This window comes from Budorcas taxicolor, chromosome 2 (genome assembly GCF_023091745.1).
Source record: "Budorcas taxicolor isolate Tak-1 chromosome 2, Takin1.1, whole genome shotgun sequence".
In the NCBI taxonomy this organism is placed as follows: domain Eukaryota; kingdom Metazoa; phylum Chordata; class Mammalia; order Artiodactyla; family Bovidae; genus Budorcas; species Budorcas taxicolor.
The window spans coordinates 15,630,430-15,766,890 of NC_068911.1; the positions used below are offsets into that span (position 1 = coordinate 15,630,430).

The following is a 136,461-nucleotide window of genomic DNA, read 5'->3' on the forward strand; positions in this document are numbered from 1 at the left end:
GCCTGCCAGGCTCCTCTGTCCATGGGATTTCCCAAGCAAGAATATTGGAGAGGGTTGCCATTTCCTTCTGCAGGGGATCTTCCTGACCCCGGGATCAAACTCGCAACTCCTGCATAGGCAGGCAGATTCTTTACCCCGAGCCACTGGAGAAGCCCCCATGAAAGGAAGTGAAAGTGTAGTCACTCAGTTGTGTCCAACTCTTTGTGACCCCGTGGACTGCAGCCCACCAGGCTCCTCTGTCCATGGGATTCTCCAGACAAGAATACTGGAATGGGTTACCATTCCCTTCTCCAGGGGATCTTCCCAACCCAGGTATCAAACCCTGTTCTCTAGAACTGCAGACAAAAATTCTTTATCATCTGGGTCACCCATACTGCCTAGCAATACGTCAGTCGTCTCCTGACACAGATTTAATTAGGAAGGAGTCAGACTGTAATCACGTTTATTCACACTGCTGGATTTGACCATCAACGAATCATCCCTTCACTTAACAGTTTTATTTTCTAACAAGAAAGAGCTTCTCAGATGAATTCTCTCTTGTGTCCCAGAGCCAGGGCGCAACAGGCCTTCCTCTTGGAGACGCAGCCAGGGGCGCACCCCCAGCCAGATCCTTTCTTACCCTACACCTTCCTCTCCCCTCCACCCCCAGAAAATTCCCACACTGGCGTCAGTTGCCAGAGGGTCCCAGACCTCACACAGCAGCAGCAGTAGCGACCCCACTGGTGATAGGAAATGGCCCAGGCCTTCATCCTTCCTTAGGATGGGAGGGGCAGCAGTCCCACCTGCCTGAACCCCCAAAGCGTCTCCCTCCAGGGAAGAGGGGCTCCCACTCTTGGCTTCAGTGGTTCTTTTAGACCCAAAGGCCTAAAAAAATGTTCACACTTAAGGAAGCAACTCAGGGAGGGAGGGTGATAAGATGGGGGCTTCCTCTCCTTCACAAGCAGCAGGGCCCAGGGCAGGGCTAGCATCAGGCTCTTTCTCTTGGTTGGCAACTGAGGGGATGGTGTCCTCCACACCTGAGACACTCAGTCAACATAATCCGGAGGCAAAGGGCAATAAGTGGGGGGTCAGTTTATTCACCCAGCAAAGGCTCTGGCTTCCCAGGTGGCACTAGTGGTGAAGAGCCCGCCTGCCAATGCAGGAGACGCAGGTCCGATCCCTGGGTCAGGAAGATCCCCTGCATGAGGGTGTGGCAACCCACTCCAGTATTCTTGCCTGGAGAATCCTATGGACAGAGGAGCCTGGCGGGCTGCAGTCCACAGGGTCGCAAAGAGTCGGACACAACTGAAGCACTTTGGCACACGGGCTCTGACAGTTTTTAAATGGCTGTGGCCTGGAGGAACGTATTTTGGGTTTTCTACGCATCATGGCTGACAGCTTTGTGATAACTCTGTGTAAGAGCAAGCTGACTGAACAGAAGGCCGGCTGAGTTGGCAACGCTTCAGGTGTGATCCAGCTTGTGAGAGGCAGCATCAGCGGCCCCTGAGGACTTGCTAGAAAGGCCCACTTTTGACCCACCCCTGACGTACTGAACCAGAAATTCTGCCCTCTGGGCTTTAGCCAAGGCATTCCGAGGTGCTCTGAAAAGGTGACCTTGGTGCATATGCTCCAGTTGGAGAATCACCCCAGTGGACGGCCTCTTGCCTGGTGAGACCAGACCTGACTTCGGAGGCCCTCCAAGGCGGAAAGGAGCGGGAGGCTTCCGGGCCTCCTGACTCCCACAGAGTTCTCGAGCTCCTCCCCTCCCTCCTCCCCAGGCCCCCTGACCTTCCTCAATCTCAGCTTCTTGCCTGATCGCTGGTGTTCCCAGGTTCGCCAGCTAGAGTTTCTCCACTGACCTGACTTCAGGTCTCCCCTTCCCATCACCACCCCAACCCCTGGCTGGCTGTCCCCTGCACATGCCAACCCCCAACTTCTCAGAACGTTTGGAGTCCCGTCCCCAACCCCCTCCGCCCTGACTTCAACCCCGGGACCCCGACCAGGCCGGCAGGGCCCCCCACCCCTCCCCGAACCCGACCGGCAGCTCAAGCCTCCGAGCCCGAGCCGGAGCCGCCGCCGACGTCGGGCCCCACGAGCAGCAGCGGCTGCGCATTTTTGCCCTTGTCGTGCCAGCACACGTCGAAGAAGGGGTACACTGGCCCCGGCAGGCGCTCATGGAAGGCGAAGAGCAGCTCCAGCGCGTCGGGGTCGCTGGCGTCGTAGAAGGAGAGGACGCCGTCGCCGAAGCTCAGGTAGATGCCAATGCGCGTGGGCCGCCTCTCTGGGGTGCGCAGCGCGCGCGGTTCCTTGGCTTCGACGTGAGCCTCCAGGATCTTGCCGTCGCGCAGCCCGAGCAGCCAGAGCCCCTGCGAGGGCACCGCTTGCAGCCGGCCGCGGCGACCGGCCTGGGCGCCGATCACGCCCAGCGCCCAGCGCGGCTTGTCGCCCACCTCCACCTCCCAGTAGTGCTCGCCCTCGGAGAGCAGCTGGTGCGTCACCACCGCCACCGCCTTGTCGAACTGGCGGGGGTCCTCTCCGGCTGGCGGCGCCTTTTGCTCCGAGCACTCCACGCGGCGGCCCGAATTGGACAGCACCAGGCTCGGGTGGGCCGTGCTCGGGTCAAAGGTCAGCTCCTGCAGCGCTGCCACCGAAAGGAAGCGAGTCAGACCCGGCGGATGGGCTTCCCTGAGCGCCTTCTCCCAACCCGCCTGTTGGGGGCGCAGCTCCTCTCATCCTCCCAGCATCTCTGGGCAGTGAGCCCCGCCTCCGCTTCCTGACTCGGGCCAAAGGCCACACCTCTCAGGGCTTCAGTTTGTTCAGCTGTAAAATGAGGCCATAATTCCCTCCTTCCAGGGTTGTGGGGAGGACTAAGTGGATACAAGGCCGTGGCACTCACCATCTAAGGCCTTAGAGCAGGAGATAGTCAGGAAGCCTGGTCCTAAGCTAGTCTCAACCTCACCCGGCTGTGTGACCAAGTCAGGTTTGACCAGTCTCTGGGCCTTAGTCTTCTCTTGGCTAAAGCAGAGGTCCCTCCATTCCCCCCAGTGAGGCCGGGTATATATCTGCTGGAGCTCTAGCTCCCCAATGGGCTCTAGCTCTTGCAGAGAAAAAGCCCTTGGGTCTCCCGGGCCAGAGGCCAGAGTCAGTGTCTGACCCCAGGGTTCCAGCTCCGCAGGTCCTCAGCTCCCAGTGAGCAGGGCGTATCATCCCCACTTGTGGGGCACAGCAGGGGCAGGGCAGGTCCATGGGTCTTGCAAGGCTCAGACCCAGGCCCCAGCTTCCCCTGCTGCCGGCAGCAGCATTCTTTCAGTAAGCAGGACTTACTGTCAGGACTTCCCTGGTGGTCCAGTGGCTAAGATTCTGCACTCCCAATGCAGGGTGCCTGAGGTTTGATCCCTGGTTGGAGAACTAAATCCTACAGCCAGGAACTAAAGACTCCACATGCCACAGTGAAGATGGAAGAGCCTTTATGCCCAGCTAAGATCCAGTGGCACGGCCAAAAAAAAAAAACCAGTGCCCTCTCCATGTCAGTCAGCCCCCCGAAAACCCCATGTGCTTTAAAGGCCTTCTCTGAGCACAGGTTACAAGAGTGCTAACCCCGAGGGAAAGGGGCAGTGGGCACCTTCTAGGGTGATCTCCCCAGTTGGGATTGAGAGGCCTCTCTGTATGTGGCTGGGGCCTCCCATCAACCACAGCATCACAAGCACAAGCCCACCCTGGGCCCCTCCCAGTACCTGGCATCAGAGCCCGGAACATCTTCCTCCACACCTGGAATTTGAAGTCATCTGAGATGATGGGCAGCTGGATGTCCAGACGGGCAGGTGGTGGTGACTCTGCCAGGATCTTCTGCAGCCTGGGGGTGGGGAGAGGGGAGGAAGGGTCGGTGAAGGGACTCCCTGGGAGAGGCACAGAGTAGGAGGAGGGCAAGGGGCAGTAGCTAGAAGACAGGAGGAAGGAGCTGTGGTCAAGTTCCAGGATGTGCCCCTCCCCCATCATACCCTGGTTTAAAGCTCTTCTGTTTTCATTTGTTTGGAAAGATAAAAAAGGTGTGGAGATGGATGGTGGTGATAGTTACACAGTAATGTGAATGTACTTAATGCCACTGAACTTAAAATGTACCCTAAAAAAAAAAAAAGGTTAAAATGGGGAATTTCCTGGCAGCCCAGTGGTTAGGACTGTGCCCTTTCACTGCTGATCCCTGGTCAGGAAACTAAGACCCTGGAAGCCACACAGTGAGTCCAAAAAAAAAAAAAAAAAAGGTTAAAATGGTAAATTTTACATTATATTTTGTTGTTTTTATTGTTTAGTCTCTAAGTCATGTCCAACAAGATCAAACCAGCCAGTCCTAAAGGAAATCAGTCCTAAATATTCATTGGAAGGACTGATGCTGAAGCTGAAACTCCAATACTTTGGCTACCTGATGCAAAGAACTGATTCATTGGGAAAAAAAAACACTGATGCTGGGAAAGATTGAAGGCAGGAGGAGAAGGGGATGACAGAGGATGAGATGGTTGGATGGCATCACGGACTCAATGGACATGAGTTTGAACAAGCTCCAGGAGTTGGTGATAGATAGGGAAACCTGGCTTGCTGCAGTCCCTGGGGTTACAAAGATGGACACAACTGAGCAACTGAATTGAACTGGGGTAGGGTTAGGGTTAGTCCATGGGATTTTCCAGGCAAGAATACTGGAGTGAGTTGCCATTTCCTCCTCCAGGGGATCTTCCTGACCCAGGGATTGAACCCATGTCTCCTGCATTGGCAAGCAGATTCTTTACCACTAAGCCACCAGGGAAGCCCATGTATATTTTACCAGTATTTTTTCAAAGCCTTCTCTTGGGATAAGGTCCAGCTCCTCCCCTCTTCACAGTTTGGCCCCCTCCAGCCACACCAGCTTCATCTTCACTTCCTCTTAGCAGTCTGCACTTGCTGTTCCCTCTGCCTCCAATGCTCTTCCACCAACTCTTTACTTGCATGCTATGTCGCTTCAGCCATGTCTGACTTTTTGCAACCCTATGGACAGTAGCCCACCAGCCTCCTCTGTCCATGGGATTCTCTAGGCAAGAATATTGGAGTGGGTTGCCATGCCCTCCTCCAGGGGATCTTTCCAACCCAGGGATCAAATCCACGTCTGGTGGGTTCTTTACCGCCAGCACCACCTGGGAAGCCTGTTCACTCCTTCAGCATCCAGCTCTAACGTGCACACCTTTGGAAAGCCTGGCCCCGCCACCACCCCCACTCCCACCCCCAGCCCCCAACAGCAGCACTGAGTGATGCCTGTATCCCTGCCCACATCTGTCTCCAGCAGTGGTCTGGGAGGTCCCTGAGGAGAAAGACAGGTCAAGTTCATATCCACACAAAGTGCAGGGGAATCCCAGTGGACTGAATGGGAGGAGAGGGTGAACCAGCCAGTGTCCCTGGCAGACAAGGGCAAGATGGGAAAGGGGGCAGGGCCAGGTTGATCTCACCTGCTGGTCACCAGGCAGTATTTCTGGAATGAGAGAAAGAGAGAATGGAGGTGAGCAGGCAGGGGGGACACTGGGGGCTTCTGAAGCTGGGGCAGAACACAGAAATGCTGGGTGTGGGGTCAGGAAGAATCAGAAAAGACAAAAGAAACCCAGAATTAAAGGCCACCCCTAGCCCTTTACTGTGGCGTGAATTAGAAAAAATACACCCTTCCTCAAGAAACTAATTCCACCTGATAAAAAAGTGTCCTAATAAAAATGCAGACCTACAAAGTCCCTGATACGAATGATGCCCCCTTAGATACAGCGTCCTTGGGCAGTGCCCCACCTAAACAACCAGAAGGGCCATCCTGGGGCTCACCCCTCCTTGGTATGTGACGCTGGCTCATCCTTGCCTGTCTCTGTACCTCGGGCTCCCTATGTGACAACGGAATGAGGTCTCCAAAGCCTAAACCCTGGCTGAGGGGCAGAGGGAAGCCATCCAATGCTCACCATGAGGAACTCTGTCTGCGGCTTGTCTGCCACCTCCTCCAGCACCTTCTCCATCTGCCGCAGCTGTTCCAGGTAAGAGTTCAGGCTCCCCAGCTCCCGCCGCAAGGCGACCCCCGCCTCACCCCGCACTCGCTCAGCTTCACGGTCCAAGGAGCCCTCCAGGGCAGCCAGGAACAAACGCATCTTGCCCAGTTGTTCCCCCACTGCCCCCCTGAACTGACGCACCGTCTCCTGGGGGGGCAGACAGGAAAGAGCATTTGGCTGGGGACCCCCAGCCTGGACCCCCAGTCCCTGGGCTCTGCTGGGACGAGTCCCTCACCTCCACTTCCAGCAGCTGATGCTCCAGCAGGGCCACACTCTTCTCCTTCCGCATACAAGCCTCCTGCAGCTGTATCTTCTGCTGTGGGAGCTGCGTCTGGTGGAGGGAGGGCAGATATAAAGAAGTGATGCGACCGCCCACCTCCCCCACCAAACCCACACCTCCCCGCCTTAACCCGCCCCCTCTGGCTCAGCCTCAATGCCAGCTCCTCTTCCAGCCAGGCTGGCAACTTATGCCCCAAACACATTTGCTGGTCTCAAGCACTTGCCAGTACCAGTTCTGAGGTCTGGAATGTCCCCCCTTCCCATTGTCTATCTCCATTAAGTCCTCCCCAGCCTTGTCTTTCCTGATTGCATCCCCCCAGCAGGCAGCCCCTCAGCATAGATCTTTGGGAAGACGATTATCACAGATGTAGTTGGGTCCCCTCCCCCGGAGAGGTAAGGGCTTGGCACATAGCGGGTTTCAGGGGGTAGTGGAGGATGTGTACAAGAGACAGGCAGCCTCCCCCTATTCCTGCCCTTCACCCTATACCTAAAAGCAGAATCTTAGCAAAACCCTCTAACCAGCCTCCCTGCACACTTGTAGGCTCTGAGGGCAGTAGTGTAGTGTGAGTTGCTCAGTCATGTCTGTCTCTTTGCGACCCCATGGACCCACCAGGCTCCTTTGTCCATGAAATTCTCCAGGCAAGAATACTGGAGCCATTCTCTTCTCCAGGAGTTCTTTCCAACCCAAGGATCAAACCCAGGTCTCCTGTATTGCAGGCGGTTTCTTTACTGTTTGAGCCACCCAACAGGGTTTCCCTGGTTCTGAGGGTAGGCAATTGAATAAAAATGTCTTCTGGGACTTCCCTGGAAGTCCAGTGGTTAAGACTCGGAGCTGCCAATGCAGGGGGCATAGGTTCTATCCCTGGTTGAGGAACTAAGATCCCACAGGCAGTGCAGCATGGCCAAAAGCTTAAAAACAATGTCTTCTGCATGGACAAACCAAACAAACCTGTGGGCCAGCTCCTACTCTAGGTCTGTCTGTTTGGGATCCTGAAATGCAGGCATAGGGGAGTTCCTAATACCTCCAGCCAAAGACAGTTTGCTGGGAGGTGCACGGCCCTGAAATCAGACGGTTCCAGTCCTGTCACCCTGACTTCCAACCTCAATTTTCCACTTTTGCAGAATGGGGACGGTTATCCCCCACCTACCTTACCTATGGTTTGGGGGACAAATTGGCAGCCTCCTCCCCACCTCCCCTAAAGGAAACTAGGAGACCCTCTAAGTACTGTTGGCTATGAGTCCCCACCAAAATTGGACCATGGGCTACTGCGGCCGGCTGCCAGGTCAGTCTCCTTCCCCAGACATCTCCCAGGGCCACAGCCCTGTCTGCTGCTGGGCAGGGTAGCCCTGGAGGCTCTCAGCCATCTGATGTGAGATGAGCCATCATCATGGGTGACAGAGCTGAGCCGTGGGGACCAAGCACGATGGCACCGTAGAGGCTAGGGGCTGAACAGAGAAGGCTCTTGGAACATCCCATGGTGAGGAGGTGTGGGGAGCAGTGCTCGACACAGTGCATGATGGGTCTCACCAACAGGCTGGTGTCCTTCTACTCTGAGGCAAGCAGGAGGAGGACACATGACTTTGGGGGTTGTGAGTCCCCTGATGCCCACCAGATCCCATCCAGTCACTCTTGAGTCTTGGCACATATTCTCTGGACCAACCCATCTTCCTCCCCAAGGACCCAGGTGTTCTGCTCTACCCCAGGTTTCTTGTCCATCATGTGGCTCGGATGATAAAGAATCCGCCTGCAACATGGAAGTCGTGGGTTCGATCCCTAGGTTGGGAAGATTCCCTGGAGAAGGAAATGGCAACCCACTCCAGTATTCTTGCCTGGAGAATTCCATGGACAGAGGAGCCTGGCAGGCTACTGTCTATGGGGTCACAAAGAGTCAGACACACTTTCACTTTTCCCCCTCCTTCCAGGAATCTCTACTTCAGACCTCCAGCTACCCCCTCCCTGGGGCTTAGGATGGACTGATACAGACTCTGAAAGACTGTATCCTAACCCGCCTGCCCCTTTGAGGCTTCTGGGCTCCCTGGTGCCCCGTTCCACTTCATGGACTCTCTTCTCTTTTTGCAGATAAAGATGGATGAGGATAGGCATTCTGGGGTCACCAGCAGAGGGGAGCCTGGGTTGGGTGGGCTCCTGGGAGGAGGAGCCTCCTGCAGTGGGCTAGGGGACTACAAGCCAGCACCCCAAGGGACTGGCAAGGCTGGAGCGGGAGGGATGGTGAGGCTGGGCCCCTGGAGGATTTGGGGGGCCTAAGGGCGGGGTCTACCCCATCTAGAAGTCTGGAGACCAAGGAGAAGTGTCTTGCAACGCTGAATTTATGGGCAAAGATTACCCGCCCCCGACTCTCAACAGCTGCCTGAAGAGAGTGGCAGCTTCTCCACGCAGAGACGGTGGACTGCTCCAAGCCTCCGGACCCCGCCTCCGCCAAGCCCTGCACCTGTCGTTTATTCTTCCAACAACCCTATAAATGGCTTCATGACATATCTCCCTGGGCCCGTGTATACACATACACTCCTGTAGCTCTACATGCGTGTGATCTGCCACACGTACGCCAGGCGAGCCAGCGTGTGCCTGCGTCTCCATTTGCCAGTGTCTGGGCATCCGCAGAGATGGCAAACCTAGGGGGCGCGCACAACTGTGTGTGGAGGCTGGAGGTGTTCGGAACTTCCAGCTCCAACACAAAAACAGCCTGCACTTGGGTCTCGGTACCAACTCGGGGCTGTGCACAGAGTTGCCCGCGCAGGCGTGCCTTGGCCTCCCAGGTCCCTTTGGGTGAGGCTCCATCTGGTAACTGTCAGGTCATTACAAGCTTGGCAGCTCCAGGGGAGCAGGAGCGGGGCGGTCCCGGACAGCGAGGCCCTTCTTATCCAGGGCTACGCCCAGCAGCCGAGCCTGTTCGCGTGGGCCGCGAGCACCGACCCTGTCCTCCGCTAGGGCCCCTGCGAGGCAGACTCGGCTCTGCCGCTGCGCTCCTCTCGCATCCCCGCGTGCGCTCCAGTGGCCGCGCTCGTCTCGCCGAGGCCGGTCTCCGAGCGCTTCTTCCAGGCTCTGGTCTCCGTCAGGCTCCGCCTTCAGCTCATCTTCCCTAGACGCCCCGCCCCGCCCGCGTCCCTGGCATCTCCAGGCGCCCCGGGCCCTGAAGTTGAGGTCGGATCGTCCCGACCCTGGCCGGTCCAACCATCCCATCCGACCCCGACCCCCGCCGGAGGGGCCCGCACCTTGAGGCGCGCGTGGGCTTCGGCGGCCGGCAGCAGGCGGTGGCCGCGGTGAGAGCCGAGCGAGGCGCACACGCCGCACACGAGCACGCGGTCCTGCTCGCAGTAGATGCTCAGGGGGTCCAGGTGCTCCTCGCAGTGGCCCTGCGGCACCTGCGCCAGCCCCTCCACCAGACGCGCCAGCTGCAGGTTGGTGCTGAGCGCCTGCGGCCGCGTAGGGGCCTGGCAGCTCGGGCAGAGCACCGTGCCGTCCTCCGCCGGCTCCCCGGCCACGCGGCTCAGGCAGGCGCGACAGAAGCTGTGGCCACACTCGGCCGTTACGGGCGCGTCGAACAGCTGCAGGCACAGCGGGCAGGACAGCTCCTGGTGCAGGAGGCCGGGCGCGGCCGACATGGCGGGCCTGCATGGAGGAGGGGTCTGTCAGGGAGGCGAGACCGGGCCCAACCTCCAGAGGCCTCTCAACCCACACAGAAAGGGACTCTGGCTCAGGCCAAGGGAGAAAGGGAGACTCCCTTTCAGGCCCAAAGGCAACCTCAACTCATTTATCTGCCCCAGCCCACCCCTCCACCCCACCCAAATAGCCCCTGTCAGGGACCTGGCTCAATCCCCCTTCCTCAACATGAGGCTGGCTTTCAAACCCTGTCCTACCCCCAAGTGTCCTTCCCCTGACTTGGCCCCTGGCCTCAGCCCCAACCCCAAATCCTCCAGAGTCCCTGCCCTCTCCTCTTCTCTCACCTCTCCAGGACTCACAGCAAGCCCCTGTCCCCCTGTCCCTCCCCTTCCCCTTATCCCCAGCCACCATCCCCCACCAGGACCCCTGGACTCACAGGTCTGGCTGGAGATCTTGGCTAAAAAGAGACTCCCAAGAGGCCCAGTCAAGGTCAAGCCTAACTGTAGGTGGCTCAGAGAGCTTTGTCTCAAGAGAAGCAAGCACCAGTCTCAGAGCAAGGTCGTGGGACACCACGGGTGATGGGCGCACAGTGAAGAGCAGACAGACCCTCCCAGGCTGAGCCCTGGCCCCAGCACTATATATAGGTTGCCCGGCCTATCCCCTCACATCACTTCTGGAAACTGCTCTAAAAGTGAGGACTGAGCAGTCAGCGGACAAGCGTCACATGGAAAAGCCACCTGTCGTGGCCCATCACACTCTGCTGTCCCCTGCCCAGCCTGGAGCCAGAACTCAGAGCTAGCAGAGAGACAGGGCCTCTGAAACCACGGAAAAGATAGAAACCTGATTGGCAGGAGTCTCTGCTTTCTGCTTTCTCCCCAGCCTCACCGTTTCCAGCCTCCCCTGTTCCCTGCCTGTGGCCCCTCCCCAGCTTATCACCCACTGATTCCCCAAACTTAAGGCACAAAGTCACACAGGACAGAATCTCCTCCAACCCCGAAAGCCTTCCTTCCTGCAGGACTGAGGGGACGCTCTTCCCCCAGCTGGAGTTTCCAGTGCTCAGCACAAGCCCTAGGGCCACGTGGGCCTCCCTCAGTGCTCAGGAAAGGAATGACAGAGGGACAGTTGAATTAATGAATGAGCTATATCCAGGGCCAGAGGTCAAAACTCGTTCCTGCTCTGGGAGCCTCGAGGCTTATCCTTCAGATCTCAGTGTAAATTGCATTCAGCATAAAAACCAAAGTCCTCTTACCCTGTTCATCACTCACCTCTCCCCCTGCTCACTCCAGCCTTGCCCTTTGCACTTCTAACCCCCCTGCCTGGAACATTCTTGAAAACCCTGTTATTGGAAGCTGCTGCATAGCACAGGGAGCTCAGTCTGATGTTTTGTGATGACCTGGAGGGGTAGGATGAGGGGATGGGAAGGCAGCTCAAGAGAGAGGGGATGTATGTATACTTAGAGCTGATAAACTTTGTTGTACAGCAGAAACTAACACAATATTGTAAAGCAATTTTATTCCATTAAAATATAAATAAAACACAGTTTGGGCGTGACCATTTCCCTCCCTCCCTCAGATCTTTCCCCAATGTCACCATTTTCAGTGGGGCTTTTCCTAACTCCCTGATTTTAAATCTCACACCTTCCTTCCTCGATTTATTTTTCTCCGTAACATTTATCACAGTCTGACACAAACATATTTCACTTGTTAGTTTCTTGTCTGTCTTCTCCTACCAGAACATAAGTTTTGTTCATTGCTCCTCTCCAACTTCCAACAAAGTCTGGGGCACATAGCAGTTACTCAGTAAACACTCAATGAATGAAAAATCACAAGGACTCACTCTGTCCTTCTCTTCTGACCTCTCAGCATTTTCCTGGATTTATTTCCCCCTCGACCACTCTCTGTTTCTGTTAGCCTGAGTTTCCCTAAGAGTCAGATCAATTGTCCCATGAGAGTAACCAGGTACCCCCACCACAGGTGAGAAAAAAGATGATATTATTTCCCCTGATTATAAAGGAGGAGGCAGCTGTCCCCCGCTCCCCTTCTTCAAGGTCATCACACTCCAACTTTTTGGCAAGTAAATGAATCTCCCCAGAAGCCAGAGAGCTCCTAGCACACCTTCTCTTTTGTGACTCACCTGTAAGTTCTTCAGCTCATTCCTTCTTTATTTTTAGTTAATTAATTAATTAATTTGGCTGCATGGGGTCTTTGCTGCTGCATGCCAGAATCTTCATTGCGTCATTTGGAATCTTTCATTATGGCGCATTCTAGATGCTTGGACTTGGTTGCTCTGTAGCATGTGGGATCTTTCTCCTGGAGGAGGAAATGGCAACCCACTTCATTATTGTGCCAGGAAAATCCCATGGACAGAGGAGCCTGGGGGGGAGGGGGGCGGGGCAGGGGACGGGTACAGTCCATGGAGTCGCTAAGAGTTGAACATGACTGAGTGACTGAATACACACACATATGGGATCTTAACTCCCCGACGAGGAATCGAACTCGTGCCCCCTGCGTTGTGAGGCAGATTCTTAACCACTGGACCACCAGGGAAGTCCCGCATTTCTTACACACTTGCATGTTAAGTTCTTGCGTGTTGCATGCTGGCCAGTTTAGGAAGCTGCTCCAGGCTTCCTGGTACCTTGGGGGCTTAATCTGGGAACTTTGTTCAGGCTATAATCATTTGGGAGTCTCAGGAAGAGATAAGTGAGGTTTTATGATTCTTTTGGATCAGAGCAATTAACTATATTAAAAGCTGTATTATATAGCACCACCCTTATGGCAGAAAGTGAAGAGAAACTAAAGAGCCTCTTGACGAAAGTAAAAGAGGAGAGTGAAAAAGTTGGCTTAAAACTCAACGTTCAAAAAACTAAGATCATGGCATCTGGTCCCATCACTTCATGGGAAATAGATGGGGAAACAATGGAAACAGTGACAGACTTTATTTTCTTGGGCTCTTAAAATCACTGCAGATGGTGATTGCAGCCATGAAATTAAAAGACACTTGCTTCTTGGAAGAAAAGCTATGACCAACCTAGACAGCATATTAAAAAGCAGAGACATTACTTTGCCAACAAAGATCCATCTAGTCGAGTAGTTATGTATGGATGTGAGAGCTGGACCATAAAGAAAGCTGAGTGCCAAAGAATTGATGGTTTTGAACTGTGGTGTTGGAAAAGACTCTTGAGAGTCCCTTGGACAGCAAGGAGATCCAACCAGTCCATCCTAAAGGAAATCAGTCCTGAATATTCATTGGAAAGACTGATGCTGAAGCCGAAACTCCAACACTTTGGCCACCTGATGTGAAGAACTGGCTCATTGGAAAAGCCCCTGATGCTGGGAAAGATTGAAGGCAGGAGGAGACAGGCATGACAGAGGATAAGATGGTTGGATGGCCTCACTGACTTGATGGACATGAGTTTGAGCAAGTCCTGGGAATTGGTAATGGAAGGCCTGGCATGCTGCAGTCCCTGGGTTTGCAAACAGTCGGACACGACTGAGCAAATGAACTGAAGTGAACTAAATTAACTACATAAATGACTACAGATTTAATTCTCCTGGTTATGTGGATAACGATAACCATAGGGAGGTAGGGAGGTAGGGTTTTTCCCCAGAACCCTGAGAAATCCAGGGAAGTTCCACTTCTCCAAACAGAAAGCGGGCTGAGATAAGAGCACACCTGCAGCATCTTTCAGCTACAATATAAGGATAAGTAGGATAATAACCTCATTCCTGGAAGCTTGTTATGAGGATGAAATTATTATCTAGATAAATAATAAACTAAATAGGTAATAAGCTGAGTGAACACCAAGCAGAGTGTTCTGGCACCAAGGATTTAGGAAGCTATGACTGCCAGTGTGTGTGTGTGTGTGTGTGTGTGTGTGTGTGTGTGTGTATGTGTGTGTGTTCAGTCTTGTCCAACTCTTTGGGACCCCATGGGTTGTAGCCCGTCAGGCTCCTCTGTCCATGGGATTTCCCAGGCAAGAATACTGGAATAGGTCACCATTTCCTCCTCCAGGGGATCTGCTCGACCCAGGGATTGAACTCGCATCTTTTGCATCTCCTGCATTGGCAGGCAGATTCTTTACCACTGAGCCACCTGGGCAGCCCCTTGACAACTGCCACTATGACATTCAAATCTTGACTCTGCTCTTTCCTCATTGTGTGACCTTGGGCAAGTCATTCAACCTGATTTTCTCATCTGTAAAATAGGGATCACATTGGGATTACTATCAAGACTATTGGATTGTTATGAAGATTCAACAGGCCAATTCATAGAAAACTTTTTGAACAATGTCAAGCCCATACAAAATGTTCAATAAATATTGACATTGATATTACAATTATTACTATTAATTTTTCCAATGCATCTTTCTTACACTCCAGTAGGGTCAATAACACCATCCCCACTTCACCTATTGGGAAACTGAGGCTAAGAAACTGTAACAATGACAAAAGCACAGAGTCTGTACTAGCCCTGTTCCAAGCGCTACACAATTCTTAATCCATTTATAACCTCATAACAATCCCATCATTTCTCCTATCTTAACTGAAGCCGTGAGGCACAAAAAGATTAAATGCCTTGCCCCATGTCTTGGCAATCTAGGTCCTTCTGGCCCCAGGGGTGCAATCTGGCTCCAGCAATCAAAGAATTACTTCTGCTGGGGGCAAGGGGGTCAGGTCACACCCAAGAAACATCTTACCAACCCCAGCTGATCTGATTTAGTGCAGGGGGCAAGAAGCTTGGCCTGAGGTGAGACCTGGTGGTTCTTTCCTGCCAGGAGTCAAAACTCAGAACTCTGAGTACTTACCCCAGAAAAGGAAGGTCAAGGGAACAGGGATTCCCATGGCTTCCCAGAGAGTTGTCCAGGGCTCCTATCCCCCACCTCCACAAGGGAAAGCCACCCTGCAATCTCCAAGAATGAGCTGGCTCTGGGTCTACCTCCTGGGGTTTCCCTGGAGAAGCCACTGTTCTCAGAGCACCAATACCTGTGGCCTGGTTGAGTGCAGACTCCAGAGAAGGGCTGTGACCACACTGAGTCACACAGTGAAGAGGCAGAGGGTTTGGGAACCAAATGTGAGTGGGTCTGATATCCCTCATCACTTGCTTTTCCCACTATTCCACGGTCTTCTGAATGTGCTAAGTTTCTGGAGCATTCTGCCAAGAGGAGAATATTAACATTATCCTTTCTAGTATTGCAACATCTGCCCTCCTAAGGGCGTGTCCAGACATTCTGGAGAAGGCTTATGTTCCCAGATGCATTATCTCTCTAAGCAATCTATCATTTTTTTGTCATAAACATACAATTTTTTTCCTTTTTTATTGGAGTATAGTTGCTTTACAATATTGTGTTAGTTTGTGCTGTACAGCAAAGTAAATCAGCTATGCTGCTGCTGCTAAGTCACTTCAGTCATGTCCGACTCTGTGCGACCCCATAGACAGCAGCCCACCAGGCTCCCCCATCCCTGGGATTCTCCAGGCAAGAACACTGGAGTGGGCGGCCATTTCCTTCTCCAATGCATGAAAGTGAAAAGTGAAAGTGAAGTCGCTCAGTCGTGTCCGACTCTTCGTGACTCCATGGACCGCAGCCTACCAGGCTCCTCTGTCCATGGGATTTTCCAGGCAAGAGTACTGGAATACAAATATCCTCTTGGATTTTTGGATTTTCTTGCCTTTAGGTCACCGTAGAACACTGAGTAGAGCTCTCTCTGCTAAACAGCAGGTTCTCATTAGTTCCCTATTTTATACGTAGTAGTGTACATATGCCAGTCCCAATTTCCCAATCCACCCCACCATCCCTTCCCACTTAGTATCCATACTTTTGTTCTCTATGCTTGGGTCTCTATTTCTGCTTTGCAAATAAGTTTATCTATATCATTTTTCTAGATTCCATATATATGGTTAAATACGATATTTATTTTTTCTTTCTGAGTTAGTCCATTCTGTGTGACAACCTCTTGGTCCATCCACATCTCTGCAAATGGCACGATTTGGTTCCTTTTTATTGCTGAGTAATATTCCATTGTATATGTGTACCACATCTTCTTTATCCAGTCCTCTGCTGGTGTACATTTAGGTTGCATTGCAATTTGTCAATTTTTGAAAACAGAAGTGGTACTTTTAGGATGTAGTTTGGAATTTGAGCCTAGGAGTCAAGTGGCTCCATCTGTATTTCCTCATGTTTCACCAGGGCAGGCTTTCAGAGGGCTTTCTGAAAACTTCAGTTTCCTCCTCTGTGAAGGGGGACATATACCTCATGGGGCTGTTGTGAGAATTAAATGCGATTAGGCATGTTAAGTGCTTAGCACATGCCTGGAAAATAGTAAATTTGAAAAATGGAAGCTACTGTTCTGTTCTTAGTCTCCTACAGCACCTACCGTGACACTGAGTATACAGTAGATGTTTAATATTTTCTCTTAATTTTTTATTTTTTATTGAAGTATAGTTGATTTACCGTGTTTCAGGTGTCCAACAAAGTGATTCGATTACACGTGTGTGTGTATGCACGTGCATGCGTGTGTGCTCAGTCGTGTCTGGCTCTTTCGACCCCCTGGGTGAAGAATAGGTTTCTATGATTCTAGACCCTCGGATTCGTTTGTCATTTCAGGAAGTCTCACTAAGGCAGAATCTGTTCGAAGTCTTGTGCTGGGTGCTGTGGACCTGAAAGAGTCTTCAAGGAGCCCTCAGTCTAGTGAGGAAAGCAGAGTGGCCCGACACACTGTATGACAAACAGCGAGAAAGGGGTCAAAGGGGTATCCAGCCAGTGTGGCCAAGGAATAATTCATTTTGCACAGAAAGGACAGAAAATCCAACTGGGAAGAGCAGACAGAGGCCAGGCCCAGAAGCCAGCCAGCCAACCTGCATGATCCCTCAGTTATATGACCTTGAGCAAGTCCTTTAACCTCTCTGAGCCTCTTCTCACTTGTACAATAGGGCCACTGTTCCCTATCCCAAAGGGACCGTTGGAAGGCTTAGAAATACTGCAGGTGAAGGATCACAGACTCTATACAGGGCCCATTTTTAAATTATTTCTTAGAAAAAGTGACTCCTGATGCATCTTGGAGGAGAGCAGGAACATATCAAGCAGACCAGGAAGGGAAAGAGGCCAAGCAGAGAGCAGCTGTTGCACGCGCAGAGGTCCAGAGGCCAACGGTGCTGCTGAGGCAGTTAGCAAGCGCTGTAAAGGCCAAGCCAGAGAGCTTGGACTTGATTCTGGGGCACTGAGATCATAGGAGGCTTTCAAGCAGAGGAGGGACAGGATCAATATGTGGACTAGGAAGATGTAGCCTTCTGGCCACAGTGCACAAAAATCAATGAAGAAGCTCAGGGAACACTGGCTGCTGGACCAGAAGTGCCACCCATGGTGAGAATATTGGTACACAGTACTCCCCAGCCCAGCACATGGAGGGCAGCATGCACATGGATGGGGAGCAGGCCCTGCTACTCTGCCGGAAGCTCTTGAATACAACGTGTTGCACATAAACACAGCCTCAGTCATTTCTTCATTCAGCAAATCTTCACTGAGCATCTGCTGTCTCAGGCACTCTTTTTTAAAGTCAAACTCTATTTTATTTTTAATTTGTATTTGGTTGTGCTGGGTGTTTGTTGCTGCTTGTGGGCTTTCTCTAGTTGCGGCAAGCAGGGGCTATTCTCTGGTGGCTGTGCATGGGCTTCTGCTTGAGGTGGCTTCTCTTGTTGCAGAGCACGGGCTCGAGAGCACATGGGCTAGCTGCCCTGCAGCATGTGGAATCTTCCCAGACCAGGGATGGAACTGTGTCCCCTGAATTGGCAAGTAGATTCACCACGGGACCACCAGGAAGTCCTCCTAGGCACTCTGTTGATGCTGGAGATTCATCAGTGAACCAGGCAAGGTCCCTGCCCTCCTAGAACTCATGTTTTGGTGGGGAGATGGGTACCCACTAAGTGAATAAATGTCTAATAATGTCAGGATCACAGCACTAGAAGGAATGGCAATCGTTACAACCCAGCTGAGAGGGGGGAAATGTAGGATTGCTATACCCGCCTAGGAAAGAGAGCCAGGATTAAAACTGAAGACTGTATGGCTTCAAGCCCACAGCAGTGAAAGCGTCAAGTCCTAACCCCTGGACTGCCAGGGTATTCCCGAAACTGCCTCTTTCTAAAGAGCTTATGTGGAAGGTAGGGCTTCCCTTGTGGCTCTGCTAGTAAAGAATCCACCTGCAATGCAGAAGACCTGGGTTCGATCCCTGGTTTGGGAAGATCCCCTGGAGAGGGGAATGGCTCCTCACTCCAGTATTCTGGCCTGGAGAATTCCATGGACTGTATAGTCCATGGGGGTCACAAAGAGTCGGACACGACTGAGCGACTTCACTTTCACTATGTGGAAGGTACACTTTTAGTTACTGGTATCTCCCTTGAGTCATGAGGCCTATTCACTCATTGTTGATCCCATAAAAAATTTATTGAGCTCCTTTAGGCCCAGCACTGCTCTGGATGCTGCAGATTATAACAATGAGCTGGGCAAGCATATTTACAGCCTGTCAGGGAAGACTGATGCTAAACAAATGCACAGAGCTAGTTGCAATTCACAGTCACAGTTGTTACGAGAGCTACAAATAAGTAGCAGGTGTTTTGAATTGGAAAGAGTCTGAACTTGGTCTCCAGAGAAAGTAACATTTCCCTTAAAACCTAAAATCGTGAGAGCTTGTTAGACAAAGAGTGAGGGAAGAGAGTTCCAGGTGAAGGGAATAGTATGTGCCAAGGCTTGGAGAAGCAAAGGACCCTGGCACATTTGCGGAACTGAAAGGACAATGCAGCTGGAACTCAGAGACGGAATGGGGGCAGGATGTGGTGCAAGACAAGGCTGGTGTGGTCCACAGGGGCAGAGCAGCAGGGCCCTCCCAGCCACATGAAAGGCAAGTGAAGGGTTCCAGCCTCGGCCTGGCCTCCAACATCAACCCATGCCACCTTGCATGTACTCTTCTGGGTCAAGCCCCTTGACCCCAGAATGACTCTCTACCCATGACTTTCCCCTCAGCAAAGAATTTTCTCAACCATTACAAGTGTGTCTTGTGATCAATTTCCAAGAAATTCAGTTCCTGGGGGACCAAATCCTGGCTCTTCCAGGAGGTATTTGGCAAGGTTTCAGGCACCATCAGGTTTCCCTGGTGGCTCAGGTGGTAAAGAATATCCTTGCAATGCGGGAGACCTGAATTCTCTCCCTGGGTCAGGAAGATCCCCTGGAGAAGGGAATGGCTGACGGGTGGACTACAGTCCATGGGGTCGCAAAGCGTCGGACACAAATGAGCAACTAACACGCTTTTTTCAGGTTCCATCAGGTAACCCATGTTATGTTGGAATATTTACAGAGTGGGCAAAGGCGTGTTGTCATCCCCATTTTGTACATCAGGAAACTGAGGCTCAAAGAGAGAAAACACACATAGTTACCTCTACCCTCTTTTTGACACCTCATTTCTCCCCAGTTTGTGGAATTTGGGAAGCTACCTGGTTCTGGCTATTAGGGTTCTGATTCTATGACATGTGAGAGGGGATGCTAAGATTTAGGGAAACATGGAGATTTCAGGGCTCTAAAATTCCATGAGTCAAAGCCCTGATGCTCCAGTAAACCAGGTTCCTGATTTAGCTAGCTAGTCCAAGCTTAGAGAAGCAGGCACCACCCATGAGCCCTTTTCCACTGGTCTCCTGGGTCACTCCTCAGAGATCAGCCAAAGGATGAGATCTGGGCCCCCCCTCAGAGATCAGCCAAAGGATGAGATCTGGGCCCCCCCTCAGAGATCAGCCAGAGGATGAGATCTGGGCGCCCCCCGATGGCCAGGAGAGGACGGGAAGGCGCGGGATAGTAGTTCAGGGCAACGTTCTGGGGCAGAGACAGGAATTGAGAGAAGGCGGGGAGTTTCTGGTCCCGCCCCAGAGGAGGCTTTCCAAACGGCAGACACCCGGAGTGAGCGGAAGTGGCGGCTGCGGCGGAGGACCCCGGAGACATGGGGTGCACACGCGATGCCATCCTGGATGCTCTAGAGAACCTGACCGCGGACGAGTTCAAAAAGTTCAAGATGAAGCTGCTTTCAGTGCCGCTGCGGGAAGGCTATGGACGCATCCCCCGGGGGACCCTGATGCCCCTGGACGCCGTGGACCTTACCGACAAGCTCGTCAGTTACTATCTGGAGGCGTACGGTGCCGAGCTCACGGCGCTCGTGCTTCGCGACATGGGCATGCAGGAGGTAGCGGAGCAGCTGCAGGAGACCATGATGAGCAAGGGTGAGCGCGCCCCCGCCACACTCCTCCTAGGTCCACGCCAGTCTCCCTCCCTTCATCTGCACCCTCCCAGCCCCAACGTTTGCCTCTCCAGGCACTTTCTCTTCCTGTTCCTCCTACCCCTTCATAAAAGCTTCTCCTGCTGGGGAGGCTTCCTGCACTGGGTACTGACCTTGGCTTCCAGACCGAGACTTCAGAAAGACTTGGAGACACCATTGAACATTTTCTTACAGGCGCTAGAAACGTGCCAGCCGAGGTCAAGGCCCCTCTCCAGAAGATAGCCAAGCCAGGTAAGGCCTTCAATCTCTGACCTCACCTACCTGGGCACCTCACCAGCCCCACCCCACCGCACCCCTGCACAGCCTAAATCTGTTGTCAAGGCCAAGAGCATTCAGGGCGTGCAAAGTTGGGCCAACTCTTCCCACTCACCTACCCACACTCCTGGGGCCACGTCTGGCTGAAAAGGAGGTAAAGTTAAGTGCATCCCACTCTATGTAGGTCCTGCTGAGCCCTGCCCCTTAGGTTTGCATTCAGGGCAACTTGAGGGAAAAGTGTTCAAGAGGGATAGACAGGCTCCAGTGCCCACCCTGGGTGCCAGCTCCGCCCCTCTCCTCCCTCTCGCCCCAGGACTGCACTTTGTGGAACAACATCGGGCGGCTCTCATCGCACGGGTCACAGTCGTGGATGAGGTGCTGGATGCCCTGTACGGGAAGGTCCTGACAGAGGACCAGTACCAGGCAGTGCGGGCAGAGCGCACTAGTTCGGATAAGATGAGGAAGCTCTTCAGCTTCGTTCCAGCCTGGAACATGACCTGCAAGGATCTGCTCCTCCAGGCGCTGAGGGAGACCCAGCCCTACCTGGTGGACGACCTGGAGCAGAGCTGAGGCGCCTTCTCCAGCAATGGCTCCCACATACCACCCCTGGCTGTTCCAGCCAACTTATCTGGAATCTCTGATTTTCTCATACACAATACATGAAAATCCCACTTGTACTTGGTGTGTTTTCCTACTTGCAGCCTGGAAGCACATGTGGACCTGAGCTACATATCCACGCACAGGGAAGCAGGCTCCCCAAACACTTCACCCTTCCTGCCTCAGGCACATGGAATAGTCCCTCATTCACCATTTGGTGGCTCCTTCGATGCCACCCTAAAGGGTCTGCCCTTTAGACCTGTGAACCATGAGTTAACCTTGTGGCCAAGGTCTAAAAATTAAAATAGAGATATGATCAAAGGGCCTGGAATTGGGGGGGGCTGAATTTGACAAGGAAGCCTGGCATGCTGCAGTCCATGGGGTCACCAAGAGTCAGACACAACTGAACAAGATCCGACAGATGCACTTAGAAGCAGACTAGTCTACAAAGCTTCTCTTTCATTTTTCATAGGGAAACAACTACAAAATTAGAGCCATTTTCAGGAGAAACGATGAAAGTGAAAAGTGAAAGTGAAGTCGCTCAGTCGTGTCTGTCTCTTTGCGACCCCGTGGACTGTAGCCTACCAGGCTCCTCTGTCCATGGGATTCTCCAGCCAAGAACACTGGAGTGGGTTCCCATTTCCTTCTCCAGGGGATCCTCCCGACCCAGGGATCGAACCCGGGTCTCCCTCATTGGAGGTAGACGCTTTAACCTGAGCCACCAGAGAAGCCTAAAAAAAATAAGAATACTGGAGTGGGTTGCCATTCGCTACTCCAGGAGACCTTCCCAACCCAGGGATTGAACCCAGGTCTTCCCACACTGTAGGCAGACGCTTTACCGTCTGAGCCACCAACAGGAAAACACAAAGCAAGTATTCCTAGGGTTCCTTCAGGCACTGACACCAGTGGACTTGGCTGCTCCCTCCCACCCCCTGCAAAAAGGGATTATAGGTTACACTTTGCCCAGAAAACATGCCACACACAAAAGCAAAACTTCAGGAAATGACTTCCAGCAGCTGTTTCTTCTCTTGATGGAATTGTGTCAACAAAAGAAAATAGTATTTATTTCTAGAAAACAGCACCTTAAGGAGTCTTTCCAGAGGCTGTTACAGAACCAGCATCCTAGGACCACATCCTGGGTACACTTTGCACCCCAATTCTTTCTGGCTTGGAGGGATGGATGCAAAGCAACAGGCAGACACCAACGAGGTCAGATACTCCATACACAGGAGTCAGATCGTCAGACTTGGGGATCCAGGTATGACAGTCCAGGGTGTGCCATTCACAATGATACACCAGCACAGAATGAACAAAGCCATATGAAAGCTTCACTTGGAATACCTTCCCTAGACACAAGAACTAGCAAATGCAGCATTTATTCTCCACGCCCACCCCACCCCCACCACACACACACACAGTCTGTGAAACGTTTCCCTACTCTGATTACTGAATCAGCCCGTGGATGGAGGAGCCTGGTAGGCTGCAGTCCGTGGGGTCGCTAAGAGTTGGACACGACTGAGCGACTTCACTTTCACTTTTCACTGTCATGCACTGGAGAAGGAAATGGCAACCCAGTCCAGTGTTCTTGCCTGGAGAATCCCAGGGACGGGGGACCTGGTAGGCTGCCGTCTCTGGGGTCGCACAGAGTCGGACACGACTGAAGCGACTTAGCAGCCGCAGCAGAGCAGCAGGAGAAAACAAGTGGTTTGCTGTAGGAGGAAGCTACCAAGAAGCTAAGCTAATGGCCACTGTCAAGGCTACGCAGTCACCTGAGATTGCTTCTAATGGTATTTAGGACTCCAAAAGGAAAGCTGAGCTTCTCCCATTGCCCCCCTCAGTCCCAACGCTCAGGACCCCATGGACTCATCTTCTGTCGCTAGCCACCCGATAAAATGAATGCAGGTGCTCCCCATTCCATCTCAGCCCTTTTCTGCCAAGTCTTCTTAAATCTATAAACCAAGCCTTAATTCAGCCTAAGACGTGTGTTCACTTATGTTCTACAAGGACCCTGAAAGTGAAAGTGGAGTCGCTCAGTCGTGTCCGACTCTTTGCAACCCCATGGACTGTAGCCTACCAGGCTCCTCTGCCCATGGGATTTTCCAGGCAAGAGTACTGGAGTGGGTTGCCATTTCCTTCTCCAGGGGATCTTCCCGACCCAGAGATCGAACCCGGGTCTCCGGCATTGTAGACAGAAGCTTTACCGTCTGAGCCACCAGGGAACAAGGACCTTACCACTTCCCAAACCGGAAGTTGTCTTCTTTTTACTATGCTTGATATGACAACAGCTGCAGCCTAACCAGAAAACAAGAAACCCTACCATGTTCCATAAAGCCCAGATGGAGTCATTCTTCCAACTCACATCCAAACACCTTCCTTTTCAACTTCACTGCCCCCATCTGGTTTATTCCTTCATGTCTTACACACAGCAGGCCTCTGACCTCCCTACTTCTAGTTAAACACCATCAAGGGCCTGAGTGATCAAAACTGATGATGGAAATGGACTCCCTCCTAACGCTAGGACACTTGAGTCCGCCTTCCAGCCTGACCCCGAGTGGCCCCATCCAACCTCTCCTGCCTTTCTCTTCACATAGCCCTGGATCCCAACACTGCTTCCTCACACCCCATGCCCTACCTAGCACACCCTGGGCCCTTAGACCTGAACACCTTGAAACCCCGCCCCAGTCCTCGCTTGCCCACAGGTGGCCTTCCTCTGGGCTCCAGCGGCACTCCCACCTACTGTCCCTATGGTAGCGCGAACCACCCTATCATATTTTTATACCAGACTCCCCCATTAGAGTAAGCTCCCCGCAAAAGACATCTTTTCAACCTGTGTCATGCTTTGAATTTGAAAAATAATAAATAGCAGTTACTGTGTATGTCTAATAGGTAATTTTTAAAAAAGACTTCATAGAAAGTTAATGTTTTGGAGATGGAGCCATAACTAACACTTCCCTGCACAGCAGATGCTCAAACAGAGCAGCTACAAAATCCAGTGCAGGCCTGAGGCAAGATAAGTTTCTAAAAAACAGCTCCCCTAAGTTGAAAGACTTCTTGGGGGCTTTCTTTTTCCTTTTTATTGGGGTGGGGAGGGAGGGAGAGTAGGGTGAAGCTCAGTTCTACCAGCCACAGCATACTAGTTAAGCATACAACTTCTACAGCCAAACAATATTCAAATCTCTGGTCCACCTCACTCATCAGTTATGAAACTTAAAGTCAGTTTGTACCTCAGCATCTCCAGCTATAATATAAGGATAATAGGACCTAACTCATCACCTAGCAGCAACTGGCCCATTAGTGTCAACAATGATCTCCAGGATACTTTTGTTCTTAGTTCAATGGCTTCAAAAAGCACCTGAAACAATGGACATGTTCTGCCCAAACCTCTAAGCATCACAAGACTGAAATAAGAGCAAACAGAACAAATAGTCTGTGTTAGCTGGGCATATGCTAACTAGAAAAATCCATATGCAGAGCCCAGCCTTCCCTGAGTGACCTTTTTCTTAGCTCCTGGCTCAAACTGTCTACAGAGAAGGTTTTATACAAAATCAAGTTCCCCTTCACGAAGGGGCCAGGTGGTGAGCAGACGAGTCCCTGCAGGACTTCAAAGTCTGGCTCTAAGAGTGTGCTGCTCAAACAGCACCATCAACATTGCTAGAGAACTTGTACCCCACAGGGACCTACAAGCTAAATTAGAACCCACTGCCAAGTGATTCTGGAGAAGGCAACGGCACCCCACTCCAGTACTCTTGCCTGGAAAAATTCCATGGACTGAGGAGCCTGGTAGGCTGTAGTCCATGGGATCGCGAAGAGTCGGACACAACTGAGCGACTTCCCTTTCACTTTTCATTTTCATGCACTGGAGAAGGAAATGGCAACCCATTCCAGTGTTCTTGCCTGGAGAATCCCAGGGACGGGGGAGCCTGGTGGGCTTCCGTCTATGGGGTCGCACAGAGTCAGACACGACTGAAGTGACTTAGCAGCAGCAGCTGAGTGATTCAGGTGCATATCCAACTTAAGACACACATTGTCAGAGAGGATTTGGCTTTGCCACCTTGGTCAGACTGCCAAGGTTTGCAGAAGCAAGCCCTCCTCGTGGCTCTAACGGTAAAGAATCTGTCTGCAACACTGGAGACCTGGGTTTGATCCCTCGGTCATAAAGATTCCCTGGAGAAGGGAACAGCAACCCACTCCACAATTCTTGCCTGGAGAATCCCAATGGACAGAGGAGCCCAGCAGGCTACAGTCCATGGGGCTGCAGAATCAGAAACTACTGAGCAACTACACTGTCACTTTTTCCAGGGATTTGGCTTGCTGGTGACTCAGAAAGTAAAGAATCTGCCTGCAATGCGGGAAACCTGGGTTTGATACCTAGGTCGGGAAGATCCCCTAGAGAAGAGAATGGCTACCCACTCCAGTGGGCTTTCCTGGTAGTTCAGCTGGTAAAGAATCCACCTGCATTGCAGGAGACTCCGGTTCAATTCCTGGGTTGGGAAGATCCCCTGGAGACGGAACAGCTACCCACCCCAGTATTCTTGCCTGGAGAATTCCACGGACAGAGGAGCCTGGTGGGTTACACCCCATGGGTCCAAAGAATCTGACAGGACTAACTAACACTTCTCACTTTCATTCAGGCAAAGAGCACACAGGATGGGGCCACTCCTCTTCTAATTCTGGGAAAAACAAAATACCCATGGCTGATGTATGGCAAAAACCATTACAGTATTGTAATAATCCTCCAATTAAAAAAAAAAAAATAGCCATCAGGCTAAATCTAAGACAAGTTAACCCTGAGGGGGCTGCACTACAGAGCCCTAAGGATCCTGCAGGAACAGCTACTGGGAAGCAGCGCGGGTGCAACGCTGCCACCCCGTGGCACACCTGCAGGACGCTACCCGAAAAGCCTGGCTCCTTGTTCCCTTGTTTTTTTCTCCTCCCTCCTTGGCATTCTCTATCCAGAATCGCCTGAGCTTGGTCCCCCACTACATACAAGGAATCTCCAATCAGACCCCATAGTCCTATCTTCTTTTCTGTCTCCAATCTCCATGTTAGTGGCTCTCAATCGTCCTTCATGTTAAAAGAGCCCTCCTCACTAGCACCATTACCCTGATTTAAGGTTGAAACCACAATCCAACAAGCTGAGAGCACAATCCATCCACAGAGCACTATTCCCAGACCCAATCTCATGACACTTCTGTTCCTGCCTCAAGAGTGTTAAGAATTTTTTAACCAACAAGGAGTGACCTATGTATAGTACAGGGAACTCTGCTCAAAGTTATGTCCCAGCCTGGATGAGAGGGGAGTTTACGAGAGAATGGATACATGCATGTGTATGGCTGGGTTGCTCTGTTGTGCACCCAAAATTATCACACATAATTAGCTATACTTCAATATTTTTAAAAATAGCAATTTTAGATTCAGTGGTCTCCTAAAGCTCTAACAGCCAACACCATAAGGACTGTGAACCAGACTTCTACAAGCCCAGAAGTCAAACCTGATGGCAAGTTCCACCTGACACTACTTCCTCAGTTCTTATACACCCAGCAGCACGAAGACCACTGCATGGGGAGGTGAACAGATGTTTTGTAGAAACCTGTTGTCTAAAATTATTAACACAAAAAGTTCAGGAGGGAAGAGTCAATTTTGAGGGCCCAAAGGTAGAAAAGGTAGTCTGAGTTCTGGAAACGCTGGAGAGCAATGGCTGCAATGGACCCGAGCTGTGTCTATGAGACTAGTACTGGGATGAGATCTGGTAAAAACCCCTGGTAGGGAATTCCCTGGCAGTCCAGTGGTTAAGACTCCATCCTTCCACTGCAGGAGGCTCATGTTCAATACAGGTCAGGGAACTAAGATCCTGCACGACTCATGGTGCAGCCAGATAAATTCAATTAAAAAATTTTTTTAATTAAACCCTGGTGGATGATTGACTCAATGACCTAACCTCTGCACTGTATTATCTGAGCTACTGAAATCCAGTACGTGATGGGGGCAAAGGTGAAAAAGATTAAGAAATCAGTCAGTGGCAATCAGACCTGCAGCACACTTCTCCCCACCCACCCGTAACATTCTCCCCCTGGCTTCCTCCTGTTAGCCTGTCCCAATTCAAAAACGCCAGATGCCTAGTGCTTCAAGACCGCAGGACATTTTCAGTAACTCAGTTAATAATAACATATTCTTTAGAACTCAAAAGACCAGCCAGCCTACAATCCTCATCAAAAAAACATGCCTGGCTATCACCAGCCAGGTGCTGCTTACAGGGGAATACAGTGAAGAGCAGAGGATCCAAAGTTCAAACCCTTCAGGGTTTATTTTTTCACCAAAGGATGAACTGGCACTGGAATCAACCACCAAAACATTCCCTCAGTTGCTATTTCTGTCTTCACCCATCTCTACCCATCCTCCTCAAAGTCCCCCAAACTCATCTACCCACTAGACACTCGGGACTCTTTTGTTTGACCACCTCAGCTCTTAGTTGTAGCACAGTAGGACCTTTGCTGTCACGTGTGGATCTTAGTTCCTGACCAGGGATCAAACTCAAGCCCCCTGCACCGGGAATACACAGTCCTTAACCACTGGACCACCAGAGAAGGCCCAGGACCCTATTTCCTTTTACTGAAGGGTGAGGCCAATCACTGAAGCCTTTTAAAGGACAAGAACTAATTGCTAATAATCCCACTTATTCCCAGAGCTTGGGTGAGAACAGACTCACCTCTAACAGCAGGGATAAAGGAACCACCATCAAACCCTAACACCAGAGCCCTACCAGGTGAAGCACCCATAAACCTCTCAGCTGTGTTCGTGCCATTCAAACCAAACATCATTTTAAGATGGATCAAAAGCAGAAGAGGGCGGGAGAACCACTGCCATTTCCTTGGCTCTAAATCTCAGGGATTCTCATAAGTACCAAGTTCCACAAGCCAAATAGAAGCACTGCCTGGAGAACTTCAGCCATGCTCCACCTCCTCTTGACGGAACACCTCCACCCAGCAGTGAAGTGAAGCCGCTCAGTCATATCCGACTCTTTGTACCCCATGGACTGTAGCCTATCAAGCTGCTCCTTCTGTCCATGGGATTTTCCAGGCAATAGTACTGGAGTGGATTGCCATTTCCTTCTCCAGGGGATCTTCCCGACCCAGGGATCAAACCCGGGTCTCCCGAATTGTAGACAGACGCTTTACCGACTGAGCCACCAGGGAAGTCTCACCCAGCAGGGCTGTCCAAAGCTATTCCTTTGGACAAAGCCACAGCCTCATCTCAAATCACCAGAGGTTTGAGGATGAATCAACTCTTAAAGGGAACAATTTCAGAAATAGAAAAGCACTTCCCACAAGGGGTCCCAGGCACTCTTATGAGCTGTGTTTCTAATAACAAAGAACACTGTTTGCTGTTGGTTATAAGTTCTGTGTAGCCAAAATTCAACTGCTTGGCAAAAGTGGGCAAGTTTCCTAAATTCAAGTTTTGAGTTGGAAGGAGGGGGTAGTTTTCTGGGGTCAGGAAAGATATATCAGGTTAAGGGGCACTATTGAGGTGGCAACTCATTGGCCCAACCCCTTCCCTTTCTCAAAATACCAAAGACTTTTGAGTACTGGCAGATGTGAACGTGACCTAATTACACCAGTCTCAACAGACAATACCCGGAGTCCCACCTTCAGGAAAACTACTGTTGTGGGGAGGGAGCCCACTCACTGAAATATCAAAGAATTGCCTTATCTTACTTTCTCAGCTAACCTTCCCCTTTCACCATCTTATCTCATTCCCAAGTCTTTTTTCCTAAAATTCAGCATCCACTTAAGCCAGGCCTACATTCAGGTATGACCTAAACCAAATCCCTATGATTATACAGTGAAAGTGAGAAATAGATTGAAGGGCCTAGATCTGATAAAGAGTGCCTGATGAACTATGGAATGAGGTTTGTGACATTGTACAGGAGACAGGGATCAAGACCATTCCCATGGAAAAGAAATGCAAAAAAGCAAAATGGCTGTCTGGGGAGGCCTTACAAATAGCTGTGAAAAGAAGAGAGGCGAAAAGCAAAGGAGAAAAGGAAAGATATAAGCATCTGAAGGCAGAGTTCCAAAGAATAGCAAAAAGAGATAAGAAAGCCTTCTTCAGCGATCAATGCAAAGAAATAGAGGAAAAAAACAGAATGGGAAGGACTAGAGATCTCTTCAAGAAAATTAGAGATACCAAGGGAACATTTCATGCAAAGATGGGCTCGATAAAGGACAGAAATGGTATGGACCTAACAGAAGCAGAAGGTATTAAGAGGTGGCAAGGATACACAGAATTGTACAAAAAAGATCTTCACACCCCGGATAATCATGATGGTGTGATCACTCCTCTAGAGCCAGACATCCTGGAATGTGAAGTCAAGCGGGCCTTAGAAAACATCACTACGAACAAAGCTAGTGGAAGTGATGGAATTCCAGTTGAGCTATTTCAAATCCTGAAAGATATGCCAGTAAATTTGGAAAACTCAGCAGTGGCCACAGGCCTGGAAAAGGTCAGTTTTCATTCCAATCCCAAAGAAAGGCAATGCCAAAGAATGCTCAAACTACCGCACAATTGCACTCATCTCACATGCTAGTAAAGTAATGCTCAAAATTCTCCAAGCCAGGCTTCAGCAATATGTGAACTGTGAACTTCCAGATGTTCAAACTGGTTTTAGAAAAGGCAGAGGAACCAGAAATCAAATTGCCAACATCTGCTGGATCATGGAAAAAACAACAGAGTTCCAGAAAAACATCTATTTCTGCCTTTACTATGCCAAAGCCTTTGACTGTGTGGATCACAATAAACTGAGGAAAATTCTGAAAGAGATGGGAATACCAGACCACCTGACCTGCCTCTTGAGAAATCTGTATGCAGGTCAGGAAGCAACAGTTAGAACTGGACATGAAACAACAGACTGGTTCCAAATAGGAAAAGGAGTACATCAAGGCTGTATATCGTCACCCTGCTTATTTAACTTCTATGCAGAGTACATCATGAGAAACGCTGGACTGGAAGAAACACAAGCTGGAATCAAGATTGCTGGGAGAAATATCAATAACCTGATATGCAGATGACAGCACCCTTATGGCAGAAAGTGAAGAGGAATTAAAAAGCCTCTTGAAACCTCAGATATGCAGATGACACCACCCTTATGGCAGAAAGTGAAGAGGAAATAAAAAACCTCTTGATGAGAGTGAAAAAGTTGGCCTAAAGCTCAACATTCAGAAAACGATCACATATGGATGTGAGAGCCATGTATGGAGTACTGTATGGATGTGAGAGTTGGACTGTGAAGAAGGCTGAACGCCGAAGAATTGATGCGTTTGAACTGTGGTGTTGAAGACTCTCAAGAGTCTCTTGGACTGCAAGGAGATCCAACCAGCCCATCCTGAAAGAGATCAGCCCTCGGATTTCTTTGGAAGGAATGATGCTTAAGCTGAAACTCCAGTACTTTGGCCATGCGAAGAGTTGACTCATTGGAAAACTCTGATGCTGGGAGGGATTGGAGACAGGAGAAGGGGACGACAGAGGATGAGATGGCTGGATGGCATCACTGACTCAATGGACGTTGAGTCTGAGTGAACTCCGGGAGTTGGTGATGGACAGGGAGGCCTGGTGTGCTGCGATTCATGGGGTCGTAAATAGTCGGACAGGACTCAGTGACTGGACTGAACTGAAGCAAATAAATGTTTGGGGTAGGAATTTGTTTCAGAAAGAAACGCCAAGAAATGAAAATCAAGTTGGAAGATGACAAGGACTGCATCCTGGCGTCAAACCATTTCCTGACTGTGAGAGCTACAGAACCCAGGCACTTCGTTTTCCATCTGCGAAAACTTGTGAACAGCCTATCTGCCACTAGGCAGGTGCTGTTAGTTTCTCCCCTTCCTGGAAAAAAAACCCAACTGGTTAACTACATGATCTAATCAGGGTCAATCAAACTTGAGTATCACCCTCAAAGTTTAATTTTTAAATTAAAAGTGCCAGAACTCCTTAAAAGGAACAAAACTGCTAAAAATAAGCCCACAAAAATCAGCACATCAATCAACACGGTAGAAGAAAAACTTCCACATGGCTGGGCAAAAATGGGGGGCAACACGATGTTTTTCATTTACCCCTTTCATTCATCTGATTTTTACTGTGAACAGAGTTTAACCTCTACTTTCAAGGATACACTTGACCTTTGCTCCCCTGAACCAAGTTATCAAACACTTTATTCTAGTTCCTGCTGAGCGGGAACAAACAAATTTATTCCAGTTCCCACAAGGCAGGTTGGTTGATCTGAATAGAGGAAAAACTCCCCACGTTCTTAACCTGGACATCCACGCTCCAGGAGAGTGAAGAGGGGGAAAAGGAAGAAAATTTAACTAAAATGATGGTTTTTAATGGGAACCAGAGGTATGGTTACAGTTACATAGTCCGACACAAAAAACCCGTGGGTGATCAGGACGTGGAAGGTTACAAAATAATGAGGGCAGTAACACTGGGTACAGGAAGAAAGCTGCTCCAAGGCCTCGGGAGCCAGGCTAGTACGGCCTCTCCCTGCGATCCTGTCTGTGCTCACCCCTGCAAGAAAGAGCATCCATGAGGTCTGGGTTCCAACCTCTCTACCCATCCACCCCCAAAACCCAACCTGCCCTGCCACCCACCCCAAGAGACAGCTCGTCTCCCTGGGCACGGAGTGCACACGGGCATCCAGACTAGCTCCCCCAGGTAAGTCTCCTTCCCTTGTCTCCTACCCAAGCGTTAGTCTCAGCTTCCCAACCCTGCCCTCAAAATGAAACCACGCTCCCCAAACCCTGCAATCCCATGACCTCTGGTCAACTGCTCTAGTTCCCTTTCAATTTAGTCTTACTTACCTGGAGTCCATCTTGCCAGGGCCGAAACCACCTCTGTCCCCACCACCCCGGCCCCCTCGGAAGCCCCCACGGTCCCCTCCTCGGCCTCGGTAGCCACCCCGATCATAGCCTCCTCTGCCACCACGACGATCATCTCCGTAGTTACCCCCTAGGAAATAAAGAAACATGATTCAACCCTCTATCACATCCCCCAGACCCCTCCTCCCTCCCCTTGTCTAGCCTCCTTGCAGATCCCAACACCAGCTCTGCCTCTTCCTTACCCATATGAGAGCCTCCTGGTCCCCCTCCTGGGCCATCTGGTTTAGGGGCCTTACACTGGTTACATTCATTCCTCCAAGAGAAGTTCATGTTTTCACAGGTACTAAGGAAAAATAAGACAATTAATGTGTGTAGGAGGGGGGTGGAAATGGCCAAGACCTAGAATTATGAAGATTCCAGTGACCCCAGGGATACGTGAGGAAAATGAGGCCTTGGAAAAGCAGAGAGGCCCGTTTCTCAGGAGCAGAGACGAAGACTGCAGGTTACTGAGCCCAGTCTAGATGACTCCCAGCCACGCCCATCCCTGACATTAGCAGAAACTACAAGCTCTGTCCTAAGGCCAAGGTGGTGCTAGTGGTAAAGAGCCTGCCTGCCAACGCAGGAGACGTAAGAGGCTTGGGTTTGATCCCCAGGTTGGGAAAATCCCCTGGGGAAGGGAATGGCAATCCACAGTCCTTGGGGTTGCAGAGTCAGACAGGACTGAAGCAACAACTTGGCATATAACTTAGCATCAAAGGGCACACGTACAAGAGGGCTGAGAAAAAAATTACGCAGTTTCACTCACGGATTAGGACACTTCCAGTCCCCTGCTCGCTGCTGTCCTCCGCCACCGCCACCGCCACCGGGGAATCCTCCTCGGCCACCGCCGCCGCTGCCACCACCTCCATAGCCTCCACGGCCCATAGGTCCTAGAACAGAGCGAAGAACAGGTCTGCTCACCTTCCAAGTGTGGCTAACCTGTCTTTCCCACACAAGCCCTTACCATCCTCCTTCCCTCTTCTCTCCCCATCACTTCTTTACAGCAACACAGAGCTCCGTACCTCCTCGCCCTCGGCCTCCACGACCATTGCCACCACCCCGATTGAAGTCTGCTCGCCGAGTAGCAAATGAGACCTTGATAGGATTCCCAGAGAATTCTTTACCTATAAGAAATAAAGGAGGTATAAAAGAGACTTCTAATTAAGACCTATGACCTGTGGGTCCAAAAGTATACCTGGTACAATCAAGAGAAGACTCTGCCTTCTTACAAATGTTTACAATCTCATGAAACATAACCAAATATAAGACTACACCAACAGGGTAGTGCTGTTAAGTCTTGGAAGACTCAAAGAAACCCTCAAAATGCAGCCTGTTTCCCCAAGCTAGCTGCCCTCTCCCCCAGCCTCCTCAGACATACCATCAAACCAGTCAATAGCTGCTTTGGCGGAAGGTGGATCATCAAATGATACCGTGGCCTCTCCCTTCAGCTTGCCTGTTTCCCTGTCTGTGTACAGATTAATCATGGGCTGTCCTGTTTTCTTATTTGTCTGAAGAAAGCAACATGAGATCACATCAGTCTATCAGAGAATACAGCACTATCAAAACCATACCTTCCTATTTCATACATAACTTGAAAGAAAGCCATCGACTGTTAACTGCTTCTCCCTTCAATATTAAATGACAAAGATTATAGACTACAAATTCATAAGTTTTAATCTTTTTAATCAACTGTACCTTTTTGTGTTAAAATGATTCCCTTTGGAATGGCAACAGTTAATGCTTTTTCCTCAACAAATGAAGCAGGCAACCATTAAGACTTCTATTTTCACTAAGGTATGAAATCCCAAAGCCTGCAGCACTAATAGAATGCACCCACTCTGCTCCAGAAGTACCTTCTTTGGTCTTTCTTTCGGGGCCGGGGGCGACATAGCCACTCTCTATTGGGGCCGGGGGGATCTTAGTTCCCCAATGAGGGATCAAACCCGTGCCCTTGCAGTAGACGCGAGGAGTCCTAGCCACTGGACTGCCAGAGAAGTTCCCATAAGTACCTTAATGATACCAATCTGCTTGAAGTAATCAGCTACAGACTCAATTGTAACATTCTCGCCCAGCCCTTGCACGAAGATGGTGTTGTTGTCTGAATTATCCTGTTCTGCTTGCCCAACACAGCAGGAAACATGAAGACAGGAAACAACCAGAGATAAAATAAGTCAGTGACACTTAGTAACCTGAACTTTGATACTTGATAGTTAGCTTTCAAAGAAAGAAAATTTCTAAACCAATTAATATAAAGTACTGGTGCTGTAGGTCCGACAAATCTCCAACTCTACTTCATTATCTGAGTGCCTGTATGCTAGCCGCTTCACAAATTAAAATTTAGTTTTACAACTACCCCTTAAAATATGTTGAAATTCATAAAAGAATCCAGGGCTCAGGATTTAACTGCCCAAGACCACACCAGTGTTTGTCAACTTTCAGTTGAAGACCCCCAAGAAACTAATTTTACACTAAAATGCAGCATTCCCACCAGGGAAGCCCTATACAAACATCATCAAAACAAAAAGTACACTAAGTGCGTCCCTGTCTTTTTTGTTAAATACACTGTTCAACACAGCTACTCCTACCTAAACGCTCTTCCCTGCTCTTCTCTAGCCCCGCTCTTCTTCAGATTCCCTTAAGTTTGAAAAATATCCAAGGAAAGTCCTGCTACCACTTTTGCCTTTCTTTCCTGCCACCTGCGGACTTACCAGAGTCATGACGTGATCCTTGGTCCCGAGGGCCTTAAATGACATAGAAGAAAAAACAAAAACAAAAAAACAAAAAAACAAGGAAAGAGGAGCCGTTAGTTAAGAGGCTGAGAAAGACGAGCAAAAAAATTAACACCAAATCCAAACTTTTGCAAAATATCAGGTAAGTGCTCACAGCCAGCCTCACTCCAAACCCTGTTCTGGGTTGCCTGCCCAGAGAAAACCCTAGGCAGGTCTGGGAAAGACACAGGCCCCTTTTCTTAAGGTCTGCATGTAACTTGAGTCCCCACAGGGACAACTCCACACTTCAGAAAATGCTGCCTCCCCCAGCTCAGGCTGGGAAATGTCCTCAGCACAGACTGGGAGGGCTAGGAGGGAGACCCATTGAAGTTAACAAACCAACTCATAGCTTGGCCCTCTTCTCTCGCCCCAGAGAGAAATGGGCTCACCACCAGCAATGTGATATGCATTCATACAGTTTCTCCAAACTTTAGCACCAAAGACACTTATCCCTTGTGGAACAATTTTTAATGTCATCTTTCGAAACCAGTCTTAAAACCATGTTGTTTCCCCAAAAACCACATGAAAATAAAAATCATACAAAATAGCTATTGTATGTTTTAAGCATGTCCCAAGGAACAGACCAGAAATCTGATTTCCATAATGCAGCCTCTATTTTTTTTTTCCAGAGACCATCTTTGCCCAAAGTTTATCTGAATTCACCATATATAAATGTTGTACCCACACTCAATGACACACCTAAATCATGAACCCAAGCCTTTGGCTTTACATGTTGAGACAAATCAAGAAACCCTTTGTTAGTTAACCAGACCAGAAAAGTTCCAGCTTACTGGGAGACTTCTCCAATTTGCCATTTTTCCATGAATTCAGTTTGTGCTGTTATTAAGACCTGATTATTTCCCATGAGCCACACATGCTCCCAACCTTTCTTGGAAGCAGTTCACACCTTCCTGCCCAGAGCTAGTTGCTATTTAGCCCATCTGAGTTGAGTTTAAATACGTGTATGTAGGATTGCATTGACACCATTCAGTATTTAATACATAAATATATACCAACGTCACCATCCTCAGGGCAGGGCAATACTTCATCCCTCGTCCAGAATTAAAACGTTTGGAGGTTGTTACACACACACACACACACACACACACACACAAAGCCTCGGACACACTGATCAAAGGATCGATCCTAAAGCCAAGTTGGCACCACATGCTCCAGCACACTCTCCAGTTTCTCGTAACGGTGGTCACTAACTGCCGGGTGTGGCGACACTCGTCAAGAGGCCTCCTAAACACCTCTTATTAACCTGGGTCAAACCAATTTGGTACCAGACGACTGCTGAGTCTTACTCCCTGCCTGCCTCCAGGTTAGCACACATCTGGCAGCAGGTGGCATTCCACCCCACCCCTTTCTGGAGGTGGATATGGACACTCCAAAACTTTTGACACTTAAAAAACACGCTAAGACAACTGCAAATGAACAATCAGACAAAGCATTGCTGGGAGTTGGGAATTTTGGAAACTCTGTTCACTTACCACCAAATTTATTGAAGCCACCACGGTCACTTCCGCTGGAGAAGACAAGTTAGAAGAAAGGACATGAAGCTTCCAACGGCTACAAAAGGGCGGTTTTTGGTTTTGTTCAACATTCCCCAAACATAGGTAGGTGTTTTGGGAAAATGATAATGCGAGTGGCTACTAAAATACATTCCCCTTCCTGACCACCCCTTGTCTGACCTGTGAGCGTGTCACACACACGTGTGCAATTTCTCAGACACAATTGTTAAGGATTTTGCTTAAAAGGTTATATATCTATTTCCTCTAGGAAAAAAAAAAAATGACCCATTTTCCTTGGCCGTTCTTCCGACGTAGCAGATGTTTTTCCTCTTGTCGCAAGCAGTTGCCAACCCAGTAGTTGGTTTAAAAAACCCTACCCCCAGTTTACCCAGAAGACACTTCACACCAGGCTGGGGTAGCCCTGAACACATTTTTGTGATTTTTTTTTTGCTTTGAAAGCAGCAAGCAGACCCAACCCCATTCCATAAAAAGTCAAAACCAAAGGCAATTTCCCCTTAAAGCGAGACAAAACTTAGCTAAGCCCTTCCCTAACTACTGAGCTGGTTTTGATCTCTCCCCACCCCCGGGGTCACCCCTTCTACACTGCGAGAAGAGCGGAGTATTTTGCAATGTCACCTTTCATACCTGTGGCACATAAAATGCAGAGCAAGTTAACAGTCACATAACAGTTGCTTTTCTTTTTTTAAAGTTTTGCATTATAAACACACGCACACAAGAGTTTTCCTTATTTCTGTAAGGTTTTTGGCACTGCCCCCACCCCCCCTCTGAATACTTACCATACACAAACTCTTTTTTAAAAACTTACTTTTTCCCCAAAAGGAGTAACACACTGACATTCCTCCCCTTCTCAAGAGAGACAGAGAAGGGTGCCTCCAATCGTTATTTACCAACAGACTTGACAAATGCTCTAACATCAAATCTAAGGTTTTACTTCAGCTTCAGCAGGAAGGGGAGGAAAGAAGGTCCAGCTGGACAAGTAACCGGAGGAAGGGGGACAGTGGAGCAAGTGGGTGGGAGACCACTGTCGAGTGTACTGTACTTTGTCCAAAAGGTCTGCACACTTCAGAGAGCCCCATGAACCAAGTCACACACAAAATCATTACAGTCCGTCAGATTAGTACAAGTCAAGTTCGTGGATTCAAGTGACTAGAGAATACAGGAAGAGAGAGTAGCCAATTCCTGGAAGCTCAAGTCAGTTAACCATTGACAGCTCCTTTAGCGGACACATGGGAATACAAGTAACAAGTTTCCCTGTCACCAGGAGTGGGATCATCGGTTTCCCTTGCAGAGAAAGAAGCCTTTACTTCCATGTTTCTTGCCTAGGATATCAATGACTCCAACCCACATACACCCCTACATTTCTTTTTCTTTAGAGATGAAAGTTGTCAGTACTCAAATCTCTGTACAGAAGTGTGGGTAGAAGTTCAGGCTCCCAAGTTCTCACAAAAATAAAATGGGGATGGATGTACGAAAAAGAAACAGTCAAGACCCCAACTCAAAGCCCTCACAAATTCCCAGATCAGACTAACCATGCACTACAGGACTAGACGTCAAGGGAGACTCATGCAACCCTCCTCCCGTCCCACTGATGGTACTCCCTGGCTCACAAGACACCTACCCCATGCCGCCTCTGCCTCCACGGCCACCTCCACGACCTCTGGGTTCATAGCCACCACTGCTGCGGTTGTAACCACCGCCACCGCCCCGGCCACGGCCCCCACGGTCCTGCTGGCCTCCCCCGTAGCCACCACTCTGGTCCTGGTTGCCATAACCACCGCCGCCGCCACCACCGCTCATGGAGGGCTGATCTTGGCCATAGCTACCTGTCAGGAAAGAACAGCTTGCCTTTAAAAAGGACAAAACAGACTGGGGGGTGGCATGAAACAGTTCAAGAGTGCCAGGGAATAAACGTCAATAGAAATGCAGATAAAGCTGGGGTTTTTAAGAACCCTTTCAGGGTAAGGGCCTAGAACACAATTTCTTGGGAAAAGCAGGGATGAGACAGAGCAGAAGGAAACCTCTCACCTCCACCACCCCCTCCGCCGCCGCCACCACCACTACTGTACTGGTTCTGCTGCCCGTAGCCCTGAGGCGGGTTATAGCTCTGCTGCTGCCCATAACCTTGCTGCTGCCCACCATAGCCAGACTGCTGGCCATAGCCTCCACTCTGGGGCTGCCCATAGCCGCTGCTTTGAGAACTGCTACCGTAACTAGGGGAAGAGAAAAAGACAAGAGTCACAATGCCAGTGTGTCCAGGACTTCACTTCTGGTACATCCCATTCTCTGCCCCAACAGAGACCACCTCTCCTCCATTACCCCTGATAATTACTCCCACTGCTGAACCCCTAATCTTTTCAGTCCTCTCCACACCCACTCCTTACCTTCCTGAGGTGCTGCTAGGAGCTGGCTGCTGGCCATAGCCAGGGTACGAAGACTGTTGCCCGTAAGACGACTGAGAACTCTGGCTACTGCCATAGCCACCAGTTGAGCCATATCCCTGGGGAGCTGACTGTGTGCTATAGCCTGCTACAAGGAAAGGAAAAGGGAAGTCACAGAAGCTATGAGGAAAGAGAACAGGCAGGGAATGCATTGAGAACAACACTGTATACCACTTAATGCTTCCTGTACTTGGTAAGTCAACTTCTTAAAAAATGCTTGGCAATCTTGCAACTCATAGCTAAAGAGATTACCTTTCTACCTGAAAGCTGTGTTTCAACTTCTATTCAAGTTTTGAGTTCTAATCTCATACCACACACCCCCAAAGCCAGCCTCCAGGACCACCACTAGTCACAGCCCAAGAGATCTCTTGTCACTAACAGCACTTTAACCTGCCCGCCCCTGGCAGAACAAATAAAGACAAGGCGTTTCATTTACACTCCAGGGACCTCAGGGCAAATTCCACTTCCTGGTGTATCCCTGTGATGCCACCTGACTTCAAACGTCTTCAAGCAAGTCATTTTCCCTCTTTAAAAGCCTAAAGCATTTCTCCCTCTAGAGAATATTCCTCCCACCTTCATTTCACTTTCATGCTTAGGGGAAATTGGGAAAATAGCAGCATAAACAGAAAAGTAAAAAGTAACAGAAAATGAAGCAGGATTACAAACCAATTAAGTCTTTTTGTTTCAAAGGACTCAAAACATCAAAGAGCTTTAAGGGTCAAAGACTGGTTAAGGGGAATGTTTCAGCACTGCTTAGGTTTAAGAAAAGCAACATTCACAAAGAGCAGAAGAGGTGGGGTGACCCACTAAGACTCACTATTCTGGGTCTGTCCGTAAGAACCACCGTAGCTGCTCTGGCCATAGCCCGAAGTGTCCGCAGACTGGCCATAGCCACCGTAACTCTGCTGCCCGTAGGGTTGACTGCTCTGCTGTGAGTAGCCTTGCCCAGGCTGAGTTGGGTAGGCCCCATAGCTGGAGAAAAAACAGTGCTCTCAGGAAAAGACACCTTAACCACCCTCACCCTCTACAAACTCTGGAAGTCCAGAAGGGACACTCACCTTTGGGTTGCTTGTTGGGTATAGTCTGCAAAAGAAAAACAGGATTATATTACCTTCAGCCATTTCTCAGAATAGACGAGCTAAAAGACTTAAGCTTCGGGGTCCCCAGATAAGAAAATCAACAAAGGAGGCATATATTCCCTCATGAAACTCTATGCAGAGGGGCAGTCTGTGAGACCCCAGACAAGTTTTCTTACAATGAAAAACGCAACGAGAAAGCGCATTTCCACAAAACCAAGAAAGAAGCCTTAAGTACTTCAAAAAGCAAGAGTGCTAACGGACAGCAGCAACCTGTCCGCAACTTCAATCGATGTCAGAACTAAAGATTTACACATTTCTTTCCCACGCTCCCTCGAGAAAGAAGACATCGCCAAGAGTTAGGCTGAAATCACACAGCTGTTTCAGCAGGACAGGTTTTTAATTCAAGCCAGAGGCAGAACTGTTCCGAAGGGAGCCTCCGCTTTCTCAATCCAAAGAACAAGAATGTCTCACAAAACGCCACGCTTCACCCTTTGCCCAATCTTGGAGCCTGGAAATGGGAGCTTCTGGTGCAAAGCCAGCTAACCAAGGGAAGAGAGCACTCCGATCAGCACGTTGGCTGGTACTCAAGCCCCCAGCCCTGTGGCTCCCAAACGAGTGCGTTTTCCTATCCCTCTTGCCTAACTCGGGGCTGCGGGAAGACTAGGCGAATTCAAAGCAGCGAAAGTGCTTTTTAAAACGCCACATGGAAGACGCACGGGCCTGATCGGCTCATCTCCTCGATACAGGAAACGAGGCGCTTCCCCCGCAGGAAAGAGCCAAAGCACCGAGAGAGGGTGTGGCCCCAGGCGACCGTTCTTTTCAGTTCCCACCTCTGTAAGAGGAAATTCAGGCGGGAAAGGCCTCGGGCCCAGTCCTCAAGACCGTTGGACCACTCCCCAGCCCCCCACCCCCAGCCGTTAAGCGGGCGCGCGGCCCAGACCCCGAGCCTCCGCCTCCGGCCGCGTGGCAAGCGAGGCGGGAACGAGGCGGTCCCGCCCCTTCCCGAAGGACCCCGGGGGAGCGGCCCACACCGGACGCGCGCCGCGGAGCCTCCAGCCGAGGGTCTCGCGACAAAAAGCAGGGCCGACAGGAGACCGGCGGGGGGGCGGTTCGCGCCGCCAGAAAGGGGAGGAGGGGCTAGCAGAGCGCGTGCGCGCTCCTCCGAGTGCCCGGATGCAGCACTGCGACAAAGCGGGCCCGAGCGCGGGGCTGGGGACGAGGGGGAGAAGAGGGTACGGAGACCGAGCATTTCCATCCATGCCTCCCATTCCCAATCACTAAGCCGCGTCTCTCCCAACCCTCACCTCAAGAAAGGGGGCAACGAAGGGACGACCTCCCGCCCCACGCGAGGCGCCAGATGAGCAAAACAAAATGGCGACATCGGCCTCCCCCTTCCACCCCTCTCCGCTGCTTCCAGCCAGTGGTGCGAGGAAAAGATCCTGCACTCGTTAGCCGCCCGGGTCCCACCGAAAAACAAAAGCCGGACTGGGAGGGAATGAGGTCCGGGGCCGGCGCGCCACGATCGCCTCGCGCCCTTACCTACCGTTTGAGGCCATGTCCGCGCACGCGCGCACAGGCCGACAAGCAACAAGGTTCCAACACTACAGAGCACCGACGCCTCGAGGACTGAGCAACCCCGCCTCCTGCGTCGAGGTTTATGTACGCCTCCCCGCCTACGTCTCCCGGGGGAACGTACCAACTACGGAAAGGAAAGGGGGAAACATGGCCGGACTCCTGGCCCTCTTCAGGGAATATAGAGGATCCTAGCAGGCAGAAAGGAAATATGTTAACCAAGAATCGTTAAGATCATATAGATAACCCTGTTTTTTCTGACAAAGAACTATTTGCTTTGCAAGACTAGCCCACGTTTCACCTCCGCCCCTAGGATGGCATAATGGTACGATCCGATTAACCCCTGGGGGCGGGGCCAGGGGCCCAGGGCTGCTGCGGGCGGAACTGTAGTCAAAGCCGGGAGTCGTAGGGCGGGAACCGAAATTCCTCAGGCTGGCCCCTTTCACTGGGCCTCACTTTCACTCGGGGTGTGGAGTTCCTGCGTTCCGTTCCCCTTCCACTTTTTCAGACGCGAACTCCCTCCGGCACATCCTCCCTCTCTGGCTCTAATGTTCCTCCCAAGACAACAGACACAGACCCTCTCCCAGCGTCTCGGTTTTCACTCATCGTCCTTTTGGCTTACCTCTCTTGAGTCCTTATCAGGGTTTGTAGATTGTGACTTTTGACATGAAAGAAATAAAGCAGGGAGTTCAGCCCAGACCCTTCGGTCCTAGTTTGATCAAGCACTGATCGCCCACCCAGCGTCCTCAAGCCTTGGCCCCTGACTAGCTGTTGGACGGGAAAGCCCAAACCCTCCGGATCTCAAAGAGCGTTGAGATTAGATAGGTATCTCCCACCCTTTCACAGATGTTTTCCTGAAACTCTATCAAGAAACCAATGTGGAGATCCAGTAGTAACTGATATTTGTATAGAGCTGAAGTGGTTTCAAAATGCACAGTTAAATGCATTCCCAACACAGTCTTATGAAGAAAGTAAGTTATAGATAAGAAAAATAAGACTCCAACCAAGAACAATCCGTGATTATAGAACAGGTATCCTGATTCGAATCCAGGTCTGTGCAGCTACAAAACACTCCTTTTGTTGGTTATATGAACACTTCGCAGTATTCTGAAGTCTTTTCACATAAGAATGAGGACAAAATGTGAAATTCAAATTAACTTGCAACTTGCACTCTAGTCAAAGTTCCTAGAGAAGGAAATTTGAAAGTATCTACTAAAACAAGACAAAGGAGGTTATTCCCGGTACATGTGCCATACAGATGTTCCCTCCCAATTTACCTTTGACCTGAGTTACCAGAACTTCGTTTGTAGACACGTTTTAGACACGTTTTCCTAGAGAAATACTTGTGGACTATACCCACAAACTTCTAAATTTCTGATTTAGGCCCTAATGGCACTTGAACACCCTGTCACCCACCCCAGCCTTACTGGAAGGGCACTGTCACACTAGAATGAGGACAAACAGAGGGAATTCCATCACTCATGCATTCATTGATTCTGCAAATATATAAAAAGTATCTACAGAGTTCCAGGGACTGTTCTGAGTAACAAGGATGCTTTAGGGTACAAAATAGATGAAGCAATTTAATAACAAAGATAACATCTAATAATAGTATTTATAGGGTTTCCAAATCCACCTGCCAAGCAGAAGATATGAATTTGATCCCTGATCTGGAAAGATTCCACATGCATCGGAGCAGCCAACCCTGTGCGCTGCAACTGTTGAGGCTGTGCTCTAGAGCCAGGAGCCCTAAATACTGAGGCGGTGCGCCCTAGAGCCCATGCTCCACAACAAGAGAAGCCGCTGCTGGGAGAGGCCCACGCACCCTGACTAGAGAGCAGCCTTCACTCGCCACAGCTAGACAAAAGCCTGCGCACAGCCAAAAATAAATAAATACTAATAATATTTATATAGAGAACATATTTATAATAACATAGCACTTTGATAAGACTTTTTGAGTATTAAGCACTGTTCTGAGTGCCGAATGTAGCTTGTTTAATTTTCTTCTTCACAGTAAAATGTTGACCTGAGGATTACATTTTACAGATGAACAAATAGGGGTAGAAAGGTTAAAAACTGTGCCCAGGGCTACACAGAAAGTGGAAAAGCTAGGTTCCTAGCCCAGGCAACCTGGCTCAGAATTTCTGCCCTTAACTCCTGTGCTTCAGCAAACATCGCTTGAGCACTGCACAGTATGTACCAAGCCTGGGGCAGACCTAGAGAGGGCAGGATTAAAAAGGACCTTATTGCCTGGGGGTGAGATGTAGGTGAGACCCACCGAATCCAAAGTGTACTTGGATCAAACGTGGTAACTGATGTAACTTGAAATCAAGGACTGTGGAAACTTCCGGGACAGCGAGTCATCCAGCAAGTAGACAACCACAGAAGAGGAAAGAAAGGTGGAAACACTGAAGCCAGGGTAAGGGGGAGTTCACAAACCAGCCAAGGAAGTGCTGGAACAGGCAGAAGGGATGGCAGAGTCAGGGAACCGCACTCATAGAGCAGCACGCTAGCGCTCGCGAGTAACAGGCTCCAACTGTGACTTCTGAAACGCTCCCTCACATGACTCTTTTTCCAGGCTTATCTCTCTCAGTGAACCTGTTCTGAAACAAAGGGGCCTCTCACTTGTCCTTCAAAGTCTCCTTACTGGCCATCCCTGCTCCCCCTCCCACCTTTCCCTTTGGCCATTTAGCTTCTTCCCTGCCTTCTCCTCCTCTGCTCGCCCTGCAGATAGCAATGAACCCTAGTACTTCAGAGTTCTGTCTTTTTTTGCTTCTCCCTCAAAGCCCCAAATGCAGTCTGGTGGTATGAAATGCAGCAGCCCTCAGACCGGTTCTCTGTAGCCTACATGTTGTTTTTAACTTTTTTAATATTTACTTATTTGGCTGCACAGGGTCTTAGTTGCAGCACTTGGGATCTTCGATCTTAGTTATGGCAGGTGGGATCTAGTTCCCTGACCAGGGGCCTTCTGCATTGGGAGTGAGGAGTCTTAGCCACTGGACCACCAGGGAAATCCCTCAAGCTTGACTGTTAACATTCTCAAAAATGTGGTCATCCCCTATTATAATCCCTTTCTGCTTAAACTAAAGTAAATCATATCGTCTGCAACTAAGAACTCCAATTTATACCATTGTCACTACAGCAGGGTCTATATATCAAAATATTAGAAACCACCTAAATGGTTATCAACAGAGAATCTGGCTAACTGAGTTATTATACAGCAAAAATTTTCAGTCTCAGCACTATTGGCAATTGAGGCCAGATAATTCTTTACTGTGGGGACTGTCCTGATATTGTTTCAGTTCAGTTCAGTTTAGTCACTCAGTCGTGACTCCTTGCAGCCCTATGGACTGCAGCACACCAGGCTTCTCTGTCCATCACCACCTCCCAGAGCTTGCTCAAACTCATATCCATTGAGCCGGTGATGCCATCCAACCATCTCATCCTCTGTTGTCCCCTTCTCCTCCTGCCTTCAATCTTTCCCAGCATCAGGGTCTTTTCCAATGAGTCAGTTCTTCGCATCAGGTGGCCAGAGTATTGGAGTTTCAGTTTCAGCATCAGTCCTTCCAATGAATGTGCAGGACCGATTTCCTTTAGGATGGACTAGTTGGATCTCCTTGCAGTCCAAGGAACTCTCAAAAGAGTCTTCTCCAACACCACAGTTCAAAAGCATCAATTTTTCAGCATTCAGCTTTCTTTATAGTCCAACTCTCACATCCATGACTACTGGAAAAACCATGGCTTTGACTAGATGAATCTTTGTCAGCAAAGTAATGTCTCTGATTTTTAATATTGTTGTTGTTTACTGTGTAATGTTTATTGTTGTTTAAATCCTAAGTCATGTCCAACTCTAGCCTGCCAGGCTCCTCTGTCCATAGGATTTCCCAGGCAACAATACTGGAATGGCTTGCCATTTCCTTCTCCAAAGGATCTTCCCAACCCAGGGATCAAACCGGGGTCTCCTGCATTGCAGGAAGACTCTTTACCATCTGAACTACCGGGAAAGTCCTGTGTTTGGTGTGATATTTAGCAATATTCCTGGCCTTTACCCACATTGGATGTTCGTAAAAACCCCAGGCCTAATAACCAAAGTCTTCTCTTGACTGGAGAGGGTGGGATACAAAGTCACCCTAGATTGGGAACCACTGTGATATAGCTATAACATGAGATTAAGAGAATGAGGTGAGGGACTTCTCTGCTGGTCCAGTGGTTAAGATTCCATGCTTCCATTGCAGGGGGTGCAGATTCAATCACTAATCAGGGAACTAACTAAGGTCCTGCATGCCTTGCATCGTGGTATGGCCAAAAATTAAAAACAAGAAAGAAAAATGGATCGAAGTGTACAGACACCACACCTTGAGACTTTTGTTTTTTAATGAGGTGGATCTAAACCCACAGATATAAAGACTATTTAATCTCTATTGATAATGGGAAGGGAGGAGCAAGTACTAAACAATATATGTGTAATATATTATTTAGGTTTTAAAGTAAGGGGGAAGTGTTACTGATTTACATGTTTGTTTATGCATAAAATATCTATGGAAGAAGAAAAACCAACTAGTAACAGTGGTTATTTCTGGGAAAAGAATATGTGAAACTTGGGATTGAGTGAATGAAGAAAACTCACTTTTCCCTGGATCCTCCTTTACCTTTTAATTTTTAAAAAAAATTATTTAATTATTTATTTATTTGGCTGCACCAAGTCTTAGTTAGGGCATGTGGGATCTAGTTCCCTGACCAAGGATGGAACCCAGGCCTCCTGCCTTGGGAGCGCAGAGTCTCAGCCGCTGGACCATCAGGGAAATGTATATTGACCAAAAAAGAAATTGACTCTTACAAAGTGACATAGCAGTAGGTGGTAAAAGGATATTGTAGGGTGGGACCAGCCGTGGGTAGTAAAAGGGTATTATTATAGGAGGATTAGTTTGGCAGTGGTGTGGAATGGATAAGCCTTCCGTGATGACTTTTCAATTGGGAGTTTACCAGATGAACAAGGCATTTATCAGCCCAAGAATGACAGGAACAGAGGAAGAGGGAGGAGCCAACTTGACTGAGAGCCTGTCTTCTGGGCGCTGTGGCTGGGTCCCTGACTATAGGGCCCCAGCAGAAGAGCAGGCAACATCTGTCTTCTTAGGGACTTTGACAGGTATGGAGTGGGGCTGTGGGCCAAACCTCGGCACTTCTCACCTGCAGTGCATCTTTGTGTGAGTTGAGAAGGCATCCCTTCCTCCAGGCCAGTACAAGCCATTCCAAGTCCAAGGCTTAAGGAGTAAAGTAGCAGCTGAACTCACTCAAGGTGGGACAAAACCCTCACCAGCCTAAGCATAAACTCTGAAGTGTGAGAAGACCCCACTACTTCCTATAACTCAAGGTAAAAATGAAAGAAAGCGACCTGGTAGGTCTAATGTCAATATCAAATGATATTTCCACCTGCAAATCACCTGTACCTCAGCCTAGAACATAATTGCATGAATAAATGTCCTTTCTCTCTCTCATATGTCCTTCAAGATGCCTAGCCTCAAGGCTTCCCTGGTGGTCCTGTGGCTAAAACTCCAGGCTTCCAATGCAGGGTGCCTGAGCTCCATCCCCGCTCAGGGACCTAGATCCCACATGCTGCCGTGAAGATCGAAGATCCCACATGCCACAACTCAGAAATGAGAAATAACTGCTTTATTATTTCCTTGGGCAATGCCCAGGATGGGGAGTGTCTCTGTTGGCTGCTCTGGTTTCGTATCTCCATAGGAAGTGGTCATGGTAAACAGTTGTTGTTCAGTCACTAAGTCACATCTGACTCTCTGCAACCAGCTAGAAAAGGGCCACATGGTTCACTGGCTATGAACAAGAATGGCAGAAGGCCTCTGAGGAGGCAGAGCCAGGAGACAGAAAGGACATGGGGTGAGGAGTCTGGTGGTTATGGTGGCATGAAAGGGCACAACTGTCCATTGGAGTGGTACATCCACTTCCAAAGGGGCTAGAGGTCCCTGGGGAACAAACTGGCCAAACCCAAATACCGGTCCCCGGTTCATGAAAATGAAACGTGAAAGGCTCTGGTGGCATTTCCGCATCATTGCCTGTGAGGTGAGTCTCTTGCTCTGAAGACAAAGGAGAAAAGAGAAGGGCCAAGAAAAGGCAGCAGTACAGGGGCTTCCGGAGAAATAAGCAGAAACTCTAAAGAAACGTGTTTTTGCTTGACTTGTTTGTGCAAAGACCTGAACCCTGACATGCCAAATATATATATTTTTTTCTGATTCATTTGCATGTTTTGACAGGAAGCAAATGCAAGTAAAAGTTCTCCTTATTTTCTTTATAGAGCAACTAAAATGAAAACTACACATATAAAAATATATCTCTAATGAATGTGCAAAGGAACAATCTAGAGCCTTAAGATTCGCTTCTGTACTTTTAAATTTTCTAGGCCACATTTTAAGAAGTAAAGCAAATCAGTGAGATATTCTGCCCTATTATTTTTTCATCCTGTCTTCAGACCTAGTGAGTTCCTGCTAGAACTTAAGCAAACTGCACTTACCAAGAATATACAAACCGTCACAAACACACACCTAGAAGGGCCTCTGTTATAATTTCCACAAGGAATTCTATTTCCTACTAGACAGCTTTTCTTTAAAATTCTTTTTAAGAATTTTACTCTAAGGCTGTCTCCTCTTAGCTGTCTAGAAACCAGAGAACTTAGCATCTCCTTTCTTTAGTGAAAGCTTCATATGAAATAACTTAGGAAAGTCTTACTTAAAAAAAAAAAAAAAAGTGAGGACTTCCTGGTAGTCCAGTGGCTAAGACTCTTTGTTCCTATGCAGGAAGCCCAGATTCAATCACTGATCAGGGAACTAGACCCTATATGCTGCAACTAAGACCCAGCCTAGCCAAATAAATACATATCTATTTTTAAAGTGTGAAAAAAACATGGCATAACAGAATTAGATTTGCTTCTCATTTCAGGGGGTTTCCATTTTTAACGTTATCTGTTTATTTTTTGGCTGCATCGGGTCTTAGGTGCGGTAGGTAGGCAAGCTCTTCGTTGGGGTGCTTGGGCTCAGTAGTTATGGCATGCAGGCTCAGTCCCCACCTCCATCTGCCCCCCACCCCCAGCACATGGGATCTTAGTTCCTCGACCAGGGATTGAGCTGGCATCCCTTGCATTGGAAGGCAGGTTCTTAACCACTGGACCACAGGGAAGTCCCTCAAGGGTTTTCTTACCTGCTGATCCCTACTGAAATAAGACATTTCTACGGGTAAATTTTTTTTTAATTTTTGTACTTTACATTTTGTTTTTTGGCTACACTGGGTCTTCATTGTGGTGCATGGGCTCTCTAGTTGTAGAGCTTAGTTGCCCCGTGGTATGTGGGATCTTAGTTCCCTGACGGGATGGAACCAGCGCCCCCTGCATTGCAAGGTGGACTCTTAACCCCTAGACCACCAGGGAAGTCCCTCTGTGGGTAAATTTGGCTTTAGCAGTTTTTCAGTGGAGCTGTATTTCTTCTCTGCAGTAGAAGAAACACATCATTCCATCACCCAGAAACCTAACCACCATGGTATGTAAAATTGGAGATACAAGCATGGTCACCCAACTGTATTTAATTGAGGCTTCTGTTCCTTTTTTTTTTTTTTTAACAGTTTCTCCTTTTGATGAAGTTGTTTCTCTGAATGCATTGCTGGTCAAGAGTCAGTTTTCTAGTTTCAGCAGTTTTTGTCATAAAACACCAGGAAGGACCTTTCCTGGGTATAGTCTCTCTTGTCAGAGGGTACACAGATTGGAAACCTGTTGAGCTCACATTTGGGTGACAAGAAGAGGAAGGAGGGAGAACTCTCAGACGCTTTTAATCTAGAGTCCACATGTCATGCCTCGGAGCAGCTAAGCCCATGGCCCACAGCTGCTGAAGCCCACCCACTCTAGAACCCACGCCCCACAACAAGAGAAGCCACCGCAATGAGAAGCCCATGCGCTTCAACTACAGAGCAGCCCCTGCTCACCATACTAAGAGAAACCCACCGCAACAAAGACCCGCAGAGCCTTCAGGGGTCTTCTCTGGTCTCTGTATGGGCCACCAAAACGTTGACCTAAAATAAACCCACTGCCAGATATTCTTCCAGCAGAGATGGGTTTATTTAGGATCAATGGCTGCACTTACCTCACATGCTAGTAAAGTAATGCTCAAAACTCTCCAAGCCAGGCTTCAGCAATACGTGAACCGTGAACTTCCTGATGTTCAAGCTGGTTTTAGAAAAGGCAGAGGAACCAGAGATCAAATTGCCAACATCCGCTGTATCATCAAAAAAGCGAGAGTTCCAGAAAAACATCTATTTCTGCTTTATTGACTATGCCAAAGCCTTTGACTGTGTGGATCACAATAAACTGTGGAAAATTCTGAAAGAGATGTGAATACCAGACCACCTGACCTGCCTCTTGAGAAACCTAGATGCAGGTCAAGAAGAAACAGTTTGAACTGGATATGGAACAACAGACTGGTTCCAAATAGGAAAAGAAGTACGTCAAGGCTGTATATTGTCACCCTGCATTAAATAACTTATATGCAGAGTACATCATGAGAAATGCTGGGCTGGAGGAAGCACAAGCTGGAATCAAGATTGCCGGGAAAATATCAATAACCTCAGATATGCGGATGACACCACCCTTATGGCAGAAAGTGAAGAGGAACTAAAAAGCCTCTTAATGAAAGTGAAAGTGGAGAGTGAAAAAGTTGGCTTAAAGCTCAATATTCAGAAAACTAGGATCATGGCATCTGGTCCCATCACTTCATGGGAAATAGATGGGGAAACAGTGGAAACAGTGTCAGACTTTATTTTGGGGGGCTCCAAAATCACTGTAGATGATGATTGCAGCCATGAAATTAAAAGACGCTTACTCCTTGGAAGAAAAGTTATGACCAACCTAGATAGCATATTGAAAAGCAGAGACATTGCCAACAAAGGTCTGTTTAGTCAAGGCTATGGTTTTTCCTGTGGTCATGTATGGATTTGAGAGTTGGACTGTGAAGAAGGCCGAGCGCCGATGAATTGATGCTTTTGAACTGTGGTGTTGGAGAAGACTCTTGAGAGTCCCTTGGACTGCAAGGAGATCCAACCAGTCCATTCTGAAAGAGATCAGTCCTGGGTGTTCTTTGGAAGGAATGATGCTAAAGCTGAAACTCCAGTACTTTGGCCACCTCATACAAATAGTTGACTCACTGGAAAAGACTCTGATGCTGGGAGGGATTGGGGGCAGGAGGAGAAGGGGACAACAGAGGATGAGACGACTGGATGGCATCACCGACTCGATGGACGTGAGTTTGAATGAACTCCAGGAGTTGGTGATGGACAAGGAGGCCTGGCGTGCTGCAGTTCATGGGGCTGCAAAAAGTTGGACACAACTGAGTGACTGAACTGAACTGAATGGCAAATTGCAGTTCAGGGTCGGCAACCACTGGGAGCCACATACAAGTCCCTGTATAGCAGGAGAAGGAGAACTCTTCTTTTTCTAGAAGGGAAAAGTAAGTTGGGAAGGTTGTAGTAATCAAAGAATCCACGGCTTTTCATTGACTAAGTCTTTTTGCCAGAAAAGAAGAGGAGTCTTTCTTCTTTCTGATGTTGCTCTCTTTCCTGTTGCAAACTCTTCTGGTTTCCCAACTCTATTTAATTGAGGTTTCTGTTTATTTTTTAAAAACCTGAAATAATGTGCTTGTTCTTTATTAATATAGTCTGAATGGGTTTCTGTTCCCTACAGCTTCTCCCCTCATACACACTCTCGTTTTGTATGTTTAAAATTCAGAAAACCCAAGAAATATACAGGAGAAACATCTGCTCCAGTATGATTACCCAAGGTCCCACCTTGCTTCATTCCTCATCTTTACAGAAGGGTCCAGTGAGCTTTCAAACTCAGACCTCCAAGTCAAGGCCTTGTTGCCATGGTTGCTTCTCAAAAGTCTTGCCCTTGGCGCCTCCGCCATCATCTCCTGGCCTCCTCTCTATCCCCAAGCGCTAAACCCCGCTCAGCCACACCCATCCAGTTTGGAGAGCCCCACAGCTGCTCTCCTCCGTGGCAGAGGATCTCTCTCCCAGACCCCAACCCAGATCCTTTCCTCTCTCTCAAAAACCACCCTCCATGTGGCATAGAGCACATCTCACTAAAACGAGTACTCTTGAATTAGGACTGCTCGTTTGAGACCAAAGTGCTGAGTCCTGGGACAATTTCTGTCTCCAGTACTCCTCGGCTGCTTGGGGGCTATATTGGAGGCAAGGATGGGAGACCGCGGTGGTGACTTTGTGCCAGCGTGGTCCCTGGAGACCACGTGATAGCGGCAGAGGTGGGGGGGCCGTGTCTGGTAGAGTGAAATGGAAAGCAGAAGGGGTTATGTTTTCCTGCCACAAGGGGGAGCTTCAGGAGACTTCTTGACCATACTGTCAACTTGGCTTCTGGTATAGATTGAAATCAACCCTGTCAGACTTGATTAATGATCTTTCAAATATTCCCACTCAGAGGAACACTCCATCCAGTAATATGGTATATGCATTTTAGAACCCACCTCAAGTTATTTTGGAGCACACTCCAGAAAGTCTCATTCTTCTGAGTAGAGAGGCAATAACACAATAACTTAGCAAGACAATGTTATAGCCAAGGGAATAGGGTTGCCAAACTTAGCAAATAAAAATGCAGGATGCCTAATTTAACCTGAGTTTCAGATAAACACAAATAAGAATTTCCCAATATTGTATGGGACATAGTTATACAAGAAATTACTCGTTGATTATCTGAAATTCACATTTAACTGAACATCCTCTATTTTATCTAACAATCTCACCAGGGGTTACATCTACTTTTAACAGTTTTCCAGACTACAAAATGTTTGGAGCCTTGCTGTGTGATGGCACCCTTCTGGTGTGCATTAGAGCAGACACCCCAGATTCTTTTCCAATTTTTGCACATCCTCTTTTCACAAGATGGTGTAGCACTATCTGGCTTAGTCACATAGTGTACGTGGCCCTATCCTTAACCTGTTGAAACAATCTCCTGTTCCTTCTGCTCAGTTCAGTTCAGTCGCTCAGTAGGGTCCGACTCTTTGTGAGCCCATGGACTGCAGCACGCCAGGCTTCCCTGTCCATCACCAACTCCCAGAGCTTACTCAAACTCAGGTCCATCGAGTTGGCGATGCCATCCAACCATCTTATCCTCTGTCATCCCTTTCTCCTCCTGCCTTCAATCTTTCCCAGCATCATTGTTTTTTCCAGTTCTTTGCATCAGATGACCAGAGTATTGGAGTTTCAGCTTCAGCATCAGTCCTTCCAATGAATATTCAGGACTGATTTCCTTTAGAATTGACTGGTTTGATCTCCTTGCAGTCTTCTCCAACACCACAGTTCAAAAGCATCAATTCTTGGGCACTCAGCTTTCTTCTCAGCACCTTTCAAAAGCTTGGCTGAGATAAACAATATTTTTTTAAAGATTATCTGAAGAATGTCTTTTTTTTCTAGGTCAGTGATTATCAAGTTTTTTAGTGAGAACATTGATTCAGAAAAACAGTAACTTGTTACCCGATTTTTAAAAAGAAGCTATCTTCTTTATCAGGAAAGGAATATCAACAACTTTGTTTTACTGTGCTTTTATTGTTTCTCCAATCACTACAGGGCTTCGTTCTTCTGGTTAAACTTTCAGAAACTATGTAGTGTGCCAGCTCTGGTGTATCTGATGGAATGCGCCACCTTTTACCAAAGTCCATGGTCTAGGCAAGAATTTTTGGAGCTGACTCAGTTGTTTTTCCTTAACAGACCCTGGAATCCACTTAATTGTAAAATGTGTTTTGTCATTGTTTATTCAGGCTAAATGACCATACAGTAAAATTGCACAAAGTGTGCTAAGTTTAAATCTTGATGAAATTCTACATTTGTATACATCTGAATAACCACCACCTAGATCACGATATAGAACTTTCCTGCACTCCAGCAAGTACTTTTGTGCTCTTCCTGGTCAATACTTCCACCAGAGGTCACCACTATTCTGACTTCTATAATCATTGATAAGTTGTGTTTATTCTGAAATTGCATATAATTGGATTCATACAGTATGATACTGATATTCACTGAACATAGTTTCTGTGAGATCCATTCATGTGGGCACACGTACCAGTAATTCATCTTTTTTATTGGTGCATAGTATTCCACTGTATGACAATATCACAGTTGATTTACCAGTTTTCCTGTCACTGGGCATTTATTTTGGTTCTCATGTTTTGGTCTTATGAATACAGCTTCTACAGACACCCTGCGATGCTCATGTCCCTTGGTGCACTCATCTCTTACATCTAATTGTAAGAATATTGTTATTGAATCATGATAGAGGTATACGTTCAGCTTTACTGAATACTGCTGCTGCTGCTGCTAAGTCGCTTCAGTCGTGTCCGACTCTGTTTGACCCTAGAGACGGCAGCCCACCAGGCTCCCCCGTCCCTGGGATTCTCCAGGCAAGAACACTGGAGTGGGTTGCCATTTCCTTCTCCAATGCATGAAAGTGAAAAGCGAAAGTGAAGTCGCTCAGTCGAGTCCAACTCTTCACAACCCCATGGACTGCAACCTACCGTCCATGGGATTTTCCAGGCAAGAGTACTGGAGTGATTACTGAATACTACCAAACAATTTTCTACCCACCCTCCCCACCCCACAGCAATGTATAAGAATTACACTCAGTCTGCATCTTTTTCTTTTTTTTTTTCAGTTTATTTGGCTGCACCCATCTTAGTTGTGGCACATAGGATCTTCAATCTTCCTTGGGTCATGTGGGATCTTTAGTTGTGGCATGCTAACTCTTAGTTGCAGCATGTGGGATCTAGTTACCTGACCAGGGATTGAACCAGGGCCCCCTGCATTGGGAGAGTGGAGTCTTAGCCACTGGACCACCAAGGAAGCCCCTAATTATTTAATTGAAGTATTTTGCCTCCCAGGTGGCATAGCGGTAAAGAATCTGCCTGCTAATGCAGGAGAGGCAAGATTGTTTCAGGGTGCAGTCCCTGAGTGGACAAGATCCCCTGGAGCTGGAAATGGCAACCTACTCCAGTATTCTTGCCTGGAAAATTCCACGGACAGAGGAACCTGGCGGGCTACAGTCTATGGGGTCCCAAAGAGTCAGACACAACTGAGCACATGAACATGAGAGCACATATCTAATTTACAGTGTTGTGTTAGTTTCAGGTGTACAGCAAAGGGATTCAGTTATATATATATATACATATAACATATAACAGATAAGAGATACGATATTATGTTATATTATAATTAGATAACAATATGTTATTATCATAATAATATAATAATGTAATATATTATTACTATATTAGTATAATTATATTATTTAAATTATATATTATATAATATATTATAATATATATTAATAGATTATATATAATACAATAATATGACATAATATAGTATATAATATATAATATTGTAATATTGTAATATATTACTATAATATATAATATTATTATATATTATATAATAATATATAATTATATAATATTGCAATATATAATTACTATAATATATAATATTATTATATAATAATATATTATTATATATTATAATTATGGGATTATATAATAATTATAATTATATTTATATTTATATAATTGTATAATTATAACCTATAATAAATATATAATATAATATTTATAATTATATAACTACAATATATTAGTTATATAATTATAATATCAATAATATTGATATTAATAATTATTAATAATATAATAATTATGTGATTAACTTTATGATATTTATAATTTTATAATTATAATATTTAATAATATAATATTTAAAATATATTATATTATATAACAATATATTATATATAATAATAAATATAATTATACATAATATATATCTATTATATTATAAGATATTATGATAAAAATATAATACAATATTTTAATATATTATAATTATATTAAATTTATATCACATAGTAAATATATATTGAATATTAAATGTTGATATATTATATATTAAAATGTATTAATATATTAGTAATATATAATAATAAAATATGATATACAAGTGTATGTTATATAGTTTATATAATATATTTATACATAAATATATTGTATAATATAATTATATATAATATGGAATGTTTATATATAGCACTGAATATATATATATTCCTTTTCAGATTCTTTTCCCTTATAAGTTATTACACAATATGGAGTATAGTTCCCTGTGTTATCTGTTTTACACGTAGTAATGTGTGTATGTTAATCCCAAGCTCCTCTAATTTATCCCTCCCACTCTTTGTTAACCATAAGTTTGTTTTCTGTCTGTGAGTCTATTACTGTTTTGTATATAAGTTCATTCATATCATTTTTTAATGGGTTCTAAGTTACTAGGTTTGGGGATAGTTTATTACACACCAACAGATAACTGAAACAAAATATTTTGCCCCTTTTTAAAATTGAGTTGTTTTGTTTTTTTCCTTAATGATCCTTAATTAAGGATTCTTTAAAACAAGAGTTTTTCCACTGCAAATAAGACACACAATCATATCATAAAAATCAATACCCTTAGGACCTCCCTGGTGGTCCAATGGCTAAGACAAGGCGCCCAGGTTCAATCCCTCAGCAGGGAACTAGATCTCACATGTTACAACTAAGAGTTCGCGTGCTACAACTAAAGCCCCGGTGCAGTAAAAAAATCAAAAGATAAATACAGTTTCCCACATGTGTCCATTAGCTGTTTCATAAGCCATCCTCCCAACCTCTGAGATGCCTGGAATGAGTCAGTATGTTTTCATAGCCTGCATGGACAAGAAGTGCAGCATTAGGCTAATACTGGTGTCGGGTGAGTCCCAATTGCCCCATTGAATATCTGGGACTTCCGAATATTTGATCTTAGAATACATTGGAAAGACAAGTAACATAGTGCTCACCACTTCTCTGGCTGTGGTAGTCAGGATAATGGACCCCAAAGAGGTTCACACTCTAATACCCCAGAAACTAAATATTTTACATTACATGGCAAGAGAGGCTTTATAGATATGATTAAGAGTGAGACTTTGAGGACTGCCCTTGCGGCTCAGTGGTTAAGACTTCACACTTCCACTGCCAGGGGCACAGTTTCAATTCCTGGTCTGGGAAATTCCACATGCAATATGCTGTGGCCAAAAAAAAGAGAGGAGTATGGCCTTTGAGACAGGGAAATGGTCTTGGATAGTGCAGGTGAGGCCAGTGTAATCACATGAATCGTTTTTTTTTCTTCCAGTTTTATTGAGATATAATTGACATATAGCACTGTATAACTTAAAGGTGTACAGCATAATGTGCACATGAAACGATTATCACAATAAGCTTAGTGAATATATCTGTCATCTCATATAGACACAAAATTCAAGAAATAGAAGAAATACTTTTCCTTGTGATAGGAACTCAGGATCAACTCTCTTAGATTTCATATGTAACACAGGGCACTGTTAATTATATTTATCTTGCTGTACATTACATCCCTTGTACTTATTTATCTTATAACTGGAAGTTTATACCTTTTGACTACCTTTATCCAACTCTCCCCACCTCCACCCACTCTGATCACCACAAACCTGATCTCTTGTTCCACGAGAAGAAGTTTTGTGTTTCGAAGTATAATTGACCTACAACACTATTTTAGTTCTTCGTACACAATATAGCTGGACTTCCCTGGTGGCTTAGATGATAAAGAATCTGCCTGAGATGCAGGAGACCTGGGCTCAATCCCTGGGTCAGGAAGAGCCCCTGGAGATGAGAATGACTACCCATTCCTGTAGTCTCTCGTGGAGAATTGCATGCACAGAGGAGCCTGGCAGGCTACAGTCCATGGGGTCACAAAGAGTCAGATATGACTTAAGTGACTAACACGTTTCAGAGGCAGCCTACATGAAGTCATAAGGTACTTGTCTTTCTCTGTCTGGCTTACTTTACTAAGCATAATGTCTTCTAGGTCCATCCATGTTGTATATGGCAAGTTTTCATTCATTTTTATAGCTGAGTAATATTCCATTGTGTATATATATATTATATATATATACATTTTCTTTATGTGTTCATCTACTGATGGGCACTTGGGTTGCTTGTATATCTTGGCTATTGTAAGGAATGCGGCAATGAACCTAGAAGTGCGTACATCTTTTCTTTTTTGCTTACTTATTTATTTATTTTGACGGCCCCGGGTCTTTGTTGCTGCATTCAGGCTTTCTCCGGTTGTGGTATTTGGGATTCTCATTCTGGTGGCTTCCCTTGTTGCAGAGTACAGGCTCTAGAGCATGGACTCCGTAGTTACAGCGCACGAGCTTTGTTGCCCCCGAGACATGCGGAATCTTTCCAGACCCGAGGTTGAACCTTTGTCCTGTCCACTGGACCACCAGGGAAGTCTGCATATACCTAGTCTAATTAGTGTTTTCACTTTTTTGGATAAATACCCAGGAGGAGAACTGATGGATCATATGGCAGTTCTGGGCTGCCCTGGTAGCTCAGCTGTTCTATTTTTAATTCGTTGAGGAATTTCCATACTGTTTTCTATGCTAGCTGCAACAATTTGAATTCTCACCAACAGGGCACAAGGGTTCGGATTCCCCTTTCTTTACATCCTCCCAAATCACCTAAACCCTTAAAGCTCAGAGAACCTTTCCTGGTTTTGGTCGGAGAGAAAGATGTGAAGACAGAAAAAGGGTCCGAGAGATGCTACAGTGCTGATTCTGAAGATGCAGGAGGGGAGCCATGAGCTGTGAATACAGCCTCCGGAAGCTGGAAAAGGCAAGGAAGTGGGTTTTCCCTTAGAGCCTCCGGGAAGGAACTAGTCCTGATGACCTGGTGATTTTAGCCCAGAGAGACCCCTGTCAGACCTCTAACCGTCAAAACTGTAAGGTAGCAAATTTGTGTTGTTTTAAGCAACTAAATGTATGGCATTGTGCTACATCAGTAGCAGAAAACTAACACAATAGCTGACCTATACGTTCCCCACCACCAAATACAGCAGCAGTGAACCGCGCGTCCATGCACTGCCTCTCTTACCAGAGGCATCCCCGTATAATTATTTTGTTGATGATATTTGGTCACGGTGTTATTGGCTGACATTCTGCCATACTATAAAAGTCAACCTTATGAAACTTCTTGCTGTTTTTGCCAGAATGATACTGTTGAGGGAGATTTCCTTACACCAAGGTGTCCTCTCCATGAGGACCTACAGGAGAAATTGATATTCTGTCCTAGTTGCTTGGGTTTCCCTCTTTGTGTTGGCTATTAGGAAACTTAGAGCAGTGATTCTCAAGCTAGGGCATGCTGGGGATAGAGGAACTATCAGAATCACCAGGGCAGCTTTTGCTAACTGCACTTGCACTCCCAGAAATTCTCATCTGTCTCCCTAGAGAAAAATGTTCCCTCTACTTCCCACAATATACATTGCTTTGGTGACTTCCTGTCCTATTTAGAGAGGTAAGTTCTATTCCTCAGGCCTTTGGGGTTGGGGAAAAAGTAAGAATTATTGTCTTTTGGAGGGGGTACATCCTGTGTCAGGGAATTTTAGTTCCCCGCCCAGGGATGGAACCCACACCCCCTTCATTGGAAGTGTGGAGTCTTAAACACTGGACTGCCAGGGAAATCCAGGAATTAGTCTTTTTTTTTTTTTTTTTAAGAATTATTGTCTTTAAGCAGTATTTCTCAAGTATTCTTGGTAACCCCTGGAGAGACCCCAAGACCCTTTCAAGGGGTGCCCAACAGCAGAACTATTTTCATGACATTAAGTATACAGTGTAGGTTTCCAAAGGATTCTTGACAATGATAACCCAATAGACTGGGTGCAGAAGCAGATATAGGAATCCAGCTGTATTCTATTAATACAGCTAAAGGAAACACTAAAGGGAATTCCACACAGTCCGGTGGTTAGGAGTCTGCACTTTCACTATTGACAACCGGGTTCCATCCCTGGTCATCCAACTAAAATCTCACAAACTGCCCAGCGTGACACTCTTATTAAAATCAGCTCTCAATGGCTGAGCTGTTGCCAGGAAGGGAGAAAATCTTTCTTCCCCTTGCTGGGGGGTAGAAAAGTAGTGTCACTTTCTGCTGGAGATGCAAAATACTCTAGTGTCTCTTCTGATTGGGACCTGTATAGACATCAAGGAGTGTGTGCATGGGGCTTCCCTGGTGGCTCAGATCATAAAGAATCTGCCTGCAATGCAGGAGACCCGAGTTCGATCCTTGGGTCTGGAAGATCACCTGGAGAAGGAAATGGCAACCCACTCCAGGATTCTTGCCTGGGAAATCCCATGGACGGAGGAGCCTGGCAGGCTACAGTCCCTGGGGTGGCAAAAGAGTTAGACATGGCTTAGTGACTGAAAAACTATAACCAATATGTGCATGAGAGCTCCTCCTTCTGGCCTCCCAACTCCATTTCAGTGAGGTTTCCCTTTATTAATTTTCACACCACCTCATTTACCTTCATTGCCAACCATGGATTAGCTAAATTTAGCAAGATTATCTGGAGAAAGCAATGGCACCCCACTCTGGTACTCTTGCCTGGAAAATCCCATGGGTGGAGGAGCCTGGTGAGCTGCAGTCCATGGGGTTGCTAAGACTCGGACACGGCTGAGCGACTTCACTTTCACTTTTCACTTTCATGCATTGGAGAAGGAAATGGCAACCCACTCCAGTATTCTTGCCTGGAGAATCCTAGGGACGGGGAAGCCTGGTGGGCTGCTGTCTATGGGATCGCACAGAGTCGGACACGACTGAAGCAACTTAGCAGCAGCAGCAGCAAGATTATCAGTTGAATCCAGTCAATTGTTGGGTTTCTGTATTTGCATTTCCTCTCCCTGATCATTTCTCATTTTCCCTAACTCTTGCCACCCTGGGATTGTACCTCCCCAAAAAGCAAAAGTACTTAGGCTCTGCCTAGACCTCCCAAAGAAAGGCAATGCCAAAGAATGCTCAAACTACTGCACAATTGCACTCATCTCATACACCAGTAATGTTCAAAATTCTCCAAGCCAGGCTTCAGCAATACGTGAACTGCAAACTTCCAGATGTTCAAGCTGGTTTTAGAAAAGGCAGAAGAACCAGAGATCCAATTGCCAACATCGGCTGGATCATTGAAAAAGCAAGAGAGTTCCAGAAAAACATCTATTTCTGCTTTATTGACTATGCCAAAGCCTTTGACTGTGTGGATCACAACAAACTGTGGAAAATTCTGAAAAAGATGCGAATACCAGACCACCTGACCTGCCTCTTGAGAAACCTAGATGCAGGTCAGGAAGCAACGGTTAGAACTGAACGTGGAACAACAGACTGGTTCCAAATAGGAAAAAGAGTACGTGAAGGCTGTACATTATCACCCTGCTTATTTAACTTATATGCAGAGTACATCATGAGAAACGCTGGGCTGGAGGAAGCACAAGCTGGAATCAAGATTGCCAGGAGAAATATCAATAATCTCAAATATGCAGATAACACCACCCTTATGGCAGAAAGTGAAGAACTAAAGAGCCTCCTCATGAAAGTGAAAGAGGAGAGTGAAAAAGTTGGCTTAAAGCTCAACATTCAGAAAACGAAGATCATGGCATCCGGTCCTATCACTTCATGGGAAATAGGTGGGGAAACAGTGTAAACAGTGGCTGACTTTATTTTTCTGGGCTCCAAAATCACTCCAGATGGTGATTGCAGCCATGAAATTAAGAGACGCTTACTCCTTGGAAGGAAAGTTATGACCACCCTAGACAGCATATTAAAAAGCAGAGACATTACTTTGCCAACAAAGGTCCGTCTAGTCAAGGCTATGGTTTTTCCAGTAGTCATGTATGGATGCGAGAGTTGGACTATAAAGAAAGCTGAGCACAGAAGAATTGATGCTTTTGAACTGTGGTGTTGGAGAAGACTCTTGAGAGTCCCTTGGACTGCAAGGAGATCCAACCAGTCCATCCTAAAGATCAGTCCTGGGTGTTCATTGGAAGGGCTGATGTTGAAGCTGAAACTCCAATACTTTGGCCACCTGATGCAAAGAGCTGACTCATTTGAAAAGACCCTGATGCTGGGAGAGATTGAGGGCAGGAGGAGAAGGGGGTGGATGACAGAGGATGAGATGGTTAGATGGCATCACCGACTCAATGGACATGAGTTTGGGTGACCTCTGGGAGTTGGTGACGGACAGGGAGGCCTGGCGTGCTGTGGTTCATGGGGTCACAAAGAGTTGGACACAACTCACCGACTGAACTGAACTGAAGACTGCTGTTTTCTAGGAAAATTGGACAAATTGAGTATTTTTAAAAATCTATTTATTTGACTGCGCTGGGTCTTAGTTGCTGCACACAGCTTCTTTTAGCTGCATCATGAGAACTCTTATTTGCAGCAACCACACTCAGAGTTGGGGTTATGTGGGATCTAGTTCCCTGACCAGGGTTCGAACCTGGTTGAACTTTGGGAGTGCAGAGTCTTAGCCACTGGACCACCAAGGAAGTCCCTGGACAAACGGAGAGTTGTTAGTAGTGTTATTAGTTTATATTATTGATAAGAAAATGGATGTATGTGTGTGGATACTGTTTGTTTGACCTTCCATTTCCACTCCCTATACTTCTCCATCCTGATCTGTCCCCCCAGAGGGTGACCTTTCTGGGCCACATCATGGGCTGTCTTGCACTCTGACTTCCAGTAGGTTTCAGGTAATGGGAGGAGCCGGCAGGTGACCAAAGGGTAGAAGAGTGAGATGGGGACTTTCCTTCCTCAGCTCCCTCCCTGCTGAGCCACTGGTTGATAAAGGTTTTTGTTTCTCCCCTGAGGCACTCCTATTGGCTGGTCCTCTCCTACAGCCTAGCTCTCTCTTTCCCAGCTCTAATATCTGCTTCCTCTCTCTGCCTCTTCAGGAGGGGCTCTCCAATATTGCTGGCCCCCAGGTGCTTCACCATCCCTGATGGTTGCCCAGTTCCCTGCCTACCATCTATAAATAGTTCTTTCCTTAAACTGTCCTCGATTCCTCTTTGAAGCATCGTATTTCTTAAGTCGACTCCTACTGTACCTGGGTTGAGTGACTTTCCTGAGGTCATACGAAGTAAGTGGCACAACAGCCGAGAGTACTTACGCTAACACAAAGAAGGGTAGAGCCTTTTTCGGGCCCTACCAGCCTGCCCAGCCCCCTCCCAGAATCCTCTGCCCTGCCCCAAGCTGCCGGAATCTGTGATCCCTTTGTTGGGATGGGATTGAATTCCCTAGGGCTCCCGTCCCAGACCTGGCCAGCAACTCCAGTAACCAGAGCTGTGTGAGAAGAAAAGGCCAACCCATTGGGGTAGCCGCACCCTAAAGAGAGATGAAGTCTCAGGTGAGTCACGCCACTGAGGGGCCACCTTCCCTGTCCCAAGGGCCACTGCTGACCTGCCTCACCAGGGACCCAGGACTTTGGCCTCCTAGCCTCTGGCCATCCTTCCCTTCCCCCCTTGGGGGTTCTCTGCTCCTCCCTCCCCCACCCAGTAGGTGTCCAGGAGCTATGACCTCTGCCTCCCACCCCCACCCCGGGCCTCTAGAGACATGAGATGCGCACAGGGCTCTGGGTGGGGCCTTCAGGCTCCCTACTTCCTCCTTCCAGCCCCAGATCCACTCAGATTCCCAGAGATGGGCTCCAGCCAGGGAGGGCGGGGTTCTTTCTGGACCCTCAGGAGTCACGGGGTGCCGAGGCAGAGACAGAGCTGTGTGGCAAGGAGTGGATCTTCACCCATCGCCGTGCCTCCACCTGACTCAAACGGACCATGTCCCAGCACCTGCTTCTCCCGTTTGTGATCCTTGGTAAGCTCGGGGACAGGGCATGGCTGCAAAGGGCCTGGGTCCTAGCCTCTGGGGAGCTGGAAAGCAGGACTCCAGGGGTCCACCTGGGGAGTAGGGTGTCAGAGGAGGACACCAGAAGATGAGAGTGAGGTGTCGGGAGGGGCAAGAGGAATAGCCTATGAGAAGGAGGGGCATGGAGGTCTGGGTGCCATGCGGAGATGGAGTACTTGCAAAGCTGGGGGAGGGGGCCATGGAGGGCGCATCGTCCTAACTGTAGGTCTCCAGCCTCTTCCTGCCTCCATCTCTCCAGCCATCAGCCCCATCCCGGGAGCCTTCCAGGACTCAGGTAAGGCAATGCCACTGGGGGAACATCACCGGCAGAGGCAGAAAAGATGGGACAGGTAGCCTGGGTGCTGGCAGGGCGGCTGAGAGAACAAGGAATTGGGGAAGAAGAAAGCAGGAAGGTGGGGGCTGTGCATTGTCAAGAGCTGGAGGTCACCAGTATTTTCCTCTCTTTATCCCTCTGACTCCCAGCTCTCAGTCCTACTCAAGAAGAACCTGAAGATCTGGGTAAGGAATCGGGGTGCGGAGGAACCTCAGATCTTAAAAGAAATTAAGGTTGGCTAGGCAATGAGGTTAGAGAGCATCACCAACTCAATGGACATGAATCTGAGCAAACCCTGGGAGATAATGGAGGACAGGGGAGCCTGGAGTGCTGCAATCCATAGGGTCTCGAAGAACCAGACAGGACTTAGAGACTGAACAACGAAAGGTGATGAGAGGTGGAAGTGATCAGAAACTTAAAAATGCGAAACTTCTGTTTGTTTCTTTCGCGGGGGATGGGGCTGGGGGGGGGGGTGCAAACTAAGGGGAGTGGGCGATGGGGCTTTGTCCTGAGTTACCTGGGCCTCCGGCGTGGGGGGCAGGGACAGGCGATGACCTCCACGGTACCCCTTGCAGACTGCGGTCGCCCTGAGCCGTCTGCCAGAATCGTGGGGGGCTCAGACTCTCAGCCGGGCACCTGGCCGTGGCAGGTGAGCCTGCATCATGGCGGGGGCCACATCTGCGGGGGCTCCCTCATCGCCCCTTCCTGGGTCCTCTCGGCTGCTCACTGTTTCGTGACGTGAGTATTCGCGCACGTCCAGTGCCTCTCCTTCAAAAAGCCGAGCCCGACCGGCAGCTGGACCTCGCGGAACCAAGCTTAACTTGGAGCCCGGCCGCCCCTGCCTCCCCACCCTCCTGACGCTAAGTGCTCTGCGGGGTATCCGGGTTCTGACTATCTGGGGAGGCAGCCAGCGGACTCGCCCCGTCACCCCACCAACTATCCGAATCTGAATTCCGTCTTTCCAGTTCTCCGCCCCAACACCTCCAAATCGCATTCGCTCCTCCCCCTTTTACGAAGCTAGCTCAACCCGGATCGCCCCAACCCTAAATCTAGATGGGATGCACCCCTCCTGGGGTCTGGCTGACCCCACCTTTTCCCTGACTCCGAGCCCCCACCCCACGAGGGTCTGCCAGCTCCCTCGGGTCCACCTGACCCCCTTCCTGCCTCGGCGCAGGAACGGGACCTTGGAGCCCGCGGCCAAGTGGTCGGTGGTGCTGGGCGTGCACTCGCAGGACGGGCCCCTGGACGGCGCGCAAGTCCGCGCGGTGGCCGCCATCCTGGTGCCGAACAACTACAGCAGCGTGGAACGGGGTACCGACGTGGCCCTGCTGCGCCTGGCCTCGCCCGCTAGGCTGGGCCCCTCCGTACGGCCCGTCTGCCTGCCCCGAGCCTCGCATCGCTTTGCTCACGGCACCGCCTGCTGGGCCACCGGCTGGGGGGACGTCCAGGAGGAGGGTGAGTGGAAAAGGGGGGTGTCTCGGGAGGTGGGCGATTGGGGGGTGGAGCCTACCAGGTGGGTCCCTCCCCGGGTACTTGATGGGGCCATTCTGCGATGATGATGTCGGGAGAGGAGCCGGAGGGGACACTGATTTTGGATGTGGTGGGTTTAAATGCCATGGCGCAAGGAGACAGAGATGCCCAGAAGGCAGTCGCAGGGGACCTAGCCGTTATTGTTCAGTCGCTCAGTCGTGTCCAACTCTATGGGACCCCAAGGACTGCAGCACTCCAGGCTTCCCTGTCCTTCACCAGCTCCCGGAGTTTGCTCAGACTCATCTGCATTGATTCGTGCCATGGCGCATGGGGACAGACATGTCCAGGAGAGCCCAGGAGGGTACCAGGCTAAGCCCTGGGGAAGAGAGAGCTGCATCCCTGCCTCACAGCTTTCTTCTCTGGTTCTGTCCACAGACCCCCTGCCTCTCCCCTGGGTGCTACAAGAAGTGGAGCTGAGGCTGCTGGGAGAGGCTGCTTGTCAGTGTCTCTACAGCCGGCCTGGCCCCTTCAATCTCACTTTCCAGCTATTGCCGGGGATGCTATGTGCCGGCTACCCGGAAGGCCGCAGGGACACCTGCCAGGTGAGGGGAGGTGCCTGCACCTGCCTGCAGGGCCAGGCAGAGCCCTAACCAATAGGAAGCAGTGTGAGGAATAGACTAATCCTCCCTCTTCGTACTTCTGAATGTCATTTGCAAAAAGAGGGCAAGATTGCCAGCAGAAGGGATCGATGTGAGGATTATAAATGGACAGAACTTGGGGCTCAACAAACGGCCACTATTATTGATGGGCAGTATAGTGCAGTGGATGTCCAGTTTAGAAGCTCAGCGCCATTGCTTATGAGCTGTGTGGCCTTGGCCAAGTTATTTAACCTCTCTGTGCAGACTTTCTCATCAGAAAGATGGGGAGGATAGCGTTACCTACTTCGTCAGGAGGTTATAATGATTAAATAAATTTGTACATGTAAAAAGTATTTCTGGAATCCCTGATGGCTCAGTGGTAAAGAATTTGCTTGCAGTGCAGGAGACCGCCTGTAACACAGGAGACATGGATTCGATCCCTGGGTCGGAAAGATCCCTTGGAGAAGGAAATGGCAAACCACTCCAGTATTCTTGTCTGGGAAATCCCATGGACAGAGGAGTCTGACGGACTATAGTCCATGGGATCTTGAAAGCTGGACCCCACTTAGCAACTAAACCACCACCGAAAATGATTTAGAACAAGGTCTGGTCCTTGTGCATGCATGTTAAGGCGCTTCAGTCATGTCCTACTCTTTGCACCTCTATGGACTGTGTAGCCCACCAGGCTTCTCTGACCATGGGATTCTCCAGGCAATTATCCCATACCGTAGCCTAGAGCACAGGACCTATTACTTAGTGGATACTCAACAAATAGTTATTTTTAAAAGTGAATTAATCCTTCACAGAAGGGAATTTTCCGGATAATGGGCTGAAGGCCAAAACATGATATATTTTAACCGTTGTCCCCAGAAATGTTCCTCAAACGGCACACATTTTTGACGGCACTCAAGCATGCATGGTGGTGATGGGAATTCAGTTTTGATGATTTTCAGGGTCCCTCCCAATTGATTTCAGGGTCCCTCCAAAAAAATGAAAAAGGGGTTTCCGTGGTATAATGGTGAGCACTCCAGACTCTGAATCCAGCGATCCAAGCTCATGTCTCAGTGGGACCTTTCTGTTTGAGCTTCCCTGGTAACTCAGCTGGTAAAGAATCTGCCTGTAATGCAGGAGAACCCGGGTCGATTCCTGGGTCAGGAATTCCCCTGGAGAAGGGATAGGCTCCCCTCTCCAATATTCTTGGGCTTTCCTGGTGGCTCTGTCAGTAAAGAATCTGCCTGCAGTGCAGGAGACCTGGGTTCGATCCCTGGGTTGGGAAGATTGCCTGGAGGAAGGCATGGCAACCCACTCCAGTATTCTTGCCTGGAGAATTCCATGGACAGAGGAGCCTGGCAGGCTACAGTCCATGGGGTCGCAAAGAGTCAGCACGACTGGGTGACTAAGCACAGCACAGCACCCAGTTACGAGGTTCCAGAACCTATGGACATAATCCCTGCCTCTTGAACAGGACTGCCAACAACTCAGCTTCCTCTAGACCAGTGCTGCTGTCCAATAAAACTTATAATGATAGAAATGTTTTTCTATCTGTACTGTCCAGCATTATAGTCACTAGCCACACTGGCTATTGAACATTTTTTTAATTTATTTATTTTTAATTGAAGAATAATTGCTTTACAATATTGTGTTGGTTTCTCCCATACATTACTGAACGTTCGAAAGGTGGCTAGTGTGATTGAGGAAATGAAGTTTTAATTTTATTAAATGTTAATTAATTCAAATAGTCACAGGGGCTATCACATGTATCATATTGGACAGTACAGTTCTGGATAATTCTGAGCTTTCTCTGTAACCCTCCTCAGGTCACAGAGATGCCTGACCTGGATTATAGTCATATCTTAGGGACAATGTCCCAGCAGTAAACGGTCCCAGAACCCTTGTTTTAATGTCTGTTTCTTGTAATTCTTCCTCCTTAATTTTCTACAAACCATTCTTTCTTGGTGCTTTTCTAACAGCCTTTTCCTCCTGAATGCTGACATCTCTGATTTACTTTTTTTTTTTTTTTTTGGCTGCACGGGTTCTTAGTTCACTCAGGATCTTCAATCTATTTCCCTGTCCAGGGATTGAACCTGGGTCCCCTGCATTGGAAGCAAGGACTTAGTCACTGGACCACCAGAGAAGTGCCTCCGATTTACTTTAACAGTTTAACAAGGAATTCTAACAGCTTAGAAACCAAAGACAGGGTTTAACAATTTATTGAGGAATCATTTGGCTCTGAATGAGACCGGCAGGCCTCTCAGATGTGGCCTTTACTGCATTAGCCTGGTGCTCTTGGCTTTGGTTCCTCATCAGCCTTTCTGTTCTACAAGGCTTTCTCCTGCTCAGAGCTGTAGGGGTCACAGAGAACAAGGCACAGCCCACGTAGATTTCCAGGAGAAGGTGGCTGTGTGTAGGACCAAAAAGAAGAGGTAGTCCAAGATAAGCTGGTAGGTCCCTGGGCTGATCCAGTGACACTGAGTCATCTGCCATCAGGGAGACTCTGGGGGACCCCTGGTCTGCAAGGAAGGTGGCCAATGGTTCCAGGCAGGAATCACCAGCTTTGGCTTTGGCTGTGGACGGAGGAACCGCCCAGGAGTCTTCACTGCTGTTGCTCCCTATGAGGCATGGATAAGGGAACAGGTGCTGGGCTCAGAGCCTGGGCCTGCCTTCCCCACCCAGTCCCCAGAGGCCCAGTCAGGCCTCCCTGAGCCCACGAATGAGAACTGCACCATCGCCCTGCCAGGTGAGGAAGGCAGGACCCCTAGATGTCAGCTGGATCTGGGAGATTTGAGTTCAGGTGGAAACTGCCTGGGTTCAGGAAGCCCTCTGACTCAGGCCTCTCACCCCTCAGAGTGTGGGAAAGCCTCGAGGCCAGGGGCCTGGCCCTGGGAAGCCCAGGTGATGGTCCCAGGATCCAGACCCTGCTATGGGGCACTGGTGTCTGAAAGCTGGGTCTTGGCACCTGCCAGTTGCTTTCCAGGGTGAGTGAAAACCCAGTCTTGGGCAGATTCTTGCTCAGTCTGAGATACTATCTAACTGGCCCCAGCCATTCCCTTGGGTAGGATAGGGGTAGGGGTGTGGGGTCCCATTGGAGGTGTATGATCCAGCTCAAAAATCAGGGTCCTAGTCTCTCTGGGGCAAACACAGGGGTAATACAAATTCGACCCAGGATTGGGCGGAAGGGTGGGGGAAGGAGATGCAGAATCTTGCCTAGAGACCCAGACTCTAAGCCAAGGGTGGAGGTTTAGAGCTGAGCTTGCAGGATCCAGCTCATGTTCCCAGTCTCCCCATCCCGCAGTCACATCAGCTCAGCCCGCCCGCCCAGCGACCTGGACTACTGGCGCGTGCAACTGCCCTCGCGCCCGCGGGCGGAGCAGGTGGCACGCCTCGTGCCACACGAGAACGCCTCGTGGGACGACGCCTCGAACCTGGCGCTGCTGCAGCTGCGCGCGCCCGTGAACCTGAGCGCGGCCCCGCGGCCAGTGTGTCTACCCCACCCGGAACACTATTTCCTGCCAGGGAGCCGCTGCCGCCTGGCTCGCTGGGGCCGCGGGGGTGAGCGGGGGCCCGGCGCCGGCCGGGCGGGGCGGACCCGGGGCCGGACGCGGCGGGACCGCTGGTTCCCTCCCCTTCTCTCGCAGAACCCGCGCCCGGAGCCAGCTCGCTGCTTGAGGCGGAGCTGTTGGGCGCCTGGTGGTGTCACTGCCTGTACGGCCGCCAGGGGGCGCCAGTGCCGCCGCCAGGAGAGCCGCCGCAGGCGCTCTGCCCCGCCTACCAGGAGGAGGAGACGGAGGGGAGCTGCTGGGTGAGCGGCGGGGGCGGGGCCTAAGAGTTGGAGTAAGAAGGAGGAGCGGACTGTAGGCGGGGAGGGACGGGGCCAGGGAGGGGCGGGGAACCGGGAGCCGCGCTGTGGGGGCGGAGACGGGGTTAAGGCGGGGCCTGGTCCTGGAAGCCTTTTGGGGAACGGCCAAGACCCGCCAAGACCGTGGGACTTTTTAACTCCTCTTGGTTTAAAGAGACTCCTAAAGTGAGGGCAGCCTTCTTACTCAGATTAGCGTTGGAGCCTGGCTTGGAGGAGGTGGGATTTCTTGTGTCCGAGTGCGGGACAGTTTGGAGTCCAGGGAAGCTCCAGGACTGTTGCTGTCCCCTCACCAACTGACACACGCGCATAAAGGCTGTTAACACACACACCCTCTTGCTACAGAACTACTCTCATTGGAGCCTGCTGTGCCGGGAAGAGGGGACCTGGTTCCTGGCTGGAATCAGAGACTTGCCCAGTGACTGCCTGCGTCCCAGAGTCTTCTACCCGCTGCAGACCCACGGTCCATGGATCAGCCATGTGACTCGGGGGGCCTACCTGGAGGACCAGCTGGCCTGGGACTGGGGACCTGAGGGGGAGGAGACGGAGGCACAAACCTGTCCCCCTCACACAGAGAATGGTGGTGAGGAGGGGGCTTTGGGGTTTAGGGGCCCCTGGGGGTGCTTAGATCCATGATAGGGGCTTTGAGGGTCAGCTGTGGGGTCCCCACTGAGGGGCTCATCTCCTCTCCCTAGCCTGTGGCCTGCGGCCAGAGCCGGCTCCGATGGGGGTCCTGTGGCCCTGGCTGGCAGAGGTGCATGTAGCTGGAGAGCGAGTCTGCGCTGGCATCCTCGTGGCCCCAGGCTGGGTCCTGGCAGCCACTCACTGTGTCCTCAGGTGGGTCTCACCCATCTTCCTGGCAAGAGGGAGACATTGGGAGAGGGGCCAAAGGACAGTAGCGGGCTGTTCCCCCTTTAGGGCTTTTACTGCACCAGGAATTGCTTGAAGTGTTTTGAGACAGAAGAGAGATTTCAAAGGAGGGCTAATGAAGGAGTTAGTGGAATGACCCTGGACATTCGTTCCACGCTTTCCCCTGGGCTGGGAAGGATTCATCTGCAATGAGGGGATCAGGAAGTGACCCTGGACCTTGTTTCTGCAGGCCAGGCTCTACAACGGTGCCTTATATTGAAGTGTACCTGGGCCGGGCGGGGGCCAGTCCCCTCCCCCAGAGCCATGAGGTGTCCCGGTTGGTCATCAGCATCCGCTTGCCCCGGCACCTGGGACTGCGGCCCCCGCTAGCCCTCCTGGAGCTGAGCTCCCGAGTGGAGCCCTCCCCATCAGCCTTGCCCATCTGCCTTCACCCAGGGGGTACCCCCTTGGGGGCCAGTTGCTGGGTACTGGGCTGGAAGGACCCCCAGGATCGAGGTGAGAGCCCTGGGTCCTGGGGACGAGAAGGGACAGGATGTCAGAATGCCTGGGACAACCTTCCTTCCTGTCTCTAGTCCCTGTGGCTGCTGCTGTCTCCATCTTGACTCCGCGACTCTGTCACTGCCTCTATCAAGGCCTTCTGCCTCCTGGAACTCTGTGTGTCCTGTATGCAGAGGGGCAAGAGGACAGATGTGAGGTACAGGGCCTGGGTATCCTGGCCCGGTCAGGGCAGAGGCTGTGCTGGGCAGCTGGACGCCAGGGGGAGAGCAGGGTGGGGCTTCGTAGTGCTGGGTTTCAGATAGGAAGATGCAGTGCTTTCTGACTGGACCTCGAGAGAGACCAGGGGCCAAGATGCCTGATGATGGAGAGGAACAGTGGTTTGTGACTGGGTCCTAGGAGGCGCAGGGGACCGAAAGGAAGAGTAAGGGCCCCTGTTGCTCTTGGCCCTGATGCTGCAGGTAACCTCAGCACCTCCGCTCCTGTGCCAGACTGAGGGAGGCTCCTGGGTCCTCGTGGGCATGGCTGTTCGAGGCAGCCGGGAGCTGTTTGCTGCCACTGGCCCTGAAGAGGCCTGGATCTCCCAGACAGTGGGGGAGGCACCTTTTCTACCCGCAAGCAGCTTCCCCCACTGGCTCCCTGAAGGCAGTGATCTCTGTCCCCCTGACATGGCCAGGGCCTCAGGTTCCCCGCGGGCTGCTCTTTTCCTGATGCTTCTGACCCCCCTGATCCAGGGCTGAGGCCCCCCCCAACCTCCCCGGCCCCCAGGGCCCTGGGCTACCTCCCCTTCACCTCCCCCACCCCCTTCCACCTTCCACTTCCCGCCCAGTGAGGCTGGAATGTAGCCCAACCAGCTCCCGTTCCCTTACCCAGAACCTCTGGAGCGCTCCACCCACCTAGACTGCAGCGGCTTCGGATAATTGGGCTTTAGTGCCCAGCTATTTTGGGCTCTGGCATTCTTGAGGGCAGCGGGAGCCAGCGGACAATAAACACATAAACACAGACACGTGGCCTTGTGGCACGGCTGGAGGCAGGCTGAGGGGGCCGGGGGGCCCCAGGGCTGGGCCTCTCCCTCCTAGGCCTCTGTGAGTCAGGCTGTGGGCAACCAGGAAATGTGTCTGCGATAAGGTGGCAGCTGTCCTTCATTCCTGCCCCAGGGCGGGGAGGTTGGGTGGCCAGCTGGGTGTCACATCCCCAGTGGAATCAGCGTCCCTGACACCTGCTGGCCACCTCAGCCTTGGCCCTGCTGCCCCTCCCCCTCGAGACCAAGAAGGACTGAGGGTGAGGGTCAGCGGGAGAGTCCAGGGGTCTGGGAGTCCCGGGTCTGTCTGTCATATTCTGCTCCCACGGGGAGCCTCCCCCATATACACACCCTGATGAATGGTGTCCCAGAGTGTACGCCTCCGGTGTCCTCTTACACACACCCCACTTGTACGCTTCAAGGGCCCACCACATCCTGCCCAAAGCCCCCAGGGTCTGGACCCCATCATGAGTCCCTCATCTGTACATCTCACAGCCTCTTCCCATCACTAACCTCTGTGTGTGTGTGTGTGTGTGTTAGTCGCTCAGTTGTGTCCAACTCTGCGACTCCATGGACTGTAGCCCACCAGGCTCCTCTGTCTGTGGGATTCTCCAGGCAAGAATACTGGAGTGGGTTGCCATTTCCTCCTCCAGGGGAATCTTCCCAACCCAGGGATCCAACCCCGGTCTCCCAAATTGCAGATAGATTCTTTACCATCTTAAGCCACCAGGGAAGCCGCAGCCAGTGTACCTCCATGTATTAATTCAGCCACGTTTCCTGCTAACTACTGACTCCTGGCTAACTCCAGCTAACTCAGGACTCTGCGCTTCCACTGCAGGGGGTGTGGGTCCCATCCCTGATCAGGGAACTATGACCCCCGCACTGCATGGAGCAACATGGCTGGGGCCTTGACAAGCCCATGAAATGCTCCCAGCATGGTGGGGAATACGTGGACTGGGGGTCAGGAGAAAGCCCCAGAGGAGATGATGTTCTAGCCCAGAATAAAAGCAAAGGAAGACCCATATGGGGCAGAAGGGTTGCTTGGGGTGGAAACCAGCCGCTAAGGGTAGCAATGGTTGCTACCCCCCACTGAGGGCACCTCTGCGGCTGGAGTCACCGTTTGCAGCAAAGGGTATGAGCAGATGGCTGAGTCAATCATACGCAGCAGAGGGTTGACTAGGCAGAGGGTAGGGGGAGACCTATAGGAAAGCTGGAAGTTCTTGAAAGATTGAGGGGCTGACGAGATGGACAGAGGATCTTCTTTTCTTTTTGGCTGTGCCAGGTCTTAGTCGCAGCACACAGACTCTTTGCTGTGGTGCGTGGACTTCTCTCTAGTTGTGGCGCACAGACTCTAGAGGTCAAGGGTCCAGTAGTGGGGGTGCCTGGGCTTAGTTGCCCCCACGCCATGTAGTATCTCAATTCCCTGGCCAGAGATTAAACCTGCACCCCTTCACTGGAAGGTAGATTCTTCCAGTGGTTAACTGGACCACTAGGAAAGTCCCTAGACAGAAGTTCTTAAAGCACATCTTTTTTGTTTTTTGTTTTTGGCTATGATACCTAGCATTCAGGGATCTTAGTTCACCTGTCCATGACCACCTCCTGCAATAGAAGTGCAGAGTTTTGACCACTGGACAACCAGGGAATTCTGGCTCCTGGCTTATCTTTAGCTGCCAGATCTCAAAGAGAATATTCCCCTGACTGTCTCCATAGGGACATACACCCCTATCTGTTCCCCATACCCAGTCAGTCACACATATGCCATCCTCCATAAACATTTAATATGCCCCATTCTCTACCCAAACCCACCCATCATGTCCAGCGTCTTGCCTTCTCCACCTCAGCTTAGATTCCTTCCCAAGTCAGTCTCATCTCCTTTCCCAATCAAGGAATTCCCTGCCCTCCAGCCTGGGCCCTGAAGTCCTGGTTCAGAGAGCCAGATGCCTAGTCTCAGGGAAGGAAGGTGGGCAAATGGGGGCTCTCTTTTTCTAAAGCTTGAAGTCAACACACATTCCCAGTTGCCCGAATTTCTACAGTCACAGAGGAAGCAACCGAATTCCCAGACCAGGCACATTGGCCCCCTGCACCCTCCACTAGAGGACCCTTCACCTGGACCACCCTTCCCCATCTTTGCCTTGTTAACACCTTTTCAAAAGCCTTGGAGGTCTCAGTTTGAAAGGCACCTTCTTGAGAAGCCCTTCTTGATGCCAGCCTGGGTCGCGCTCCTGTCGATGGCCTCCAGAGCCACCCCCCACCCCGCCCCGCACTTCTTTCTCCATCTCCAGCCTCATCTGAAGTTATTCTGTAATTGCTTGTGTCATCCTGTGATTCAGGTCTGTCACCTCAACTTCACCATGAGCTCAGGGAAGGCAGGACGGTGTCCGCTTTGTCTCCTGTACCTGGGACATATTAGGCTCTCAATAAATATGTATGGAATGATGAGCATCCCCGGACACGTCACCACACCTCACCACATGCAGATGAGGTTTCAGGCTCCACAGTAGGGCCTGAAGGAGCCCTAGCCCCGGGGCAGAGCCGGGTGTCCCGGGGCTCAGACAGCAGGCTTCAGGAGGGAAGGAGGGAGCAGTAAGATAACAGAGGCCAGGCCAGGCCCTGAGGGGGCATAACAGGTATGGGAGATCTGAAAGACCTGGGCCCAAGAGCAGTTGGGTCAGGAATCCAGACAGCCAGGTTTCCAGCCCTGCCTGGGGCTGCTTAAACAACAGCCCGCCCCCCCCACCCCGCACCTTCCTGCCCACCACACACACAGCCTAGGGGTCACACACACACACACACACACACACACACACACACACACACACACACAGAGCCTAGTCTGGTGAGAGAGTCCGGTGGAGCTGAGCGGCGGGAGTTGGAGGGGGGGCGGGGCCAGAGGCGGGGCAGGCAGGTAGGTGTCCTTTCCTGGAGCTGCCACTCCGGAAGGAAGGTCGGTGCGTACCCAGGGCGATCTGGAGACCGGTCCTCCCTGCCCGACTGCAGAGACCCCAGCATTTCCCTTGCGCTCGCTTCCTACCTTAGAAGCCAGCCTTGGACACCTGCTTCTCCTCCCTTCCGCGATCCCGACACCGGGAGCTTGCCTTTGAGCCCCTACCTCTTGGCTTTGAGGTCCCTTCCCCTGGGTGCCCAGGGCACCTGGTCCTGGGCCATGGCCAGGAGGTCGGGCCTGGGGCCCAGGTGGCTGGAGGCTGTGGCCACTGTGCTTTTGCTTGGATTATTCCGGAATGGGATAGGTGAGTGTGGGCGCGGGCGGGGAGCATGGGGCTGGCGAGGGTGGGAAGGGGAGGAGGGGAGTGCACTGGGGCCAAGGGTATAACCCTTTTCAGGGGTATGTCCCTTATTCTGGGCTCAAGAACCCCCATCTTCAGCCTCGCTGGCTCTTGGCCTGTCTCCTCAGCTTTGGTCTCCTGGGGCTAGGGTGAGGGGTGGGGGGCCTGGGGTCTGAATTCTAGAGGCTTCCCTGCTTACCCCTCCCTCTTTCTCTCTCCCTCCAGAAGCAGTTGTGGCCGAAGGTGAGGCTCGCCTGGGAGGAATGGGGGAGGGGAAGGTGAGGGGTGGGGCCAGGGGTTCAGATTTCCATGGAGCATTGGAGCACCTGACCCTCTCTTCTGCAAAGCTGTTTCGTCCACTCCCGTTGTCTTATTTAGGTCCCTGGTAGCACTTGAGGCGGGGACGATAGCCTCAATCTTTAAGACAGTGACGGGCAGATAAGTGACTTGCCCAACGGCACACAGCCAGGAAGTGGCTGCGCTGGAATTTGAAGTCAGGTCTGAGTCCAAAGGTGGGTTGTTTTGAGGGTAGCAAACCAAGGGTCAGTCTCCTTGGCAGTCCCTGCTTCACCATGTACTGGCTATGTCTCACGCGGCCAGTCCCCTCACCTCTAAAATGAAGTTGAAGGAATCCCCTGGCGGTCCAATGGTTAGGACACTGTGGTTTCACCGTCAAGGGCCCAGTTTGATCTCTGGTTGGGGAACTAGGATCCCACAGACCATGCAGCACAAGCCAAAATAAAATGAAGTCAATTCTGTCTACCTCCTGGGGCTGCTTGAGGAGTCAGGAAGATGAAGGAAGTGAAAGCCCCTTCAGGGCCTGGCATTGCTTGAACTGTTGGTCTCTAAATGGTAGCTATTGTCCTTTTTACGAGGAGATGGGGAGGAGCCTGGCTGGGTGGTTTTCCCTGCACCTGAGAAGGTGACTTTGTGAAGGGCATTTGGGTCCTGCTCCAAACAGTGGCCTTCGCAGGGGTGGGGCTGTCCTGGAAATGAAATGAGACGCTCACACCCTGGGATCCAGGCTGTTCTGTTCATTTGTTCAACACATCCACGACTCCATTTGTGTGCCCAGCACTGGGGACGTGTGAGTCTGCCCTCGTCTCTGCCCCTAGGGAATGCCCAAGTTGGTTGGTTGAAGTAGACAGTGAGAATGCGAACAGCCCTGTCCAGGAAGCACAGACCCTGGGAGCTCTGAGGCATCACCTATCTCAGCCAGCAGGGTGACGGCAGACTTCAGAGGCTCTGGTATTTGAACCACCTCTATAGGCAAATAGAAGTTGTTATTGTACTCAGTTGCTAACTTTTGGCCAACTCTGCAATCCCATGGACTGCAGCACTCCCGGCTCCTCTATCTACTATCTCCCAGAATTTGCTCAAATTCATGTCCATTGATGTCTAACCATCTCATCCTCTGCTTTTGCCTTCAGTCTTTCCCAGCATCAGGGTCTTTTCCAGTGAGTCAGCTTTTCCCAGCAGGGGGCCAAAGTATCACCATTTCACATTTCAAATAGAAGTGGGGATGAGGAAGACTACCCTAGGCAGAGTGATCTGAGTAAGCAAAGGTCTGAGGTCTAGTGTGTGGCCCGACGTGACAGTGAGTGTCCAGATTGTTGGCAGAGGGGACAGCAGCGCCATGAGAGGGCCGGAATCTCTCTTAAGGGCAGAATGGAGCCAGGGAAGGATTTAAGCAGCGGTGTGAACTGGCCAGATGTGTAAGGAGTAGATCAGATGGAAGGCAGGAAGGCCCAAGAGGACAGAGGCTGGGTGAGACCTTAGGACAGCAGGTGACTGGTGAGCTGGGGGATGGGGACAAAGCCTCGCTGGCTTCTGTGAACTCACCCCTGAAGCTCCAAACCAGACTTCCTGGGCTGTGTCGGGTGAGGAAGTGGTCTGGTGGCTCCAGAGGTCCTGACCCTCTCCCCTTCCTCTCCCGGCAGACTCCTGTGGCATGGTCCCTCAAGGACGCATCACAGGTGGTACCACTGCAGCTCGCGGCCAGTGGCCCTGGCAGGTCAGCATCAACCACCACGGCACCCACGTGTGCGGCGGCTCTCTCGTGTCCAATCAGTGGGTGCTGTCGGCTGCTCACTGCTTCCCAAGGTACCCATGGGGTGGCGGGCAGGGTGGGGAAGTAGGGCAGGGGTCAAAATTCAAGGATCAATGTAGGTCAGACTGGGGGTTCTTGGGTTGGATCTAGGGGGTATCAATAAAGCCTGTTAAGGGTCTGTCAGGAGTGAAGGCCAGAGGTCACAGGTCACAGGATAAAACTAGGATGCAGAGTGGGACCCAAAAGGTCAGCTGCTCTGCCTTCACCCCTCTGCCTGCAGTGACAACAAGATAGAAGAATACGAGGTCAAGCTGGGCGCCCACCAGCTGGACTACTACAGCACTGACACCCAGGTCCGCGGGGTGGCCCAGGTCATTTCCCATGAGAAATATTCCCACGAGGGCTCCATGGGAGACATTGCGCTCCTCCGGCTCAGCAGCTCCGTCACCTTCTCCCGCTACATCCGGCCTATCTGCCTCCCCGCAGCCAACGCCTCCTTCCCCAATGGCCTCCAGTGCATTGTCACTGGCTGGGGCCATGTGGCGCCCTCAGGTGAGGGACAGGGCTGACATCTAGAGACACAGAGGGGAGCTGACTCAGGCTAGGAGACCCTGGGTAAGCATCTTTCGCCCCCCACAGTGAGCCTCCCGAACCCCCGGCCACTGCAGCAACTTGAAGTACCGCTGATCAGTCGTGAGACCTGTAACTGCCTGTACAATATCAATGCCAAGCCTGGGGAGCCCCACCTAATCGACCAGGATATGCTGTGCGCTGGCTACGTGAACGGGAGTAAGGACGCCTGCCAGGTAAATGCAGGGGGTCCGGCTGAATGGGCGAAGACAGGTGTGTCTTGGGAGATGAGGGCTTGAGGGCGCTTGGCCTGGATGGTTGGAGGCCTGGGGGTCCCTACCTGAAAGCTGTTGTGTGGATTTTCTTCTCAGGGTGACTCTGGGGGCCCACTTTCCTGCCCAGTGGCAGGCCGCTGGTACCTGGCAGGCATTGTAAGCTGGGGTGATGCCTGTGGGGCCCCTAACAGGCCTGGTGTTTATACCCTGACCTCCGTCTATGCCTCCTGGATTCACTACAAAGTGGCAGAGCTCCAGCCTCAGGTGGTGCCCCAAATGGAGGAGTCCCAGCCCGATGGCCACCTCTGCAGCCACTACAAGGGTTTCAACTCTGCCCCAGCACAGGGCTTGGTGGGGCCCATCCTTCTGCTGCCACTTGGCCTGACCCTGGGCCTCCTCCGCCCACTGCATGAGGACTGAGCTACTCACGCCTGGGAGCTGCTTTGCTTCTGAGACCTCCACATCACACCCAAGGACGGATGCTGTTCCCATGTTAGGCCCCACCTGGGACACTCTGGGCCCAGGGCCTGACTTGAGTCACTCCCTCCTCCCAGGACCCTGTGGGAGTTCAAGGCACCATCCTGAACTCTGAGCCCACTCTTCTGGATTGTTCTTTGGGACAGTAACCTCCGCTCCAGGAGTTTACTGCCTGTGGTACTGGCTAGAACCTCTGGTCACTTCCATCTGCTGTCCACAAGCCTATCTGCTGGGCTCCTATGGAGCCCCCAAGGACCCTCTGCTGCGAAAATGGGCCCTGGCTCCCCACCCACTTCTAGAAGACTGGCCAGCTGACGGCCACTGAAGAAGGACTGGCTCAGCACCTCACCTGCTCTGTCTTATGAGCCCCATCACTTCACCCTCTTCCTGTCTTCTGGGCCAGGGCTGCCTCTCAAGTGTTTAAGTCACTTAGTTGTGTCCAACTCTTTGCAGCCCCATGGACTGTAGCCCATCAGGTTCCTCTGTCCATGGGATTCCTCAGGCAAGAACACGGGAGTGAGTGGCCACTTCCCTTCTCCAGGGGATCTTCCTGACCCAGGAATCAAACCCTGATCTCCTGCATTGCAGGTGGATTCTTTACCATCTGAGCCACCAGGGAAGCCTGGGGTTGCCTCTGGGCAGCAGGTTTTCAAGGACAAAAAAGGCCCCAATCTTGCCTCACTGGCTGCCATGCCCCCCCGTGAGCCCTGACTCCTGGACTCCGGAGGACTGAGCCCCCACCGGAACTGGGCTCCAACATGCATCTGAGGTGGGGGGTCAGAAGGAGTAAAATGTTCTGAGCACAACTGGCTATGTGTGTGTGTGTGACATGAAATGAATGAAGCCCATCAGCTCTGGGACACCAGCAGCACTTACTTTATTTAAAAAAGTGATGAAACAGGTCTGTACATATTTACAGGCTGGGGGCAAGGAGGCACAGGTCCAGGAGCAGAGGCGCAGGCCACTCACTTCTTGGAAAGTTTGACTTGCTTGTGCTTGGGGGGTGCCCACTTGAGGCAGACAGAGTCCACTGCAGGAAGAAAAGACAGATGAGAGGCAGGACGGCCCCCCCACCCCCCTCCCCCGATTGGGCTGGTCACCCTGGCTGCTCTGCCCTGGGCCCAGGCCAGGTTTCACCTGCAGATGGGAACAAGGGCAGAGTGATTCCTGGGGTGGGGGTGGGGGGTGGGAAGGGAAGCCCAGGAATGAGTGGCTTGCCTCAGGCTTGGTCCTGGGAGCTGGTCAGACTGGTTTGGGATCAGGTGACAGCAAAAAGGAGGCCTTGGCTCCTGGAGGTCCTTACACCTATCCCCCACCACTCACACACACACACACACACACACTCGCCCAGGGCAGCCCCTTTACCTACCTGTGATGGGTGGTTTCTTATACTGAGCACTTTTGAGGTGCTCCTCCACCAGCTTGGGTGTGACACAGATCACGTGCTGGCCCTTCCAGTACTTAACCATGTTGAGGGACTGGAGGGTGCTGATGATGTCATTCTGAGTGATGCTCGTCATCTGGCTGCACAGGCAGATTAGAGCAGATGCTGGAGAGAGGTCTACTTGAGGGGTTTGGCTGGGAGGGGCCAAGGAGAGGGGATCATGGGCAGTCGGAGGAGAGTCTTTCCCTCTGGAAGGACTTACCTAAGGTCCTTGATGGACAGGGTGCCCCGGAAGTCTCGCAAGATCTCCAGAAGGACCCAGGACCAGTAGCTGCGGTAGCTGAGCTTGCCCAGGTCAGACAGTGGCTTCTCAGGGGAGCCGACCGTGCTCTCCAGCTTTGAGAGCTCATAGCCTGGAGGTGGTGGAAACGAGGAAACTGAGGACCCACCCTGCCCTGGCACCCCTCATCATCGTCGCCCTTCCTGCAGGAACCACTCACTGAAAGCTATGAGGAACTTCCCGTAGCCACGGCGCTGGTAGGGGGGCAGCGTCAGGATGCAGGCCACGTTGTTCCCATCTGGGGACTCCTTCTCCTGCGGGGGTGGGTGGTCAGGGTCTCTGCGGAGACTCAGCCCCTACTCAGGTTTATCCACTCCCTGCCCCCCACCTCCCTCAACCTGGGCTTCCAAGCACCTTTGAGAAGTAGCCGACGATGTGGGCCCCCTGCCTGTCCACCTCGGTCAAGATGTAAAAGACGAACGGCTCCACGTCAAAGTATAGCGTCTTATGGTCCAGGAAGAGCTTGGCCAGCAGACACAGGTTCTGGCAGTAAATCTGAGGGGTGGGGGTGGGTGGAAGCAGGCTCAGGGGGCAGGCAGAACGCCTCCACCTAGCTCCATCAAGGTCTGGGCAGGTGCTGTCACCCTGCCTGTTGCAAGTGCCAGGCTCCAGAGCATAGCCAGTGCTAGCCTGGTGAGAAGTGGGATCCTCACCAGAACGGCCGTGTTTAGCATTGCAAGGAGTCTTAGAGTCACTTTCTGATGGACAGGGAAATGGAAAATCAGATAGGTAGGAGCACTCAAGGAGGTCACAGCAGAGCTGGGCTACTCATGGCTACTGCTGCTGAGTGCTCAAGAGGAGTTTGCTCTTTAGAGACACAGACTCTTCTGTTTCAGCTCAGGAAACAGGTTCAGAGACAGTGGCTTGCCCAAGATCCCCCAGCTGGTGAGCGCGAGGGCGGGACTCAAGCTGGTGTGTGAGTTCTGTCTGCTCAAAGCCGTGCCGTCAGACCTAGCACATGGCGAAGGGTGAACCTGGGGGGCTGGTAAATGTCTGCAGATGAACAACCCTTGAGCCTGACTCCACAGCCCAAGCTATCTACCCCATCGGCCGTGCCAGGCCAGAGATGAATGTCAGGAGGGCCAGTGGGACCTTGAGGTTGGCTGCATGGCAGACATCAAGGACACCTTTTACAACCACTCTCATTTGACCCAACAGTTGTGTGAGCCCAGCACTATTGACTCATTTTGCTTAGGAGGAAACTGAGGATCTGTAAGGGTGAGGGACTGCCTGAGGCCTCAAAGCTGTACAGGATGGAGCTGAAAGAACACCCACGTCTCTGCTCTGTCTCTTTCTGCCCCTCCAACCCCACCCCCACCCCACTGATGTTCAGGAAGGCAGAGCAGGGGGCTCACGTGACGCTATTTAGCAAGCTATTCATCACAAGGCTGGCAAAAGCCCGTGTTTACTAAGTCCCTGCTCAATGCCAAGAACTGGGCTAAGTACTTGACTTTGCTGTTTCATTTATTCCGTTAACAAGTCTCGTAGGTAAATATTAGCATGACTCTTGTCTTAAAGAGGAGAAAACAGGAACAGAAGACCTTAAGTAACTTGTCCAAGGTCAGTAAGGAAGTGACAGGGCGATTTGAAGCCCGGTGCCACTCAGAAGCTAGCCCCTGCATCTTACACTCCGCTGTCCTTGCACAGGAATTGGGGACCCTCGGTGAGACCCTCCTAGACTGACCAGGCAAAGGCCAAGTTGTCCATGACAGCAAAGCACGGCCCAGAGACCATACACTGCCCCACTGAAGTCCTTCAGGAACAAGGAACTTGGCCTCAGAGCCACAGAGCTCTCGGGCAGGAAACCTCACACAGAGCAGTTCCCATCCAGGAAAAACAAACACCATTTCTTCAGGCAGAAAGAGAAAGCAGGTTTGAACAATACCCTGAGGCCGGACAATCTCCACTCTGGGTTCCAGAAGCACTTGAGCCTAAGCCACCCCCAGCTACCCCCTCAGAAGCCAAATCCCTCAGGGACAGAAGAGAAACCCAGAAGCTGAGGGTGGCACCATGGGGAGCTGACTTTGCACAGAACACAGGCTGGGTGCCAGGCTGAGCACAAGCCCGCAGGCCTCTTCTCATGCTAAGGCTGGCCTCTGCCCTTTATCGACAGTGAGGAACACCAGGAAGTGCCTAGCGCATCCCCCATTTCCATGGTAACTCTGCCCAAGGGCTCACCTTGTGGTCTTTGCCATCCACTTCATACACAGAGATGTTGCTCTTGCGGTAGATCTCCTTTCCCGGGGGTTGCCGCCACTGGCACTGGCCCTGGGTGGGGGTTGAGAGCAGGGAGGCACAGACGTGGGGTCCCAAGTTTCCTCGCTGGGCACTCCATCCCACCCTGTGTGGCTGACAGCAGGCCTCTGCTTCTCTCCACTTCCCCAGTTGGAGACCCTGGGAATCCACCCTTCACCTATATCAAGTAACTCACCCAACCATCTGAGGAGACAAATCCTATTTTACAGACGGAGAAACTGAGGCACACTAACAGGCCAGGTAACTGGCATGAACGTCACACAGCTGGATAATTACAAGTCCAGCTCAGCCTGGCTCTGGAGGGCCAGCACCCATGACAAGGTTGTTTCCTAAACTGCACACGTTTGCCTAAGAATCCACCCTGTGGGAAACACACCACCACGCCAGCCAGGTGGCTCATATGTGTGGCCGAGCATTCCAACCATCCAGGTGTCATGGTCCCATGGCTCGGGGCTGTGCTGACTTCCTCTTTTGCACAGAGGAACCTGGCACGGGACAGGCCTTGATAAATATGTGGTGAGGGCCAGGGACCCCAGAAGGCCCCCACGCCATAGAAGAGGAACCTGAGGTCTGCGGAGGCTCCAGCCACTGCACAGTCAGGCCTGGAAGCCAGGTCTCTCCACCCAGGCCAGCTTTTCCTTGGATCTACGGCTTGTGAGCCTGTCTCTCCTGCCCCGGGCCGCTCTCTCAGGTGTCCTTCAGCCTCGACGCCCACCCCCTGTGCGTACCAGACCCAGCCCAGCCTTACCAAGTGGAAGCGGTAGCTCTTCTCATATTTCATATACTTGAGACAGTACTCGCAGAGCCAGAGCTTGGGCTGTTTCCCATAGTCTTCAGGGAATGGGGAGAAGTACCAGGCGTCGATTTCGTAGTTCCCAATGTGGATCTTGTCCACGTACTTCACCTTGGTGATCTGTGGGCGAGGTGGGAGTGGAGGAAAGGCGGGCTTGGTCAGGGCAAGAGGAGCAACAGGGAAGGGGCAGCTCCACTTAGGAGCCCTCCCCCTACTTACCGCCTCATGTTCCTTCTCCAAGGCTGCTGTTGTGGGATCCATCTCTGCATAGGTCTGAGTGAGAAAGAGCAGTGGACGGAGGTGAATAGAAGGGGTCAGGCTATCCCTTCCGTTTTCCAGACCTCATCCCTTAAACTACAATAATAATGAGATCGAGCAAGCTCATTTTACCTGGTTTCAGAGCTGGCTGGTCCAAGTTCCTCTTCCATCTGCCCACCCACACACACATCCCAGAGCCCCCTGATGCTCAAGTTTGGACCATTTGCCTTTGGACCGATGAACAGGGCTAGGATCTAAAGGCCTGGCTCCACTCCTTAGGTTGCTAAGAGCTTCAGTGTTTCCAATCGGATCAATCCAGTTCTGCCATAGTTGTTGGGAGACAGAGGAAATAATAGGTCTGGTCTTCTGCGTCCATATCAGGAACTGGTAGGGACACCCCAATGTGCCTGGATCCCCTTCCTGCAAATGGGACTGCTCCCAGAGGCCCCTCCCACAGGCACAGCGAGCCCTAGGTGTCCAGAAAGGAATTTGGCCTTTCCTCCTACAAACCTGTTCATCCTCCTGGGTTCCTCAACTCACTGGGAAGCATCACCCTTGGGCCAACTGCCCCAGACCAATAATGAGCCTGCTCACAAGGCTCCTCCTCCTCGCTCAGCCTGGCATTCAAATAATGGCCACGTCGTGTCAGCTCTACCTCTTTGTCATCTCTGGAATTGGTTCCTTCTGCCCCACCCCGAATAGCCATTGCCACCATGTCAGATCTAGACAGCTGCTGACAAGGCCTCTGGGGATTCCCAGCCCTCTGTCTCAGCTCAACCCTGCTCTGCTGTTGACACTCCTGTTTCTGGTCTTCATGCCTTTGCGCGTGCAGTTCCTCCCAGCCTCCATGTCCTTCCCTCTTCTACAGCTGCCAAAAAATGCTTACTCAGCCCGGTACTGAGCATGAGCCAGGTGAGTGCCTGACAGGGCAGAGTGTGGTGAGTGATCACGTGTCATTGTTTTTACTGTGCTCTTTCTGTCTTTGAAGGCCCAGCACCCTTCCCAATCCCATCCAAGAGGCCTGACTGGATTCTTCTGAGCCAGAATACATTCCTTTCCAGGTCAGGAATGCCTTGCTCAACAACAGTACCCACCGTCTCCCCCCGTCTTGGTTTCCCTATTTTCCAAGTCTTTGGAAGGCAGGGATATAACTCACGTGGCAATCATAGCCCGCCCAGGTTCTAGGCCAGAGGCTAAAGAAGGAACCAAGGCCTGCCTGACAAGTGACCCAGGAAAGCCTGGGACCTACACCAGAGAAGACGGCAGCCTTGCCTTGTGGTTCAGAAGGGAGACAAGGGCCAGTGTCTTACCCAGAGCCCTTTCCACCAAGCACTTCGCCGGATGGCCTCATTTAACCCTTTGGCAATGTGGATACACAATACTTTACAGAGAAGTAAACTGGGAGAAGTGAGGTCATTCACCCTTGGGGACTAGCCAGCTGCCATTTATTCCAAGTACCAAGTGCTCACATCATAGGCATTACTCAGCACGAGCCTGAGATGGGAGTGCTCACTATCCACACCGCACAGAAGAAACTGAGGCATGGAGAAGTAGGCTCACAGAACCAGGACCAAGCAGAGTGGGGCATGGGCCTCCGGTCTGTCCAACACCAAAGCTAAACCCCTGCAAAAATAAGGGAAGGGAACTTTTCCTCCTCATGTGCCTCTTTAAAACACATCTCCCAATTCACAAATCAGTCCTCTTCTGCAAATGGGTTAAAGAACTACAAAAACACTACTTTTCATAAATGCTGTAATTTATTTAGAATTAAACATTAATGAGGCCCTGGAGAACCTTGCTGATCGTTAACTCACTGATTATTCATTCTTTGGTTAACTTGCTGATTATTCATTCTTTGAGTAACCTGCTGGTTATTCATTCTTTGACCACCACTGGTCCACGGTCATCCACCATGCTGACTGCCAGCTTAGAAAGACATCTTTGAGACTTACTTTACCAGGGCAACCTGGCTGGGGAGCTGAGCAAACCTTAGACTGTGCTGTGGGATAAAGTAGCCACTAGCCACAAGCAGCTACTTAGATTTAAGTTCACTACATTCAAAATAAAATTCAATTCTCAGTACATTTCAAGTACTCAATAGCCACATGTGGGTAGTGGCTACTGTATCAGACAACACAGACAGAGCACATTTCCATTTCCATCACAGGATGTTCAGTAGGACAGTGCTGCCTTAGATGGTGCTTTACAGACATCTTTTGGGTTTTCTTCTCGCCACATGGCTTGTGGAATCTTAGTTCCCCGACCAGGGGCTGAATCTGGGCCATGGCAGTGAAGACGCCGAGTCCTAATCACTGGACCACCGGGAATCCCCAGTGAAAGATCTTTCTAATTCAAAGCATTAAAAATAATTTTTTTAAATGACAGCACTGTTAACCAGTTGGCAGTCTGTGTATACAAACTATATTTGTATCTGAAATAAGAGCTTCTCAACTTACCTTTATTAAAGGACAATATACTCTGATAGTTTGTACCTTGTCTTAGTTATTCCGTTTTTTAAATTTAAATGACCACAACCCAATGCAACTCATCTTGCATTCTACTAATAGCTGTGCCCCAAAGTCTGCAAACCATTGCTGCAAAACCCACAATGAGTGCTCAGGATGCAATTGCACTGGGTGAAAATAACAAAAATCTGGGTTCCTTAAGAGCTTCATAAAGCCTCTTCTCATCTGCACACTCCATTTCACAAATCAAGAAACTGAGGCTCAAAGTGGGAGAAAAGAAACCCCCCAGGGGCAGGCTGGCTTCAAGAAAAGAACCCAAATTTTGTTTCTTTTAGCCCAGAGGCATGAGGGATCTTAGTTCCCCAACCAGGGATTGAACTCACAGCCCCTGCATTGGAAGGACAGAATCTTAACCACTGGACCACTAGGGAAGTCCCCAAATCCAACCTTTGGAAATAAATGGCAGGAGTTTCTAGGATATTTCCAAGTCAAGGCTAAGGGCTTGTGCCCCAAAGTAGAACAATCTAGTTGGCAAATCTAATTCATGACTGGGTTCCTAAAACTACCTGCACCTCCCTTATAAACTGGGGATATAGTTTACCTCACAGAGTTGCTGTGAAATTTCAATGAGATCATGTTCTAGAATACTTAGCCTAATACTGTGGCTCACAAGCCAATAAATGTGCCATTATTACTCTAATTTCAGCCCACCCTTTTATATACTAGCTGTGTGACCTTGGGCAAGTTACTTAACCTCTCTGAGTCTGCTTCCTGCTTTCCTCAAAAAGAATTAATTAGCTCTGTGGCATTAAGTTGTTACAGAAGACCTGATGAGCCCAGGCACAGCACTCAGCACAAGGGTTGGCGATTGCAAGCACCCCTAAATCACTCATTCTCTTCCTTCCCTTGGAACTTGCAGGTCCGTGTGTCAATGTGGCACAGCCAAGAGGGGCATAAACACTGCAAGAGGCCTGAGTTCCAGTACCAGCTGTGTCAGTTTCTTGCCACAAGACTATGGCCAAGCTCTCACCCTCTCTGAGCCTCAGTTTTCTCATCTGTGAAGAATACCTGGGAGGAGGTAGATAGTCCCCCATATACTGCAGGAGCTTAAGCAATGGGAGCTGCTGTGGGTGTGGCACCAGGACCCAAGTTAGTCCGGAGAGGATGCTGAGCCTCCTGGGGCCCTGGGAAAGGGGAGGGACCCGGGGGAAGGGGTGGGCCCAGGGGAAGGGGAGGGCCCTGGGGAAGGGGAGGGCCCTGGGGAAGGGGAGGGCCCTGGGGAAGGGGAGGGATCCGGACCTTCTGCACGTGGTTGATCTCATCATGCTTGCGTTTTTGGTTGCGAGTGATCTTGCGCTCCGGCTGCTCGGCCAGCTCGCTCAGGTACTTCTCTGAGTTCTTCTGCACAGCATCTTTCACTGTTTTGGTCAGCGCCAGCCGGTTCTTGTCGACCCATTCATCCAATCGCCGGTTAACTGTGAGGATGGGTCATGAGGGTGCTGCCCTTTCACGTTCTCCCCCAACCCCGCACCCAGACCTGAATACCCTGTCACTCACAGCCCACGTAGTGTACATAGAATTCCTCTCGGCCTTCTTGATCGTTCACTCGAGACTGGATCACTTCAGCAGAATCTGTGAAGGGAAAAGGCTAGGATCACCAAGAAAGAATACGGGGCTGGAACGAGTGACACTGAGGGGCAGGTTGCCAGTTTCTTGAGGCCAGATTCCGAAGCTAACCTCATCTGTTCACCTCTGCCACTCCCTTCAAACACTGTCTTGAGGTGGGCCAGATTGGGGCTGTTATTCTTATACTAGAGACAAGGAAACTGAGGCTTACCCATGCTCACCTATTTGAAAAGTAATAAGCACTAATATTTAACCGAATTCAAGTCTGGCTCCAAATTCAAGGTCTGCATGACTATACTCAGTCGTTCATTTGTTCAGAAGCCATGAGAGCTAGTTGTGGACTCACACAGCCCCACTTCCTAGCTATATTTAACTGAACAAGTTATTTTGGCTTTCTGAGCCTCAGCGCTTTCATGTGTAAATAAGGATAACACCGCCCCCCTCAAATGGTGATAAGCTTTCAGTACAGCACCAAATGGCAGACCATTCAACAAATGACTAAGGCAACCACTGCAAGTCTGGCCCTGAGCTGGGTTGCTGCTGCGTACAGAAGATACACTGATGAATCAGGAGCGGTCCTGCCCTCCAGAAGTTCACACTTTGACAGAAGACAGACAATGACAACACAATGGTACATATACCGTAGCTCAGGTATAAAGAAAATGTTGCAGGAATATACAGAAGGGAACGACGCACTCTGCCTGAAGGGAGTCAAGAATGGCATCACAGGGGATATGATGCTAAAAGGATGAGTGGGGCTAGCCAGCAGTAAAAGGCATATGGTCTTAAGAGGGTGGTCTGGTCCGTCAATGACCTTTGCTAGGAGTGCTAAAAAACAGAAAGGCGACAAAGACGAAGGCCATTCTAAGGTATTTGGGGATTATTCTGGAAATGACGCAAAAAAATAGAAGGGAGGGGAAGCTCGTTTTTGTGTTCCGGGAGGTCCTCTCCGCTGGCGGCTGTAGGGGATGGATAAAAGGGGAAGTCACAGACACAAGGGAGACCAGCGAGGAAGCAGGTTAACACAAAAAAGGGAATGAAGCCTAAGACTTGGCAAGTGGAATGGGAGCTCTAAAACACAGAAGGAAGACTTTGGTTAAAGCCCAGGCGGTGGAGATTGCAGGCGGCACCGGGGCAAGTCCAAAAGACAGTGTTCTAACCCCCTCAGGCCCCGCCCCGCCCTTAGGCCCCGCCCCCTGGCCTTGGGCCCCGCCCTCACGCCAGGTGCTATCGGGCCGCCGGCACAGGTAGGTTTCTCCGATCTCCACGGTGACTTCCGGCTCGCCGCGCGCCGGGGTCGGCGGAGAGATGCGGCCTGGGGACGGAGCGGTCCCCTCGACCGCCGCATTCTCCCCGGGTCCGGGCTCGCCCTCCCCCGAGACCCCTGAAGTCGCTGCCGCAACCGCCGCAGCTGCTCCCTGTGCCGCCATCGTTGTAGTGGAAGTGACGCCAGAATATAGCGCCGCGTAGCGCCTTTAGATCCGGGTCAGCGACGCATGGCGGAGCCCGCAGCAAGCTGGAGGGCGGGGTCTGTGACGTGGCAGGAGCTCGTTGGCTAGTGTGACTGTCTCCGCGGCGCCGGGCCAGATTGACGTTGACTGTGCCGGTTACATTGGAGTTTTCTGTTTGGAATTGTGGCTGCACCCTAGAGTTAAAAGAAAGGAGAAAGGCTTTCCTGATGTTATGTCTCAGCTCTATCTTTTTAAGACTTCTGGTGCCTGAGGAAGCCAAGATGTGCCAGTTATCGGGCGGCGCTGCCCCCAGTTTACCGGGGCAGAGCCAGAGCAGCCTCCCTGGAGGCCTGGCTTTAGGGCAATGAGCCTGAGGTTAACACCCATCCCATGCAATTCCACCAGCCAAATACTGGTCTCCCGTTTTTAAAGACTGAAGAAACTGCGTTCCTTGTTCAGGATGGGAAAAGGAGATGGGATTGGGGAAGCAGGCCCAATTAATCACTCGCACAGAATCAAGCCTTTGTAAAGAAATGACCAAGTTCCCTAAAGAGAAACTAGTCAAAGGCCCTGGACATAATGGAGAGCGTCTTGGGCTTAATGAGTGAGGAATCCTGGGTTCTGACCCTACACTGGGAGTGTCCATTCCCAGAATGTCGTTAAATGTTACACTGTAAAAGCCATATAACCATAAAGATTGAACCATATATTTATCTCTTACGTATATAAAACAAGTGCGTGTTGCACAATGGCAGACAGGGTAAGGTGTTCAATAAACATTCCTTTTGGCCTCTCTGAGTCATATCTGACTTGTAATTTGGCTATTGGGCTTAGAAACAATTCTAAGAGGAGTGGAATGCTCAAGGTCTAAGGATGAGGTTACAGATCAGGAAACATCTAAGTATCTGTGAGTGATGGCAGTGGGAAGAGCTGGTAACTTGGCTTTGGGAAAATAAAGGAGTTTGGAGGGAGTGGTAAATGCCCTTCTGGCAGCATATGAAACAGAAGAAATAAGTCAGGCAAGAAAAAAGTTTAAAATTAACACTGTAGTACTTGTTCCCTCTCCACCCACCCCTAGAACTATGTTGATGATTCACACAGATCCCACAGAATCATTTTTTGTTGCTTCCTTGTGCTCATATTACCTTTGATGTGCTTTCAGAAGTCAGCACCAGAGGCTTGTTTGGTGAAAAGTCTCTCAAGTTAATGGAACTGTTTTGCTTTGAAAGAGCTGAAAATGGAAGTTCTCAGTCTGGGAGTTTTAAGCACCTGCCCAATCAAATATGGACAATAAACAAATGATCATCCAGCAGAGGAGTCCATCAATGACTGTGCTGCTTACCTCTCTTGCCTGGCCTCCTGCCCCTCCCTTTCCTGCCTCCCCTACTCCCTTCTGGAAGCACTTTCTCAACAAATTGCTTGGGTACAAATCTTTGTAAGATGTGCTTCTAGGGAATCCAGGGCTTCTTTGGTGGCTCAGCTGGTAAAGAATCCACCTGCAATGCGGGAGACATGGGTTCGATCCCTGGGTTGGAAAGATCCCCTGGAGAAGGGAAAGGCTACCCATTCCAGTATTCTGGCCTGGAGAATTCCATGGACTATATAGTCCATGAGGTTGCAAAGAGTCGGACACGACTGAACAATTCACTCTAGGGAATCTAACCTCCCTTCCTAGCTTCAAACCCTTCCATGGATCCCTGCTACCTCCAGGATATAACTCACACTTCTTGGGCTATAATTTCAAGGTCTTTCACCCTGACTCCCATCTGCCTCTCCAGCCTCCCCGTCCTCCTCCTCCCAGCACTGCAGCAGCAAGATTTTCACCCTGGCAAATCACTAGGGTTTCCCACCACCAGATACAATTTCTGTCTCCTCTTAGTCCCCCACTTCCATCACCAGTCCCACCAAGCAGGCTTTAGGCCTTCTTCCTTCCTGACAAGATGGGTGGGAGGGGGGTCACCATCACCTGCTCCCTGGAGCCCTTTGCCCTCCCTACCTGGGCCCCACTGTCCTCTGGGGCCTGCCAGGGCACAATCCTGTGTTCTTTTACTTGGCAATAGCAGGCACAGCTGGCAGACAGTATAACCTTCCTTACTCAGGTTTAGGAATCAGGTGGCTCAGAAGAGTGCCCAGTCGGGTCACCTTCACCTCTATAACCTGTGACTGCTGGGAAGAATCGGAACTGAGGCCTGAAGCTGGGCCAACCTGGGCCTTCCATATTGTCTGGGAGGCAGAAACATTTGGGAAATGAATGAGAGGTCTGCACAAACTGCCCAACTCATCCCCACTCCAGTTAAATTTACTGTGCAGGAGACCCAGGGCCAATTCCATTCCTGGTCTGCCAGGCAGTGAGGATGGTTACAAGACCAGGACATGAACTAGCTAAACCCAGGGTCCAGGGGACCTGAAAGAGGGCAGAAACAAAGGTTCATCTGCCCTCCCCACACACGGGGCCTGAGAGGGCATTCAAAATGTGAACTTTAATAACAAACAGCAGGTCAAAGTGGGGTTCCCCAGGAACGAGAATGACGGAGCTGGTGCGGGAGACCTCAAGGGTCCCCACTTCCTCCCCTCTAAGGCCTGGAGGCAGGGAAGCAGTGGACCCTATGAAAGAGGGCCGGTGCCTGGCTCCATGTAAGTCCACCTGTTTGGGGCCCTAAGACCCGAGATGCAGCAGTGTGGAGCAGGGTGGTACCCTGCCGGGTCCGGGAGGTCCTGGCAGGGAGTGTAGCCCAGCCTGGGCAGGCCAACCGGCCTAGGGCTGCAAAGTCAGATGCGGAAGCTTTCTTCCCGGCCATCGATGTGACGGAGCCGCAGGTAGACATCTGTGCCAATGCCCTGCAGTGACTGCAGCCGAAGGGAACCACCGAGGTACTCTGCGTAGGCCCGTGAAGTGGGCAGCCCGAAGCCAAAGCTGGGGGTGGGCAGGGGGACAGGACACGGGCTTCAGAGGCTTGAGTCTCCTGGGCTCCCCCCACCCCTCCGTTCTGGCCGGATGGGGCCTCACCCGTGCATGGGTCCAGACTGGCCACCACTTTGCGTGTCCAGGTGGCCGAAGAGGGGGCTGATCCTCGGGTCCTGGGTGCTGGCCTCAGCTGTAGTGAAGTGGTAGTCCATCACCCGATCCAGGTCTTTGTGAGCAATTCCCCCGCCCCGGTCTGAAATCCTGGCAGGATGATGGTAACGGGGGTTTGGCTCAGCTTTGGTGGGGGTTCACTACCTCCCAAGCAGTGAGTGCTAAGTTGGCCTTCCTGTCCCTTCCACCCACCCAAACATGGAATGTGGTCACCTGGACTCTTGGGCCTTGCTTTTTGTAAGCTACTTTTCTCCACCCTCACTTCTGCCACTGACTGCTTAAACCTTCTCACAGTACTTGACATTTATTCTCCACCCAGCACCATATTTCTAACTTTCCCTGCTCTGGGCCCCACAGTTTCTGACAAAGACAAGCCCCTGGGGCCTGCAGGTGGCCCCAGATCCACTCATGTCCAGCTCATGGCAATCTCAGGACCAGAGACTGTCCTGAAACACTAAGTCTCACTAAGCTTGAGGTCACTCAGCAGATCAGGAACAGTGCCCAGAAACCCGCATCCATACCACCCAACTCGCACCCAAGGCAAACCTGATGACGAGATCGATATCATTGTTGGCGATGGTGATGACAACATCTGGGACATTGTAGGGAGTGTCAAGGTGACTTTCCATTGTGGCTCTGTGCAAGGGGCCAAATACCAGTAGGTGGTGGTGCCCCCGCCTCACCTCAGTTCCCATCTGCCCCCTTCCAATACATCCAGCAGCCCACCTCATGGCGTTCTTGAGCAGCTCAGGTAGGATGTAGTCCAGTGGCATTGGGATGAAGGGGAAACGGGCAGCCACGTGTCCGTTGATACGGACTCGGGGTGCATTGCCATACTTGTGCTCACACAGGCGTCTGTGGATAGGAGCAAGGGTTCAGACTCCAACCAGTGGGTCTCAACTGGAGCTGATTCTGTCCCCACCCTCCCAAGGACACTTTGCAATCCCTAGCAACATTTTTGTTTGCCCCAACTGGGGAGTATTACTGGCATCAAGTGAGTAGAAGGCAGGGATCCTTCTGAACATCCTAACAAGCACAGGCCAGCCCCTTACAGAAAAGAATAATCTGGCCCAAAACATAAACAGTACCACAGTTGAAAAGTCCTGCGCTGGACCACATCCTGGGCAAGTGCTCAGACCCAGAGCTTCCCTGCCCGATGATGTCCACTTCCTTAACCGTTCTAGCCTCACCTGGCAAAGTCCACCCACTTTTCAATAATCTTCTTCGGTGACAGGCGAGTGCAGATGATGCCAACAAAGTCGGGCTGGTAGGAGAAAGAAGGTCAGGACCAGAGATCACCTCTACCCACACCTTGGGCAACAAAAGCTTGTAAACTTTAGACTACGGAAGCAGCCCCAGGGCTCTCCCCAGGCCTGCGGGCCAGGTCCCCAGTTCAAGGGGGCTCCTGGCTCAGCTCCCTCTGGTCCACTTGACATCCTCAGGTCCCGGCGCCCCACCTTGTCCTCGTGTAGAGCCAGATGGTGGGTGGCCAACATACGGATCCCAAGCCTTGAAGTCAACGTCTTGTCTAAGAAGTAGCGGACGAGCTTCTCATCCTATAAAGAGCAAGCCTCAGAAACCCGGTGCCCTTCCCAGGCCCCCCACCAGGTCTGGGCCCTCATTACGCTGCCCTGACCTCTATGTGCTTCCGGCTCTCACGCAGGCCTTCCGCTAAGAGGGTCACCACATCCTTGTGGTCATCCAACAGCTGTCGCACCAGTTGGCAGTAACGGGCCTCATCCGCCTGGTCCTTGATCTGCAAGCCACAGAGTCGTGAGCATGGATGGTCCAGCCCTGACCTCTCAGCCCCTCACCCTGCCCTGGCCCAGCCCTCACCGGAGGGAAGTCTGTCAGCTTCTGGAAGGCACGGATGTACAGCTCGTGCTGCAAGGAAGAGGTGTGGGAATTCACAAGGATGCTCTGGGCACAGGTAGAGAACAGTCAGCCATGACCACCTATGGGGACTGCCATCCACCCCAGTTCACTGGGTTCCGACCCCATCATGGTCTTTCAAGTCTCCATGAAAGCTTGGGGCCGAGTCCTCTAGGACTCAGAAACCTTTAGGCAAGTAGGTCTCTACCACTCTGGTTCCCTCTCCCCATCTGCCCCATGGGTGGTGGGCACAATGATTTAAGGTCCTCTCCTACGCCCCCTGGAGGCCACCTTACCACGTGCAGTATGGTGGGGTTGCAGCCAATGATGAAAGGAAGGCTGCGGAAGCCCTTGATGCGGTGAGCGATCCTCACTGGTAACTCCTGCTGCAAGTAGCGGGCACTTTTCTAGAAGAAAGAGAAGAGGGAAGTTAAGCCCAGGGGCTGGGGGGCTGGGTCAGAGCTCCAGGGCCCAAGAGCAAAACAAGAGGCAAGAATCTTACCAGAAGGTGACTGCCATCCTGAGAGCGGCCTGAATACAGCATCATGGTTGGAGTGAGACGGACTGAGGGCTGGAGGGGCAGACGGCCTTTGAGCATAGTATCTCCCACACCCTGCCCCCGGCCATATTAGCTTCACCCCTTCCCTGGACCCCCACTCCAGCTCCAGACCCAGGCCTCACCGCCCTAGCTGCACACCTTCTCTGCTGCCACGTCGATGGCTGACTGGTTGTAAAAGGAGGTGACGGTCTTAGAGCGCTCCCGTGCCATCTCCACGTGGTGGGTATCAGTGGCTGATGTGGAGCGGGCCCGGAGGGAGAGTGCGGGCCCCAAGAGAGGCCGGAGGGGTGGCCCACTCCGGGGTCCGCTCCCCAGCACCGAAGCCAGTATCATCGTTCTGTTCCTTTGAACTGGACTGGGTGGCCAATAGGGCTGAGGACCCGATAGATGGAGGCGACCCCAAAACTGGGCAAGAAGGGTGTGGGTGGGCAGGGGCACTTCTCGGACTTCAGCGGTGAGCGCCAGTTGAGGATGCCGACCAGCTCAGCCTCCGGGGAGCAGCTCCCATCTGCCAAGGCGGGGAAAGGGGGAGTTGTACGGATCTGAATCCAGAGGGGCCGTCTCTCTACGTGAGCACAGGTATAATCAGATTCGACCATCTCTGCCCAACCCCTTCAACCACCTCCCCCCCCCACACACACACAGGGGGAGCCTTGGTCACCTTGCTTTCTGGAGTTACTATTCTCCAATCTAAGGCTCTATCTGGTAGCTTGGAGGGGAGGGGATCCTTAGACCAGGCCAGCCCGAAAACCTTGCCCCAGATCTCTCGGATCCGCTGCACCCTCGTTCAGGGGGCGGGGCTGACCCCTAATCCGTCGCCTTCAGACCGCGGCCGGGGTCTGGCCTGCACACGTGTGGCACAAAGAATTGTGCACCGAGGGTCTGCTGCGTGGAAGCAGCGGCTCGGGAGTCCCTGTCTAGGTCCCTCCCTCCGCAGGGTCACTTGGTTCGGCCCAGATCTCCCCCATATGGTAGATGCTGGTCCCCCCACCCCCGCCCTCCACGCGCTCTCCAACGATCCAGCGCAAAGGCGGAAGCTGCGGTCGAGTGATGCGAAGCCTTAGCGGGCATGGTCTGCGCAGGTCGCTCCCCTTACCGCTGGGCCAAAGCCAGGGCCGGGGTCCGAGCGGAACAGCCCAACAGTCGACCGGGCCGGGCGAGCCTAGCCGCCTGCGCCCTCTGCCGCCGTGACGTCGCGTGGGCTATGGGCGCCCGGTGCCTCCTGGGAGTTGTAGTTTGGAGCAGAGGACTCGCACCCTCGCGCCCAGCCCAAAGAGGTTATGTCCCTGCTCCTAGACCACCCAAATAACTCCAGAGTTACCTGGTCTCTCTGGAAAGCGGGCCCTCGGGAAAGAAATGGGACAGGGCGAGAATACCCTGAGATGCAACGTGCACAGACCAAACGCTATCTGGATTCCCTCTCTGAGGTCTGGTCCTTCTCCTCAAGGTCTTGACTCATTTGTGGAAAACCAAAGTGCCTGGTTCAAAACCCAGCTGTCACTCACTATCTGGGGCAACTTACTTAAACTACTCAATCCTTAAATTCCTGTCTTGGTAAAATGAGGTTGTATCAACCTTGGGGTTGTGTGGTTACATGAATTTATACATGTAAAGTGCCTAGAATAGTGCTGGGCATGGAATTAACACTATATTAGCTATTGTTATTAATATTATTAGTAATTAATATCAGCAACAAACACTGATTAGGTGACATTTCTGTGCTAGGAGAGATTTGGTCTTGAGTTAATAGACCCTTGTCGACCCTGTAAAGGAAGTAGGACTCAGCAATGGGAGCTGGAATGGGAAGGGCGTATCATGACAGAGAAGAGCCTGGAGCCTTGTGGAGTCAGAGGAGAGGGGCTGAATGAGGTGACCAGACCTGTATTTGTCCTGAGGTAGTAAGAAGTTATTGAGGGATTTTAACGGAATAGATCTGCATCTTAGAACCCTTTGGCTACAGTGATTAGGATGTGAGACCAAATGCAGAGACTATTGAAAGGACAATTTGTTTACCAAGCAGGAGATGATGGGAAAGAGACTTTTCAGTGTGTTTGTGTGTACTTGAACTGACTGGATTCTAAACATTTTAAAAATTTAAAGAAGCAAGTAAGCAGATGTCTTTGAAGCTATCTTTTTTTTTTTTTTTTTTTCCCTTTTTCGGCTACGATCTACCCCTTGCGGAATCTTGGTTCCGCAACCAGGGATTAAATCTGGGCCCTCCGCAGTGAAAGCTGGACCCTTTACCACCAGCTAGCCTGCCTGAGGAATTGGCTGGAAAGTCTGCACAGATCATGAGGAAGGGGCTCCCTGAGTCTCTGGATTTCTTCTTCGCCCCTCATCCCCACACCATTCCCACTCTCTTTTTCCGCATCCTGGCGCTATCCTGGAGTGAAGCCGGAGGAGGCTGGAGGCAGCCAGGGCTTGCGCCAGCGGAAGAAGGCAGAGGGGAGGATGCTTCCGGTGGGAGGCCAGCGTGCCCATAGAGGCAAAGAAGTGCTTGCAGTGTGCCAGAACTGTGTGCTCTCGTGGCCGCGGCGAGGCCGGGAATGCGGGAGACGGCTGCTGTCACAGAGTCTGCAGACATCCGGGAAGAGCCTCACCTCGTTTGACCCTGCACGCTGGCCCAGAACCCTGCCGGGACTCGCTGCTGCCTCCCGGCGGTGGAGGTTGGACATACACCACCGCGAGTGCCCCGCCAGTCAGGCCCTTGTTTAAGAGACTGACGTGTTCGTTTCATCTTCATAACAGTACCTCTGAGGTAGGTACTATTAATATCCTCATTTTTCACAGGACGGGATAGAGCCCCAGAAAGATTATACGGGAGATTTCCCTGATGGTCAGTGGTTAAGACTACTTGCTGCAGATGCATGGGGCCCAGGTTCCATCCCTGGTCAGGGAAAGAGATCCCGCATGCCAGCAAGGAAGATTCCACCGTGCCCCAAGACCCGGTGCAGCCAAATAAATTTTTTTAAAAGAGATTAAATAACTTGTCCCCTCCCTCCTCTCTGTCCTTACCTCCCATTACACTGGCCCACCTATTTTCCCCTAAACATACTTAGGCACATTCCACCTCTCAGGAGCTGTTTCCTCTGTTTAGAACACCCTTCCCCTCTACATAGCTTACTCCCTCACCTCCTCTAAGCTTTTGCCCGAATGTAAGTTGCCCGAAGCCCAACTTGATAATCCTATTTAAAATTGCAATCGCCCCCATTCCCCTCTGGTTAGTATGGCTTCCCGGGTAAGGCTAGTGGTAAAGAGCCTGCCTGCCAATGGAGGAGACCTAAGAGATGTGGGTTTGATCCCTGGGTCGGGGAGATCCCATGGAGAAGGAAGCAACAACCCACTCCAGTATTCTTGCCTGGAAAATCCCATGGACTGAGGAGCCTGGCGGACTACAGTCTATAAGGTCCCACAGGGTGGACATGACTGAGCAACTTAGTAGCAGTAGCAGCCATTCCCCTCACACTGCTTTACTCAGTTATTTATTTATTTGGCTGGACTTCAAGGCTTTGGGGCTCTTAGTTCTGGGACCAGGGACTGAACCATGACTCCCTTCAGTGAAAAATGCTGAGTTCTAACCACTGGACTGCCTGGGAATTTCTTCTGCTCTACTCTCTATTTCATCCATAGCATTTATCACCAACAACATATTATATGAATTTCTTATATTAATTACTCGTTTTTTTCCCCTAAAATGTAAGACCGCTGTATGAATATTTGTCTGCTATACTGATTTATCTTGTGGCCCTAACACAGTCTCTGGCATGTAACAGGTGCTCAATAAACATTTGTTAAATCAATGAAAGAAACATTGGGCTCTCTGAGCTGTTGAAAGGCAGAGTGACAAAGCTACATCTTGATTTTATTTTTTATTTTTATTTTTATTTTTAAAGGATCACTTTGTTGCATGGAGAATGTATGTTGGGGTGAGGGACAAATATATCTGAGAGACCAGAGAGGAGGCTACTACATTTATCTAGGTAGGAGCTGATGATGGTTTGGGTCAAGGTAGTGGTCTGCATAAATTACCAGGAGTGAGAGAGACGTCCAGGAGGAGTGGTTTGGATGGACTGGGGGAGGCCAAGTTAAAATGGGAAACCCCAGAGAAGAGCCAGATTTGGAGAAGGTAAAGAGCTCAGTTTGCTCTTTGTAAACCTTACAGATTTTATTTATCTTTTAAAGTTAATTTTTATTGGAGTATAATTGCTTTACAACGTTCTTAGTTTCTACTATGCTGCTGCTGCTGCTAAGTTGATTCAGTCATGTCTGACTCTGTGCGACCCCATAGACGGCGGCCCACCAGGCTCCCCCATCCCTGGGATTCTCTAGGCAAGAATACTGAAGTGGGTTGCCATTTCCTTCTCCAATGCATGAAAGTGAAAAGTCAAAGTGAAGTTGCTCAGTCGTGTCCACAGCCTACCAGGCTCCTCCATCCATGGGATTTTCCAGGCAAGAGTACTGAAGTGGGGTTCCATAGCCTTCTCCAGTTTCTACTATACAGCAAAGTAAATCAGCTATAGGTATACATACATCCCCTCTTTGGGGAATTTCCTTCCCATCTAGGTCACCATAGAGCACTGAATAGAATTCCCTGAGCTATACACTAGGTTCTCATTAATTATCTATGCTATGTGTGTGAGTGCTCAGTTGTGTCCAACTCTTTGTGACCCCATGGACTGCAGCCCATCAATCATCTGTCCATGGTTTTTCCCAGGCAAGAATACTAGACTGGGTTGCCATTTCCTCCTCCAGCGGATCTTCCCAACCCAGGGATTAAACTCAGATCTCCCATGTCTCCTGCATTGAGGGGGATTCTTTACCACTGAGCCACCTGGGACTCTATTTTTATACACAGTATCAGTAGTGTGGGGCTTTCCTTGTGGCTCAGTTGGTAAAGAACATATCTGCACTGCAGGAGACCTGGGTTCGATCTCTGGATCAGGAAGATCCCCTGGAGAAGGAAATGGCAACCCACTCCAGTATTCTTGCCTGGAGAATTCCATGGACAGAGGAGCTGGGCAGGCTACAGTCCATGGGATCGCAAAGAGTCAGACAAAACTGAGCAACTAGCTTTCACTTTTTCATCAGTACTGTATATAGTCAATCCCCAAGTCCCAATTCATCCCACCACACCCTCTTTCCCCTCTTGATGTTCATGTGTTTATTCTCTATATCTATGTCTCTATTTCTGTGTTTGTATGTGTGGGGGAGGGTTGTTGGAGTGTTTTGAGCTGTGCTAAGTCTCCATGATGGCACATGGGCTTTCTGTTACACTGACTTCTGTTGCAGGGTTCGGGCTCTCTAGTTGAGGAATTAGGGCTTAGTTGCCCCACGGCATGTGGAATCTTGGTTCCCTGACTAGGGATCAACCTGGGTCCCCTACCTTAGAAGACAGATCCTTAAACTGTAAACCACTATATCTGTTTTGCAAATAAGATCATCTATACCATTTTCTTGGAGAAGGCAATGGCACCCCACCCCAGTACTCTGGCCTGGAAAATCCATGGATAGAGGAGCCTGGTAGCCTGCAGTCCATGGGGTCGCTAAGAGTCGGACACGACTGAGTGACTTCACTTTCACTTTTCACTTTCATGCATTGGAGAAGGAAATGGCAACCCACTCCAGTATTCTTGCCTAGAGAATCCCAGGGATGGGGGAGCCTGGTGGGCTGCCGTCTATGGGGTCACACAGAGTCGGACACGACTGAAGCAACTTAGCAGCAGCAGCATACCATTTTCTAGTTTCCACACATATGTGTTAATAAATGATATTTTTACTTTTTCTGACTTACTTCACTCTGTAAGACAGTCTCTAGATCCATCCATGTCTCCACAAATGACCCAATATCATTTCTTTTTATAGCTGAGTAACATAGGAGCTCAGTTTTGAGTGTGTTGCATTTCATCGGATTGAGCTGTGAGAGAATCCAGATGGTGAGGTCCTAGAAGTGTTTCTACTATGGGGTTTGGAGCCCAGGAGCAAGATCTGGGCTCAGAGCTCAGAAGCTGTAATCTGTATGGAGTAAAAGAAGACGTGGGTGGAAAAAAAGTTGCCTCATGTGGCAGTTTGTATTTCCCAAAGATGCTGCACCCCACACACCCACATGAACTTCTCTTTTTTGAAAAATTAATTATATATTTATTTGTGGCTGTTGTACTGGGTCTTCACTGCTGTGCACGGGCTTTCTCTAGTTGAGGTGAGCAGGGGCTACTCTTTGTTTTGGTGTTCTGGCTTCTCATTGCTGTGGTTTCTCGTTGCAGAGGATGGGCTCTAGGGTGTGTGGGCTTCAGTAGTTGCAGCACGTGGGTTCTAGAGCTCAGGCTCAGTAGTTGTGGCACCTGAGCTTAGTTGCTCCACGGTATGTAGAATCTTCCCAGACCAGGGGGCAAACCTGTGTCCCTGGCATTGGCAGGTGGATTCCCATCTACTGCATCACCAAGAAAGTCCCTGAACTTCTTAGTTTATAATTTTGACCCTTCCCCTATCAAGAGGTGAAGTTCTGATTTCCTTCCCATTGGTTCTAAGCAGATTTGTGATTACAGTGGAAGGGATACTAAATGATCTATGAAGCTAGATCATAAAAGATGATACAGCTTCTACTTGGTTCCCTGGAGAACTTTTACTGGAGACCTGAGTCATCACAAAAACAATCTGAGTGCCCTGTATTTTTTAATTACTTATTTTTCTGTGGTTATTATTTTGGCCATATAGGACCCTAGTTCCCCAACCAGGGATCAAACCCATGCCCCCTGCATTGGAAGCACAGGGTCCTAACCATTAGACTACCACAGGAGTCCCTGATTGCCCTGTATTAATTATCTGTTGTTGTGTGACAAATTACCCTCACAATACAACAGTTCAAAACAATAAATATTTATTATCTCACACAGTTTCTTTGGGTTAGGAATCTAGAAGCATCTGAGCTAGGTGGTTCTGGTTCAGGGTTGCTTACGCAGTTGTGGTCAAGATGTTGTCCAGTGGTCCAGTGGTTAGGACACCGTGCTTTCACTGGCGAGGACTTAGTTTCAGTCCCTGGTCAGAGTACTAAGACCCCAAAAGCTGCATGGTATGGCCATAAAAAAAAAAAAAAAAGATGTTGCCTGAAACTACAGTCATGTGAAGTCTTGGCTAACGCTGGAGAATCCACTTCCAGGGTGGCGCTCTCACATGCCTGGCAAGTTAGTGCTGGATGTTAATAGGAAGTCTAATTTTCTCACAAAGTGGACCCCTCCCTCGGGCTGCTTGGATGTCTTCATAACATGGCAGCTGACTTCACCCAGAGTCAGTGATCTAAGAGGGAGCAAGATGGAAGCCACACTATCGTAATGACAGCCTCCAGACTCATAAACCATCATGTCTGCATTATCCCATTGGGCCAGGTCAGCCCTATTTAGGGTGGGAAGAAATTACACAATGTTATATATACCAGGAGGTGGAAATCATGGAGGACAGTTTTGGAAACTGGTTGCTGTGGCCTGGAGTCTGCCATGCTGTGAGGAAGCCCAAATTAGCCCCTATGGAGGAGGGGCTACATGGATTCACGGAGAGTCCCTGAAGGCTATACGAAGGGGAGGGGACGTAATTCTTCGGTAGCTCAGTGCTAAAGAATCCCCCTGCCAGTGCAGGAGAAACGGGGAAGATCGATCCCACATGGCCCAGAGCAGCTAAGCCCGTGCACCACAACTACTGAGCCTGTTCTCTAGAGCCCTTGCATCACAGTTACTGAAGCCTGTGAGCCTAGAGCCCAGGCAACGAGAGAAGCCACCATAATGAGAACCCCTGACACTGCGACTGGAGAGTAGCCTCCATTCGCCGCAACTGGAGAAAAGCCCACTCGCAGCAACAAAGACCCAGCACAGCCAAAAACAAAGAAGAGCGAGAGAAGCCAAGTTATCAGCCTCCCATTGCTCCAAGATTAGTCATCATCTGACTGCAGTTATGTGAGCCAGTACTGCCCAGGCAAATTTCTCATATCAAACTCCTAACCCCTAAAAACTGAGAGAAAATGAAAAGGTTGTTTCTCTTCAGTCATTATTTTTGTGGTAATTTGTTGAACAGCAGTAAGCCCTCAATGAGTCCCACCTCCCTGTATTTATATCCCTCTGGAGTCTCTTCCCACATTGGACAGGGCTGACCTGACCCAGTAAGATAAATGACAACATGTGACTTTCAAGGCTGAGTCATAAAGATACTGTGGTTTCCACCTTACTCCCTCTAAGATCACTCATTTGGGAAGAAGTCAGCCATGAATAATAGGAACATGACAGAAAACCGTGGAAAGAGCTGAGAAACTGGCCAAAGTCATAGTGCTTTTACTAGATTTCTATTGCTGCTATAACAAATTACCACAAACTTAGTAGCTTAAAACTACATGAACTTATTATCTTACAGTCCTGGAGTTCAGAAGTCTGGCATGGGTCTCACTGAGCTAAAATCAGGATGGCAATAGTTCCTTTCTGGGGAAGTCCCTGGAGATCCAGTGATTAGGACTTTGCCAGTTGTTAGGACTCTGCACTTCCACTTCGAGAGCAGGGGTTTGGTCCCTGGTTAGGGAACTAGGATCCTGCAAGTCATGTTGTGAAACCAAAAAACAAAACAAAAAACTTCCTCTCTGCAGGCTGTAGAGGAGAATCCATTTCTTCAACTTTTCCTGCTGCTAGAGACCACCCACATTCCCTAGCTCATGACCCCTTTCCTCCATGTTCAAAGCCAGCAACATTGCATCTCTTTTTGCTTTTCTTCCGTAGTCACACCTCCTTCTGACTCTTCTGCTGCCCTCACTTTTAAGGACCCTTGTGATGACATTGGACCCATAGGGTAATCTGTTTTAAAATCAGCAGATTAGTAGCCTTCATTCCATCTGCAACCTTAATTCCCATCTGTCATGCAAACTAACATGTCCACAGGTCCCAGGAATTTGGCACTGACATCTTTGGGAGCCTGGAGAAGGGAATGGCAACCCATTCCAGTATTCTTGCCTGGAGAATTTCATGGACAGAAGAGCCTGGAGAGCTACAGTCCATGGGGTCACATAGAGTCAGACACGATTGAGCAACTAATACACACACAACACACACACACACATCTTTAAGAGCCATTATTCCACTGACCACATTGTCTGGAAGAAGAGAAGTGGGCCTGAGAAGAAGCAGCCAGGGAGGGAGGAGGGCCATTTAGAAGAGTGAAATATAACAAAAGCCAGAGGAAGACAGGGTTCCCAGGAAGGATTAATACTGTTGGGAAGTCAAGCATGATAAGAACTGAAAAATATTCGTTGAATTTAGCTTCCTGGTGATACCAGTTATCAGGGGAGTATTGGAGGCAGGAGCTAGTTTATGTTGTGTTGGGCAGCAAGGAAAATGTAAGGAAGTAAATAAAGACAGTGTAAAATCTTCTGGGAAAAAAAAACTTGATTGTAAAGGGATATTTATTGCAGCTTCTAAAATGAGGGGGGAAGTTCCAATGCAAATGGAAGGAAGGGGAGGTATAGGTGAGGTGTGTGTGTGTGTGTGCGCTCAGTCGTGTCCAACTCTTTGTGACCTGTAGCCCGCTAGGCTCCTCTATCCATGGAATTTTCCGGGTAAGAATACTGGAACAGGCTGCCATTTCCTATTTCAGAGGATCTTCCCGACCCAGGAATGGAATCCGCGTCTCTTGCACCTCCTGCATCGGCAGGCAGATTGTTTACCACTGCGCCACCCGGAAAAGCCTATCCTGGGTGAGATGGCTCATTAATAAATACTGGTGTGTGAAAGGGAGAGGTCAGCTAACCCATCAAAGGCTTCGAATGGAGGGACTGTTGGGTTGACCTGGGCTCAGGTTTCGCCAGGTGGCGCCACAATAGAACAGAGGTTAGCATACTGTCCAGGATATGAAGCTGATGGAGCTGGAAATGTAGGAGAGAGACGTAGATATCGGCCAGCAAGAGGCGCTGGTGCAGCAGGAGGGAATGGCTGGGCAAACTAGGCGGATTGGAGGCTATGCTGTCAGATAATTTTAGGGAAAACGCTTGGTTCTTGATCAGATCGCAGTATGCCCTGGATTCTCTGATCCGCTGGTCTCTAGTTCCAGGATTCTCCAAAGTTAAAACAGGGCTTGGACTAGAGTAAACGCTATAAATTGTTAGCCCGATTAATATAACTTGTAAAACTCCGGAGATTCCATTATCCTTGAGGCACTGCAGCCGCCCGGACTAAAATTCCCATCATGCCTGGCAGGCCGTCCAATCCATAAATACCCATGTCCCTTAATTGGTTTTCCAGTCCCAGCATTCCTCAACTGTTTTCCTACCGCGGCAGCACGCATGCCAAATCATAGGAACAACCAATTAGATCAGGGGGGGCGAGACCAGTAGGCCAATCGTTCAGCCAGAGGGGCGGGAGTGGGCGTGGTCAAATCCGGCCCCGCCCCTGCCCCGTGGCCGGTTCGTTTCCGGCTGAGGCTTTGGGCAGGACCCGAAGATATGGGCACTACCTGGCGGAATCCGGGGTGGGTGCGGCTCGCGCTCTGCCTCGCGGGCTTAGTGCTCTCTCTCTACGCGCTGCACGTGAAGGCGGCGCGCACCCGGGACCGGGATTACCGCGCGCTCTGCGACGTGGGCACCGCCATCAGCTGTTCGCGTGTCTTCTCCTCCAGGTGCACGGGGAGTGGAGGGCTTGGGGGACCGCTGCACGTGGGAGCGGTGCATGGGGTCCCGGTGTGCATGGCAGCCAAGCTGCCAGATCAATCGGGGGTTGGGGTTCCCGGGGAGCGGACGCGCGGGACCAGGCTGCTCAAGGGAACGTTGCCTGGAGAAACGAGTGTGTCCGAGACAGGAGTGTGGGGCTAAGGGGACAGATAGTTCTGGGGACTGGGGTTATTCGAGGGAATGCATGTGAATCCTGAAGACAAGGTTTAACAGTGACCAGGCAGGACACAGGGAGATAGGGTCGAGTGTAGGAACTGATTATGGTCTTAAGGATGGGCGTGCCTGGCGACAAGGTGGCCAGGTCTGGTTTTGCTTGAGGATACAGGGTTTGTGGGATGACCTGAGACAGAAGAGGGGAGAGGGTGGCGGGGGCGCTGGAGATTTAAGGGTCCAAGGCAGAGAGATTCTGTCCTGGTTTCCCAGTCTCTGGTAAATAAGATGAAGGGTTATACGCACCTTACCATCCTAGGATTTATTGAAAGTCTAGGATGAAAAGAAGAGCCTATGGGAGAGCCATGGCCAGGCCTGACCTGGGGATGGGGGAGGACAGGCAGTGACATGGACTCCTGCCTTGGCCAAAGAAAGGCTATGCTCGGAGGTCACTGACCCTTGGACTCATGTAGGGGTTGGGGGAAGGATGAGATGGGGAAGGACAGCCCAGCCGGCTTCTTGGAAATAACCCAGGATAGGGCTCAGGGCACTGGGTTGACACTCCTAACTTAGGCCCTCCCCTCCACCAAGTGTGGGCTTCCATGGTAGCTCAGATGGTAAAGCGTCTGCCTACAATCTGGGAGACCCGGTTTCCATCCCTGGGTCGGGAAGATCCCCCGGAGAAGGAAATGGCAACTCACTCCAGTATTCATGCCTGGAAAATCCCTTGGACCGAGGAGCCTGGTGGGCTATAGTCCATGGGGAAGCAGAGTTGGACACGACTGAGCGACTTCACTTCACTTCCACCAGGTGGGGCCGTGGCTTCGGACTGGTGGAACACGTGCTGGGCAAAGACAGCGTCCTCAATCAATCCAACAGCATATTTGGTTGCATCTTCTACACACTGCAGTTGTTGTTAGGTGAGTGGCCTCACCCTCTCGGGACAACCCCCTTCCCCTCTTGGCCAGCCTAGCTGGAACTCTTGCAGTCTTGGTGACCCAGACATCTGATGGCCAACTAATTGCGCATCACTGAGCACCAAGGAGGTGGGAACTTACAGGAGTCTTTACTGTCAGAACCAGAGGGCCCTTAGAGACTTCCCAGGAGCCCGATTTTCTAGAAAAGACTCCCTTCTGGGGGAAACCCAAGGGTTGCTGTCTCTCATCTCACATAGAGCTCAGCAGGAAAATTCACTATTTTGGTCCCAGGGATCGTTGAACACGTAGGAGAACCAGGGTCGTGGTGGGGCCTGTCTGAGCTGCTCATTTTAGAGGCTCTTTCCCCAATAGCCCCTGCTCTCTGGGTGGCACCATGGAGTCATGGCATGTTCTAGTAGTGGCTAGTTCCCAGAGCCTACATCTGCCCCTTTTCTGCTTTACAGGCTGCCTGCAGGGCCGCTGGGTGTCTGTTCTACTGAGGTTGAGTTCCTTGGTGTCTCTAGCTGGTTCTGTGTACCTGGCCTGGATCCTGTTCTTCGTGCTCTATGATTTCTGCATCGTTTGCATCACTACTTACGCCATCAACGTGGGCCTGACGGTGCTCAGTTTCCGAGAGGTCCAGGGACCCCAGGGCAAGGTCAAGGGGCACTGAGCCCTCACCCCAAGCCAGAGTGACCTTTGCCCAAGAAGGCCACGTCTGGGTCCTTGGAAGAGTCTGCAAGTTGCCCCTGCCATACTCCCACACAGGACAATGAACCAAACATGCCACACTGTTTCCTCTACCTTAGTGCCTCTGTTTCTGTCCCCAAAGGCTGATTTCCAAAGCTCCTGCTGTTTCTCCAGGAGGGAAGGTTTGGAGCAATAAAATTTCTTATTTAAATTGGCCAAATCTGAGCCATCTGTCTGCCAGGGACCTTAGTATTGGGCTTCCCCTGATCTTTCCTCCTCTGGGACTGGAAGATATGAGTCAGAGGGAGAGTGGAGGGCCTGCCTGGGAAGGGTGATTAGTCCCTTCTCCAGTATGTGGAGTCAGCAAAACCTGGGGCGCCATCAGCCCCCACCCCCAGGAAACAGGCTGGCAGCTTGTGCCTGCTACCCACAGAAGCCAGGCCTCATTTTCTTGGGTAGCCAGGTATGTGCTTGCAAGGGCGAGCTGACTTTCTGGTTCTGTGCAAACGTGCCTGGAAGTTCTTCCTGTAGTCTAACCTTAACCCCTCCAGCTCCCTTATCTACCACTAGAAGCCAGTCTTGATAGCCCTGGAAGGACAGGCACAGGCTGTGTTTTTGTTTTGTTTTTCCTAATGTATACTAAGTACTTATCTACATACAAAGCACGGTTTAAGAACATGACATCTGTCTACTCATTTAATCCCTATAGCAATTGTATGAGGTAGGTATTATTACAGTCATCCCTTGGTATCCATAGGAGATTAGTTCCAAGACCCATCCCACTTCCCAAACCAAAATCCAAGGATGCTCAAGCCCCTTGAATGTTGTAGGGAATTCCCTGGTGGTCCAGTGGTTAGGACTCCACACCTTCACTGCCATGGGCCAGGCTTCGATCCCTGGTTGGGGAGGTAAGATCCCACCAGCTGCACAATGCAGCCAAAAAATTAAAATGGTGGGGGAGGTGCACCCCACATAACCCTGTTTCCCAGGAAGGTGGCAGAAAGGCATTGAGATTTGCTACCTTCAGCCAGCAAGAAGCAGAGAGTCTGACCTCTTGACACCCAAACCGGCACATACTGCCTCTGAAGCAAGATGGGAGACGGTATGTGAAACCCACTTGGGCCCAGACCTGGGAGAGAGGTGGGAAAGGCCTGCCAACCATGCTCTTCACCTGTACCAGGTTCCCTGCTGGTAGCAAGTTCACTCTGCCAGGCTGCGGTGAAGGCATTTTTACATCCAACAGCTCTGAGCTTTTCAGACAAGGCATGAGGAGCTAATTGTCCAGTCATTCACGTGTTAGGGGGATCTGGGATGTGAACCCAGGCAGCGAGGCCACGGCTGAGGCCCAGCGAGAGGTGCTGAATAGCCCAGGGTCACACAGCCACAGCCCCAGAGCTAGAAACTGCTGGCCCCCTTCCAGCCCAGCAAAAGCAATGACACCTGACTCCTAGCAAATTGGGGGTGGGGCAGAGGTGGAGCTAGGGAGACCCAGGTGGCCTCTCTTGAGAACCAGAGCACAGGCGGCAGATTGACCTGGGGCAGCATGAAGCAGAGCTGGGGACTGAAGCTGTTCATCCTGGGAGCCGTGGTCCTCACAGAGGGTGAGTCACCCAGGTTTGGGTGGGGGGGTTACGGTAATGGTTTGGGGGCTGTCCTCTGCAGGAGCAGCCCCTGAAGCTGGGTGTGTGGGAGGGAGCCTGCCTGGGGGGGTGACAGTCAGCCTGTGGCAAGGTAACTGTGTCCGGGTGTGTGTGGGGGGGAGGTGTATGTGGCCGCCTGTGTCCAAATGGGTGTGATTTCCTTGGACTGGATTATAATCTGTGTCTGCAGGAACTGTCATTATGCCTGTGTGTGTACCCTGTGCCCTCATTGGCCTCTCTCCTTCCATAATGGCTTTAGGCAAGTTCTAGGGCCCTTTGGTCTCAGGCTCCCCTTCTTTACATACATCCTGTCTCTCCCATGTTCAATGGGTGTGTCTGTGTGCCTGTGATGGGGAAGACGCAGGGCAGGGAAACCTTTGGTAGAGTCTCTTTCTAAAAAGACGGGGGAGGCCAAGTTGTCAGAAGAGGGGTGGAGTGAGTCTCAACTCTTGATGCCCTCCCCAACTTGGACATGACGCAGGCCTCTAATCCTTCCTCTTAGGCCTCCACAGCCCAGGGCACAATTAAGCTAATGCTCTCCACAGACACAGGCTGCTCCCTGACTCAGCGGTGGGGGCAGGAGTTGGGGGTTCTGAAGCCTGGAGGAGGGTTGGCCTGGTCCCAAGCTGAACCCCAGGTCCTGCCACTCAATGCCCAGGAGTGCTGAGCACAGCTGAGAGAAGAGAATTAATGACTGAGTGTACACTCTGAATAGCTTCCAATAAAAGCTGTTTCTTGACCTCATATAAATATTTTCATTCTGGGAGGGGCCAGTGAGGTAGCCACAGACAGTCATAGCAAGGACCCAGGCCAGTCCCCCGCAAACCTGTCCCCTCCACCAAGGCTGGGCTGGGCAGGTCCCCTCCCCCAAGGCTCACCTGCGTCTCTCTCTTCCCAGGTCTTCAAGCTCAGCGTGGTAAGTTGTGGGGCCTGGGCCTTACTTGGGTCTGGGTCGTGCTGGGGGTGAGGGCAGGCCAGGGCCCTGCTATCAGCCTGATTTCTGCCTCTCCACAGCATGTGGGCAGCGAGGCCCTGGTCCCCCTGAGCCTCAGGAGGGCAACACAGTGCCTGGCGAGTGGCCGTGGCAGGTCAGCGTGAGGAGGCAGGGCATCCACATCTGCAGCGGGTCCCTGGTGGCGGACAGCTGGGTCCTCACTGCGGCCCACTGCTTTGAAAAGTGAGTCATGGCTGCAGTCAAAAGATTTCTGGCTTTGGGGTGGGTGATTTGTCCCCAAGCCCTGCAAGACTGAGCCCTGCCCCTAGAATAACAACCTACCATTTATTTAAAATGTGCCACATGCCAGGAACATACTATCAAGTTAATGTCAAACTTTCATGGTAGAAGTCTTACAAGTGTGACAGCTGAGTTTGGGAAAAGGATGGCCCTTGTTCAAAACCACAGTTTTGTCCATCTGTCACCTCCTTGTGCTATCTCCTATGGTGTCAGTGTCTCTGTTGGCACTCAATGTTTGGGTCTTGTCCCCTCTCCCCCCTTCCAGGGAGGCAATGACAGAACTGAACTCCTGGTCAGTTGTCCTGGGTTCTCTGCAGCATGAAGGTCTGAGCCCAGGGGCTGAGGAGGTGGGGGTAACGGCTCTGCAGCTGCCCAGGGCCTACAACCACTACAGCCAGGGCTCAGACCTGGCCCTGCTCCGACTCGCCCACCCCATAGCCCACACACCCCTCTGCTTGCCCCGACCTGCCCATCGCTTCCCCTTTGGGACTTCCTGCTGGGCCACTGGCTGGGATCAGGACACCAATGATAGTAAGTGCTAGCCTGAAGCCCAGAGAGGTACTTGTCTTGCCCAAGGTCACACAACCTCAGCTGCTAACTGTTCCCATTCCCGGGCTCTCTTGCTCCTCTGGGCCCAGACTTCGGCCCCAACCCCCTCTTTTTGCCAGCTCCCAGGACCCTACGGAATCTGCGCCTGCGTCTAATCAGCCGCCCCACGTGTAACTGTCTCTACAACCGCCTGCACCAGCGATCACTGGCCAGTCCCGCCCGGCCTGGGATGCTGTGTGGGGGTCCCCAGCCTGGGATGCAGGGGCCCTGTCAGGTCTGAGGAGGAGGACAGGGGAAGGGAACAGAAGGGAAGAGGGCCTGCCATAGGCTGGACACTCAATCCACAGGGCTGGATGGAAGGGCGGCCCATGGAGGGTGTCCACCGAGGGCTGGGGCTCAGATGTCTGTCTCTGACAACACTGCCCGCTCCAGGGAGATTCCGGGGGTCCCGTGCTGTGCCGCGAACCTGATGGACACTGGGTCCAAGCTGGGATCATCAGTTTTGCATCAAGCTGTGCCCGGGAAGATACTCCTGTGCTGCTGACCAATATGGCTGCTCACAGCTCCTGGCTGCAGGCTCGAGCTCAGGGGGCAGCCTTCCTAACCCAGAACCCAGAGACCCCGGAGATCAGTGATGAGGACAGCTGTGTAGGTATGAGCAGTGGGTGTCAGGAGTGGGATGCGGGGGAACCTCCCCCTGGGCTGCATGAGGACTTCTGGACAGCAGGTGGGAGCCACAGCGGAATAAATTTCAGTTCAGAATAGAAAACTGATTAACGAGGCATCCACACACTGCCACGGGCTAACAAGGGGATTTAAAGGACCCTTTCAGACCAGGATGGGAATAGCTCCATTTATGGCTGAGAGATAGACATTTCAGAACTTTATGCATTTGGATTCAGGTAAGAAGAGGAATTTCTGGTACCTGGCTGAAGGTCTGGGGGGGTAAGATGCAAATTTCCAAGCAGGGACTCCACAAGATTGGAGAGGGCAGGGTTCCCACTCAGTGGGGCGTAAATTCTGGCATTAAGTGACTAACATGCAAATGGCATGCAAAATAATTCCTGGGACGGAAGGCCTATCTTGATGGTAAGAGAAGCATCAGTGAGCCAGGAGTTCTGGGGCCATTCCAAGCCCAGAGGGGTGCAGACAGGCAGGGTAGAGGAATGATGAGCGGGCCACTCCCATGATGCTGGACCATCAGGGTTAAAAGCTTAGGCCCTGCGTTTTGAATCCCAAGTTGGCTACTTGCCTGTGGTTACTGAGCTAGAAAGTCACTGAACTTCTGGAATGTTGGTTACTTCGGTAACGAAAATAACAAAGATTCAGCTTAAAAGGATAATGTGAGGATATTCGATAGCACACGGGAAGCTCTTAGCGCAGGGCCTGGCATGCAGTGAGCATTTAGAGAGGGCAGATGATGTAATGCATCTGTTTCAGCCTGTGGATCTCTGAGGAGAGAAGGCCCTCAGGCAGGAGCTCCCTCCCCATGGCCCTGGGACGCCAGGCTGAAGCACCAAGGGAAGCTGGCTTGCGGCGGAGCCCTGGTGTCAGAGGAGGTGGTGCTGACTGCTGCCCATTGCTTCATTGGGTGAGCCCTGATTCCCTCACCCTTGTGCCCCAACTTTTGATGGTGGCTCTGCTACCCAGTGCTGTCAATGCCGTCCTTGCACAGGCGCCAGACCCCAGAGGAATGGACGGTAGGCCTGGGGGTCGGACCAGAGGAGTCGGGCCTGAAGCAAGTCATCCTGCATGGGGCATATACCCACCCAGAGGGAGGCTATGACGTGGCCCTCCTGCTGTTGGCCCAGCCTGTAACCCTGGGTCCCAGCCTGCGGCCCCTCTGCCTGCCCTACTCGGACCACCGCCTGCCTGATGGGGAACGCGGCTGGGTCCTAGGGCTGGCCCGCCAAGGAGCAGGTGTGTGGACAGGAGAGGGCTCCCAGAGCTGGGCATGCAGCCTGGAGGCTGAGGTACCAGCTGGGTCTTCTCCCTCACCCTGCAGACACCGGCTCCCCTCAGACAGTGCCTGTGACCCTCCTGGGCCCCAGGGCCTGTAGCCGCCTGCACACAGCCCTCGGGAGCAACAGCATTCTGCCGGGGATGGTGTGTACCAGTGTTGTGGGCGAACCGCCCAACTGTGAGGTGAGACCCATTCCCCCTAACGTCACCCCACAGACCCCTCGCCCTCCCACTCACAGCCTGACCTCTCACCTGTAACTCAGGCTTTCTGCCAACTGGCTCCCAAAGAGCCAGACCCCCAGCCCCGGCCCCTCCTGCCCCATGCAGCTGCCTAGGGAGAAGAGGAAGTCAAAATCCAGTGTCCCCTGACCTGACCCCTTTCAGGGCCTGTCGGGGGCACCGCTGGTGCACGAAGTGAGGGGCACATGGTTCCTGGCTGGGCTGCACAGCTTCGGAGATGCCTGCCAAGGCCCCGCAAGACCTGCCGTCTTTGCGGCGCTCCCCACCTATGAGAACTGGGTCAGCAGTTTGGACTGGCAGGTCTACTTTGCTGAGGAGCCTGAGCCTGAGCCCGAGCCCGAGCCCGAGCCCGAGCCCGGAAGCTGCGCGGCTAACATGAGTACGTGGCCCTGGGGTCTCCTGCCAACACCTGCCTCCGCAGACCCCTTGTCAGCCGGCCTGAGGCCATCTGTCCCCAGCCACCTCCAGCTGCGGCAGGTGGAGCCGTGGACGGAGTCATGGGGATTCAAGTACTGGCTCTTGTCATTGACTGGTTAGGAGCACACCTCTTAACCTGCGCAGCCTTCACTTTTCAAATCTGTCATAGGGGCTCAGGGGCACCTCCTTCCTCTTCCTTTGAGGGAGGGAGGGAAGCTGTGAGCTCGAGACCAACCCCACCCTTCTTCCTCTCCCTGACAGGCCAGCCAGCCAACTGTTGACAGGTGGCTCTGGGACGCTGCAGTCACAGCAAGGCAACTCCCACGGAATTGCCTCTCTCCCATCCAGCCCCCCGCCTTTCCCAGGCAGGTCCAACAGCACAAAGGGCTCTGGGAAGGAACCTGCCCTGAAAGCTCCACCCTGCAGGACAGCGAGATGTCGCCCGTGGATGCCCCCTACCCAGCTCTGCGGTCCAACGCAGGCGTCCCGAGCTTTTCCTATTCATCCCTTCAGATTCAACGACACCAGCCAAGTACTTTGAAAATTTCTTTTTTGGGGGGGAGCAATTTTCCTGTTTTTTTAAACTTAAATAAATTGTTACAAAATAGACTTTAGAAAATAAGTTACAAATTGTAGTAAAAGGCTCCCCATCCACAGGCAACATTTCCACCTGTGGGGGCGCTCTTTGAATCTGCCTCTCCCTGGTGTTGGAATCTGGCTGGTAAGGGTGACCCAGCATCGTGGCCAAGCCGGGCACTGGGTTTCTTGGTGGGGCTGGTCATAGCAAAGAACCTGTTGACAAAAGCTGAGGCAACGGAGGTCCCTCAAGGACAGGACAGAAGGAACATCTCACCCCCTCCTTGGGAAAGAAGCCAGATCTGGGTCCTCTTTGAAGGAGGAGAGGAGAAAAGAGCTGGGGATGCCCAAACTACTCCTGAGCAAAACAAGGAGATCAAGCCTTTCCCTGCAACTCGCCCTGACCCCCCACCCCCCCATATTCTGATCTTTGGAGACTGGAACTTCAGAGGGAGAAGCTGAGGTCTGTAGGCCACTGGGGTGAAGGGTCCAGGAGTGGGGCCGTGGGGGTGGGTGGAGGCAGCAATGACAAGTCCCCTCTGCCCGCCGCTGGTGCCTTTGGGGTTCCTGGGGAGAGACAGAGGAAGTGACTGAGGGGGCAAACCCCACACAGCATGTACCCAGCTCCCTACCCCGCAGGCCATACCCCACAGTCCTGTATGTGAATTCCCAATTATTTTCCCAGACCTGGCTAATTAGCTCCTTGCTCATTCCCTTGGGGTCACAAGAAATCTTTTATCCTAAAAGCCACCTTGTCAGCACTCTCAGGGAAATCTCACCGCTGTCCCCACCTGCCCTGATGATCCCCCGTCAAGGGGACCATCTACTCTCTCAGGGACACCCACGCACTAGATGGAAGGGGTCTTGGGATAAGAGCTACAGGCCCCTAGAGGAGGTGGAGAGTGAGCCTGCGACTTGCAGAGAGAACCGGCCCTCCCATTCCTCCACAAGTCTGGGCGGAGGTGACTTTCCATGAAGATTCCCCTGATAGAGGACGGGAGATAGGGGCTAATGACTGTTGTTGCCACAGCTGGGCCTGGCTTCAAAGAAACAATTATCTGTGACTCAGTCCTCCAGTTAAAGGTGTGCTGGCGGGGAGGGGGGTGTGCAGGTGGAAAGGGTGGTTTAGTTGGATCCCAAAAAGGAAATGCACAGCACAGAGAGAAGGATGAATAAACGGAAGAGGAGACGTGGACCAACGGGTGGGCAAGGGCCAAGGGTCCATTTTCCAAGAAAAGAGGAGGGGGAGCAGAGACAAGATGGGGAAAGGGACAGGGCACTGAATGCCAACAAGTGACCTGGTTTCCCCGAACAAGTTGGCATGGAAGCCACAAAGCAGTCCAGTCTGGGGGTGCCTCCTATGCCCCCTTCCTCATTTCCGGGATTCTGGCCTACTCTAAGAGCAGAACTGAGATCATCTTTTTCTCTGGAAATCATTACTTAACTGGCTGGATCAGAAGGGTTTCCAGAGGTGTCTACAATAGCCAGATGGTAGCTGGCTACCAGTCCCCGCCAAACAGAAAGACCATTCATCTTTGGCTCCGGTACAGCAGCGGAGCCCTAGCAGTTGCCTTGGCTCCGACCCTGCCACCCCCTCCCTGCACCAACCCTGGATGCTCCCTATATACCTGACTCAAGGGGTCAGATCTCAGCCACTCAAAAGGCAGCATCCTCGACCTAGCTTTCTCCTTATCCCAGCCTGAGCCGCCTCCTGGAATCCCCATGATCCTCTCACTCCTTGCTTTCCTGCCCACCATGGGGCCAGTGTTTACCCTCTACTGTGTGCCCACCTCCTCCAAGACCCTTCAGTCCTCTGCCCAAGCCTGCTGGTGCCCCCGTACCAGAGCTGGCCACCGTCCTCTCTTCCTGGTGCTGCTGCTCGTGCTGCAGGAAGCTGATTCGACGGCGGAAATGGCGGGGACAGTGGGGGCAGGAGAAGGGCCCCTCCCGGGGCGCATGGACCCGCCCATGGCCCTCCAGCCGGGCAGCTGTCCGAAAGGCCTTGCCACAGATGCTGCAGCGATGGCGCTTCGGGTCCGTGTGGGTCCTGCCATGGTTCTTAAGGGACAGCAGGTTGGGAAGAAGTTTGGGACAGAGGGAGCAGGGGTAGAGTCCCGTAGTGTGAGCCTTCTGGTGGTTCAACAGGCTACCGGCATGGCGATAGGAACGCCCACACTGGGCACAGCGGAAGGGCCGCTCCTCATGCACAGCCACCAAGGACTCAACACCCTGACCTCCATTAGCTCTCCCCACATTCTCACCTGGGGCCCTGGGGGGTTCTGATGGGGCTTTCCCTTGACCAGGGAGTTCCATCTCCTCCTCCTCAGCCCCTGCTTTGGGGCTTCTGGCCTCCACCTGGGGTGACACCTGACTGAGGCCCCTGGCATGAGTCTGCAGGTGGCTGGCAAGTTCACGGTAGGACTCAAAGGCCTCGCCACAGTCAGGGCAGGAGGTCTGGGCAGCTATGTGGTTGCGGCTGTGGCTCTTAGTGGCCTCAGGATTCAAGAACTCTTTGGAGCAGAGCAGGCAATAGTGACGGTCAGTCTTATGGGTGCTGTGGTGGTTCGAGGGGCCCTCTGACTGGCAGGAGATCTTGCCACAATGGCTGCAGGAAAAGGAGTGGCTCTCTGGCTGGGGCTGAGAGCCACAGTCTCCACTGTCCCAGCTGTCCACTGGAGTCAGACTAGGTCCACTGGGCTGGGTGTTGCCAAGGGGACAAGGACTTCTGGGGACACTGTCCCCAGACTCATCTTCTGGCTTGGTCAGTACATGACCCCCAGGAACCCAATCTCCATCATGATTCACCGGTCCCTGGTCTCCTCGCCACTCATCTGCTTCCCCCATGCCCCAGGATGCTGGCTCTGTGGCTTCTAAACCCGCTGCCCTGATGGGGCTCCGACTTGGCTCTGCTGGCCTTGTGGCTCCATCCTCCAGCTGAGGTCCCGACTCAGTACCACCCGATCTGTCCTCCAGTCCCTGGTCATCAGCCAGGTTCCCCTGACCACCCTCTGTGCCATCTGGGCCTCCCTGACCACCTCTGGTCTCTTCCTCATGCTCTCGCAGGTGCCGTTCCAGGGACCCTCGGCCAGGGAAGCCCCGACCACAGAGGGCACAGCGCACAGCTGCCCGCCGGGACAGCCCGGCCCGCCGCCGCCGGCTCTCCGAGTGTAGCCTCTGGTGGTCCCTCAGGGCCATGCGGTTGGAGTAGGTCTTGGGGCAGGTGGGACAGCTGTACTGGCCTGTCTCATGGCTGCGCCGGTGGTTCAGGAGGCTGCCCGCATGGCGGTAGGTGCGCCCGCACTGCCCACAGCGAAAGGGCCGATCTTCCAGGGACAGCTTGCGGGAGCCCCCACCCCCACTGCGCTCCAGGTGGACCCGCTGGTGGCTGGCCAGCTGCTTCCGCAGGCGGAAGGCCTTCCCACACTCGGCACAGCGGAAACGCCGGGGATCGGCGTGGATGCGCCGGTGGTTCTTCAGGGACATGAGGTTGGAGAAGCCTTTGGAGCAGGCCTGGCAGCCGAAGTGGCCGGTCTGGTGGCTCTGCCGGTGATTGATGAGGCTGCCAGCGTGCTTGTAGGAGCGGCCGCATACCTCACAGCTGAAGGGCCGCTCAGAGCTGGCTTCAGTCTGGCAGCCCTTCTCCGCTGTCTCCAGCCTTGGCTCCATCTCCTCGCCCTTCACAGTCGTCTCCTCCCCCTTCACAGTCATCTCCTCCCAGGCCTCTTCTTTCACTCTAGCCCCCTCCTCCAGGGGCTCCACTTTAAGTTCTTTCTGGAACCTCTCCACTTCGGCCTGCTCAAGGCCTTCCTCTGCCAGAGTTTGGGCTTCACTGCTGCCTTTTGCCTCTGGGACAGGCCCCACCTGGGGCTCTGAGCCTTTGCAGCGTGGGTGGTTTCGCAGGTGATTGCGGTAGGCAGCCAGGTTGGGGTAGCAGCGGGAGCAGACTGGGCAGACAAAGTCCCCGGTCTGGTGGATCTTGCGGTGGTTCACCAGGCTGCCCCCATGCCGATAGGTCTTGCCGCACTGGTTGCAGCGGAAGGGGCGGGGCTGGGTCTCCAGAGAACTTTCCTCACCCTGCCGGCAAAGGCTGTCGGCAAGCGTGGCACCTACACCCTCACTGGGCTTTGCATCCCCACCCTCTGCAGGGAGAGAAGTCACCGTGCCCTCAAAGACACCGTCTGCCACCACCACCGTGGCGTCACCTGACTCTGCTGGGTGATGCATGAGACTGGGAACCTCATCAGTGGTGTTCCCGGAATTCCGGCTTTGGTGGTGACGCTCCAGGCTCCCCAGGTCATCATAGGTCTGACCACAGCAGCCACAAATGTGGCCATACCCGGCGCCATCCAGCGCTTCCACCTCCCGCTGCAGCTGATTCAGCAGCTCGGCTTCTGAGAGCTGCAGTGGGGGGCTGTGGGTGGAAATTGCCCCTGCAGCTCCTTCCTCCTCCCCCTCCTCTTCCGAGCCCTCAGTCATGCCAGAGTCATGAGCCTGGCGCCGGTGAAGCCTGTAGCCAGCCCGCCCAGGGAAGATCATGCCACAGAGGCAACAGAGGAAAGGCTGGGTTGAGACGGCCTCCCCGGGCCCGTGGTTCTGGAAGTGGCTGCGCAGGGCAGGCAGGGAGTCAAATTCCTTTGGGCAGAGAGAGCACTGATAGATGCCCGGTGGGTGGCAGGGCCGGTGGCTCAGCAGGCCAGTGGCATGGGGGAAGGAATGTCCACAGTCAGAACACGTGTGGGAGACTTCAGCCGACCAGGCAGCAGAGCTGGCAGAGCGGGAAGGGGAGCTGGGCTGGCCAGGGGCTGGTTTCTGGTCTTCCTCCACCCCAGGGAGGCCATCGCAGAAGCGAGTCCCATTGCTTTCCTCAGCACCTGGGATGTCCACGTTGTCAAGGAAACAGGCCTCCATCCTTTCCAGTCCTTCCTCGGTGCCTTGGCTCTCTTTATCACCCTGGAAACAGGCCTCATTCCTCTCAATCCCACAGTTGTCCCTTTTGGCTGCAGGCTGCAAACAGCCCCCACTGCTTTCCATGCTGCCTTCGGCTCCACTCAGACTTGCCCTGGAAGAGTCTCGGGGACAGCCCAGGCCCTCACTGTCCACTGGCTCCGGGGCCCAGTTCCCGTCTGATGGGGGTTTGGCTTCTCCCCCGCCGCCGGCACTGCCAGCCCGCCTCCGGTGCCGCCTGCTCCGCCGTCGACTGTGGCGACGCAAATGGTTCTTCATGGCAGCCATGGTGTGGAAATGCTTGGCACAGGCCCCACAACTGAAGTCTCCTGTTTGGTGGGTCTGCCGGTGGTTGATAAGGCTGCCTGAGTGGCGATAGCTCTTGCCACAGTCTCGGCAAGCAAACACCCGAGGAGGTGACTCCCTGGCCTCGGTCCTGCTCTGTGCCCCTTCCCCGTGGGTCCGCCTGTGATGTTCAAGGCTCTGAGAATCTTCAAAGAGCATCCCACACACGCTACATATCTGTGGCATGGTCCGATCTGTGGCTGGGGGGACAGCAGGGGCCCCCTCTTCATGTTTGCACCCAGGCCCTTGATCTGAAAGTAGAGTCGTCTCTGGCCCCGCTGGGTCAGGTGGGAGCTCCACCTTGAGGAGGCCGGGGGGCCCCTCGGGCTCTGGGCCTGTGCTGCGCCGAGCAGCCTTGCAGTGTACCCGCACATGGTTGCGCAGGGCCATGAGGTTGGGGTACTTGCGGGGACAGAGAGAGCACTGATACTCTCCTGTCCGATGGCTGTGGCGGTGGTTCACCAGGCTCCCCCGGTGCCGGTAAGCCCGGCCGCACTCATTGCACTTATACGGGCGGTGGTCTAAGGTGCTGGAGGGGGCCTCTGTTTCTTTGCGAGTGGACTCCGCCAAAGGCAGGGGAGCTGGCAGCACTGACGGCTGCCCATCCTCTCCAGCTCCTGGCCGGGGCCTGTGGTGGGCCCGCACATGGTTTTTGAGGGCAGCTGCATTGAACAGCTGCTTCGAACAGATGGAGCAGGGGTAGACACCTGTCTGGTGGCTCTTGCGATGGTTGATGAGGCTCCCAGCATGGCGGTAAGTACGGCCACAGTCCCCACAGCGGAAAGGCCGGTATTCCTCCAGGCCAATGTCTTCCAGCTCCCCAGACGTGCTCAGCTCCCCTGAGCCATTCAGTATGTGGGTCCCAGGGAGCTGGTCCTGGCTGCTCTCATCTGTGTGCCCATTGGTGGTGGGCATCCCTTTCTCTTCCCACGGCTGCTCCTGACTTTCACCCTCATGGGACTGCTGGTGTTCCAGCAGCTCTCGGGGGAGCCGGAAGGCACGGGGGCAGTGGGGACACTGGTAAGGCCGATACTGGGCATGGAGTCTGGAGTGATTCTTCAGAGCCATGAGATTAGAGAACTCCTTGAAGCAGATGGCACAAGGGTAGACACCCAGAGTGTGGCTCTGGCGGTGGTTGGTGAGGCTCCCAGCATGCTTGTAGGTCTTGCCACATTGACTGCATTTGTACCGCCGCTCCTCCTCAGCAGGAGGGGACTGGGTGGGCTCCTGGCCCCCAGTAAAATTCACTACTGATTCAGCCAGATATTGTTCCAAATTGCTAAGGAGACTGCTGGCTGGGGTGGGGAGTGGAGTGTCTCTGGCAGAGTTGGTGGTGGGACCCCAGCCCTCTACACCCTCCTCAGGATCAGGCTGGCTTTCCCAGCCTTCTCTTTGTCTGGTGGGTGGACCTTCCCATGTGCCCGCAGTTGCCCTAGGGTCTGGCCCAGACTCACAGCCAGATGTCTCTTCAATATGTTTTTTCTGGTTTTCCCAGCCTTCCCCAGGGCCAAGCCTCTGGGCCCAGGAGTCAGTAGACACTGTTTCCCCCTGGAGGCATGGAATGGCTTCCTTGGGGCGGGGAGGCCTGCGCCTCCGACGGCCTTCAGGAGCATGAGTCCTCATGTGGCTCTTGAGTGCCATGGGGTTGGTGAAGTCCTTGCCACAGGTGGTACAGGGGAAAAGGCCAGTCTCGTGGGTCCGGCGGTGATTGACCAAGCTCCCTGGGTGACGATAGCCCCGCCCACACAGCTGACAGCGGTAGGGCCGAGGGATGCTGTCGGCCTCGATGCCCTGGCTGGAAGATGGATGGAGCAGTTCTCGGTGCCGTGACAGTTCTGGGAGGCTGGGAAAGTGGCGCTGACAGTCAGAGCAGCTGAGTGAAGTGGGCGTGTCCTCCATGGGGCAGTGTGGCAGAAACCTGGAGGTTCAGGAAGAGCAGGCAAACGGCAGCAGCATCTTCCTCTGATGGAGGGTCCAAGGCCTAGGAAAAGGGGGCAGTGGTCAGAAGGAAGGCCTGAATTAACTTTGCCTCTTGATTTTATATGAGCAACAAGTTCACCAGAGGTCACAGAGTTACCCCCAAGTAGCAATGCCCAGAGACCTGCTCTAAACTAGACCTGTTCCGGAAATACCATTTAAAATGTCTCTGAATACAGGTTCCCCAAATATGAAAGCTCTCCTAAGCCTAACTCATCTCTAGAAGTATATATAAGGAAACTAACATCGAAAGGATTGCATCCCATCTCTAATCACAAACCTTGCCTTCAGACCAAGACCCAAAAATCTTACTGTCCCTAACCCTCTGCTCTCTGTAATTTTGAAACAAACAACCTATCTTACGTGACATCTTAAAAGGAAACTTGTACCTCTCCTAGGACCTTCAATAAGATAAGTCCAATCCTCCATCTTTCATCCCTCAGCTAAATAAAGTAGCTTAAAGGCACTGAAAGGGGCTTCTCTGGTGGCTCAGACAATAAAGAATTTGCCTGCAATGCAGGAGACCCAGGTTCAATTCCTTGGTCAGTAAGATCCCTGGAAAAGGGAATGGCAACCCACTCCAGTATTCCTGCCTGGAGAATCCCATGCAGAGAAGTATGGTTGGCTACAGTCCATGGAGTCACAAAGTCGGACAAAACTGAGCAACTCTCATAGAGAGGCACTGAAAAAGCAGCCTCTTTCTCCAATAGACAGCCTAGGACCTGAGAAGTGAGGTTAGAAGCCTCCTACAGAGAAAAGGGCTGATTTGTTCCCCCTTCTGCCCTATTCCTTTCAGGGTCACAAAATCTCCTTTCTGAAGGACTCTCTTGGGTACCCCGGGTTCCAAACCATCTTCCATCTTGGAAACTCCATCTCCTTTCTGGTACTTCGCCCCCTACCTTTTTCTTTCCCATTATTCATCACTTTTTTCTCTCCATCCCTTCTCGTTTTTCCTTCTACCTTCTCTTTTAATATTGATAACAACAGCTACCCGTGCTACCTAAGCATTACCATGTGCTAGGCCCTGTGCTAAATAAATTCATTGTGTCACCTAATTCTCACAACTCATTGCAATGCCTCTATTATTCCAGTTGACACACGAGGAAGCCCATTCACTCAATCTTCTTTCCAAAGCCCTTACTCCATAGCAGGCCCCCATGCCTCCTACATCACCTTGGCCTTCTCTGACTCGGACTCTTCCAACCTCCGGGGGCCCCAATACAACTCCTATCTCCGACTTTAAACCTCCTTGCTGAACCTGCTCCCAGAATTCTCACTTCTCACAAAGCCCCTTCGCTCAAGAGTCTCCTCTCCGAATCAACTACCTAAGAGGTCCTCATTTCATTCACCTCCTCAGCCAGTTTTCTCTTAGGACCCCTACCTCACACCGGTGGCCCCTTCTCGTTCCCGCCGCGGGTGCGTCCGTTGGGGACCGCGAACGGGAGTGCGCCTGCGCAATGGGACCCTCACCCTAACTGCAGCCGCGCGCCCCAAAGGGTGGTTGTGCGGGGGCTCTCGCGCTCCCACACACGCACACTCTGCAAGGGCTCAAGGAAGTGGAAGAGGAGGGAAAGAGGGAAAGGAGAGGGGGAAAAGAAAGGAGGTAGAGGGAAAAGGGCGCAGCTGGCACTAACCAGCCGTCTATCGCCCAGCTCCGCGGACACTTCCTATTGTTACTAGGAAACAGGAAGTGTCCTAGCCTCAAAAGCTTCCCCGCGAAACTTCCGCCTTAAAAATGCTTCTGTCCCGCCTCCAAGCAGCGGTTATACAGACACATTTCCGGTGCTAGGAGAGAAGCAACTAACGCGCGACTCCGACCCCGCCCACGTAGGTCAAAGAGCTCATTCTGCACTAACCTTAGCCACACTTCCGGGAAGATCCGCTAAAATCGTTCCGGTGCATATTGACTGAGCGCAGAAGAGGGAGAAAAAGCGTTCTGCAGCCCTGACCTCAGTACTTGGGCGACACTTATCGTGGGGCTCCTTGAAAAATTTCTCAAGCCAGATGGAGGGAGCGTCACTTAATGCTTTCTATTAAGGGAAATGTGGAATATAAGCGGATTTAGGTATTACAAATCTTGGGCATGGCCTTTCTGTCCTCCCACCTTCCAGTTCACGGTGATCTAGCGCCACACCAGCAATAGTCGGTGCATCCCGTAAACCTATTCCCGTGTTCCTTGTCATTAGCACCCAGAGAGACCCCTTGCAAGGTGTTTCTCCGCCACCTTCTCTTGGGGCTGCTCCGGTGAACTTTGTCTTTCTCCCTTGCGGGGAAAGCTCTCTCCCACTTCCGCTCGCCGGCCCCGCCTCCTGTCCCTCCCCTTCTTCCCTCCCCCACCCCCCCCCGCTGGGTCCTAGCGCCTGCCCCTCGCTGGCAAAGTCCCGGGCTCTGTCGGTGAGAGGAGCTGCAGCTGACGCCACGGAGCCAGCCCAACTCTCTTCAGGTAGGAAACGCCGGCGGGAAGATGCAGAGATCCCTGGGCAGCCCCAGTGCAGACGCAATCCCGCAGGCCTCAGTTTCCCTTTGGGTGCCTAGGGCGGATGGGGTTGGCCTGGCGCGAGCGGTGCGGGCGGGGCGGGAGGAGTGCGGCCCCGGGCGGGCGCGGGCGGGCTCCAGGCCCAGTGGGTCCTAGAACCCGCCGGCTGTCCCGGCGGGGCAGCAGCGGCTGACGCCTGGGCTTAGGCGGCACGGCTGCCCGCGTAGTGCCGTGCGGACCCGAGGGTCCTAGAGCCCGCCATGTTGCGGGCTTTTGTCCCAGGCGCGCTGCCCGCCTAGCACGGTCCCTGGTGCCGGCGGCCCCCCCGCCCCGGTCGAGGGCCTGGCCGCCCCTCCCGCGGTCCTAGAGAACGCCATCTTGCAGGCCTTTGTCCAGGGTCTGGCCTTCGGTCCATTCATTTGTTCATTCTGTCATTCTTCGTTCACCTTTTTGCTGTGTTCTCCGAGGCCACGTTTTCCCAGGGCATTTCCTGAGAAGAGCGAGCCCAGGGCCCTGCCATGTGGGGTTGTCTGTCTGGCAGAGGCGCCGACACGTAGACAGTTGCAGGGAGCAAGAAGCACAGGGCTCTTGGCCTAGCTCTTGGCTCTAACGCCCTTAAAACTCCCACACGCCTTAGAGACCCCATTTTACTGATGAGGAAACTGAGGCCCAGAGCGCCATGGCGCTCTTACCTCTACTGCCTGTTAAGTCTTCCTGAGGACATTGGGGAAGCAATTTATTTGAAGAATCAGAAAGAGTTTTACCACTGGAGAAAGCAGAGGGAACTGCATATGAAGATGGATTTAGGTGGGGAAGTTTGAGAATTGTAGCTGGAGCTGAGGTCGCTGTCGGGAGGGGCACACTGCCGCTAGAGGTGAGGCCAGAAAAATGGGTTGGGATTACATTGTGGACTGACCAGATTGGATGCCTAGGAGACAATTAGCTCTCATCTCTGCGTGGTTCACAGTTCCCCATCTGCCATCTCACCGGATCCCTCAGGGCCTGTGAGGCCTTTTGGTAACTACTTGTTTAGACGTTGGGAGACTGAGGTCTGAGAACATTAAAAAAGTGGCTCTTCACTGTCCCTGCCCGCAGGGTTTAGCTTAAACTCGGAATTAAATCTCTGGATCCCTGGCGATAAGAGTCTGTTCAGGCAGCAGGAAGTCATCCCTCTCCTAAATCCAGTAGTAAACAAAGATAAGGCTCCCACACCAAAGCAGTGAATCCACTGGGATATTTGGACCTTGTGAACTTGGAAAGGCAGAGAAATTCAGTACAAACTCCTGTTATGGGAGAGGTGGAAGCTAGAGACCTGGGTTCAGATACTGTCTCAGAGGTTGATATGTTCAGTTTGTTTTGGGGCACCAAACATGGTTCTATTTGTAGAGGGTACAAAATAAAGGTACCTAGCTCTGTGTCAGCCTAAATGCTTGCTCTGGAGACAGAGAATTAACAACTGAACCATAAGATGTGTAAGTGCTAGCAAAGCAATAATCAGGGGACAGAGCAGAAGTTTGGGAGGCAGACCACCTGGCTTTGAGTATGGGCTGTGACCATGACTCATTACTTCCCTTTCGTGTGCCTCAGTATCCTTGTCTGGAAAATGGAGGAAAATGGGGAAAACACTACTTAACGTAGTCTGTTCAGTATATAATAAGTCTGTTATATAACAGGCTCTACCAAGTCTGACTGTAACCAAAACAAACAAACAAATGATAGCAGACTGGGGGCACAATGGAAGTTTATTTCTCATGGTTCTGGAGGTTTAGGTGTCCAAGATCAAGGTGCTGGCTGATTCAGATCCTGGTGAGACCTCCTTTCTAGGATTATATATGTGACCACCTTCTAAGTTCTCACATGACCCTTTCTTCCATGCCTGCACATGTTCATTCATAACAAACTCCTAGGCAGTCGTGAAGCTTAGCTTGAGTAGTACACATAAAATGCTTAGAATGATACCTGGCCCTTGGTAAATTTGCAAGAAATGTTATCCAGATGAACAACACGAAGGAGATTAAAGAGGAGGGGAACAAAGAGTGATTAGCAGGGATGCAGATAGAACTAAGAAAGGTGGTCAGGGACTTTCTTGGTGGTTTAGTGGCTAAGACGGTCCTCCCATTGCAGGGGATCCGGGTTCGATCCCTGGTTGGGGAACTAGATTCCACATGCTGCAGCTAAGAGTGCGAATGCCACAACTAAAGATCCTGCATGCCACATATAACACCTGGTGCAGCCAAGTAAACTTAAAAAAAAAAAATTTTTTTTTTAAGTGTCAGGAAAACCCTCTTTAAGGAGGTGACAGGGAGCTGAGACCCAAATGGAATCAAAGAGATAGCTACACACAGATCCTTGGGGAATAGTGTTTTTAGCAGTGGACACGGTTAGTGTGAAGTCCCTGAGATTGGAAGGAATTTAGGTCTTTGAGGGTGGAAAAGGGGGAACCTGTGTAGGTGGAGCCAAGTGAGCCAAGGAGAGGGGAGTGGGAGATGGGATAGGCAGGAGTTAGGTAGTTCAGGGCCTTTCTGGCCATGGTCTTTGTCTTGGGAGCCCTGGAAGGTCTCATGGTTTGGTTAATAAACCTTAAGTAAATGAAGAACTGTAGAGAAAGAGCCCAGCCCAGTTCAGTTCAGTACAGCCGCTCAGTCGTGTCCGACTCTTTGTGACCCCATGGACTGCAGCCCGCCAGGCCTCCCTGTCCATCACCGACTCCTGGAGTTTACTCAAACTCATGTCCGTTGAGTTGGTGATGCCATCCCCCCATCTCATCTTCTGTCATGCCCTGCATGAGTTATTAGCTATGTGATCATGAGTTAATCACTAACCTTCTTGGAACCTCAGTTTTGTTTTTAATAAATTTATTTATTTATTATTTTTGGCCGTGCTGGGTCTTTGTTGCTGTGCACTGGCTTTCTCCAGTTGCAGCAACTGGGGGCTACTCTCTAGTTGCGGTGCTCGGGCTTCTCATTGAGGTGGCTTCTCTTGTTGCGGGGCACAAGCTCAATAGCTGTGGCGCACAGGCTTAGTTGATCTGAGCATGTGGGATCCTCCCAGGTTGGGGATCAAACCCGTGTCTCCTGCATTGGCAGGTGGATTCTTAACCGACCACTGGACCACAGGGAAGTCTAGAACCTCAGTTTATTTGTCTGTAAAATGAGAATAAACAATCCTGATCTCAGAAAGCTATGAGAGAATAAGGTAGCACGTGCAGCAAAGTGTCTGGCTCTGATAAAATTCAGTAATTGAGGGTAGTAATTATTATCGCATTGAGCCCTGCCCAGCCCTGCGAAGTAAGTCCTGTTACTACCTCCCTTTTTTCAGATGAGAAAAATTGAGGTCCTGGAGCAGGAAGTACATTGCTCAGGGTCAATGTACAGCTAGGAAGCGAGCAAGCGAAGATTCAAAGCAAGGCAGTTTGACTTCAGAGACTGCACTTAACCACAAAGCTACATTGTTTCTCTGGGCCTCAATCCCTTATCTGAGAAAGAAGGGTAATGATAGAACTTATCTCCTGGTGCTCATGTGAAGTTCAAATGAGTTAATACATGTAAAGAGTTTAGGATATTTTCTGTTATTTAGCAGGCGCTCTGTACATGTGAGCTCTTATTTTTATTAAGGAGACTGTTCAGACTGTCCAGAGATGATCTGGGAGGGAGGTTGTGAGAGCCTCATCCAGGGATAAGCAGATCCCCTGAAAACTGTAGGTGGAATTCAGCCCTGGGGAAGGTGGGGCCTCAAACCCTTAATTCAACTTCCAGTCCTAGAATTTAGTGAGAAAAGTACAAAAACCAAGCTGGGGGTGGAACAGAGCTATGTAGGATGGGGCCAAAAACCAACGGGAGATGCAGGACGAGCTTCCTTTGGGAAGTAAGGCTCCAAAAGGAAGGATTGGTGAGATCTGTAACAGCCAGGAAAGACCTGGGAACTTATGTGGTGTGATGGAAGCCATGGGAAGTTCCTGAGTAGGGGACTGAGCATTACATGGCACCTTAGGGAGAAGACTCTGGCTGCCTGTGCACGCTAGACTGTGTGTGTAGGGGACAGGAATGGAGGCAGGGCCACTAGGCAGAAGGATGCTGATTCTAAAGATGCACCCCTTGCCACTCTCCATCAGGGACTCCTGCGTCCTCCCTGGGTCATAAATTAAAGCCACCAATCCCTGAGGTATAGGATGAGGAAACAAGCCCAGAAAGGAGAATCCTGACCTCCCACCTCGCGGTCCACCTTCTGGGCACACCTTGCTCCCCTCCCCTCTCCATAGCATTGTCCTCCCCACCCCACCCCCTGCCCTGGCTGCCCCCAGCAGCTGCTGCAAGCACTCCTTAAGTGGATCTGCTATAATCCTCTTCCCTTCATCCCCCAGGGAGGATGAGCTGGTGTTAAGACTAATGTAGCCATTAATCCTATTTCCTCCCATCCATGATCCCCAGGAGCAGCTGGGTGGAGGGTGTCTGGACTCTGAATGGAAAAAGAAGGGGTGGCTACAGCCGGGTGTCCCAGGAGGCCAGGCCAGAGCAGATACATTGAGTAGGAGACAGAGGCTTCTAAGTTCTGCTAACAATGACTCAAGCTGCTTGGAGAGTAACTGAGCTCCCCATTACCAGAGCTATGGGAGCAAGAACCAAAGGGCCATTCCAGAACAGAGGGTGGACCAGGATTCCTATCCGGGGTGGAGTATCGTACAGCTGTGCAAGGCAAGAATTCTGTGTGAACAGTTGTTGCCTCTGAGAGCTAACCAACCAGAAGGGAAAGACAAAATAAACATGCTGGGGACCTACCCTTCCAGACAGTTGATGCCAATCACCACATTTAGCCTGCTGGCCCTGCCCTCCTCTGGACCCTTGTCTGTCTTTCCTGAGAACTTAGAGACCTTCAGGCCAGACTCACATCTGGGTAGCCTCCATGCCTGCAGCCTGGCACAGGTCTTGGATGCTGAGGTCAAGAACTTAAAGATGGTGAGATGGACCAAGCCTGGGCCTTCTCTGAATGCCACAGGGCTTGGAGAAGCCCAGAAGCTGGGGAGAAAAGTACCAGTGAACATTTGGATGACCCCAGCTTCCCCCCTCAGCTCCTCTGAGGTCACCTAGTCCAGCCCCTTTCATCAGTGAACGGACCAGAGGGGCAACAGGAGCACAGACAGAAAGGACATGCACCCGGGTGGGACATGCAGATAAGAGTTCCTTCTGAGGCCCTTCTGAGGGCTTTGGTGAGGAGAGAGCCCTTGGAGAATTCGGAAAGGGGTGTGGCTCCTAACTTTGCTTCTCTTGCAGAGAAGATCCGCCCATCGAGGCCATGGAGGTAGAGTCTCCGGAGGACCGGTCCCCAGCCCCGGGCTACAAGCGCTCAGGCCGCCGCTATAAGTGTCTGTCCTGTACCAAGACGTTTCCAAATGCACCCCGGGCAGCACGCCATGCTGCCACGCATGGGCCTGCAGACTGCACTGAGGAGATGGCCGAGGTGAAGCTGAAACCAGAGACAGACCCCAAAGCAGAAGATGCTAGTGGGGACAAGGTGTCAGGTGCAGCGGCCAAGCCTCGGCCCTATGCTTGCCCGCTGTGCCCCAAAGCCTATAAAACAGCACCAGAGCTGCGCAGCCACGGGCGCAGCCACACGGGCGAGAAGCCCTTCCCTTGCCCCGAGTGCGGCCGCCGCTTCATGCAACCCGTGTGCCTGCGCGTGCACCTGGCCTCACACGCTGGCGAGCTGCCCTTCCGCTGTGCGCACTGCCCCAAGGCCTACGGTGCGCTCTCCAAGCTAAAGATCCACCAGCGCGGTCACACGGGCGAGAGGCCCTACACCTGCGCCGACTGTGGCAAGAGCTTCGCCGACCCCTCGGTGTTCCGCAAACACCGGCGCACGCACGCAGGCCTGCGACCCTACAGCTGCGAGCGCTGTGGCAAAGCCTATGCAGAGCTCAAGGACCTTCGCAACCATGAACGGTGAGGGAGGTGGACTGGGTGGGGGCGGCTGAAGGGGTTGGGAAGAGTGCACCAATAGGTTAAAGGCGTTGAGTCCCAGAGAGCCGAAGGAGCCAATGGGAAGGCGAGTGAGGCGGATCTATGGGAGCTGGAGGGTAAATCTGGGATCTGATTGGCTTGGGTTCCTAGCGTGCAGGGAAGGGGCAGGGCTTGAAGTTGGGCTGCTCCTAGGGTCTTTGGTCCGTGCAAGAGGTGCGAATCGGGGCCGGGGTCTGTGGCCTGCAGTGACGGATCTGGAACCTACACCTGTCCTGAAGGCTTTTTACTCTGGGGTACAGCGCTGTGGCCCCTAGACCAAGGCCCCAGAGAGGTTAGGGGGCCCTAACTTACAGACAGGAGCGGGGGTCAGGCGATGGGCTGCCACCTTCACACTGGGTCTCCGCACTTCCACAGGTCCCACACGGGCGAGCGCCCTTTCCTCTGCTCAGAGTGCGGGAAGAGCTTCTCCCGCTCTTCCTCGCTGACTTGCCACCAGCGCATCCACGCGGCGCAGAAGCCCTACCGCTGTCCAGCCTGTGGCAAGGGGTTTACGCAGCTCAGTTCCTACCAGAGCCACGAGCGCACGCACTCAGGCGAGAAGCCCTTCCTGTGCCCGCGCTGTGGCCGCATGTTCTCCGACCCCTCAAGCTTCCGGCGCCATCAGCGGGCACACGAGGGCGTGAAGCCCTACCGCTGTGAGAAGTGCGGCAAGGACTTTCGGCAGCCGGCCGACCTGGCCATGCATCGGCGGGTGCACACGGGCGACCGACCGTTTAAGTGCCTGCAGTGTGACAAGACATTCGTGGCGTCCTGGGACCTCAAGCGGCACGCGCTGGTGCACTCGGGCCAGCGGCCATTCCGCTGCGAGGAGTGCGGGCGAGCCTTCGCGGAGCGAGCCAGCCTTACTAAGCACAGCCGGGTGCACTCGGGTGAGCGCCCCTTCCACTGCAATGCTTGCGGAAAATCCTTCGTGGTCTCATCCAGCCTGAGGAAGCACGAGCGGACCCATCGAAGCAGCGAGGCCACACGGGCTCCCGCGCAACAGGAGCTGGTGGTGGAGCTGGCACTACCGGTCAGCATGGCTGGCGAGGGCTCAGCCGCCCCAGCATCAGGGGCGGCGCTCGGAGACCCTCCAGCTGGGCTGCTGGGGCTGCCCCCGGAATCGGGTGGTGTGATGGCTACCCAGTGGCAAGTGGTAGGCATGACGGTGGAGCACGTGAAGTGCCAAGGGGTTGGGGAGGCTCCTGGTCCCATGGGGGCGGCAGGTGAGGTGGGGGTTGAGGAGGTGGATGAGAAACCACCCCAGTTTGTGTGTCGGGAGTGCAAGGAGACGTTCTCCACGCTGACATTGCTGCGACGGCATGAGCGCTCACACCCAGAGCTCCGGCCCTTTCCCTGCACCCAGTGCGGCAAGAGCTTCTCAGACCGGGCTGGGCTACGCAAGCACAGCCGCACCCACAGCTCTGTGCGCCCATACACCTGCCCCCACTGCCCCAAGGCCTTCTTGAGTGCCAGCGACCTGCGCAAGCACGAACGCACCCACCCTGTGCCCATTGGAACCCCCACGCCCCTCGAGCCCCTCGTGGCTTTACTAGGAATGCCTGAAGAGGGACCAGCCTGAGGTCCAGGTCCCCTCTGCCACACTCCTGGGAACCTTGCCCCTATGAGGTGCTTCCCGAACCCCAATTTGCCCCAGATCACTCTTAGACTTCAGATCCATCTCTGTGCCCAGGCAGCTAGCTCATCTTCCTGACAAAGCTGGGGACAGTGGTGGCCAGTAGCAGTTGGCGGGAGACCTGGCTCCCTCCAAGCACCACTCATTAAAGCATTCACTCAACACTGGGTTGTCTTCTGTGTTCTGGTTGGGGGTAAGTAACAGAGGAGTTTGGGCACCTGATAAGGTTTAGTGGAGATCCCTGGACTGACAAGTTAGAAACTAGAAGGGTCTTTGGGTGCATTGTTTTCTCTAAATATGTTTTCAGAATATCTTGTGATGAAGAGTTCCATGGTCAAGTGAGTACCAGGAATTCCTGTACCTTCTTGGGAATTCTTGGTGATCAAAGTATATTAAAGTCATTGATAAGTCCTGCAATGAACAAATCTGTTTAGCTTTCTTTGGCCCATACTTATTTAACCTTTTACTGAGAGTTCTACTTCTGTCTTTTTACAGATAATAAACTGAGGCCAAAGTTATATTTCCTGTAAATTACAATAACAGACTAGAAAATATACTTGGAGTCCCATTCTCAATAACAACAAAACCCATAAACTAGATAGGAATAAAGCTCACACAAAAAAAACATACAAACCCTACATGAAGAAAATGGTATCTCTATCCTGAAGGATAGAAGACCTAACTGAATGAAGACATACCATGTACCTGAATGGAAAGATACTATTAAAAGCTGTTGATTCTCAGTTTAATCTTTAAGTTCATTGCCATTCAAAAGGATATTTTTAACATAACTTGAAAATCCTAAATTCCTGTGCAATATATATTTTCAGAAACAGTGGAGGTGATGTATTTAACACTAAAGTAATTTTTCAAAGACCAAAAATGGAAAAACAAAAATGAGGCCCTATAGTATAAATTGGTACAGCCTCTCGGAAAGATGATTTGATGTTTATCAAAAGTTAAATGCTTTGTGATGTATGTGATCATTATACTGTACACCTTAAACACAGTGCTGTATGTCATAGCTCAGTAAAACTGAAGAGGAAAAAAGAAGCAAGCAAACACATTTTTTAAAAAGTAAAAGGACTTCCCTGGCAGTCCAGTGGTTAAGACCCCTCACTTCCAATGCAGAGGGCATGGGTTTGATCCCTGATTGGAGAACTAAGATCCCACAAGCCATGCAGCACAGCCAAAAAAAAAAAAGCATACACTTTTCGACTCAGCAAATAACACCTCAAAGAATTTACACCACAAATTTCCTTTTCCAATTCTGTGACAAAACTGAAAACGAAAGATTGTTCAGTGCAGCAAAATGTGTGATGACTGGGAACACCCTCTATGTCCATTACAAAGGACTAAAAGCCACTGTAAAATACATTATGCAACAGTTTTTTAAAAAATTAGGCTTATCAATCTATGTCGTTGAATAATATCCAAAAAAATGTCAAATGAAAAAGTGCAAAGCAGTGTGGTTAGTATCCTCCCATTTGGGCTGAATTACTCATAAGTGCTCAAATTCAAGCGCACGGAGGAGCCTGGTGGGCTGCAGTCCATGGGGTCGCTAAGAGTCGGACACGACTGAGTGACTTCACTTTCACTTTTCACTTTCCTGCATTGGAGAAGGAAATGGCAACCCACTCCAGTGTTCTTGCCTGGAGAATCCCAGGGACGGGGGAGCCTCGTGGGCTGCCGTCTATGGGGTCGCACAGAGTCGGACACGACTGAAGCGATTTAGCAGCAACAGCAGCAGCAAAGTATTTCTAGGAGGATACTCAGGAACTGATTCTGAACTATAAATTCCAACTACTAGGGCCTTTCACAATTATAAGACAAAATAAAGCAAAGGTCACAGTGAACCAGATCCTCCTTTCCACACTGTCACCTGTAGACTTGGGGGCCACCAAGTTGGCAGCCTTAGCAAGTGTCTGGTGTTCAGGCCCCCTCCAGCCCATGTGCTGGTAGCACCTGAAGCAGAAGTAGTAGGTATCACCTTAGTGTCAGGGACCTCACGTCCATTCTTCATAGCAGAACAAGGTGGCCACATGGCAACAGCAGGGACCAGGGTGTAATGGCTGCAGAAAGAGGGCACCAGTTTGACCAAGGACACTCACTGGCCATACTCACACCCAGAGCAGGATAAGCACTGTCCCCGGGCCTCCTTCCTGTCCAGGCTGGGATCAAAGTCTAAGGGTCCAGGAAAGAAACAGACATCAGATTGGGAGACTGAAAGTAGAACTTCTGTTTACTACTGACTTGATTTTTGGCCTCGAGCAAGATGATTTATCTTGGGGGTTGGGGTGGCATCTTTCAAAAATATATTCGTGTAAAGATACCATATGGGCTTCCCAGGTGGCATAGTAGTAAAAAATCATCTATCAAACAGGATACTCAAGAGATGCAGTTTCCATCCCTGGGTGGGGAAGATCCCCCAGAGTAGGAAATGGCAACCCACTCTAGCATTCGTGCCTGGAAAATCCTGTGGACAGAGGAGACTGGTGGGCTCCAGTTCGTGGGATCACAAAGAGTACTGGGCACAAGTGAGCGTGCGTACGTACACACATATACACAAAGAAACCATATACACTAATCGATAGATCTCCCTGGCTATCTATTTACAATGAAGGATGGAGTGGGTTCCCCGAATGTTTGGAAGAGACCCACAACTCCTGCTCCCTTTCTGGGCCCAGACAATCCGCCCATCCCTTGGTCCCCCTTCTCTGACACCCCCAGCATCCTATACCCAAGTTCCTGCTCCCTGAGGACTCAGGGACTTTCAAAAAAATTAACAGTGTTATTAAAATAAAATTCATGGAGAAGGAAATGGCAGTTCACTCCAGTATTCTTGCCTGGAAAAGCCCATGGACAGAGGAGACTGGTGGGCTGCAGTCTATGGGGTTACATGACTGAACATGCACACACATGAGGCGGGTGGAGGGAGATGGGTTGGTAGCAATAAACTGGCAAAACAAAAAAAAAATTAATATACCCTACAATTAACCTGTCTGAAGTATATAATTCAGGGGGTTTTAGTATATTCACAGAGTTATGCAATCATCATGATCTAATTTTAGAATATTTTCATACCCTCTAAAAGAAACTCCATAGCTGTCACTTCCTATTGATCCCAAGCCCCCATTCCCTGACAATCCTTTACCCTCAGCGCTAGGCAATGGATAATGTGCTTTCAGTCTCTCTAGATTTGCCTGTTGTGGACATTTCATGTAAATGTAGTCATACAATATGTGGTCTTTTGTGACCAGTTCTTTTACTTAGCATAACATTCTCAAGGCTCATCCATGTTGTACTGATAGTTTGATCAGTTCTTCTTTCCTTTTTATTGTCAAATAATATTCCATTGTATGGATATACTACTCTGTTTATCCATTCATCAGCCAAAGGACATTTGGGTTTCCATTTTGGTTTATTATGAGTAAGGCTGCTGTGAACATTCATGTACAAGTTTTTGTGTGGACATCTTTTTAAATTCTCCGTGTATATATCTAGGGATAGAATTGCTGGATCATATGGTAACTCTATGTTTAACCATTTGAGCAACTGTCAGGCAGTTTTCCAAAGTGACTGCACCATTTTACAGTCCCACCAACAAGGTACGAATGTTCCAATTTCTCCACATCTTCATCAACAGTTGCTATTATCTGTCTTTTTTATTACAGCCATCTTAGTAGGTGTAAATTTGTGGTTTTGATGTGTATTTTCCTGGTGGAAAATGATGTTGAGGATCTCTTCATGCACTTATGGGGCATCTGTATATCATCTTTGGATAAATGTCTGTTCAAATCCTTGGCCCACTGTTTTCACTGGATTGACTCTGTTGAGTGGTTAAGACTTATGTATTCCAGATACAAGTTCTTTATGATTTGCAAAAATTCCTTTCCATTGGGTGGGTTGTCTTTCTACTTTATTGATGGTACTCTTTGAAGCACATTTTTTAATTTTGATGATGTCCAAATTGTCTATTCTTTTTCTTATTGCTTGTGTTTTGAGAGAGACTTCCCATGTGGCATTAATGGTAAAGAACCCACTTGCCAATGCAGGAGACTTCAGAGACATGGGTTTGATCCCTGGGTCGGGAAGATCCCCCAGAGGAGGGCACGGCAACCCACTCCAGTGTTCTTGCCTGGAGAATCTCATGGACAGAGGTTACTGTCCATGGGGTTATAAAGAGTCAGAGATGACTAAAGCCACTTAGCACCACGCACTCACGCATGTGTTTTGAAAGCCATATCTAATAACCCATTTTCTAATCCAAGGTCATGAAGATTTATGCCTTTGTTTTCATCTTAGAGTTTTATAAACATTTACAAAGTTTATAACTTAGTTATAAACTTTATAAATTAAAAGTTTAAAATCCATAAAAGTTTTTTTTAATAAATTTAAAGTTTTTATAGCTAAAAGCTCTTCTGTTCAGATTTTTGACCCACTTTGAGTTAATTTTTGTATATGATTTGAAGTAAAGGTCCAACTTCATTCTTCTGCATATGGATATCCAACTATCCCAGTTCCATTTGTTGAAAAGCCTATTGTTTCTCCAGTGAGTTGTCTTGACTTCCTTGTTGAAAGTAAACTGACTATAAATATGAGGGTCTATTTCTAGACTCTCAATTTTATTCCCTGGGTACATATCATTCTTTATGCCAGTATCACACTGTTTTGCTTACTGTAGCTTGGTAGTAAATTTTAAATCAGGACATGTGAGCCTTCCAACTTGTTCTTTCAAAATTATTTTTGTTTTTCTAGATCCCTTGCATTTCCATATGAATTTTAGGATCAACTTGTCAACTTTTGCTAAAAAGAAAAGGAAACTGGCTGGGATTCTGATAGGGATTGCACTGCCTCCATAGATCAATTTGAGGAGTATTGTCATCTTGACAATATCAAATCTTTTGACCCATGAACATTTGGGTGTTTTAAATTTTATTTAGATTTTAATTTCTCTCAACAGTGTTTTATAGTTTTCAAGAGTATAAGTCTTACATTTCTTTTGTTAAATTTATATAGAAGTATTCTTTCCTTTTGTTGCTATTGTAAATGGAATTATTTTCTTTCTTTTTTGGATATCTCATTGCTACTGATGAGAAATACAATAGATTTCTGTACATGTTCCTATATTCTGCAACCTTGCTGAGCTGGTTTATTAGCTCTAATCTTTTTGTGTATATGAATTCCGAAGGACTTTTTATATACAAAATCATGTCATCTGTCAAATGAGGTTGTTTAGTTCTTCTTTTCCAATCTGGATGCCTTTTATTTATTTTTATTGTGTTTATAATTAGCAAGTTAAGGGAATTCCCTCTTATTCCTAGTTTCTTAAGCTTTTTTAAAAATCAAAGTTGTTGGATTTTGTCAAATGTATTTTCTGTGTCTATTGAGATGATCAAAAGGTTTTTGTCCTTTATTCTATT

General features: G+C 51.0%; 11 protein-coding genes across 12 annotated transcripts; 6 read left to right on the forward strand and 5 right to left on the reverse strand.

Annotated features, from left to right (window-relative positions):
* Positions 1-425: 425 nt before the first annotated feature.
* TRIM72 (tripartite motif containing 72) lies at positions 426-10,596 on the reverse strand. Its single transcript, XM_052635982.1, has 7 exons — positions 10,355-10,596; positions 9,531-9,927; positions 6,256-6,351; positions 5,937-6,167; positions 5,448-5,470; positions 3,714-3,832; positions 426-2,620 (listed from the first exon to the last, which is right to left on the reverse strand). The coding sequence occupies exons 2-7, from the start codon at positions 9,918-9,920 to the stop codon at positions 2,025-2,027; spliced, it is 1,455 nt and encodes a 484-aa protein (XP_052491942.1). The 5' UTR covers positions 9,921-9,927; positions 10,355-10,596; the 3' UTR covers positions 426-2,024.
* Positions 10,597-19,863: 9,267 nt separating this feature from the next.
* On the forward strand, positions 19,864-21,124 carry LOC128043606 (apoptosis-associated speck-like protein containing a CARD). The gene is made up of 3 exons (XM_052635980.1): positions 19,864-20,169; positions 20,400-20,456; positions 20,794-21,124. Exons 1-3 carry the CDS (start codon positions 19,893-19,895, stop codon positions 21,048-21,050), a joined length of 591 nt encoding a protein of 196 aa, XP_052491940.1. The 5' UTR covers positions 19,864-19,892; the 3' UTR covers positions 21,051-21,124.
* A 10,138-nt stretch (positions 21,125-31,262) lies between these two features.
* Positions 31,263-41,437, reverse strand: FUS (FUS RNA binding protein). Of its 2 annotated transcripts, none has more exons than XM_052654249.1 (15): positions 41,345-41,437; positions 39,781-39,805; positions 39,540-39,694; positions 38,666-38,807; positions 38,310-38,494; positions 37,903-38,107; positions 36,243-36,277; positions 34,690-34,722; positions 33,991-34,094; positions 33,360-33,489; positions 33,004-33,105; positions 32,748-32,871; positions 32,185-32,285; positions 31,925-32,072; positions 31,263-31,631 (listed from the first exon to the last, which is right to left on the reverse strand). In XM_052654249.1, exons 1-15 carry the CDS (start codon positions 41,355-41,357, stop codon positions 31,592-31,594), a joined length of 1,542 nt encoding a protein of 513 aa, XP_052510209.1. In that variant the 5' UTR covers positions 41,358-41,437; the 3' UTR covers positions 31,263-31,591. The 2 variants fall into 2 exon arrangements, with proteins under 2 accessions (XP_052510209.1, XP_052510200.1); XM_052654240.1 differs by having other exon boundaries at positions 38,666-38,810.
* A 21,684-nt stretch (positions 41,438-63,121) lies between these two features.
* On the forward strand, positions 63,122-71,588 carry PRSS36 (serine protease 36). Its single transcript, XM_052635462.1, has 15 exons — positions 63,122-63,158; positions 63,415-63,483; positions 63,672-63,707; positions 64,098-64,260; positions 64,697-64,977; positions 65,428-65,594; positions 68,118-68,367; positions 68,476-68,605; positions 68,923-69,179; positions 69,266-69,429; positions 69,829-70,066; positions 70,179-70,320; positions 70,583-70,848; positions 70,926-71,047; positions 71,310-71,588. The coding sequence occupies exons 1-15, from the start codon at positions 63,122-63,124 to the stop codon at positions 71,586-71,588; spliced, it is 2,601 nt and encodes an 866-aa protein (XP_052491422.1).
* Positions 71,589-75,027: 3,439 nt separating this feature from the next.
* PRSS8 (serine protease 8) lies at positions 75,028-78,670 on the forward strand. The gene is made up of 6 exons (XM_052635463.1): positions 75,028-75,117; positions 75,379-75,396; positions 77,094-77,256; positions 77,484-77,755; positions 77,843-78,009; positions 78,145-78,670. The coding sequence occupies exons 1-6, from the start codon at positions 75,033-75,035 to the stop codon at positions 78,466-78,468; spliced, it is 1,029 nt and encodes a 342-aa protein (XP_052491423.1). The 5' UTR covers positions 75,028-75,032; the 3' UTR covers positions 78,469-78,670.
* A 708-nt stretch (positions 78,671-79,378) lies between these two features.
* Positions 79,379-89,099, reverse strand: KAT8 (lysine acetyltransferase 8). The gene is made up of 11 exons (XM_052655263.1): positions 88,867-89,099; positions 87,579-87,653; positions 87,321-87,496; positions 83,518-83,571; positions 83,254-83,418; positions 82,428-82,517; positions 80,604-80,744; positions 80,410-80,503; positions 80,172-80,322; positions 79,895-80,049; positions 79,379-79,555 (listed from the first exon to the last, which is right to left on the reverse strand). The coding sequence occupies exons 1-11, from the start codon at positions 89,075-89,077 to the stop codon at positions 79,491-79,493; spliced, it is 1,377 nt and encodes a 458-aa protein (XP_052511223.1). The 5' UTR covers positions 89,078-89,099; the 3' UTR covers positions 79,379-79,490.
* A 2,423-nt stretch (positions 89,100-91,522) lies between these two features.
* On the reverse strand, positions 91,523-95,797 carry BCKDK (branched chain keto acid dehydrogenase kinase). Its single transcript, XM_052661262.1, has 12 exons — positions 95,702-95,797; positions 94,744-95,113; positions 94,549-94,617; positions 94,343-94,453; positions 94,011-94,058; positions 93,811-93,930; positions 93,632-93,730; positions 93,365-93,438; positions 92,901-93,029; positions 92,721-92,810; positions 92,106-92,264; positions 91,523-92,012 (listed from the first exon to the last, which is right to left on the reverse strand). The coding sequence occupies exons 2-12, from the start codon at positions 94,936-94,938 to the stop codon at positions 91,868-91,870; spliced, it is 1,239 nt and encodes a 412-aa protein (XP_052517222.1). The 5' UTR covers positions 94,939-95,113; positions 95,702-95,797; the 3' UTR covers positions 91,523-91,867.
* Positions 95,798-105,034: 9,237 nt separating this feature from the next.
* Positions 105,035-107,600, forward strand: VKORC1 (vitamin K epoxide reductase complex subunit 1). The gene is made up of 3 exons (XM_052635717.1): positions 105,035-105,240; positions 106,253-106,362; positions 106,824-107,600. Exons 1-3 carry the CDS (start codon positions 105,068-105,070, stop codon positions 107,030-107,032), a joined length of 492 nt encoding a protein of 163 aa, XP_052491677.1. The 5' UTR covers positions 105,035-105,067; the 3' UTR covers positions 107,033-107,600.
* A 992-nt stretch (positions 107,601-108,592) lies between these two features.
* PRSS53 (serine protease 53) lies at positions 108,593-113,640 on the forward strand. The gene is made up of 11 exons (XM_052656481.1): positions 108,593-108,650; positions 109,588-109,605; positions 109,704-109,866; positions 110,189-110,454; positions 110,562-110,746; positions 110,905-111,124; positions 111,913-112,063; positions 112,148-112,392; positions 112,478-112,617; positions 112,819-113,053; positions 113,353-113,640. The coding sequence occupies exons 1-11, from the start codon at positions 108,593-108,595 to the stop codon at positions 113,370-113,372; spliced, it is 1,701 nt and encodes a 566-aa protein (XP_052512441.1). The 3' UTR covers positions 113,373-113,640.
* Positions 113,625-122,456, reverse strand: ZNF646 (zinc finger protein 646). Its single transcript, XM_052656469.1, has 3 exons — positions 122,315-122,456; positions 115,509-120,937; positions 113,625-114,234 (listed from the first exon to the last, which is right to left on the reverse strand). The coding sequence occupies exons 2-3, from the start codon at positions 120,853-120,855 to the stop codon at positions 114,113-114,115; spliced, it is 5,469 nt and encodes a 1,822-aa protein (XP_052512429.1). The 5' UTR covers positions 120,856-120,937; positions 122,315-122,456; the 3' UTR covers positions 113,625-114,112.
* An 867-nt stretch (positions 122,457-123,323) lies between these two features.
* Positions 123,324-131,192, forward strand: ZNF668 (zinc finger protein 668). The gene is made up of 3 exons (XM_052635794.1): positions 123,324-123,376; positions 128,677-129,345; positions 129,778-131,192. The coding sequence occupies exons 2-3, from the start codon at positions 128,699-128,701 to the stop codon at positions 130,982-130,984; spliced, it is 1,854 nt and encodes a 617-aa protein (XP_052491754.1). The 5' UTR covers positions 123,324-123,376; positions 128,677-128,698; the 3' UTR covers positions 130,985-131,192.
* Positions 131,193-136,461: the final 5,269 nt, after the last annotated feature.

What these genes read in the sequence shown, in the direction of transcription:
- TRIM72 (XM_052635982.1), bottom strand. Translation starts at nt 9,920, where the DNA reads ATGTCGGCCGCGCCCGGCCTCCTGCACCAGGAGCTGTCCTGCCCGCTG. An exon ending in AAGCCCACGCGCGCCTCAAG is followed by an intron (nt 6,352 to 9,530) that starts GTGCGGGCCCCT and finishes TCCCTCCACCAG; the next exon opens with ACGCAGCTCCCACAGCAGAA. An exon ending in TACTGCCTGGTGACCAGCAG is followed by an intron (nt 3,833 to 5,447) that starts GTGAGATCAACC and finishes CCCCACCCCCAG; the next exon opens with GCTGCAGAAGATCCTGGCAG.
- LOC128043606 (XM_052635980.1), top strand. Translation starts at nt 19,893, where the DNA reads ATGGGGTGCACACGCGATGCCATCCTGGATGCTCTAGAGAACCTGACC. An exon ending in GGAGACCATGATGAGCAAGG is followed by an intron (nt 20,170 to 20,399) that starts GTGAGCGCGCCC and finishes ATTTTCTTACAG; the next exon opens with GCGCTAGAAACGTGCCAGCC. An exon ending in CCAGAAGATAGCCAAGCCAG is followed by an intron (nt 20,457 to 20,793) that starts GTAAGGCCTTCA and finishes CTCTCGCCCCAG; the next exon opens with GACTGCACTTTGTGGAACAA.
- FUS (XM_052654240.1), bottom strand. An exon ending in AGGATCACGTCATGACTCTG is followed by an intron (nt 34,095 to 34,689) that starts GTAAGTCCGCAG and finishes TTGGGCAAGCAG; the next exon opens with AACAGGATAATTCAGACAAC. An exon ending in ACCAGGAGGCTCTCATATGG is followed by an intron (nt 32,073 to 32,184) that starts GTAAGGAAGAGG and finishes TTTATTTCCTAG; the next exon opens with GGGGTAACTACGGAGATGAT.
- PRSS36 (XM_052635462.1), top strand. Translation starts at nt 63,122, where the DNA reads ATGTCCCAGCACCTGCTTCTCCCGTTTGTGATCCTTG. An exon ending in AGAAGAACCTGAAGATCTGG is followed by an intron (nt 63,708 to 64,097) that starts GTAAGGAATCGG and finishes TACCCCTTGCAG; the next exon opens with ACTGCGGTCGCCCTGAGCCG. An exon ending in CTGCACCATCGCCCTGCCAG is followed by an intron (nt 68,368 to 68,475) that starts GTGAGGAAGGCA and finishes CTCACCCCTCAG; the next exon opens with AGTGTGGGAAAGCCTCGAGG.
- PRSS8 (XM_052635463.1), top strand. Translation starts at nt 75,033, where the DNA reads ATGGCCAGGAGGTCGGGCCTGGGGCCCAGGTGGCTGGAGGCTGTGGCC. An exon ending in GCTGCTCACTGCTTCCCAAG is followed by an intron (nt 77,257 to 77,483) that starts GTACCCATGGGG and finishes CTCTGCCTGCAG; the next exon opens with TGACAACAAGATAGAAGAAT. An exon ending in GGGCCATGTGGCGCCCTCAG is followed by an intron (nt 77,756 to 77,842) that starts GTGAGGGACAGG and finishes CGCCCCCCACAG; the next exon opens with TGAGCCTCCCGAACCCCCGG.
- KAT8 (XM_052655263.1), bottom strand. Translation starts at nt 89,077, where the DNA reads ATGGCGGCACAGGGAGCAGCTGCGGCGGTTGCGGCAGCGACTTCAGGG. An exon ending in GCGGCCCGATAGCACCTGGC is followed by an intron (nt 87,654 to 88,866) that starts GTGAGGGCGGGG and finishes TTCCCTTCACAG; the next exon opens with ATTCTGCTGAAGTGATCCAG. An exon ending in TGGATGGCAAAGACCACAAG is followed by an intron (nt 80,745 to 82,427) that starts GTGAGCCCTTGG and finishes CCCACCCCTCAG; the next exon opens with ATTTACTGCCAGAACCTGTG.
- BCKDK (XM_052661262.1), bottom strand. Translation starts at nt 94,938, where the DNA reads ATGATACTGGCTTCGGTGCTGGGGAGCGGACCCCGGAGTGGGCCACCC. An exon ending in AGGATGGCAGTCACCTTCTG is followed by an intron (nt 94,454 to 94,548) that starts GTAAGATTCTTG and finishes TCTTTCTTCTAG; the next exon opens with AAAAGTGCCCGCTACTTGCA. An exon ending in GATATCGATCTCGTCATCAG is followed by an intron (nt 92,265 to 92,720) that starts GTTTGCCTTGGG and finishes TCATCCTGCCAG; the next exon opens with GATTTCAGACCGGGGCGGGG.
- VKORC1 (XM_052635717.1), top strand. Translation starts at nt 105,068, where the DNA reads ATGGGCACTACCTGGCGGAATCCGGGGTGGGTGCGGCTCGCGCTCTGC. An exon ending in TCGCGTGTCTTCTCCTCCAG is followed by an intron (nt 105,241 to 106,252) that starts GTGCACGGGGAG and finishes CACTTCCACCAG; the next exon opens with GTGGGGCCGTGGCTTCGGAC. An exon ending in CACACTGCAGTTGTTGTTAG is followed by an intron (nt 106,363 to 106,823) that starts GTGAGTGGCCTC and finishes TCTGCTTTACAG; the next exon opens with GCTGCCTGCAGGGCCGCTGG.
- PRSS53 (XM_052656481.1), top strand. Translation starts at nt 108,593, where the DNA reads ATGAAGCAGAGCTGGGGACTGAAGCTGTTCATCCTGGGAGCCGTGGTC. An exon ending in GGATCAGGACACCAATGATA is followed by an intron (nt 110,455 to 110,561) that starts GTAAGTGCTAGC and finishes CTCTGGGCCCAG; the next exon opens with ACTTCGGCCCCAACCCCCTC. An exon ending in GGATGCAGGGGCCCTGTCAG is followed by an intron (nt 110,747 to 110,904) that starts GTCTGAGGAGGA and finishes TGCCCGCTCCAG; the next exon opens with GGAGATTCCGGGGGTCCCGT.
- ZNF646 (XM_052656469.1), bottom strand. Translation starts at nt 120,855, where the DNA reads ATGGAGGACACGCCCACTTCACTCAGCTGCTCTGACTGTCAGCGCCAC. An exon ending in GAGGACGGTGGCCAGCTCTG is followed by an intron (nt 114,235 to 115,508) that starts GTACGGGGGCAC and finishes GTCTCTCCCCAG; the next exon opens with GAACCCCAAAGGCACCAGCG.
- ZNF668 (XM_052635794.1), top strand. Translation starts at nt 128,699, where the DNA reads ATGGAGGTAGAGTCTCCGGAGGACCGGTCCCCAGCCCCGGGCTACAAG. An exon ending in GACCTTCGCAACCATGAACG is followed by an intron (nt 129,346 to 129,777) that starts GTGAGGGAGGTG and finishes GCACTTCCACAG; the next exon opens with GTCCCACACGGGCGAGCGCC.